The 133,697-nt window shown below is 34.8% G+C and overlaps 6 protein-coding genes across 13 annotated transcripts; 4 read left to right on the top strand and 2 right to left on the bottom strand.

Moving 5' to 3' along the window:
* The first annotated feature begins 731 nt into the window (after positions 1–731).
* On the top strand, positions 732–28,608 carry LOC124532085 (protein dissatisfaction). The gene is made up of 10 exons (XM_047106723.1): positions 732–741; positions 5,952–6,032; positions 6,494–6,655; positions 22,105–22,259; positions 22,549–22,722; positions 23,603–23,713; positions 25,167–25,406; positions 27,780–27,862; positions 27,933–28,046; positions 28,300–28,608. Exons 1-10 carry the CDS (start codon positions 732–734, stop codon positions 28,517–28,519), a joined length of 1,350 nt encoding a protein of 449 aa, XP_046962679.1. The 3' UTR covers positions 28,520–28,608.
* Positions 28,609–29,807: 1,199 nt separating this feature from the next.
* LOC124532022 (cysteine and histidine-rich domain-containing protein morgana) lies at positions 29,808–32,188 on the bottom strand. Its single transcript, XM_047106646.1, has 6 exons — positions 31,883–32,188; positions 31,590–31,726; positions 31,303–31,505; positions 30,943–31,162; positions 30,612–30,806; positions 29,808–30,195 (listed from the first exon to the last, which is right to left on the bottom strand). Exons 1-6 carry the CDS (start codon positions 31,959–31,961, stop codon positions 29,971–29,973), a joined length of 1,059 nt encoding a protein of 352 aa, XP_046962602.1. The 5' UTR covers positions 31,962–32,188; the 3' UTR covers positions 29,808–29,970.
* A 918-nt stretch (positions 32,189–33,106) lies between these two features.
* On the top strand, positions 33,107–66,324 carry LOC124532152 (WD repeat and FYVE domain-containing protein 3). Of its 5 annotated transcripts, none has more exons than XM_047106868.1 (55): positions 33,107–33,620; positions 34,359–34,604; positions 35,041–35,199; positions 35,745–35,937; positions 37,045–37,109; positions 37,451–37,572; positions 37,724–37,762; positions 38,690–38,891; positions 39,650–39,969; positions 40,230–40,603; positions 41,636–41,805; positions 41,960–42,127; positions 42,497–42,642; positions 42,734–42,890; positions 43,506–43,702; positions 44,542–44,700; positions 45,236–45,367; positions 45,697–45,851; positions 46,133–46,354; positions 46,843–46,995; positions 47,680–47,849; positions 47,934–48,308; positions 48,480–48,764; positions 49,149–49,729; positions 50,170–50,322; positions 50,900–51,194; positions 51,269–51,389; positions 51,509–51,699; positions 52,454–52,540; positions 53,548–53,757; positions 53,869–54,047; positions 54,179–54,357; positions 54,435–54,637; positions 55,141–55,325; positions 55,738–55,996; positions 56,532–56,677; positions 56,952–57,052; positions 57,388–57,485; positions 57,623–57,852; positions 57,935–58,040; positions 58,114–58,263; positions 58,359–58,577; positions 58,657–58,808; positions 58,891–59,018; positions 59,103–59,337; positions 59,516–59,742; positions 59,818–60,071; positions 60,235–60,486; positions 61,065–61,250; positions 61,397–61,661; positions 61,776–62,066; positions 62,563–62,751; positions 63,061–63,218; positions 63,400–63,507; positions 64,086–66,324. In XM_047106868.1, exons 1-55 carry the CDS (start codon positions 33,420–33,422, stop codon positions 64,248–64,250), a joined length of 10,713 nt encoding a protein of 3,570 aa, XP_046962824.1. In that variant the 5' UTR covers positions 33,107–33,419; the 3' UTR covers positions 64,251–66,324. The 5 variants fall into 5 exon arrangements, with proteins under 5 accessions (XP_046962824.1, XP_046962825.1, XP_046962827.1 ...); XM_047106869.1 differs by having other exon boundaries at positions 46,846–46,995; XM_047106871.1 differs by lacking the exon at positions 52,454–52,540.
* Positions 66,325–66,481: 157 nt separating this feature from the next.
* LOC124532153 (protein numb) lies at positions 66,482–105,378 on the bottom strand. Of its 4 annotated transcripts, none has more exons than XM_047106874.1 (8): positions 105,011–105,378; positions 75,957–76,232; positions 74,892–75,043; positions 71,944–72,155; positions 70,939–71,122; positions 70,233–70,392; positions 69,278–69,532; positions 66,482–69,217 (listed from the first exon to the last, which is right to left on the bottom strand). In XM_047106874.1, the coding sequence occupies exons 2-7, from the start codon at positions 76,161–76,163 to the stop codon at positions 69,296–69,298; spliced, it is 1,152 nt and encodes a 383-aa protein (XP_046962830.1). In that variant the 5' UTR covers positions 76,164–76,232; positions 105,011–105,378; the 3' UTR covers positions 66,482–69,217; positions 69,278–69,295. The 4 variants fall into 4 exon arrangements, with proteins under 4 accessions (XP_046962830.1, XP_046962832.1, XP_046962831.1 ...); XM_047106876.1 differs by lacking the exon at positions 105,011–105,378 and adding an exon at positions 89,385–89,478; XM_047106875.1 differs by lacking the exon at positions 105,011–105,378 and adding an exon at positions 89,216–89,371.
* Positions 105,379–106,291: 913 nt separating this feature from the next.
* On the top strand, positions 106,292–107,913 carry LOC124532126 (cytochrome c oxidase assembly protein COX20, mitochondrial). Its single transcript, XM_047106830.1, has 2 exons — positions 106,292–106,453; positions 107,268–107,913. The coding sequence occupies exons 1-2, from the start codon at positions 106,400–106,402 to the stop codon at positions 107,580–107,582; spliced, it is 369 nt and encodes a 122-aa protein (XP_046962786.1). The 5' UTR covers positions 106,292–106,399; the 3' UTR covers positions 107,583–107,913.
* A 14,091-nt stretch (positions 107,914–122,004) lies between these two features.
* LOC124531720 (xanthine dehydrogenase-like) lies at positions 122,005–129,995 on the top strand. The gene is made up of 8 exons (XM_047106232.1): positions 122,005–122,208; positions 123,650–123,804; positions 125,276–127,394; positions 127,482–127,790; positions 127,869–128,206; positions 128,291–129,095; positions 129,211–129,378; positions 129,817–129,995. Exons 1-8 carry the CDS (start codon positions 122,137–122,139, stop codon positions 129,865–129,867), a joined length of 4,017 nt encoding a protein of 1,338 aa, XP_046962188.1. The 5' UTR covers positions 122,005–122,136; the 3' UTR covers positions 129,868–129,995.
* Positions 129,996–133,697: the final 3,702 nt, after the last annotated feature.

Here is a 133,697-nt window from a genome sequence, read left to right on the forward strand (position 1 = left end):
TTGTTTTGCTATGTAACGAATGCCATAGGAAAAGCTCATCTTATATGAAAATAAAAAAAAACATATTGTTCATTTTATTTATTTTTTGATTTGAGAGCATGATTTATTAACGAGTTTATTAACAGTATATATAGTATGTAAGAAAAATAATTTAAATGTTTGCATTGAAATATTAATTTCCGTAGATTTTCTCACAATGGGAAAAATATAATTTTAGTGTTATGTTTAAACATAATACAGATTCGCCACCACTGATACTGTGACAATGTAGCCTGTGGACCGAGACACAAGATGCGATCGCAGTGCTCTCGCTTACACCTCACTCGTACTTGATTTCCCATCCCGCTCGAGGGTGGGACTCGATGTAATCAGGGGATGATGTGACTCGCGATCTCCGCAGCGGCTTCAAAGATCACAATTATCAGACCAGTCTGTCGAAAGCCGCGACCGAGTGGCGAAGTCATTATAGAGAAGTCAGTTAAACTTTTATAATATGACCAGTACTTCTTTCTCTATATTAATTTGATTCTAATTATTTAATTTTCGTCGGATTTGATTGGGACCCTATTGACTTATAATAAAGTTGTCAAATTAACTTCGTCTCAGTTCGTTTAAAACCATGTGCAATGGTTAAATGGTGGTGAAAATATTAATTATAATCAGGTGAAATAAACGTCGAGCTGTCGGCCTTTTGGGAAAAACAACGGGTGCCGGCCACGGCTTTCCGGAGAATGGGAACAGGTTAGTGACATTAATTGGAAGTTGCTTCTTTTAATAGTCTAACATAAAACAAAAACGCAAAAAAATATTTCAAGATTTTTTTAAGAAACGTATATCAGAAATTTTCTAATCTTAACTAATAACTATAACTGTTCTTAAATACCTTGCCTGTTTATTATTTATTTAATCTTGTCTATCCCGTTAGGTAAAAATAAACTCGATTTAAATATTAGTATAAGAAAATTATATCAAAAAACATTCATACATATTGTTACGTTGCTCCATTCTTATAAGGCCTTTGACAGAATATGATACCTTTGATTAGATCTTCATATCATGCAATTTTACGTAACTTGCTTAAAATATAGGTAAGAAAAATCGAAAATATATAAATCAATACAATTACGAATCTTTTATATCCTTTTACGGTTACATCCCTGCAGGCGAGGAGGAAATCCGTCGATTTAAATCACGGTAGGTATATTATTTCAGTAACCGTATCAAACACAGATTAGTTAAGAAACAAGTACTAGATACTTAAATGTTTAGAACTTCTATAAATAAAAAAAAATGTTTTCGTTCATTCGTAGATAAGTAAAAAAACAATATACATATAAATTTGAAAATATTTTGGTAGAGATAACTGGACATAACGACATGAAAATGGTTTGCTACAGCGAATCAGATGGCCAGAGAACTAGAATTTATTCTAAATTTTTAAATTTAAATGATTTAGATAAAAAACAAGTTTAAGTAGAAAGATAATTACAATAATTAATAATATTAATCAACTTCACTAACAGTGCGACCGATCAAGGAACCAAAGATATTGATTCCATTATGAGGGATATGTAAGTCTTTGATTTCTAATGATTATGTAAATTGACGTATGTGTTCCCAAGTTAAGCCTGTGGTATTTTCTAAATTTAAATAGTTAACAGTTTATATTCCTATTATACAATTAATTGGGAAGGATGCTTCAGAATACTGAAGGGCATATTATCTTGGAACATAAATTAGGATAGTTGTAGCTATGAAAAGGTTTGTATAAGGGGACATTGTATCTAGTAGGTAGTTTCCGTCGGAAAGATAAAGTCATTGTATAAGATTATGTTAATGTTACAGTACCTATGTCTATGTTTAAAGAGGAATTGTATCATATTCCTGTGGCAATATCAATTTCAATAATATGTACATCCTTTTTTAAGCAGAGTATATCTGTACAATCAGTGTAATTAGTATAAAAATAAGGCCGAGGCATGTCTTGACTATACTCATCATTATGAGAATTATCGTTACAAATAAGATCTATTTACCTTACACATATACTGTATCCCATATAATAAATATACAGGTGTAATTTCAATTGGATTTTATATCATGGTCACGAGCAAACCTGTGTGTATCTAATTTTAAGGAAATTCTCCCAAACATCATCTCCAAAACTTGTCCTAAGTACCTACAAATTTGATTTGTTCATTTTTATTTTAAATTTTATATTGAGTATGACAGCAATCATATAATTTTAGTTACTTAATGTAGACAAACCTTTGTACCATTGTTTAGTTAGAACTATGGAATACGTAGTTGGAATTAAGACAACGTTTAAGATCATTGAAACGCAACAAATCCTAGTCTTTGTGAATGTAACTTAGGGACGAACCCAAAACTTCGTTAGATCGCGCTCCCTTGGCGAGCTCTTACAACTTTACACAGCGTGGTCCAATTTAACGACTTTTAATTAAACTATTTTTATTTTGCTTTTCATACTCCATGTAAATTGAACTCATATTTACGTATAAAATATTATAGCCATGTCTAGTTGTGACCCACGGCTTTGTTCGCATTTTAGCGTTGGTCGTCAGGTTAACTTAGTTCAGTGGTTTGGTCGTGAAGAGCAACAGACAGACAGAGTTACTTTCGCATTTATAATTATTAATTGTATATGCTATGTTTTAAATACTAAATCTACACTGTATATTAGTTACTTCTAAAAACACAGCTTATTGTACTTTTAAGATTGTCATTCATTATTTATATTCATACGGATATATGGATCTATTCAGAATAGTAAACACAAAAATTATGTACCTGTATTTATTGGACAAAATAATGAAATCCATACAACCCAGATAACATCAAATTTATATTTAATAATTATAATTTTCATATAATAATTTCAGTGAGTACAACGTCAATCCGATAGAAAATAATTAAAGTTTTAATTGGATTAACTTTTGATTTTAATAATAATACGTGCAACGAAATATATTGCTGAAATATATATTACAATTAAATGAACATAAGCTTAAATATACACCCAATAGAGTGTGTGAAACTATTGCTACTTAAATTTCAGGGTGACATTCGCCATCGCCCTAATCTAAAACTTTGCTGAATCAACTTAACAGTGTGTATGTTTATAAATGCATGCCTAAGTCATTTAAATGAGAATTTAGTAATTAATCATAGATAAATAAAGATATTAAAAAAGTCTAATATATACATTTTATGATTTACAAATCAATTTTCTTACTTTCATTTTAAAAATAAACTTGCAGATTTATTTTTTCCCAGATTACTCTGTGTATTATTATTATTATTATTTACTCTAGTTACACTAATAAATGGAAATGTGTTTATCTTCCAAAATACTTCCAACATTATAAAATAGTCAACATTCAAAGATTAGCGTTGGTATATTAGCGGCGAATTAGAGAGTGTGGCGTTTCACACGACTATGGTATTTTGTCGCGTATTATGTAGAGTTCGGTGCACAGGGCCTCACGCATCGATGCATTAACACATACAACCCCTCTTATTACCTATATATTATTTATACATATATATGCTGCTTACCCTTAATAAATTAACACACATCACTATTATTTTAGTGTGATATATGAGATGAATACTTTTTTGTTGTTGTTAAAGTTTAATTTATCGTCTGTATAAAATATAAATTTTATTTGAAGAAAAAAATCTTTCAAATATTAAAGGGGATAATTACGACACTTCGCGGCTTTTCTTTGAGGCCCGAAAGACGATCGCTAAAGTCGTCTAAGTCCATTTCAGTAAAAAAGAAATGATCTCTCCTTCAAAAGGATTTGCGGCATTAAGGCGGGAATTGTTGTTACACCGCTATTGATACTTATACTTTAAGAGAAAAAATGAAAGCTTCGAAAATATCAAATAGATATTTATAAATTCCTTTTTAGACAACATTTTACCAAAAGTGATAGATTCTTCATAACATATTATAAATGTTATTATTACTTTTTTTGCTTATACTTTACGCTATTACATCGTTATTTCTAAAACGACATACCTATGAGTTTATTTACAGTAGATACAGTCCAAAATATAACATATATTTTCTTGATCTTAAGGCATATTTCTCTTATTGTATAGTGGAAAGTCATAGTTACATTTAGGTACATGAAACTAAATGGATTCCATTAAAACATAGTTTGTAATTTAACCTAATTAATAATTACTTTAAATAAAAAACCAATAGAAAGTTATTTCCTTAGTTATTTTTATATACATAAATCGAAGAACTGGCACTCATAATGTCAGATATTAAATTAAAACGAAGAATTAAAAAAAAAAAACTTCCTTTTAGTATTTTAAACATGTCTTTAAGTTTCCTTTAACTGAACGGTGTGACTGTATCTATAATGCGAAACGTTAAGCGACGAGGAAAAGGGGCAGCTGAGTAAGATGGTGTCTGTAAACGCAACAAAAACACGTTATTAGCGAGATTCGTGTAATCTGACTAATCTATTTTGTGCTGGGGAGAGTGCACTGTTATTGAAGATCGTAATAGAATAAATAAACCTCAAGCTTAACCTGCTAATACTGCAATTGGCACGTTATTTTGTAATTAGTTGACGTTATTTATATAAAAGGTGAAATGATTTTGATTTTCACTATTATTCTATTTTTTTTTAAAGTCTCATTTCTTTTAGTTTAGTTTAATTTAAAAGTACTGTTTATCAAGATTAAATATCATTCAATTTAGATATCTTAGGTAGGAATAGGTAAAACGTTCACATAATAATGTTTTGGGTATGATTAACAGGAACTTGGTTTATTCAAAGTTTTTGTATTAAATTTGTGTTATTTGATATATTTTTGAAATAAAAATCTATAGTGGTATTATCGTAACAGTAGGAAAACTAGAGTATATATTCTGAAATGTACTCCGTTACCGTTGATAATAATTGCGGTACCTTACAATATTTTATTTAACTTTACCTTTCAATGTGTTTGATGAAATCGAGAATCTAACTTAATTAAGATGAAGCTAGTTTAATCAAACTAGTGCTAGATAAACCTGGTGGTAGACTCGTCAGCCTTCCTTATTGTTCCTGCATGAAAGGTCAAAAAGTGTAACTACCGGTACAAAGGAAATAAAATCTTACTTCCCAAAGTTATAGTTAAGAAATGGATAGTCTCTGGGCGACGGCGACTACTAAGTGGCCCCTTTGCCTGTTCGTCAGTTTGTATTTATCCTAAAAAAAAAAAAAAATTGAGTTTTTTATGAAAGAATGATGAATACTTTGTCATTTTAAGATGGCATTTCGATTTAGTTATATTTACTTCATTAATCTAAACCTACAATTGAATACAAATTAAAACAGCCACTCAAAAATTCTACGCAATAAAGATTATATAAGAACATATCACATAGCATACACTCAGGCTACAAGATTTCATATATAAATTCAACTAGTTAGTCAGAATACGAGACTCTTTAGAAATAGATATATAATGAAAGCTTAATTCTTACTAGCCTCAACTGTAAAACATCAGTATCAGTATGTGTACTACAATATTATACATACAATTTCATATTTTATTATCATTTTTAAATATTAAAATACTTGTATCTTCATATATTTTGCTCTTTCTCTTCTTTAATTCCGAGAATATGTAATAAATCATATAATAACAATTATATGATATTACAATAATGATTTATTTATATAATTATTGTTCTCTTATTCACTTTGCGTGGTTTTGTTGCAGCCGCAGATAGCGCGTCGTCAATTTTTAAGCGGAATAAGATTAAATCACGTGTACATAACATTAAGTACCTACCTAAGTAATTAGTTTTTAATTAGGTGTTAATATATTATGTGAATAAAATAAAATTATCGCTTTAGATTTAGACGTTAAGTGTTCAAATTGAAATGACGTAAAGAACATCATAATTATCATTATAGGGGACAGACTTCTCGACATCCCCTGCAATGTGTGCGGTGACAGAAGTTCTGGAAAGCATTATGGCATTTACAGCTGCGACGGTAAGATTCGATTTTTTTTAATATTTATTTCCTAATACTAGCCAGTATGAAAGTGGCCAATCTTAAAGATTAGCCGATTGCGTAGAAGATAATTGTTAAATTTTTGCTTTAATACACCCGCACTCTCTCTGCCTCATAAAAGGATGGAGCTATGGTCTATCTGATACCTGTGATGTGATGTTTAGATGAAAACAATGATTAAAAGTGAACGCATTTAGTAGTTTTTCACTTTCCTAATTACTTTGCTCGTCTTTATTTATTAATATGACTATCAAATGTTTGGTATTTAAAGGAAACGAAAGTAAAAATTTATCAGATACACGTTGTGCCAAAAATGTAATAATACTTCTAAATCAGATTAGATTCAGAATCACATAAAAGAATCCTGGTGTGATTTACGTGTAATGTATCTATTGATATTTGTATTTTTATTAATAGAGTTTTTGTCTTTAATAAACCAGGGTGTTCAGGCTTCTTTAAGAGGTCGATCCATCGAAATCGTGTATACACGTGCAAGGCGGGCGGAGAGATGAAAGGTCGCTGTCCAGTGGACAAGACGCACAGGAATCAGTGTCGGGCGTGCAGACTCGCCAAGTGCTTTCAAGCCAACATGAATAAAGATGGTGAGCTTGAATATACTAATTCTAGAAAGACCGATTTACATATAAACACGCAAAAGAACTCAATACATAAATGCTCAATTCCCTTTTGCTAGTTTCCTTTAAATAATAATAATAGTGTATCGGTATATGGCAGACATATATTACATTACACGGTCATTGTATTTTATAAATGATCCCAGTAATTAAGATTTGTTTTCATGTAATCTAGTGATGCATTTTTATCTCAAAACAGACCTGCATAGGTCTGTTCCATCAAGTCACAATTGTTTTACAGTCAAGCAACAATATAGTTTATAGATGTATACTAGTTAAAAGTATGTTAGTCAGTGTTTATGCACAGAAGCCATTTTATATCTTAGATGTCGTTTTTGACGGTGTCATTGACAGCAGCGGATAAGTTTTATTATACTAAGTGTGAAGAAGGTGACTTCAGTCAGGCGGCTGGTGCACTTACTTATTTATTCATTATTCACTTATCGTTAACTTATTTATTTATTCTCGTTTGGCTACCAATAAATAAATAATAAAGTAAATAGGATCGGTTTTCTATAAGAACACACTATCTGAAGTTGCTCGTGAAATGTTCAAAACCGAATCATCTGTTATAATTATTTACAGTAAATATAACTTGACTAAATCAGAACTGACGATCAAGGGTGAGAAGTGTTTCTTCTTATGATATTATTATGATTGAAAATAATAATATGTAGATTCTGGATCATATCTCTATACTTATTATTACTCTTGAAATGAATACCGTTTAAATAATGATATTACAAGTAATATCTATATAATATAGGTAATAATAAAGGATTTAATAAATGATTTTCGAACCTATAAACCCAATGTTTATACCGAATGTCTGAATAGGTTATTTGACTGGTTTTTAAAATCCAAAATAAAAAAAGTTAAGGAACCCAGTAAACTCTTTTTTTTTATTTCTAGTACATATTTGCCGAAAAATATCATTAAAAATTCCATATTTTAAATAGCGCGCAAAAATGCTACTTGGACAATATGGCGCTGCAATGGGGTCGGTGACGTCACTTTCCTGTATTTAATTCTGTGGTACATATTGTAGAAAATCAAAGCTTACAAGAAAGTGACTTCATCATAAGCCCGGCCAATCAGGAGCGTTTTGTGTCACGTGACAAACGTTTGAAAATTTGCATTCTTATTTATGCATTTTTGAATAAATTAAGTATTATTTTCAACTTTCGTTGGTAAATAACCATTTTTAAACTCATAATATACACTGATTCCAATAATTCACAATTTATTTTTCGCATTGTCAAACAGTCTATTAATTTATCAAAATATCATACAAGTTCGATGTTCACACAAGAAGTACTCTGTCGGTGTATTACAATAGCGGATCCTATTATGAAACTGGAGGACTATAATAGTGCGGTCTGCATTTATGTCCATCACATTCACAGCAGGTTGTTTTGTCCAGAGCTCACTCAGTGAAATATTGAGTGAAATAAAACTAGCTAGCGTTGCCGCGTACAGTGCCGTTCAATTTCCACCACATCCGATCCTATCTGTCATTACGTCACCTCGATGTGCCCAATATTGTGTTGCGCTGTCAGCCTCTGTCGCTTTTATTTATTGCCAAACGATAATGTTATGCTTTGATAAACATCTAGTAAATAAAATGAAACTGAAATATGTCGTATATCGGTCTACACGTAAATTAGAGTTTATTGTTAATTTCGACGTTAATAATGCTAAGAACGAGAAGTGTCTTAAGACAATTGCCTTCTAATTTAATGACAATGAAAACTTATTTTTCTTAGATGTGCTTTTAAATAATATTATATAAAACCGTACCGTATACTAATACGAGATAGAGAGAAAGGGAAAGAGAGGGAAGGCTTGTCTGGATTTACCCAAGCTTTTCCTTGTGTGATCATTTTTCCGGTTAATTTTTCTGTAACCCGAGTAAAAAAACTTCCTTTCAATGAACCCTTAATGATACATAAATTTTAATATTACAAATCTAAATTAGCCATATCTGAATAAGGTAAACTGACTCATTCATACTTTAAGCGAAAATACAATAATAATAAATATGAATTATACTTGGCGGAAGTAATGAGTGGATGGTACTTTCTGAGACAGGATTGCAAACCAATGTCTTCCACCAAGAAAAATAGAAAATTAAATTTGTGATTTTTATCTTTACTTCGAATCACTTTGCTTCAAATTATTTATGCACATGACCCGAAATAAATCTATGTAACTAAGCAAAATTTTGTGAATAAATGAATATTCATAGTCCTATCATCCTATGTCGGTCGCAAGTCGGGCGCCATCTCTTGTTACAAAGCTTTTGAGTATTCTATGTTGATTATGACGTTTATAATATAGGGCTGTCGATATATTTTAGAGACGCAAGCAATTTATTAACCTGTAAAAGAGACTCAATTAGTTTTCAAAAAATAATAATGCCTAGGCTAGACTACCCCCTTACAGTTTTATTTGAATTTAATTGACAACTTTTAACTGTATTTTAGTTTCTTGTATTCAATAATTAAATAGTGGCATATGTTCTTAATTAAAGTAGATTAATCGACTAGGTATATTCTTACATATGTATAAATATACTTGTGTAGCGTGAATCAGTAAGCTAGTAAATAATACATAGTATTCTCATCGCTAATGGAACGAATCGAACGTAGCCCTGTCAGCAGAGGAGTAGCGAACTGCGGTCTCGCCGCAGGTGCTCTGCCGCTAAATTATTCACGAGCATCACTTTGTGCCACCGCGACCCGGATTACCTTTATATGTTTACTCGCTCGCGTAATTATACGCCCTCACGAAACTTACTCGCCGCAGACAACGACGACGTTTCCTGTTCCAACGCTCACGCAAATCTCTCGACGGATATTACAATTTAAAAATAATAATTTCAATAAATATAAAATATTGTTTTGTTAATTTACTTACATTAATAATATAATTGGATTAATTTACAAGTTTAAAAAGGTACGTAATTAATATAATGTGAGTGAAAATAAAGAGATTAATTATTATTGTATTTCGAAAGGTCATCTTGATATCACACATGTGGAATGTTGAAATATTAATTCTGTAGTATAATATAATATTTAGTTAAATCAATTAATAAATGTACTGTAATATGTTTAAATCTCATTTGTCTTTGTGAATATACATTAAGTACACATTATATCATACAGTACTTTAGGCTATGTATTCAATAATTTGCATAATATATAATTTAGTAGATTAAAAAAAAACAATAATTTAATAGTGATAATAGAATAATAAGCACATATACATCTGTGATATTTTTCATGAAATATCTCGTCTATAGAGTTAACAAAGTTTATAGTCAAACGAACAGCCAATCAGCTAACTTCAATATCAGGGAGCAAACACGAAGCAAATCGGTTCTAGTCAAACGTTGACTGACTGTGACCCGTAGGTTAATCTATCTCTACAACATAGCCAATGTTGCCAACGTTCATAATCTAAAATTGCATATATTCAACTATCGATGATAATTGAAAATTAAGGTTTTTTAAAATAACATCTGTTATTTTAATAGGTATAATATAAATATACTCACAATTATTAGTGATTAATGCGTTTAAACGACCCAAACTTTACCAATAGGACTTACCGTATAATTTTTGTATACCGAAATTTATGAGAATTATTTATATTCCGAAGGAAAATATCCTCTTTCATTTTAACCGATCAAATAAACGTAATCCTCAATATAACTTTGTCGATTAATTTTAAATCGATTTTGTTTCGTAGAGACTTTTGCGAGTCGCACTCTTATAATTATAATTCCCACGAAAAAGTTAAAGGGTTGATACCAAGAAGCTCTTACTTTCAATTCTTAAAAGTTAACCATTTGCCTTTTAAAAGAACTTTAAATGTCGTCATTTATTAAATTTTAACATTGTGATTTCTATTTGCTCTCTTTTACCTAAATATACCAAAGCAAAAAATAATTAAAATTATCTATTTAACTCTCTAATCAAAAAACATTCATAAAACAGATGTTTAATTAAAAAAATATGGTTCAAAAAAAAAAAGCTGAATTTTACAAAATATAGATCCCTACTGATATTTATATACCATGAAAATTATTCGTTGTATTTTTCTTTGTATTCAATGTACCTTAAAGTTATATAAATTAAATTCAACTAGTAACAGCAATTACCACGAAATCTGGTAATAAGAGCAATGTCGTGAAGACGCGTAACCGTCGCCGACTGAGCTCTCAGCCAGCAGCCAAGGGGCAAACTTTTCAATTACCGCCATGTCGTGTTACCCCGCAGCGGGTTAAATTAATTCTCTCCACTTCACAAAAAGATTCACCTTACCCCACACCACCCCTGTGAATCGACGAGAGTCCGTTCTGGCGTTTTTAGAATTTTCCCTGATATCTCCCAGCGCTCACCCGTAACATACTGACGTTTCACAATATTTATTTTTAATTTACCGGTTCGCGCACAAGATTCGGAATCTACAATGAGCTTACCTTTTAGAAGTTCTTTTGTGAAAAAAGTATAACAATTTAATGAATTCGGACTCAAGCTTTCCCCTATCTCTGCCTTTGTTTTTGTGCGGTCTTTCATTAGTGTCAACCTGTGATTCTTGTTTCTAATTGTTAATAACTAAAATATGTTTATACAATAAATACCGCATTATTAATAAAGCTAGCTAAAGTTATCTGTCTGGACAGCAAAGCGTTTGAAAAAGTAGATTCAATACACGAGTAGGTACTTAAAATTGTAATATTTTTCTTAAGACTATTTGGGTTTGTTAGGTTTTCGGGGATAATAAGTATTACAAGTTCATTATAATTAAAGATGTTAGAAAAATTACAGAAAGGATGTCCTGTGAAAGGTCTAGTTAAGGTTGAAATATATCAACCAGAAACATTTGAATAGATTCGAATTAACTAACGTACTTACATCTTATATTTTACAGGTATGTGCTGCTATACCTTAAATAATGTATTCCACGTTTATAGAACTTAAAAACAATTAATTAGCAAATCAGATATTTAAGAATTTGGTTGTAAAATAACATAACATATTCTAACTCATTATCCTAACATAATACGTTTATAAATTAACGGGAAGTTGGCGCTTTTATAGCATACTTTTTATGCAACATTAGTCCTTTCTGACCCTTAAATTTATTGGCAATTCTCACACAAAACCATTGCGTGCTACGCCCATAAGAAGCGTAACCAATTGTTCTATCGCTCCAAGAGTGTTCAGGAGCTAGAATTTTAACACGTGTTCGACACCTCCTGCTCTCCTGACCACGGCGATCCCCGAGGGGAGCAAGTGAGGGTGATCTCAATTTAACTATCATTGTGAAATTAGAAATGCTCGTAGAATTCGTATTATGCGGCAATATATTTGTTATTGTTACATTGTTTGATAGGTTGGTATATTTCAATAATTTAAACACTATCCTCTCGGTTACTTTTTTTAACGTTTTTATATGTTAAAATAAAATATATACATTATGAAGGGTACATTCAATAAAAAAGAACTTTAGTATTTTTAATGAAAATTATTTGTATATTGCAAGTGTTTTAGTACCTATATAAGTTGAATAGGCATAATTATAGGCATAAAATATTTGGACTACAAAATCCTACAAAAATGATTAGATACACTATTTCAACAATTTCACGATTGTTACATAACCTTTCGTGTAAGTTAAGGTTTCCATAACAAAAATAATAATATAAGGAAACTATGCCCGCGGTCCGTCGTTTCCGTCGATCCGATTATGCGATATATGTATTTCACCGCTTTACCTGTCCCCGTTGCCATCTGAAATATTATGACCAATATTTTGACAATAAGGAATTTAACCCTCGCACGCCCCGGGAGTGAATCTCTCCCATCAAATTTAATTTTCATGTCGTGCGTGAACAAATTATTGCATGATCATAGTTTAACGAAAATAAAATATTATAATGGAATAAACTGTTACATCTGGCTCTGATGGTGCTATTTTTTGTGATACTTTAAGCGATAGTTAATTAATTTCTGCTTTACATTGGGGAGTTAATTGCATTACGGATGAGTGGATTTGTTGAGGTTTAGTCGTAATTGCTTTTTGGTATTAATAATAATTAGCTGTAATATTCAATCAAATCACATAACTTTAAATGTTTTTGTTTCGTCCACATTTTTGTTTTCGAAGAAAAATTTAACGGGAATTAAATTTGCAAGATATATCAACAGTAATTTCTTAAAATCTCGTTTTGTAGATATTAAAAAAATGTATTGAGGCGGATTTATAAGAATGTCGGATAAATACCAAATATCAAAAAAGGTATCTATAGTTCAGAAACAAAGCAACGCGCTGCACTCTGAAGTTATGAAACACTTCGATGCTCAAAACTGCTGCCGGCTTGTCGGTTACCGCGTCAACTTTTAAAGATTTGGATGGAATTTTCCTGTTATTCTTTAACCTCACACTTACATCTTTTTTCTACGAGTCTTTTTTAATTATATAACATTTATTATGTGATAAATGAATTTAAAACATAGTCAGTTCATTTCCCCGAGATCCTTTTTTCCGGAAGGTTTTCCGAAAAATTATGAATCTACGTTACAAATAATACAGCATATTGTACTGTAAGTTATCTAGTCATCTAATATTAGTGTATGATAAGATAATATCCGTAAGACTCACGAGTGAAAAAAAACCTGGATATTTCTCATATTTATGTCGCTGCACTCAAAAATATTCCCCAGGACGGTGTTCTAAGCTATAGAATTTACAGAAATGTGTTCTTTATAAGTGCTGACGGTAAGGGATAATTTCGTACGCAGGTGTTACAAGCCGTGGGATATTACCCACCTGACGCGCCCCCTCTGCCTCTTCGCTGCCCTCCGCCCTATCTGGCTCGTTAATGATGATGTGCTCAGCCAGCAGACTATTTCACTTCTGAATACATCTTTCTCACTTTTAATCTTACCTCCCTTTCGCACACAGGTGATTTTCTCGTGTTGTCCCCTTCTACCTAGGTTCGCCTGGTCGCATCCACCTAGTCAATTCGGCAAACGCGTATCTACTTTGTGTCGGAAATGTAATGGAACAAATGCGGCTGGAATTAACGTTGAAACGAATGTCGGGACATGAGGTCGTTCTCTCAGCGAATATTTTCCACGCGACGATTTCGATGCACATCTATACAGCTTTAATGTCGTCCTCTTATTTTTGTTTATAATTACTACTGAAATATACTCAATACATTCTACTCTGTATAGATTGTGGTGAGGATACATTGGGTTGCCTTCTAAAGCGAGAGGAACGGATGTAAGGAATCTCTTTGATTTATTCAGACTAAAAACATTTTACAGAAGTAATTAGCATACATACTTATCTTTTGTAAGATATTTCTATTAGATCGCTTTTTTATATGCTAACACTTGGTCCTGCGTTATATATTTTATATTAAGTATCAAATATTTTCCTTATTTTACGGACATTACTTCGAACATGGAAATTTACAATTTGTTGAGTATTTACATCATAGGTAAGAGTAGTGTATATCGTATATCATATACAAAATTGGTGTCATCGAATTCAAGACAAATATAATAATTATAATTCAGCTACCTATCAGATACATAAGTATAAATGATTCATTGCCCTTGTGTTGTAAATTGTATTTTTATTAAAATAAATAAATTTATCATTCATATACAATTTATATTCAGACGAAACTATCTGTATGTGTTATAAAAATAATATCCCGACGGCAAGCTCGCTTTCAGAGAGAATTAAATGAGCCTTTCTCGATGTATTTAAAATATTAATGTGTGAAATTTAAAATAGTAATACAGCAAATGTTATGCGAAAATTTCTAAAGGGTGCAGATATATCAGTATCAGTACGTTTTTTTTTTGTTATGATTATTCATCCCACAAAGATTTCAATTTACGATATTATCTAAAAATAATGTGCTACTAAAAAATAAACATTGTAATTGTACATACCAAATACCGCTCAATTTTTTTTATAATTTATTTTTTATTTAAGCCATATAGGTATCATTTACGACATTATTAAGTTTAGCACTAGTTTCAAACTAAAAATAAAAAAAGAGTAATTATGTTGTTGTCAATCACTAAACTGTTGCTTTTACCCGATAAATATATTATATGAAATATTTTTTTATACAATTTATTTATTGTACTACATGCTTATGCATATTTATATTATGCTTAGTACTAGTGCTTATAAAAGCCGACTCGAATAAAATATATTTTCATTTTATTTTGATTTTGACTAATATTAGCGTGAAAGTAGGCTGGTAGAGGGGTCTTCATTAATTAAGTCTAGTTATTGTGCCACATACATAGATCAGATGAATAAAATAGTTTAAAATAAACAAATAAATATTTAAACTAAATCAACATTCACTTGTAAACAAGGTGAGCGGAAGATCAGCAGTATTGAGGAATCAATACATAAAATATGTACCCCAAAAGAAGCTGAAACATTAAAACAAAACGCTGACGTCGCTTTACGTAAGTCACTTACAAAACAAATAGTAAAGAGCGTATCTATCATAGAATACGACAATTCTAATAAAACAAAGATGGTGATTATGAAAGTCGAGGAACATCATCAGTTCCAAGATGTTTCAATGATTATATATCATCATCACATACAAAACATTATCGCATGTACTAAACACATTAATTACTGGAAGATAACGCTTAACTGTAGGTACTCGTCTTATATTTTACAGATCCACAATTATTAGTAGTTGTATTGAATAACATCGAATTTATGCATTCTGCTATAATTCTGTTAAAAGTATCAATAAGTCCAATATATCTTAAAGTCATTTTGTCACTTGAATTAACGCTCCTGTATAAAATTTATGTAAAGAGCTAGTTTCTGAGTTATTAAAAAATAGCGATGTCTTCAGACATTCTGTAGTACATGCGATTAACAACGGAATAAAACAAAATATCTTTATTTAATCACAATTGTTTTAGGGATGCGTGGTCTTTAGACGTTCTTTCTAATTACTAACGATATTAGTTGAAACTAATAATAGCTTTTTATAAACTTATGAAATATATATTTGTATGAATATTAATAAATCGAATTTGACATACCACAATTTTACATAAATATTGATTAGGAAAAATATTAGTCATGTTCTACAGGTATAAAGCAAAGCGGCTTCCCGCCCAGTTGTTGCAGTTTAATAGATCTTAGTGTATAGACATACACTATACATACATACATACATATATACACTATATTAAACTGCACAACGGAAAGTACTTTGGTTTACATTTACTGTGGTACATGAAGGAAAAATATCTAATGGTATGTCGTTCATTAGAATTTCTATATGTCAAAATTGTAATCGATTACAGTGGTTGAATGAGTGGTTTCCGAAATGTTTATTGTTTACGTACACCAAAGGATGTCCGTTTCTAGAGCCGCACGGATATAAGAGAAACTGTGGCTGTGAAATTTCGTATTTGCCAAACTAAGCGTATCGGAAAGGGTAAAGAACACATAGCACCGTTAAAAATACATGGGCAGATGAAGCTACAGAATACAGACCAAGCTCGGAAACAATCTGAGCTCATGAGGTTATTTGGACAGAAATTACAGTCTACATTTTATAACGCAAATTATTGAAATTCAGAAATAAAAAAGGCTGTGTGCTCATGTCATTATAATTAAAATAAAAAAAATTAAAACAATAACAGCTCAGACCATTATAAAGGCTCGGATCGTGATCATGGCACATATTGTAATTTATTGTTGTATATTGAATAATAATGCATGCCGTTTTAGTTAGCGGTTCTATAAATCAATAAATAATTGGTGGTAGAGCTTTGTGTCTGTCTGGGTAGGTGCTTCCAACTCATCAGATAAAACAGCTAACTCCGTAAAACAGCAAAACATAGTAGATACAGCAGATTTGTGAGTGTATGCAGTGAGTGTGGTAGTGTAAAAACAGGCACAAGGAACATAACATCTTAGTTTACAAGGTTAATGGCGCATTGGTGATGTAATTTAATATGTGGTTGGCTTGGTTGTTAAAATTGGCTACGTAAGCCACATGCGAGCATTGACGTTGATGTCAAAACCGGAATTGAAGACAGTCACCGTGACCGAAATCGGCCAGGATCATCATCAATATTTCCTAAAGTGTCAATGTTTGTGGGCGGTGGTGACCACGACCAGGAGGCGCATGAGCCAATCCACCTATATCATGAAATAACCGTATGTGTTAAATTTGACTATTATATAAATCACATTTTTTTTAAAGTAAATAAAAGACTATCATTTTCATATTATCATGCTATATATAGAATTTTAATTTTACTTATATATTAGTACCTCTTTAGATACATATATAAGTAAATTTAAAAGCCGTATTTAACATAAAATTATTTTCCTATGTTCATATAACTATCAACACAAATACACAGCAGTTTGCTTCTTGAATTAAAGAAGTTATTTAAATATAAGCAGATTAAATTAAACTCACGAAAATTACTAACAACACAGAAAACATCCAACCTGCAAAGCCAAACCCCAATAACTTTAATGTTTTTAGATTTTTGACAGTGCCGAGGAGGATTTTCGTAAAATCAACTTGTGGTGCACATAACAGAATATATTAATTATCAAAAATATATATATAATATAATATCAAACGTATCAAATGTATTCTAGTAACATACGAGTATTATAAACTTATTTCCTGCTTGATGTTATCTTTAGGGGCAACAATTGTTGAAATCCTCCTAGTCATGTTTTCTATTCAGAAGAAGGACAACTTCTTTAGACGATCAGAAGTGATCTCATAACCAGTGTAGGGTTTTCTCTCTTTATTACAGATTAATAAATTCGTATATATTATATATTACGATTAAATTATTATATAATATATTATATAATAATTTAATCGTAATATATTTGTTAATCATATTCATTACTTGAATTTTCTCCTTATATTGTTCAATAAAATAACTGTTTTAGGTCACATTATTAAACATTTAAATGTATAACATAAAGTAAGGTGTTTTTTTAAACATTATCTCTAGTGTATGCAATATAATTGATTTACGACTGATTTAATGATAAATTATAAACATATTTTTGGTTAAATTTATTCCTGTATCCGTGTTTAATATAGTCTTACAAATGCGTCTTACGCTTTGGTCTGTAAACCTTTTGACCATTCACCAATTCGGCTTCGTGAAGCTTTCATAGGCTAGGAGGCAAGCAGCTGGGATTATTGGGTCATTAATCACACCCCACCGTCGCCCGGTGCCGTAACTGTTCGCAAACAAGTCTGGCCTCAAGAAAATTGCTCACAATATCGATAAAATTATTATTAATCGTTATTCTGATTAATTTTATTTCTTGCGCATTTCATTCAATGACAAAAACTATCGATCGAATTGGTAATCGTTTATAATTTAAACCTTTTGCCGAACTAATTATTGATTAAAAATAATATTCGATTACATAAATAAGGTTACGTGAATATTTGCATGTGACTTAATTAAGAAAGTAGAAAGGCTATACATACATTTCCATTTTTGCTGAAACAGGTATATATTTTAATAATTACTGGCTACCAATTGTGTATAATTAATTCTAAATTCATAATAATATACAACGAATATCGATATTTTTTCCATCACTACAATAATATCGACCACAGACCTCCATTTTCGGCTGCGGTAGATATGTACGTAGTTACTTATCTCGCTTCCCCCCGCCAAGAAATCTGGTGTGGGTTACTACTACAGTTTGCTACAACAGATGTTCCTCAACGGACTTGTGCTAAGTCCATAAAGAGCGTCTTATTTACGGGTAAATGATTTGATTTTAAAAATAAATGTATTAAGACAAAATATATGCAAAGACAAAATTATCAACATCTTAATACTACAATTTGTAATGCAATCGTTTGTTTATTAATCGATCATGCATGCACGAATTTATATATTTTGTATATAAGATAATTAATTGTACCATAGAAAAGGACAATTAGGAATAATTTATTTGATTCAATAAATGTATGTGATATATTTTAATTTACAACGATCACAGTGGCCAACTGCATTTTCCTTGAATAATTATGTACCTATAAACACTAGAAGAGGAAAATCTGTTTAAAATTACAAAATGGCGATTCAATTTTATGTAAAAAAACAGTTGTTGATTAACAAAAAAATTAAATTTCAAATATCAGTATTCGACAAATGTGAATCTTTGATTGTACCTATGAAACAATAGACGATTGAAAATCGCATTTCTAGACTAATTAACAGATCTCTAAATAGGAAAAAATACGCTGCTGATGACTATTTGGCTTACTTTAAGTATATTATTATTATAATTCAATAAATTATTATGAGTCCTTAGAATAATTTATTGAAAAAAATACCATCAAATAGTAATTAACCTTAATAAACATCGCGACTGCAGCGCCTACGGGCAAACAGAACAATGGGGTATGTAGTTTTTGTAACAGCAATACCTTTTGGAAAAATACTGTTTGTTTGCTTTTAATTCGATAGAGTTTTTTTTAAAGGGGCTTTTGGCTCATAGGTCTTTGAAGTTAAATCTCCCTTTAAACGCTTCACATGTGATTCAATGAAAGCCTTTTCGAAAAGGTTTAGATATCTAACTGTTACGTCACTTTAAGAAGATAATAATGATGATATAAAATATACGAATGCTATTTTAGTTTAAGATTATTTGCTAATTACGCTAAAATATTTAAGTAAATATTGGTAGAAGTAGATACGAGAATGCAGCAAGTCTATCTATAATAATCTAATAATAGTAGTTTATTATAGATCGTGTTCTAGGTATATATTTATTTTAGTATAATTAATATAACAATCATTTATATGTATAAATCATGACCGTGGAGAATGGTAGCAAGAATACTAGCAGCATTTCGCTTGAAATTGGAATATTAATTCCAATTCTGTGTATAATAAGGTGGAGTGACGATTTACGCAAGGCGGCAGGCAGGAGCTGGATGCGAGTAGCCGGAGAAAGACCACAGTAACGTGCACTTGGAGAGGCCTATGTCCAGCAGTGGACGGGTACGGGCTGATGATGATGATGATGATGATTCCAATTCTGGGCAAAAAATCAAAACAGCCCTCCTGTCCTATGTGCTGAAAATGTGAAATTAATATCTACCAATTTTAAAAATAAAATACGTTTAAAGCAACCTTTTATTATAAAATTTAAAGTTGCTCCGAGCAAATAAAATTCCAATGGACAAATAACAACGAAATTAAACCATAGTTAACTACACACTTTAGTAAAGAAAGTACATATATAATTAACAAGATTTTAACTTTGTTTTAATTTAAAGTGTAAGTATAGTGTGATATCAAGGACGGTTAGATCAAACTTAGTTTCTCTTCTCGAACTTGTAATTAAAATCTCTCTTATCCGTGTCACACCGTAACTAAGCCCCTTGGCTTGAGTGTCCCTCCGATTATATGCGTCAGATAAATTTAAACTCTATACTCAGAAGAAAAGGTTGCTTTTTCAATATACGGAAGGGCAGAGGACGAGGAAAAAGCCGAGAAAAAAGCACGTGTTCTATTTGGGATTACATTCGCCCTATAAACAAAGGTTAACATTTGTTACAGTTGCGTATATTTGTTACAGTTCGCTGCATCACCGATAAAAGTCGTCGCTTAGGGCGTAGATAAACTTTATTGCCTTTTCAACTACTTATTAGGTAACTCTCAAAATCTAAACGAATATACGTCGTTATTATAATATTAGGAATAGTATATGTCATTGAATAAATAAATAAAATAATAAATTAAATTTGACGACCTCCGTGTTCGAGTAGTGTGTACACCGGTTTTGATGGGTACGCCACTCCGAGGTCCCGGGTTCGGTTCCCGGCCGAGTCGATGTAGATTATCATTAATTTTCTATGTTGTCCAGGGTCTGGGTGTTTGTGGTACCGTCGTTACTTCTGATTTTCCTTAACACAAGTATTTTAGCTACTCACATTGGGATCAGAATTATATATGTGATGTTGTCTCATATTTTTAAAAAAGAGCATCTTGACTCACAATCCATAGTGGGATATATAAAACATATTCTGATATTCTGAATATATATAATAGCGTAAAGCAAGGCTATACGGACCCGTCTGTAAAATAGCTCCAAAAATATCATAATATTTTATTGAAGTCTAACAATTTGCGCCTACTTTACCTATTAACAATTATCGCATTAAATTGAATTATTTACGAAAATCTATCTTTAGCTAACCGTAATATGTGCACTCTACCCCTTTCAAATAGTATTTAAGCTATGCCCGTGCGGAGTGTCCGCCACTATTCACATTTTCACTTTAAGCCGGCATGAGCCGTGAGCGCGGGAACGAACGTATGCGCCCGGGCCTTTGCCATGTGCGGACACAATAGCCGCATTCTCATGGACTCAGCCTCGGTAAGCTGATTGCGTGACGTCATTACTCTGGGGCCGGTACACATTGATCGCACTGACGAATTATTTATTGTTTAATTTAAATTCTTTGATCTATAATACATGAATAACGGTAATTTATTTTATACGAGAAACATGCACCATATTCTTCTTTTTCCTTTTGAATAAATAATTTGAAGCAGGAAAAGCGATATTTGAAATGTAAAGGTTTTATTTTGAAATATCTTGTCATTATTCTATTGAAGATTCACGTCTAAATAACTGATTTAACATTAACTCATTAAAAATTACCTACGTAGTAAATTATCAAATAAAAATACAATATGACTACGGCCTGGGTGTGCGTATTATAATGTAGGTTATAGGCGACGTGATCCTGGCTTACCGGGGGATTGGCCATCGGCTGCGAATAAGCGGTTCAGGGCTATATAATCCCCCGTGTTAAACAACGTCGAAGTTACCTTTTCGTTAAAAAATGTATTCCTATTTTAGAGGAACGGATATATCTTTTTTAATCGAGATAGCTGAAATTACAATATTTCAGTAGTTCGGGACGGCAAAATAAAATTACGTTTTACAATAATGCTTCAATCTCTCTATATTTTGTTACAATGCCATGCAATCATTATTGACATAAGAAATAGTGTTAGGTATATGCCAATATTAAATGCTAAGCCATATAAAATATTATTAATTAAAGTTGTACAAATCATTGATCAATTACTTACAATAAGAATTGTATATATAATACATTAAATTTTATGGTGTCTGTCATATAATTAATGTTATAAAATCAAATATAAGTACATTACACAACACCGTATTGATATATATATCCGTACGGAGGCTAGGGCTTATCTCTAACAGTAACACTATGATATTGATATGATTGTTATTGATTCGTAGTTAATTTTGTACGATATATCTTGTCCAAGCAGCGGTTCAACACGAACGAGGTCCTCGCAAACCGAAGCCACATCCGGGCGTGCTGGGTTCACTGCCGCCGCCTCTCGCGCACACGCACAAGCCACACCCTTTGAAACTGTCTCCGCAGTCGCCTTATACATCCCTTTCGCAACCATTTAATTTTCAGGTATGATACATTTCAGAGATAAATATATATATTTATATATACTTTACAGATACACATAGTTGGAATAGTAACAGTACTGTATCGACTTTATCGTGAATCACGAGACATTTTTAAACGCAAATAAAGCACATCGAAATTCAGTAACAAGTGCTTGCCCGGGTTTGAACATGCAAATTTCGATTATGATTCTTATTATGTAGTCATTTTAGATCAAAGCTCGTATTGTCAACTGAAACATTAAGAACTCTAATTATCGCATTAAACTAATCATTATATTTTGTTTCTGTAGTTTAATATGAGCGGGATAAACGATTCAGCACCATTGAGCACAGCTTCTTCCGCGGGTTCAAGCGGAGCCGGTGGGGCCGGCGCCGTGAGCCCACTGCCCTTCATACCCGAGCCGTTCCTCGCACCACCACCACCCGGATTACTCCACATACTCATGTCTAGTGATAAGTGCCAGGTATCAATATTAATAAATATTAACCAGTGATAATAATGATTAACATATTCAAATGACATATTGTTAACGAACCTACTAAAATCAAAATCAAAATCAAAAATAAACTTTATTCAAGTAGGCTTTACAAGCACTTTTGAATCGTCATTTTACAATTAAGTGAAGATACCACCGGTTCGGAAAGTAGATTCTACCGAGAAGAACCGGCAAGAAACTCAGTACATAATTAATCTTTTTTAACATTTAAAAAATATAAAGTCATGTTAATTAAATACAATTATTTAAATTAATATATATCCTGCTTGGAAGTCAACAGGTATTAACTCCACGCTTTTTTATCATCTATAAAATCTCGTATCGAATAATATGCCTTAATATCAGTGCAACATCAGAAATCAGTTAATTTATACCACAAATAAGTAAATGTTTCTGTTTAATTTACATATAAGCTTATATTAATTATGTTTAACATAGGTTTATGGCTAGATCATATGATTCTTAACTTAAGCGTATTCTGATGCATTTCAAGCCCAAGCAAGCACCTCTGAACTTTGATTTGTTTAATTTGCGTTGCAACTCATGCTGTGCTGAGCGTTCTAGATAAATATCATGATAAAATCTGAGTGTCTCGAATGAAGAACTGTACGATATGCATTTACCAACTTGCATCAGTGCTCTGTGCTAAACTCCAAGTCTCTTCCTCAAAAAAAGAGGTGGTCTTTCTCAGCAGAGGGAGCGTTACATACTGTTATTTTACCTTATACTTTCAATACTTTTATCTACCCTTGTTTGTAAGCAGGTTAGAAATGAAAAAGATTGAAATAAGATTTTATTCTAAGATAATTTTCACACAAAAACTAATCTTTAATTAATTAAAATCTAGGAACTGATGTGGAGCGCAAAGCAGTTGCAACTTCAGGGTGATCCGTCTTTGTTGCGTCCGCCAGCAAATGCGTTCGGGACCCCGTTAGCGCCAACTTGGGAACTGCTGCAAGTAAGTTAACACTTTTATTTGCAAGTTTTTTGAAAGACTTTTATAGACCTTTACGAATCTGGCCTTCTGGGTAGGCTTGGACTCATTATATAGGTATGTCATACTATACTGTATTAAAATAAACTTGAAAAATAGCCCTATGCATTATGATGCAATCTTCGTAGTTCCTAACTATTTTTATTCAAGACATCTTCTTAAACCTGCTTTTCTAGTTTGCTAAATTGAAATGAAAATTTTTAATAAAATTGCAATAACTGCGCCCTTGTTTTGCAGTATTCGCTTTCATTATCCAATACTCCTATTTCACACTGGCAGCTCGGTGACTTCTTCGTTGAAAAATTGACCTACATATTTTTTTTTCTAAATCTTAGAAAAATATGAAGCATTGACAATAATCCAATATTACCTATGTCAACGTTTACTCGACTGTATTGGATATTGGATGTCGTGGCTGTTTAGTAGTCTAAATTGACATAAGCGGTGATGAATATTTTTTGCCCTGTAACAAATTGTCAAAACAAACTTGGACTATTATGGTTTCGAGTGTTTTCAACAATAGCGCGTATAAAGAATAATTAATCAGTAGTTAATAAGAAACTTAATTACACCTGCAGTGTAATTATTTATATGTCATTTTTAGTTAAACTATTGCATTTTATTATTATTTATGCAAAATACATAATCATCAAATCAACAGCTAGCCTAAAAAGAAGATTTCTTATTTATTGATGTCAGTATATTCTATCATAGAAATCACAATCCAAATCCGTGATTCGTAATGGGTGTGGGTACTGGAACCAGTAGGAGTCTTTTTGACTGGGCGGGTGCGGAACCGCGATTGGACGGACGAGGGGTGACTTTTCGCCTTCTCTTGACTTACTCCGCCCATTACATTACTCGACGTTGACTTAATAGCCTATAGTTCTTATGTACTGATGTTACATACCGTTACATAAGAAATCCTATCCATATCCAGTGCCTACTTATTTCGATTCGTCGTTTTATTGATAATAATAACACTTATCTAATTCAAAATTATAACTTATATTTATTATTAGAAGTAAGGTCCTAAGTGCTTTAGCGTTAACTTTGCTTTAGTCAATACTTAAATACTTATAAATAGGAACAATTACAACTATTTCATTGGTATATACTTATCTATCTATATACTTGTCTTAATATTAAGTGTGATCCTTGAAGTTCACGCTGTAAGTTGTAGTGAAAATTATTTCGTTATATTGATTTACTGTTTAAGAACTTTCTGTCTATTTATTTTTATCAATTAGTGAAAACGATACTATAGCCCTTTTAAGTGAGATAAAACAATTAAACATTTATTTTAAAAAAACATAGAAACTATTTTAGATGAAGTATTAAGTACCACATGGTATAAATAGTTACACATTTATAGATATAAGACCAAATTTGATACTAAATATAGAGTTAATTTTAGGAGACAAGCGCACGCCTTCTTTTCATGGCAGTGCGCTGGGTTCGTTGCTTGGCACCGTTTCAAGCGCTAGCAGCCAGTGATCAGCTCGTATTACTTCGCGCTGCGTGGAAGGATCTTTTCGTGCTTCATCTCGCACAGTGGTCTGCACCCTGGGATCTTGCTCCTTTGCTGGCCGCACCTGCAGCGAGAGCGAGACTTCCGCCAGAGCCGCTTGCGGACCTTGAATTGAATACTTTACAGGTGAACACACAGACATACAATTAATGGATCTAGTTGGAGAACCACATAGTCGAAATATGAAATTACGCCATAAGTCGTAAGGTATAAATACCTACTTATACATCGACCGACTTAGGTATAAAGCAAATAATCTTTATGTAATTAATGAGTAAAATGTGGATAATGGTTAGGTGATAATTAATGAAACTTGTAGGTATCTAATGCAAACTGAACAGCTTTTCTGTCGTGGTATAACAAAAATGCCGTTATCTAACATCTAATCGATTTTCAACTTTTGATGGCATAGTATTAATAAAAACAATATACTGTATCGACATATATACTGGACTTTTTGATATATTGATTAGTTTAGTAAATAATTTAATGGTCTTTTCATATTTTATTTTAGGTAGATAACGGCATTATAAGTAGATATAGATATACCACGGCAGTTTTGTTTTACAAAAAACAAATAATTTAACTTAACCAAATAATTATATACACAATTGTAACATCTACATTTAATTTTAAAGCAGTAATTACAAGAATACAGGTTGAAAGTTGAGTTAAAAGTGGTCGATTTGTTAAAAAAATATACTAGCACTAATACCTATTACAAATGCGAATTGAACTCTGTCCGCCTATATATATGTCTATTGCCTTTTACGAACAAATCACTTGACTGATATAAGCTAATATTTTATGCGAGACACCTGCTGATTAACCTCACGCGAGCGAAGACACGGGCGACAACTAACAATACCTATAGATATATCATAAACTGGTTTTCTGTGATTTCCAAAGGGTAGATGTCCAGCTACCTACATTAAAGGAGTGTTTCGGATATTCTTGAAAATAGATCAATGAGTATAATACGTCACAACTTAGATGTAGCATCGGTAATATTCGTAAAACCGACCACATCCGAATTATGTACGTTATCCGAAATTATCAATATTTATTTCTCATGTGAATATGATCTTTACGCAAACGTTATAACATATACCTAATATCATATGACCTAATTAATATATTCGTCAATTTGACACGTCGATTTACATGCACTAGCTTTCTCGGGCTGAACTGACGCGAGAATCTATAGCGTCGAATACCGCGTTAGGGAGCTATTTCTATTGGTTGTATAAATCGGCGGTATTTCGCTTTTATTCAATTTGCCGATGCTACATCTAAATTGTGTAATTGTGTAAGTTGTGTCGTCCTACATCTATTTAGATAATAATGTTCTTTATATAGGAGATATGTCATGGAAAGGTTCTGAGATTTTAAATCAAAAGAAAGCGCTTGAAGCGATAGAGGAGTAGGTACATATGTTATAGACAAAGATAAAAAACTGAATGAAAAATTTCAAGGAGGTCGTACAAGCAAAGCAATTCTCCTCTAAAGACTTAAAAGAAAAGGAAAATAACCTTATAGAGAAATGACTATTTGGCTATTTATTTTAGGATGTGAGAAGAACTTTGGTGATCAAGAAATTTCAAAACCGCGAACGATAAGTAGTGACTAATAAACGAATCAATTACATAAATTACAAGAGCACATTGGTGTAAGCAGACCGTGGTTTCGGAAGATAAAAATCAGTACTGATTGAATATTGGTATATTTTATTACGCTGAATTAAGCCTTGTTATGCTGTTTATATGGCAAAATTAAACGTGGTGCATTAAGATTTACTTGTGTCTGTTTCTTATTTAGTAAATTTTCGTCTGATTCCAATATTGCAAGAAACCTTATGGAATGACTCACCCATTATTCAAGACTGTCAAGTCTATATCATTAGTTTAGTGCCTTTGAACGTGAGCCCGAGTGCGATAACACTGAAAGTAAAAACTATACTAACTACCGCCAAACCTTATACCTTAACCTATTATAATTACAGAGTTCCATATAAGTACTTTAATTAATTCATTTAAACTCACGAAAAATTAAGTTAAAAATCTGAAATAATAAAAATCTAAATGAAATTTGAATGAATGCGGTATTTAGAAACAACTTTATTTTATTTTTAAGATTTATTTAAAATTCTAAACGAAACTATATGATTTATGTATGTATGACTTTCGTGGTAAAAACTAACCTATATCCCTTACCGGGACCAAACTAAACTATTTAAATACCAAATTTCTTCCTAATCAGTATAGCGGCTTAAACGCGAAGAGATAACAGATAAAGAATTAGAATTACACTTGCATTTAAAATATTAGTAGGAATAGTTTAAAAGCGTGACATTAGTCTTATTCATCGATTTTAAATACACAATTTTTGCCTGAAGATAATTTAATAATTTAAAAATTTTAAAATTAACTAACCGATTAACTAAATAATAAAAGTTTGACCATCATTTTACATAGATTTCAAAATATATTTCTTTTACAGGAAATCTTATGTCGATTTCGTCAAATCGCGCCCGATGGCAGTGAATGTGGCTGCATGAAAGCAATTGTGTTATTTTCACCAGGTTAGGCTTTTATTAATTGTCTTATCAAAGTAATGAGAATTTTAATTAGCCTCGTCAATAATAAATTGGAATATTGCAGACACACCAGGGCTAAGTGAAACGCAGCCGGTCGAGATGTTGCAAGATCAAGCACAATGCATTTTAGCTGACTACGTTCGTACTAGATACACGAGGCAGCCCACCAGGTTACTTATAGTCATTTATGTATATTTACGATCATATTATACTCGAATTCGAAGGTTTCTACTATCATTACATCTAATCATAATTCACTCAAGTTTAATAACTTTGTTTATTTGGAAAATACACTTGCTTACTTTATTTCCATATTGCATGCATCCAATAATATATTGAAATATTACAATTCATATTTCATCAATGAGTGACTTAGTTATATTCTAAAAATAATAAAAAACACCATTGTGTTCCCTATTTCAGATTCGGTCGTCTCCTTCTGTTACTGCCATCTCTACGTGCTGTGCGAGCACGGTCTATCGAGTCGCTTCTATTCCGGGAGACTGTGGGCGACGTTTCAGTGGCGACACTGTTACACGACATGTACAGAATGCAACCCGCCCCCACACCAGCATTCCAACCTCCCCAACTTCAGACCAATGATCATTGTTCATCTCCATACACTGAATCAAAAGACTTTTAGATTCCATAATAAATAAGACTACAGATAATTTTATGCAAGTCTACACAAGACGTAGATAATACGCGTCAAGTTATCTGACTGATCACTACCATATTTTAAGGATCACAAACGCCTCGTTACCACTATTTATGCTTTTATTTTTTCATTTTATTTAAATAAAACTAGACTCTATGTCATATACCTTAACATTTTTTGCCGATAATCAGAAAAGTATGTATAATAGCTATACCAACCGATTATGAATTTATTCTAAATCTTACAGTTAAACAATGAATGATTAAAGCATTACTTGAATGTAACTTCGGTTCCAAAATAGCCAAATATCGCAAACATCTTTTAATACTATACAAATCATATGTAAGAAATAATTTCGCTAATTGCCAATACAGTTGTTAGTATTCGTTATGTGCAATCGAAATCGATCTTACTTGTAAACGTTTTAAGTTTGATTTACTTCGCTTACTTTCATGACACAACGCAAACTGCAGGTATAGAAATAGACCCAGTGAATTGTGCCAAGCTAAATGCAAATCCGCGCAAAAGTGCAATGAAAATAATAGGAACACTAAAACATTATTCATATTAATGAAAAGTTTATATTTAGTTAATTATAAGGACAAAACATATTACGAAAAAAAAAACTACAAATAACTTTTACTGTTTTTAACCCACCTCTCTGAATAGTCATCTTTTAGCGCTTATTACGCTTTAAATATTTTATATAAGTTCACAATCATTTTGGTACATCAATGTACAACTTCATTAAAATATTTCAGAAAGAAAACCATTACTGTTCAATTAAATATGAAGTTGCTATTATAAGTAAGTAAAGTCGTTGGTTTTAAAAATTAATTTGGTTAAATTACTAATTATTCATAAATATGTAATAAACAAAAAAAAATCTCAATATATGTATTAAATAAGTGATATAGTTATAATCTAAGATTCTAGTCAAGTTATGAGTTGTAAAATTGTAAATGTTACTAAATGTATTTACTATTATACAGTAAAATGTTATTATTAATATATATTCAATAAAATTGCAAAATATCATAACAGACATATCCATTAACAGGTGCTGAATTCCTTCTTTTGTTTTAACTGTCGCTAAGTAATTGAAAACGAAATAAAACATACATATTCAGCTTTGTGAATTTACAAAAGTAATTATTGTAACCATTTAAAAGAAATTAGCACCTCTATGTAAATACTTATTTATATGAAAGGAATCTATTAAATGAATCCTAAAATCCTGCTTTTTTATTTTATGTTAAATAAAACAACTTTGTACAAAAGCACTTTTATTTGCAACTGCCAAATAAAAACTTAACTCATTTGATACACAAAAACTACAAGGCTATAAACAGGGCAATATAAAAAATAAATGTTTCAGATTTCCTATTTTTCGTATTTTAATCAATTTGTACGTAATTTGATTTATCATTCTGACATCAGCCTGTGACGTTTACTTTGCCCATTGAATGTATGGCCTCCACTGTAGATAGATCGACTGCATCATCTTCTTCAACATTCTGCACCTCTGGTTTTTGGGATTCTTTCTTAGGTTCAGATCTTGGAAAATCAAGTTTGCTCCAAGCACCTGCTTCTGCTTTTTTCAGTTTTATTTCAACTTTTGTGCCCAACATAGATGCACTGCTCTTATTTATATCTATCACCTGAAAAATGTTTTAAATAATAATGTAACTCATGTAGTAGTGTACCCTCTCACTCGGATTCATCTGTGCGCTCAGTAATAATGAAAAAAACATACATTTTTAACTACTTAGTTGGAAAATTTATTTAAAATAAACATTAAATTGTTAATTAAGTAATATTATTAATTGATCTGATGCAAGTCAGCATGCCAAGCTTACGGCATATTTATCTACTATAATTAAACTGCTGAATTTTTTCATGTTATATCCTCATATATAATGTTAGTTCATTTTAATAAGTGTTAATTAATAAAGTAAATTAACATTATTAATCTTATACAAAATTTTTATTTTTTTTTTATGATTATACAGTTTATATAAAAGATTTTGATGCAATAGAATGCAAATTAAATGTTTATAATAAATACTATACTTACTCCTCGTAGTTCAAGATCAAGTTCAAATATTGCATTGCCTTCTTCGTGAAACACCAGTTTAGTATTCAATCGTATAGGGTTCAGCTTAACAAAGCTTGAAAATGGATCATATTTTTTTGCATATACACTAACAATGACAAATTCAGGAGTCTGATGCCAATCCCAGCGACATTTAACTGTCCCAGCTGGAGAAGTCTGTAACAATTATTAGTTATGTTATAAAAAAATATCATTTAATATTTCAGTTTTTTAGAACTTACGAACATTTTCTTTTAACTTATTCTCAACAATGGCAGTCTTCAATATTTCTGAAATAAAATATTTCAATTACCTCTTTAACCCATTTATGGGTACCAGTTGTACACCCAGGCTGGCTAAGAAATGTGTTGAAATCTGTAGTTCTCTTCTGACAACATGACCAAAACTTAAGCCCTTCGTGGAAGATTGGACACCCAGGATGAAATGTGCACATACTGGTATTACTCTGCGGCCCTTCATAAGACATGTTGCAACCTCCATTTTTACATAATGTACCAATTGCTACAGTATTTCTAAACAGAAAATAATTAATCATATACATAATTATTTATTAAGCCTCTTTTCAGGAAACTAAAAAATAAATCAGTTTTTTTAATTTAAATTCCATTTAAGTCTAGTGTTATCAAATAATACTATTAGACTTTAATGTTACCCATCACTAGAAGATGCAGCTTGTTGTGTAGATTTCTGTACAATTTCTTTTAAAGATTCTGCTATTCGGGGCTCTAAGGTGACTAATGGTGAGTCGAAAGGTGGTCTTGGTAGTTGTGGACCAACCACTGGTGCTCTTACTTCAATAACTTCCTTTTTCTCCAATTCTTTATCTAATGCTTTTTTCTCTGGTTCTGGAGGTTTCTAAAAATTTTTCGATAATACTATTTAGTTCACAACATTATTTTAATTTTACAGGAATTATAAAAAAGAATAATAATTACATACCACATTAGAATGTTTTGAAACTGTACAACCTTTTATGTTGAGGAATTCTGTGAAATCAACACTCTTTTTGTTACAACAAGACCAACCCTTGTAAGCATCATGGAAAACTGGAGCACCAGGGTGATGGCAGCATTCATCTATTAAAAAAGTATATTTTCATTAAATAATGTTTGTAACTATAATCCAATAATACATTTATTTTCATATCAATAAAGATCGGACACTTTAAATATGAAATACATTATATATACTGAAACTGAATTCCCATGTTATCCATAATCTAGAAAAATCACCTTTGTCATTCTTATTGGGATCAAAAAGTTTACCACAACCACGGTTGTAGCATTGCACAAAACTTTCGTTTTCAGGCATGACGAAATTTTTTTATTAAATCAATATTTGCCTGTCTTAAGAAAATTAAAAATATATTTATCACGCTGGGCTAAGATATAAGAATTATTTATAGGTAATTCATTTGTCAAACTGAAACTTAACTAATTCAGAATTAAGAAACTCTAGAGTTGCCAACATATAATTACAAAATTATGGACTTATACTGAACTGGAACCAGAAAAAGTCTGTTTAAAAACGAAGCAGTAAAAAATAGCGCGTAAGTAAAAGTTAAATTGAATTGTATTTAAAATAGGTAACATGAGTAATAATATTCTTATTTGAACCCAGTCAGAGGGACACGCGAACACGCCGTGACACTCGTAACGCTAGTACTACTGCTACTTAATACTTATTAAGTATTAAGTACCGTGTAAATTTGAACATAACATAATTATGACATTTTCAAAGCACTTTATAATGCCAGGATGCTGTTTTAAAACTATTCTGAAAATCCCAGCATATGTCCTGGAATATGGGACGGTTGGCAGCTCTGAAATCGCCTAAAAAGAAATCGATTTCGAGATTTAATTCTCTTTCTCACATAAGCATATTGACATTGACAAACTGTCATAAGATTTTTAAAGCCAACAGATGGATTGGCCGTTGCTCATTACAGCATCACTATCTATGGATAATTATAACGATTTAAGATTATAAGCTCACTTCCTATTCGTTAACCTATTTAAATAAAAATGTAAACTAAAATAGTAGTATAATTCAAAATTCTCACCTGATTTTGCTTGTTACGAATTCTTCATATATTTCGATATTGAGATAACACTATTGCAACCGCCAAGATTAAGACCAAAAAAATGCATAATATATAAGTTTAAGTCAAGATAGATCATGTCCATATCCCTAATAAAAATAATTAATACAATTCAACATGATATTTCTATATTGACACATACGTGATATAGATTTCTAAAAATATTTTAAAGTAAATACTTACTATTTTTTTCAACATTTTGATAAAATTGTATATTTCTGGATATAAGTAAATCCATATGTCCTATAGATACCTCTACTCGATTACTCGTCGAATGAAACTTTGGTTTAATCGATAACTCATTTTCATCAAAATAATAGATTAGGAACATCTCTATTAGTATTAAAAGAAAAGTGCTGTGTGGGTGTACATATTTGTACAGTGGATTTAATATTAATAAAATAAAAAAGTACAATATCATCTAAATGCTTAATTTTTAAAAATATATCATAAGTATAATTTTTAAACTAATCAGAATCCTATTATAGCCTATCATAAAATATGTGAACTTCAAAACAGAGACATTGAAAAACCTTTTGTGTACCGAATAAACATTAGTAATTTGTGAAATATGCCCTGAAAAATGAAATAGTTGTGTTTAGTACTTACCTAAGTTCAGTTATTTTTTATTAAAATGTATTAATCCGAGGCTTATAATCATTTGAATAATGAATCTGATGCGCAAATTGCGTGGGGCGTCCGCCTCAACATCCGCGGAGCCTTCGGAGACTGCAAGCTCGTCTTCTCACGTACAACTGGGACTGATGCACCTAAAAAAACTCTTTGCTGAGTATACCCATCCACCACAGCCGTTGACAGAAGCAGAAAAGGATGATAAATTGTATAACATGCTACCTCTCTTTTGTAAGGTATTTACTTTTTTCGAAAAATGTTGACATTACTTTCTTTAAATGTTCATAAATTGTAAAATAATACATTCTTTACTTCTGATTTGTAGTAATTTATATTAATATTTATAATCAATACATTTTACATGAACATAAAATACAAATATAGAATCTTACATATATGTAACTCCATTTAACACCTTTCTATTTTATTTTGATATTTACATGTTTCTTCAATTTAATGTGTCAAGTTAAAGATTCACCTGTGTCTATTACTGTCACACTTGTGATCATGATCTTTTTGAATTTAGATATCCTGTTCATAATTTTTTTTTTTTATCTAAATAGTAGTCTTGATTTTATGTATTTTTGAATTGCCTAAAGGTTGACTGATAGAGTAAGGTATGAAATCCATCTAACTTCTTTACTATACAGTTATCCTCGGTAAAACCATTAAATATACAAAAATCTCTATTGATTTTCATTCCATAATGTGTTTGTTTATAATTCCCAGATTCTGAAATACTGATTAAAGTCAATTAGCTACAAATACAAAAGGCAACCAATGAGTATTATGTCATCATAAATCGTATTAAACTTATTTCCACATCCTTATATATCTAATATATAACACCACTTATATTTAAAGTGGTGTAGTTATTATTTAAAGCTACCCATCCTGGCTTTGTTAATGTAGAATGTTGTACATAAAACATATTAGTAATTTCCATATAACAAAGATTAATTTATGTATTGCAGGTATTTGGAACCAGTCCATCAAGTGAGATGAATGAAAAATTTTGGGACATACTATCCTTTTGTCAACAAGTTTCAAAGCTCATGGTATCTGAGATAAGGAAAAGAGCTAGTAATCAAAGTACCGAGGCAGCTAGTTGTGCAATAGCAAAATTTCTAGAGATTGAGAATTCAGAGGAATCAAGCAATGGATGGATGCTACTGTCTACACTTAATCTGTTGGCAGCTGGTGACCAGTCATTGATACAGGTTTGTAAAAATATCAAATTTAGGTCATCTGTTTTAATTATATTTAATTTACAATACTCATGTCCATATTATAATTTTTGTTTGTAGGGATTTTTAATATAATCAAAAAAACGGAAAATGTTTCGTAATTATGTAAATTACATAAATAAAATACATTTGTTTGTTTAGTTGTAGAGCTTTTATAAAGAAAATATATATATATTTTTAAATATTTACATTAATAAGTAATAGTATTGAAAACATAGATTATTAGTAAACATGATATAATTGGTCGAGATCTTGAATAATCTGTAAGATTTATGAAACAACAAAGTTGATATCAGTACTTTAATATGAGTATAAGTAATTATGAGTTGTCTTAATTTTTAAATTCAAAGTATATTATTATATAATATAAATAGTTGTGTAATTTGACTATTTTTTTTTCTCCTTGAAGGTTATGACTACAGCAGCTATACCATCCACATTAGTCAAATGTTTGTATTTATTTTTTGATCTACCTGAAATTCCTGAATCAGAAGCTGATGTTCAAGATGACAACAGTGAATTTACACCAAGGGAGAGGAGGATACTATTACAAAAGATTTTTGTTCAAGTAATGGCTTTATTTTGTTTGGTTTTTTGTTTTTATTTTTAAAGAATCAATCTATCTTAGTATTAAGTTAACATAAATATAACACATGTTCATCATGGTAACAAAATCTAGCTTCACTGAATATTTCCCCATTATCAACAAATATAGGGTTACAGTTTACATTATGTTAGGATCACTTATTTTATGTATATGAACCTGTATGTAGTGATGTTAATATTTTTTGTGAATGTAGTTCTTTTCCCCAGTTTCGTTCCCTTGTGAATATAATTTTTAATTCGTCATTATTTTGGACCATAATTTTAATATTCCGATTTTATTGGTTAATAGAAGAAACTCTTGATCTTCACTACGGTTAGTGCTCACTTTTACCTCTAAATATTAGTGCTTTGAAATGTACAAACCTCATGGAAACACTATGGGATCTAAGGATTTACATCCTTCCAGCAGTAGAAGTAGCCGATCAAAACTGGAATACACCGTATTGATGAGTGTGTGGTATCTATATTTTTTATTTTAATGATATATTTTAATAATATTATTAACAGGTCTTAGTAAGGCTTTGCAGTCACCCATTTCCATGTGAAGAATTGGCAAGGAAAGATGATTTAAGTTTGTTATTCTCTGCAATTACCTCATGGTGTGCACCCTATAATATGATGTGGAGAAAGTCTGCAGCAGAAGTATTGATGACATTATCTAGGCATGGCTTGACTCAATCTGTTGTACATTACATTAACAGTAAGTTTGGACTCTATTTGTAAAGTAATATCCTTTCCCCTAGCATAAAATATATAATTATATAAGTAAATTTATTTAAAATAAAATCTTAAATGTATAAATTAAGAGAATCTATAAATTAACAATACCAAATGCGTAATAAAGGACAAACACATACCAAAAACACACACATGCAAAAAACATAATTTATCAACAATTTATCTTTTTAAAAAAATTATATTTCATCAATATTTTGTAATTCAAAATTCAAAATTAAAAACAATATTATAGTTTTACAATGATGCTCCAATCTCTCTTATCTTTTGTTAGAATACCACACTATCATCAAATTGTTTTCTAATGACAGCTCAATCATATTTAAAATAAGAAATAGTGTTAAATTACAATATTAAACACTATGCCATATAAAATAATATTAATTACAGTTTTGAGTTAATTGATCAATTATTTCCAATAATAAATGTATATAATAAAGTAAATTCAATATCTCCTGCTATATTAATAATATGCAATAATAATGAGATAAAAATTATGATATCGAATCAAATGTCATAACACCATATTGAAAGCTAGGGTAACTCTGTAACAATTTGTAATATTTGATATATGAAAGATTAAAAAAAAAAATTAAAATAAATTTATATACAACAACAACAACAGCCTGTAAATTCCCACTGCTTCTGCTGCTACTGCTTTCTGCTTCCAATGCGGGTTGGTGGAATACACATGTGGCAGAATTTCTATGAAATTTGTCACATGCAGGTTTCCTCACGATGTTTTCCTTCACCGCTGAGCACGAGATGAATTATAAAGACAAATTAAGCACATGAATCAGCGGTGCTTGCCTGGGTTTGAACCCGCAATCATCGGTTAAGATGCACGCATTCTAACCACTGGGCCATCTCGACTCAAAATATTTTTTTATAAAAAAAGTAATTTATATTTTATTAAGAAACTAACTACATGCACATGACTACCCAATTAGCATGTTTTCTGTGTAAGTAAATATAAATCTGTATACATACTTAACTATGTATCACATGTAGAATGGTAATTTAATAAAAGCAGTGAATTGTTTATTTAATATAAGAATACATTATTTTACAGATAAAGGGTGTGTAGGCCTCTGCATCGAAAACATGCAAAAGATTCCAGAGTTAACACCATTAGAGGTAATTATACAATACATGTTTACTAGTTACTAAATTATTTTTTATTACTATGTAACTATTTTTTATTAATTTATATAATGTTGACACTGTGGTAATGATGTATTTTTTTTGGAAATTAATAAAATATTGAACAAAATTGGTATAGTTTACTGGATTTTACTTGCTGGACTAAAGCCCATATGCAAGTCTCCTCACAATATTTTACTTGCACTACTTGAATTATAAACTGAAATTAAGAACAAGAAATTCAACGTGCTTGGCCTGGGTTTGAATTCACAATCAATTCTTTTAACAATATCTTCTGTTTAACTTTGTTAAACTTAATAATTCTAAAATTTCAGGTAGTAGAAATGTTTGTAGCGGTATTTTGTTTCTTAAAAGATTCAAGTGAAGTTAGTCAATTACTGTTGGACGATTTTCGGACTTGTCAAGGATATTTATTTCTATCTGAATTCCTTCTGAAGTGAGTATTGTTCACGTGTGTATATCATTTAGTTTAAAGCATGAGTAAATTTTATAGTTTATAATTGCTTATTCATATGTTTTGCTTAGATTTATTGAATATTTTTATTTTTGTATGTTTCCTCCTACATTTACCTCTGTTATTACCACAGACATGAGAGACAAGATGTACCCGATTATTTAACATCCGGGTAAGCACCGTTTACATTTTTTGTTTGTAGAAATATCAACACTTTTCTGTTATGCATGCTCACAATCAGGTTTTGGTTAAAATGTACTAGAAAATGTCTATTGCTTATTAAAAAAAAAAATATTTTTTGTTATTTCATATAATATAATAGATACTTCAAGAGTTTTTTTTTTTATGATAATTTATGTAAATTTGCCTATCTTCTTAAGATAAGTTTGCCTAATCCGCTGCTCCAATTCAATGCAGAATACCGTGCACACATATAGGTTTCCTCACGATGTTCTCCTTAATTGTCAAGCTTGATCTCAATCATAAGCAAAAATTAAACAGCCGACGTCAGTGGTGCTTGTAAGGTTGTACAACGGTAATCAACGCCTAAGATTTCTGTGCCTCGGGGGTGCCCCAATTTGTACCCGAATACATGCAACGTTCATACGTGAATTGAGTCTCGTGACAACCCTAGCTTTATAAATTAAAGCATTAACTATTCCTTAGCTACTAGCCTTGGGATTTCTAATGTTATGTACCTTGTGCCTTTACTTATGCCGGCGTAATCACCCTTAGTGTGTATTTAGTATGTAAGAGTTTAATGTGTGATAAATATAGAGTATCTACATCTAGAAAGTACAAATATGAACAGTAACGTCAGAAAAATAATTACTGAAAAAGGTTTTCATTCTTATATTTGACACAAACAATACATAAAGAACGTATAGCGCTTAAGCCAGCGGTTTCAATAGCGGTCTTTAATAAAAAAAAGTGTTTAAAAAAACAAAAGCGTATACTTGCATAATTGCTTTTATTGAGCTTAAATGTGCCTCAAATTTTGTATATCTTCCAAAATATATGCATTATATATTTATGTATATGTAACTATTTAATTTATGTGTAGTGCTGTAGATGATATTAAATATATGTTAAAATTTAGATTAGAAGAGGAACGCGTTAGTGGGACGGAAGCTCGAGCTGCTCTAAGAAATTTGGTCCTCATGATATCCTCTCTCTGTGCTTGTGGATTTTCTGAACTGCGGCCGACGAGGGCCAACACGGAATTATTCCAGTTACAAGGGTTCGTGCTACCACAACCCTCTACGCCCGGGCAGGCTGTGAGAAATGTACAAGCGTTTCAGGTTAGTTGATATATTCGAACATACGACTTTACTAATATACCTATATATAAATGTACGTAAGGGTAAATTGTAATATCATAGTTTGTCTCTTTCTGTCATATACATTCAAAAAAGGAGAAAAAATTTACGGTATATTTTTAAGAGGCTAGAATGATGTTACTTTAAATTGATTATAAATCGAATGTATGCTTTCATAATAATATTCAGTGTGATAAGAAATATTAAAAATTAATATATGAAAGAGATACTTTTATTTATCAACTGAATTGTTCAAAGTCGTATTACGAGCCCGTAATGAACTCCCTTACTTACATATATCGCTTATCTCTTCTATTGAAATTGTGTCTAAAATTTAGCATTGGGAGTTCAGCGGACTCCAATATGATTCAACAACAACAACAGCCTCTAAATTCCCACTGCTGGGCTAAAGGCCTCCTCTCCCTTTGAGGAGAAGGTTTGGAACATATTCCACCACGCTGTTCCAATGCGGGTTGGTGGAATACACATGTGGCAGAATTTCTATGAAATTTGTCACATGCAGGTTTCCTCACGATGTTTTCCTTCACCGCTGAGCACGAGATGAATTATAAAGACAAATTAAGCACATGAATCAGCGGTGCTTGCCTGGGTTTGAACCCGCAATCATGGGTTAAGATGCACGCGTTCTAACCACTGGGCCATCTCAGCTCTGGCCAATATGATTCGGCTAGGCATATTTTGTATGAACCACCATTTGAATAATTAATCTTTCTTGGCAGGTGTTGCAATCCGTGTTCTTGAAATCCACGTCACCAGCCCTCTGTTGTACGATCCTCGACGCGATATCGAGCGTGTACCACGCGGACAACGCCAACTACTTCATCTTAGAGAACCAGAACACACTCAGCCAGTTCTCGGAACGGATACACACGAAAAACGCTGAGATACAGGAAAAGTTCTTTGAGCTCCTGGAATTTATTGTATTTCAGTTGAACTTTGTGCCCTGCAAGGAATTGATATCACTGTCGTTATTGTTGAAAGCTAATAGGTCCAGAAGTTGTAGTATATTATGCATAAAGACATTATTGAATATTTTAAAGTGAGTATTGCTGATTGGCCTCAATGAAAAGTTACTAATAAAATAAATAATAGTTAAGACAAACAAAAAAAAAACCCCGCTGAGTTTCTTTCGCCGGTTCTTCTCAGGTCAGGGTATTTTCTTTCCGAACCGGTGGTAGTGTTTCAATTGACCATCAATAAGAAAGTGTAATGCTTCTATATTGAAAAAAGATATTTGAGTTTGAGTTTTGAGTTTAATGAATTGAATCCAATTGATTAATATATATATTTTACTTACAGACACAACGTTATATTTAAAGATGTTTATCGAGAAGTCGGAATGCTTGAGGTGTTCGTGACGTGTCTCTCCCGATACGCAGTGTTCCTTAAGGACAAACAACTCCTCGAGGAGGAGAGGTCTAGGAAGGAGATTGACAAATCGACGGATTCCCCGAAGCCGCCTGAGAGGAAAAAGAGGCAGTCGAGACAGGACTCGTTAATAAAAGATCCAAATTCGGACGCAGAGGAAGAGGAGCTCGGGTCGCTTGTGATGGAGGGGCTGACGGCGCTCCTGAATGGGAACGTGAACAACTGCAACGTGTTCCGAGACTGCGGCGGCGCCAAGTGCGTGCACGGGATGGTGGTGCACGAGTCATGCCGGACCAAAGCCCTAGGTCAGTTTGAGTATCGTACGTCGTAATCAGAGTCGGATTTAAAGGTGTGGAGGCCCCGGGGCCACAAAGCAGTGAGGGCCCTAGACAAACAGAAGCGTGAACACCCTAATAATTATATTATTATGAATTAATTACTTTTTTATTTCAATCAGTAAGCTATGAATTGTTTCGTATTTCTATCGGTAACTTTTAAAATATTAAATGGTAACATTATTATAATTTGACTATATCTCAGTATTTGTTAACTTGCTGAAAACCGTGGCCCCCTCTCATGTGGAGGCCCCAGGGCAGTTGCCCCGGTTGCCCTCCCCTAAATACGGCCCTGTTCGTAATAACTAACATCGCATAACTATTGTAACAGAAAAGCCTTCTTAAGGTCTAAAGGATCTACAGAAAATGCTTATTAGCATCGCGATTCTGATAAGCAATAAGTTACTGGTTTATCCATTAAATATGAGTAGTTATTGTAGCGGAGTTTTCTGTTTAATTTTGGAGATCTACAAATCTTTCATTCAAAGTTTACATTTTGTTATAGTAAGTCCAGCGTTCGCTTTGATAATTATTTTCTGTCACAAATCGATGACAGTTTCATGTCAATCGGATACGTTTTATTTAATTCTGAAAAGGAATAAAGAAATCTACAACAACAACAGCCTGTAAATTCCCACTGCTGGGCTAAAAGCCTCCTCTCCCTTTGAGGAGAAGGTTTGGAACGTATTCCACCACGCTGTTCCAATGCAACCCGCATGGTGGAATACACATGTGGCAGAATTTCTATGAAATTTGTCACATGCAGGTTTCCTCACGATGTTTTCCTTCACCGCTGAGCACGAGATGAATTATAAAGACAAATTAAGCACATGAATCAGCGGTGCTTGCCTGGGTTTGAACCCGCAATCATCGGTTAAGATGCACGTGTTCTAACCACTGGGCCATCTCGACTCAAAGAAATCTAACGACATCATAAAATTGTTACGGTATTTCTAATTTAATCATCTTTTAATCCATGGTTAATATTTGTCTATTTCCCAGGTGTGGTGAGAGAGTTGATAGTGAGTGGTTCGGGCGAAGAGGACATGTCTGCGCTGCTGTGCGGAATGCATGCGGCGCCGAACGACGCATTAAAACTGAAACTACACATATTAAAAGCTTTACTGGTCTGTTTAAGAGATTCTCACCGGACAAGGACTATTTTTCGAAAGGTATTTGGACCATACATTTCATTATAGGTTAGGTTTTCACTTTTGAAATTGTTTTTCTTGTCCTTTTTTGTCCTAGGGTAAATAACCCATTCTAATTTGACCTTAGTATTTTGTAATATATAAAGTAAAATTCAAATGTATTTACTACTTCCAGGTTAGCGGATTTGTATATGTAACAAGCGTACTGGTCTCCCTGGAAGGTAGACTCAAAGGCAATGAGTTGATAGATCCCGACATGCTAAATCTAATACATATTGTATTCTACACTATCAGTACGGCGATGAGGTTCGAACCTGCAAATGCAAAATTTTTTCATCACGAGGTAATATATGTTATATATGTTTTTAATTTTCAAGTATTTGTAACAACAACAACAACAACAACAACAGCCTGTAAATTCCCACTGCTGGGCTAAAGGCCTCCTCTCCCTTTGAGGAGAAGGTTTCACCAATGCGGGTTGGTGGAATACACATGTGGCAGAATTTCTATGAAATTTGTCACGGCAGGTTTCCTCACGATGTTTTCCTTCACTGCTGAGCACGAGATGAATTATAAAGACAAATTAAGCACATGAATCAGCGGTATTTGAACCCGCAATCATCGGTTAAGATGCACACGTTCTAACCACTGGGCCACCTCGACTTTCGAGTATTTGTAAAGTTAATTCTTATTCGAACCGTTCAAATTTTAGATTTGTATGACAACATTGTACGAAACGATACGATTATTGGGCTGCTTTACTGAGGATACCGAGTTGCAAAACGATACGGAACCCGGCGATCCAGAGCTCTATGAGGTTTTTCACGAGCTTTTCACGGGAAATATATTAGAAATGACGTAAGTATTCAGCGATTATAAACATAATTTAACTTATTACAAATAATATAATACTTTGAACTGTATAATATAATTTTTGTTTCATTGTCAGGTTACCAGATAACATACCGGTCGTTTTTGTAAACGCGTGCATCGTATTGCGGTTGCTTTACGACGTTGCGCTTGATTCGTTCGACAAGCCTACGTTTTGTGGCTCACTCAACGTGAAGTCGCCAAGCTTGACGAGGCAAAGTTCTGCCATCAACGAGGTAATATTACTATATTCATATCTATTAACTTGGGCACCAATTTTACGTTATACTAGCGACCCGCCCCGGCTTCGCACGGGTGCAATACTGATACTAAACATACTACAGAATTTGTTTGCTTACGACATCACATTATAAACTTTTACAATTATACGTTTTAGCATGTGTGTAGTAGAAAAATTACAAACAGACGACGTCGTCCGCGTGGCGTGGGAAATTTACAAAACGCAACGCAACATACACCCGATCAAGTACCAGTATAAGCTGACCCCCAATTCATATCGACAACCATATCAGAAAGAGCTCAACTTAAGTTGTGCGCGTATATTTCCAAAACTTTGTATTATTTGCGTATAAAAAGTAGCCTAAGTTACGCCTTAATACATTAACTACCCGCAAATGAAAGTCCTGTTCAAATCGGCCCAACCGTTCCAGAGATTACCCGGAACAAACAGACAGACAGACAGACAAAAATTCTAACAATGTGTGTTTTGGTTATATAAAAACAAATGCATGTAGCAGAAAGCGTTTATTTTAATATTAGAAACAGACACACCGATTTTATTTATTTGTATGGATGAAGCTTTTCACATAATATTAATTATGTTATCGCAGGCTAAACCAGCAGGGCGCGCCACCCCTCTGAACCTCTCGACGGCGTCCTCGAGCGGGGAGGCGTGGGTCGTGCACTCGGGCGTGGTCATAGTGCTGGCGAAGCTGCTGCCCGCCCTGCCGCGCCCGCCCGAACACGCGCCGCACGCTCGCGCCATGCGGGACTACCTCGCGCACGTACTTAAGAGTCTCGTCAGGAGGTGAGCAGCTCGGATTATATAAATAGCCTATTTGACAATGCGAAAAATAAATTGTGAATCATTGTAATCAGTGTATATTATCAATATTTACTAACGAAAGTTGAAAATAATATTTAATTTATTCAAAAATGTATAAATAAAAATTAATTCTTTCAAACGTTTGTCACGTGACAAAAAACGCTTCTGATTGGCCAGGCTTATGATGAAGTCACTTTCTTGTAAACTTTGCTTTTCTACTATATCCACCACAGATTAAAATACAGGAAAGTGACGTCACCGACCCCATTGAAGCGCCATATTGTTCAAGTAACGTTTTTGCGCGCTATTTAAATATGGAATTTTTAATATGATATTTTTCGGCAAATATGTACTAGAATTAAAAAACACAACTTTTATTGGGTTCCTTAAAAGTAGTAAAGTAAATGAAAAGTAGTAAATGAAATGAAATTAGTCACATGCAGGTTTCCTCACGATGTTTTCCTTCACCGCTGAGCACGAGATGAATTATAAAGACAAATTAAGCACATGAATCAGCGATGCTTGCCTGGGTTTGAACCCGCAATCATCGGTTAAGATGCACGCGTTCTAACCACTGGGCCATCTCGACTCTTCTCTCGACTCGGGTTCCTTAACTTCTTCTAAATAATATAAAATGGAATTTAAAAACCAGTCATATAGCCTATTGTAATAAATGGCTTCAAATTAATTTTTAGATTGAGTCGATCGAAAGTTAAAAAAAACAGATAGGTATTACAATTGTTAGTATATTCAGAAGAGCATAACTCGACTAGGCGAGTTATCATTGATGTATGGGTCGTAACAAGGGGCGTGTGTTGCAGCGAGCGCAACCAGCAGGTGATGTGCGGCGCGGGGCTGGCGGGCGAGGTGCTGCGCGTGTGCGGCGCGGCGCTGCGGGCGGAGCGCCACCCGCTGCACGCGCCCGCCATGTACGTGCTCGAGCGCCTCGCCGCGCACGCGCTGCGCCCCGCCGAGCTCCGGTGAGCGCTGCCTCTACTCATCATATGAAATATCTGTGTAACAATAAACGTCCATCGCGAGCAGTGTGATACGCTTTGCGGTTCATTAACCTCTTTAAAAAAAACAGTCTAACAATAAACCTCCATCGCGAGCAGTGTGATACGCTTTGTGTTAAGCTCTTTAAAAAAACAAATTCCATCGTTGTATGTTATTGTTTACTATTTATTAATATTTTATTTTTATACTTTGTCTATTTTAGTTAATTATTAATATTGATTTCATTTTTTAAATTTAATTTGTTGCGTTAACGCTAATAATAATGTTGTTCTTTTTTACTGTACATCACATTATGGTTACACATAAGCATGCTGTATTTATTAAGCCAGTTGTGATCTACTTTACTTAAATATAAAAGTTAAGCAACGTATAACTCATAAAAGTTGCTATTTATTTTCATTTATATATTATTATATATCTATATCAAGATTGAAGCCAATTTTGTAAACCCACCAAGACTTATTACCAATACATTAATTTTGAGACATTGCATTTCAGGGAATTCCTACGCATGGGAAATCCTCTCAATTGCCTCGCTCCCGAGCCGGGACAGGTGTGGCAGCCCGGCGGGCCGGTGCCGCTCACTCGAATCAAGACCTTAGTCTCGATGACGACGCCCCGAGATTACAGGTAGCTAATTGTGTGTCTCTTAAGAAATGCTTCTAAAGCATATTGCTGGGCTGATGTTGAGGATAATGAAAGTCACTAACTGGTTCACGATTTATTAACGAGACGGTACAATTATACGGACTGTGACGCACTTGATAGACACTCTGTTTTACATATGCAATGCTTCGACTTTTATACATGATATATGCCAAAGAATATGAAATACACAGATGTGAAATATTTTAGTCATAGAATATGTAACTTTACTAACTGTTTACTTTAATACCTATGTGCATATACGGCATACGTATTCATGTAACTGATTACAGCTACAAATGTATATCGATCAGGTCACAAAACTCGTGCACTCAGCCGCCCTTCGTTGAATTCGACATGTCTGCAGAAGGATTCGGTTGTTTATATTTGCCGAGCATTGCTCCTCAGTCGGCCAACTTGAACGCGCTCGGAACTCAAGACAACACCACTCTTGGTGGAATCGGCTCTGGTAAGATTGTGACAATTTTCTTTGAATATATTTTTTTATGTACGGCCAAATGGCCAGTAAAATAGACAAAAGATATCCGAGCAGTAAAAAATATGTGATGTGATTGGCATTAACGACCTAATGCCTGTAGTTATGCAGCTCATTCACAGTTCCCACCAAAAATAAAAAATGACTGACTTTTTGGAGGTAGGATAATGGGTGCTACCTAACAAGTTTTTGTAATGGCCTATCACGTCCTATTAACTGTATTTACACACTCTTAATCTTATTACTATTTTTAGGGGACAGAGTGTTTCCACCTCAAACAGGATTGACGTATTCGACATGGATATGCGTGGAGAAATACTCCGACCCGCGCACCGACCCGCACTGCGTCAGGTTATTGACTCTAGTTCGGAACATTAACAATAGTCGGGACGAACACCTCGTGTGTCTCACCGTAGTACTGTCTGCGAGAGATAAGGCCATCATTGTATCGACACAGGAGACTTTAGTTCCACACAGTAAGTTACTACATATAATTCACTTCATAACACTGTTATTTCAAGAAAATGTACAACAACAACAACAACAGCCTGTAAATTCCCACTGTTGGGCTAAAGGCCTCCTCTCCCTTTGATGAGAAGGTTTGGAACATATTCCACTACGCTGTTCCAATGCGGGTTGGTGAAATACACATGTGGCATAATTTCTATGAAATTTGTCACATGCAGGTTTCCTCACGATGTTTTCCTTCACCGCTGAGCACGAGATGAATTATAAAGACAAATTAAGCACATGAATCAGCGGTGCTTGCCTGGGTTTGAATCCGCAATCACTGGGCCATCTCGACTCAAGAAAATGTATAGAAAATATAAAGAACATAAAATTTGTAACATGTAGTAATTCCTTACAGTTACATCTATGTTTTTTAAGTTATTTATATTTTCCGTCTTTTTTCCGTAATAAACAACGTCAAACATCGTAATAAACAATGAATTTGCAAATTTTGGAGACGTAGGCGAGTGGGAGCCGGACGGCGTGGGCGAGTGCGGCGCGCGCGTGTGGTGCCCCGACCTGCAGCACGAGGGCCAGTGGCACCACCTCGCGCTGCTATTCAACAGGGCCGTGCTCAAGAACTCCTCCTTCTCGCTCTACCTCGACGGTGCGTAAAGTAAAGTAAAAAAGTAAAGTAACAGCCTGTAAATTTCCCACTGCTGAGATAAGGCCTCCTCTTCCATTAAGGAGAGAGATTGGAACATATTCCACCACGCTGTTCCAATACGGGTTGGTGGAATGCACATGTGACAGAATTTCGATGAAATTAGACACATGCAGGTTTCCTCACGATGTTTTCCTTCACCGCCGAGCACGAGATGAATTATAAACACAATTAAGCACATATATATAGTGGTGCTTGCCTGGGTTTGAACCCGCAATCATCGGTTAAGATGCACGCGTTCTAACCACTGGGCCATCTCAGTATTGTGCTTCTGGCGGCTTAAGTTCTTGATGCATCTCAATAGAATCTGTGTATCGCGACATTGATGGAAATACGCGATCGAATATGGACTTGTTGCTGGGTTTGTGTTGAGGATAATGAAAGTCACTAACTGGTTCACGATTTATTAACGAGACGGTACAATTATACGGACTGTGACGCACTTGATAGACACTCTGTTTTTCATATGCAATGCTTCGACTTTTATACATGATATATGCCAAAGAATATGAGATACACAGATGTGAAATATTTTAGTCATAGAATATGTAACTTTGTGCATATACGGCACAGACTGAAATAATGATGGATGGATGGATATATGTGATAGTGGTTTCCCTTGGGCAGGACAACACATGCACTCGGGCAAGCTGCACTACGTGAGCGCGAACCCGGGCGGCGGCGCGGCCACGCTGTCGGGCGCGTCCAGCGTGTACTGCGTGGTGGGCACGCCGCCGCAGTGGCGCCGCTACTCGCGCCTCGTGTGGCGCCAGGGGCCCGCGCTGCTACTGGAGGACGTGAGTGCCGGAGCCCTGGCCATTTTTGAATGGATGCTCCTGATTTTGATGTTCAGAAAAATAATGTTTTTTTTCTTATTTAAGGTACTCTCCGCTCAAACTATCTCAATAATATATCAGCTCGGACCACACTACGTTGGAACTCTACAAGCTCCGTTACCTCCCGGACAAAATCAAGAGCCCCTGGCACCCTTGATTGCCGAGGAGAAAGTTGTTTTTGGTATAAACGCTCGGGCGATCTCCCAACTCACCCTTGCTAAGATACGCAAGGTTTACAGCAAAAACGATAATAAGGCCATAGCGAAACAACTGGGCATGTCGTCGCACGAGAACGCGACTCCCATACGAATATTGCACAATTCTGCAGGACATCTAATGGGCCCAGCTCGATGCTTGGGTGGAACCGTGGTTGGATATCTGGGAGTGAGAGTTTTCAGTCCGAAGCCAGCGGCTATCATGGTAAATTAATTAAAATAACAATTACTATAACCATCATTAAGAAAATGATTTAATCGATATTTTGGAATACTAAAATATGTTGTAGTGCAAAGTCTTTTTAACATAACAAGTATAAAAATGTGACTTAGAAATGCTGAAGTATAATATAAAATATGATCATTGTTTTTGCAGATAGATACAGTAGGTGGATGTTCTGTATTACTCGGGCTGATCGCAATGGCGCAAGATGTTGAGTGTTTGTACGCTGGGGTGAAGGCTCTCGTGTGCGTAGTACGTTCAAACAAGGCGGCTCAAGCGGAAATGGACCGCAGGAAAGGATACCAAACACTGGCAATGCTGTTGAAGAAAAAGAAACCTTTACTCAATTCCCATATCTTGCATTTAATTTTCGGCCTAGTTGGCACGGTCGATAGTCAAAAGGAAACTTCGTCGATTCCAAATTTAACCGCATTTCAGGTAAGTTAATTTATATGTTAAGTTGCGTTTTTTTAAATCTTGTCATTGTCATTTGTATCTTAACGTCTTGTAAAGATATTTGTAAATATGTTTAAGCAACTTCTATATTTCCATTTTTTTCATCTTTAGCAAATCAAATAGCAAATGTTTCGCTACCTTATTCAGCATATACTGCCTAATATTTTGGTTCTGAGTTGTTCTTTTCGGTAACGGACCTAATTTTGCGAATTGTTCTTTGCATTGTTTGTTTAAATTCAAAAATTAAAGCTCACAAGTAAGGTTTGCAAGAAGCTTTAATTTTTTCTTGTGTTTACAAATAAGATTTGTGTTCTAAACAAAGTGAGTCAAAAAAGTTAGTAAATCATGAAATAATCTATTTTTCAGGATCTGATATGCGATCTCGAAGTATGGTTGAATGCACCAGGTGGGCTTATAAAATCCCTTCTAGAACATTTATTCGAACTAGCAACAGAAACAGCGCACAGAACGCACAATTTACGCACAATGAGGGAACTGCAATTAGTACCTAAACTACTCTACATCGTGAACGATATAAGGGTTGCAAGCACAAAGAATGTTCTGATTCAGTTACTAGCGAATCTGTTGGGAGGTCAGCCTAGACCCAGCGATCTGCTATGCCTCGGACAATTCCTGGCGTACACACTACCACTTCCCTCTCAATCAGAGCAAGGAATCGTGGTCAAGGAGGGAGATTCGGACAAGGAATGCGAAGGCGAAATAATTCTTCTGAGAAACAAATGCCTATGCTTTATACACTGTCTCGTAATAATGACGAGAAACGTGGAAAGCACAATTGTATGCGAGGAAGTATCAAGAGTTCTCGGAACCGACTGGCTGCTGAGTTTTATGCAGGAGAATGTTCACCCGAGCTCAGTTTTACTGGCGTTGAAAATATTGGTGGTTCTCTGTTCTGGCCAAGGACAGCAGTCATCCATTATGCAAAGGTATTATCGCTACCAAGTCTACTTTCTTTCAATTGTGTTTCTTGATCATATTGTCCATTTTATACCGTTTGTTTATTATGGTATATGAAAAAAGTTCTTTTTTACTTTAATACTATTATTTAAATGAATTGCAAATTATCTTCTCTTATGTATTTGTATAAGACACCTGTTGACTTCCAAGCAGGATACATTAATTGAAATAATTGTATTTAATTAACATGACGTTGTATTTTTTAAATGTTAAAAAAGAGTAACTACTGAGTTACTTGCCGGTTCTTCTCGGTAGAATCTACTTTCCGAACCGGTGGTAGCTTCACTTAATTGTAAAATGACGATTCAAAAGTGCTTGTAAAGCCTACTTGAATAAAGTTTATTTTGATTTTGACAGTGTGGTGTGTGGTAAAATGATATGTTAGTTTCGTGACCGATGCGACCGGCAGGTTCCGCGAGAGCGCCGGCACGGGCGGCTGGCTGCGCCACACGGAGCTCGTGGCGTCGCAGCAGACGGGCGTGGTGCTGACCGCCGCCGTGCACTCGCACTCGCACCTGCACGCGCAACTGCTCTACACCTCCGGGTTCACGCTGCTGGCCTGGTAATGCCATACTCAATTTATTCATTCTGTTCTATTCTAAGATGTATTCCAGATTAATCTGATTAGTAATTTTTCAAAAAACCTTCAATAACGTCGTCGTTCAAATATACATTTTGAATTATAAAGAACAAAGACGTACGTAGTACGTAGACGTACGTACGTAGAAACGTATAGTACGACACAACTTAGATGTCGCATCGGCAAAATTCGTAAAACCGATCACATCCGAATTAAGTACGTTATCCCAAATTGTCAATATTTATTTCTCACGCGAATATGATCTTTGTACAAACGTAATAACTTGTAATATATGACCTAATATATTCTTCAATTTGACGCGTCGATTTACATACACTTGTTTTCTCTGACGCGTGAATCTATAGCGACGAATAGCGTCGAATGGCGCGATAGGGAGCTATTTCTATTGGTTGTGTAAATCGGCAATAATCGGTTTTATTTTCATTCCATTGCATTTTCCGATGCTACATCTAATTTGTGTCTTACTATACTATGAAATATATTTAATTTTTAAACCGTTTTGAGTATTTAACTAAACCAAACCGATATTCGTTTGTAGGTTATCCCTGTTCCATTTGCAAATTCCGGAGCTGTACTACCTGCTGTTCGGCCTCGCCCTCGGCCAGCCCATGCACCACCTGAGCACGGAGCGCGCCATGTCCGTGGAGCGCGTGTGGGCGGCGGCGTGGGGCAGCGCCGTGCCGTCGCGGCAGTCGGCCGCCGCCGTGGCCGCCCGGGTCACGCTCTGCCCCGAGGCCGTGGTCATCCTGCTGGCCACCGTGCGGGCGCTCATACACGCCGAGCCCGACTCGTTGCCGGATTGGCTCAGCGACCACCCCGTTGCCATAATACAAGTACCACTCATTTCTACAGCCGAACTAGATGTACTAATATCTGAAGTATTTTACTCACGTGTTTTTGCTTTTAGGTTTTGTTTTCGTTCTACAATACGCTGCCAGATTTCGTCTCGTTAATGATGAGCGCCGAAGTTCTCACCGCACTGGCGTCCACCCTGTTTCCTCCGAATACGAAAGATGATATTCACATGCGTAAGTTTCACGATTTCACAAAAACAACTTTAAAGAAATTATTTTAAAAAAACTTAATGACTTTAAATTCACAAGGAAAGCATTATTTAGTGGTAATTTAAGTGGTTTTCGTGTCATAGCGATCTGCGAGAGTGGCGACAGCTCGGGCGCGTCGACGCCGGGCGCGGAGGAGGCGGGCGCGGGGGCGACGGCGGGCGCGGGCGCGGGCGCGGCGCTGACGCAGCACGCCGCCCGGCAGGTCGTAATGGACTTCCTGCGTGTCATCGTTCTCGATTCGCTGCCTCTGGGAGTCTCCGCTAAAGCCGCTCCGGTGAGAATCCTACTTTAAAGCGACGCCAAATAGAACTGCTTATAGTACGACACAACTTAGATGTCGCATCGGCAAAATTCGTAAAACCGATCACATCCGAATTGAGTACGCTATCCCAAATTATCAAAATTTATTTCTCATGCGAATATGATCTTTGCACAAACGTAATAACTTTTAATATCATATGACCTAATATATTCGTCAATTTGACACGTCGATTTACATGCACTTGCTTTCTCTGACGCGAGAATCTATAGCGACGAATAGCGTCGAATGGCGCGATAGCGAGCTATTTCTATTGGTCGTGTAAATCGGTAGTAATCGGTTTTATTTTCATTCCATTGCATTTTCCGATGCTACATCTAATTTGTGTCGTACTATACATTGTTGACTATAGTTTATTTCGCGACAAAAATATTGCAAATCCCGCTATGGAGTAACCACATTTGACTATGCATGTAACCTGATACTAAAGTCAAAGTATAAGTTATTTATTCGTAATACATATATAATTTAAAATTAAAGTTGTATATATTTAATTATAAAATAAAACATATCGAATATAACGATTGTCGATTTAACATCTATGGTATAAACATATGACGCATGGGCCGTACTATACAAAAGTTTGATTTCGTTAAATAATGCAATAATGTGTTATCAATATAGCTTTGATGTTTTACATAACTGGGTATGAGCTAGTAGACAAGCTGCAGCGGCAACTAACAGCTATAGCAAGTGATGTTGTTTCTAGAGCGCGTCCTCTGACCCCGTGGCTCCGTCAATGTTTTGTACGCCATGTAGTCCCTGCTCAGCCCCACCAAGATCTTACTTTTATAGCGTAAATATGTGGATATAAGACTATATTGTTTATCCTGTAACATACCTGTTCGATACTAACGCTTCATTAACGCTTATCTTCATATCTTACAAAGTTCCCACGTGTGTAAGTTCTTGTCGTATTCTTGAATAAAAAGACATACAAATAATAAGACCTTCTTTAAAGTAACAATATAGTGGTCGCTAATATTAAATAATGAGATTGTTATTTAATATTCAGCACCTGTAACAATGATGTTCTAGTAAACAGATATGTCATTAACACGTAAAAAATGAAGACTAGAAAACGTCCTAATTGGGACGTTTGCCTTTAGTCGTTTTCATCATAATTATGCCAGTAATACGTTATAATACATCATAATTACGTAGTAATACGTTTTGCGTAATTAAAACATCTAGTCATCCCTTTTACTTATTGTTTTTATCAAGCTATCCTTTTCACTTGTAACGAAATGTAAAATAAACGGTCCCCGGCGCGGCACACTTTTTTATGTTGCTTAGTATGGGTATAACATATCTGTTTATTAGAATATCATTGACCTGTAACGAATAAAGTTAAAAAGTACGTTATATATTGATTAATAAAAACTATTATCTAGTCGATCTTCATTACATTAAATATATTCTTGACTAGAATACTTTATGTCTTTTTTTGTTAAATATGCATTTTATACTGTGGACATTAATGAAGGTGTATTATTTCTCATTTCATATTTTTAAGTATAAAAACTGTAATATACCATTTTATGTAAGAATATGTTATCAACTTTATCTTAGCGTTTATCAAAAGTCATGAATGAACGATTTATTTTATTTCTTATTAAGAAAATCTAATAACACTTACATTAACACCTAGCGTATAGTTTCTTCTTGTTGGATAAATAACAAAAATGTTTCTAAAATGTATGTCAAAATTCTACTAACATGCACGCCTCGCACTCAAAATGACTAATTCTGATTCCATAAAAGTTATTTCAAAATTAATAAAGCTTGTAATATCGATTTCAGGTCATAGACTTGGTTCTGGACGCTTCGCCCGCGAACTCGACGAGTCAGCAGCAGATCGAGTATCAAACTGAAGTTTTAACAACAATCATGGAAAATCTGTTGAATACCGAACTTTTTGGGACCGAGTCCAATATCTCCAATGTCTGCTATTTAGCTGCGCGACTTGTTGATAAATTGTGGCAGGGACAGCTGTCGAGAGATCCACATGAGGTATAATTATTTTTTTCTATGCATTTAATCCATTTAATTGTATACATTTTTAAATATCTTTCTAATTCTTCTTATAAATATGTTTGTCTCATCTATAATATTGTATTGCAGGTATTTGATTTCTTGGTAAAATTACTGACTCAAGCCAAGAAGAAATCGTCGGTTATATCTCTAGAAGGATTACATCACTGTCTGAATAGAACCATATTATTTCTACTGTCACGGTCCACGGACTCCATAGCCGACCAAATGTCTGTGTTAGAAGCGTTGCACAAACTCACGACGAACAGGTATTCGAGATACATAATACAGCTTAAGCTACGAAGCAAATGTATTATACAGAAAATAGCTTAATGTTTTCGAATAACAATTACGTAAATAGAGAATCCGATTAGGTTCTTTAATCTTACAAAATTCTTAGGTTGCTGATATTCGGCGCCGGAAACCACGAGCTGGAATTCATTGGGTGCCTAACATACTGTCTACTGCAACTGAACGCGAACATGAAGATCGCCCTCGAGTCGCACATGCGGACGACGTGGCACGTCAACCCCAGCGGCGACCTCGAGTCGCGGGACGACCGGCTGACGGCGCACCAGGGTAAGTACGGGCCCCGCGTAGGGCGGGTGACGTGAGCGTGACGTGGCGAGGCCAGCAGTGACCCCACGGGCCGGCAGGTCGCAACCTGATGGCGGGCGCGGCGCGGCGCGTGTGGGAGGAGCTGTACGCGTGCAAGAAGCCCGCCATCGAGGAGGTGTTCAAGGCGTCGCTGGCGCCGCCCGCCGCCGCCGCGCGCGCGCCCGACCTCGGCCTGGCGCGCGAGCAGCTGGCCGACTGCGCGCACCGCCTGTGGCTCGGCTACATCGACACCGAGCGCAAGGTACGTACTACGTACAGATAGCGCACGAGTTCAATGCAGAGCTCAGGAATTCCATAGTGCTGTGACCTAATTATAATTGATGACCAAAATACTCATTATATTGTGAGTAATTAATATCGATAATTTTACTAGGTTAGCATAATGAAAAAAAGGGCAAAATAATACTGATCATACATTTTTATTCATTATTTCACAAAACGAAATAAAACACAAAAAAATATTTATTATTATTATCATCAGATTCACACATGGTTGAATCGGTGGACATTATTCAAATAAAAAAATAACACTACTTCAACAATAATAATGCGGTAACACGGCAAGCGTACGATAGCTGTCAAGGATGGAACAACACTACACTGCGGGCGAGCGAGGGGGAGGTGCTCCCTCTCTTTACCTCACGCCCCGACTGCATTCAACTCGTGCGCTATCTATACATGCCCGCATCGACTTAAGCGTGCCCGTGCTCGCCCGGAGAACTCACAGATAAAAAATCATTGCAGGCGGTCTATCGAGTTCCGTGGGAGCTCCATAATCAGATTCAATCAAAAATTCAGAAAGTGACCGGCGGCTTGACTCGTTTGGCTTCTAGAACAAAAGTGAAAAAGGAGGACTCCGCTAAACAGCGGGCTCATCTACCGCGAGAGCACGCTCTGGCTTATATGCAAGATCACGTGCAGCTTGTGAGGTGAGTAACGTGGACATAGTTATAGTAGTCAAGTACAGAAGAAAAAAATTTTTTTTTTCATTGTCGGTATAGATTATATATAATAATAAAAATGTAGTTTTCATTATGAATTCGTGAAATTTAATACTTTGAGTGTCGGTGAAGATATTGCCGAAATTTCGGAATTAAAATAAAAATGGATGCGAGTTGTTAAGGGGTTTTTTGTTGTATTATAAATATAAGAATATATTTATTGAGAAATCCGAGCCAACATATAAATCTACAGTTTGTTTATTTATCTTGTCTTCTCTATGCATTGCAATATACTTCCGAAATTTCGATAGTTTTCTAAGATAATATGTAATTTTATGTGAAAAACTTGGCCCTACCTTATGCGAAATCACAGAAAACAATGAAATTTATTGTCGAGTAGACAGGCGTGGGGCGCGGCGCTGGCGACGAGCGCCAACACGGCGGCGCACACGACGCGCTACGTGCAGGCGGAGTGGGGCGGCGCGTGGCGCGAACTGACGCGCGAGCGCGGCCTGTGGGGCCCGCCGCGCGCGCCGCCGCTGGACAAGTGGGCGCTGCACTGCACCGAGGGCCCGTGCCGCATGCGCAAGCAGCTGCGCCGCAACCTCGCCTTCTACACGCACTACCCGCACCGCCCGCACCTCGAGGGCAGCGACAACGTGAGTTGCGCCTCATTCCCTACACACGCCTAACGAATGCATTCGCTGTCACATACATTTGCTTCGTTGGTCTGGTCGCCTAGTAACTTGTACAACAACAACAACAGCCTGTAAATTCCCACTGCTGGGCCAAAGGCCTCCTCTACCTTTGAGGAGAAGGTTTGCAACATAATCCACCACGCTGTTCCAATGCGGGTTGGTGGAATTCGCATGTGGCAGAATTTCTATGAAATTTGTCACATGCAGGTTTCCTCACGATGTTTTCCTTCACCGCTGAGCACGAGATGAATTATAAAGACAAATTAAGCACATGAATCAACGGTGCTTGCCTAGGTTTGAACCCGCAATCATCGGTTAAGATGCACGCGTTCTAACCACTGGGCCATCTCGACTCTAACTGGACTGTAACTTGTACGACTTGAGAATATTTTGAAACCGTCTAACCATATATAACTACTGGCCTTAAATTATTTCTTGACTATCCTACCCTTAACCATTAATCTTAGACATTAATTTACTATTATTACCTAAACAGAGACAATTGAAATACAAAGTGGCACAAAGTCGAGACAGTAAGGAATACTACAGGATATACCAACAATCGCGTGCGTCGACCAACGTCGGGGAAACGGACGGGATAGAACCGACTGAAGTGCAGACGTTTGAGGAAGAAATACCAAGGTAACATAACCTCTTCTCAACTTTGCTACAAAAAGTCGTTTCATAATATAATAACGCAAATATATGAAATGTTAATAAAACCATACTTGAAAACACAAAATAGGCGTCTGTTAATCCATGTTCATACGTTTACTCAGCTTCATAATGAAATTCACAATATTTTGAGGCCACTTGCCCTAACTTCAGACGGAGGTTTTTTTATTAATCTCAACCATACCAAGTGTACTGTGTCTATATAAGTACAAAAATGACGATAAAATTATCGGTATTACAGTAATAAAGATTCATCGATCGAAGTAACAAACGACGAAGGTTCACCTTCGGATCTCGTCAGCAGTGGCGTCGTGAGCCGAGGAACGAATCAATCAACTGAAGGTATTACAAATAATAATAAATATGAGACAACATCACATACATTACTTTGAACCCAATGTAAGTAGCTAAAGCACTTGTGTTATTGAAATCAAAAGTAACGACGGCACCACAAACACCCAGACCCAAGACAACATAGAAAACTAATTATAATCTACATTGACTCGGCTGGGAATCGAACCCGGGACCTCGGAGTGGCGTATCCATCAAAACCGGTGTACACACCACTCGGCCACGGAGGTCGTCAAGCTTTACAATCTCATTTTATCACTTTAAAAGTACATATTCACAAGCGAAATAAAAGTGAAGATTTCAATATAATACATCTCTTATTGTAGCAAATGAAGACGGACCGGATGCAGAGGACGAAGATGAACCGCAGCCTCCACCTCCGGATAACCAAACACTGTTGAGATTATTGGAGCACCATGAGAAGGTACTTAAAAGCAACTTACATTATAGTTATCAGTGAATTTCAAAAATATTTAATTGTGTGCTTAAATGCTTGGGACATATATGATAATTGAGAGTAAAATGATTATGATTGAAATTCATTTTTTCTATACTATCTAGATTACCCACATGTTCCGCTGCGCGCGTATACAGGGCCTCGACACGACAGAGGGGCTTTTGCTTTTCGGTCGCGAACACTGCTACGTAATAGATGGATTCACTCTCCTTAAAAATAGAGAAATTCGCGACTTAGACAGTTGCCCCGACGACTATGACCCTATTCTGCCTAGTCAGGGCATACAGCGGAGCAATCAGAGACAATGTTCCAAGTTTTTGTACGAAGATATAAGGTGTGTATACGACGTATTCATAATTTTTACCTGATAATAATTAACCTTATAAGTTTATAATATTTTCTCATGTTATTTTTAGAGAGGTTCATAAAAGAAGATATTTACTGCAACCGATAGCGTTAGAAGTTTTTTCCAGCGATGGTCGTAATTATTTGCTAGCGTTTCCACGGAAAGTGCGAAATAAGGTAAACTAACAATTTGGCTTTACTTCTTGCGTTTAATTTTTTGCTTTTTTTAAGGAAGTTGTGTGTGTTTTAGGTGTACAGTCGTTTCACGGCGCTCGCAACCGGCATGGCGGACAGCGCGGCGGGCTCGGTTGCGGGGCAGAAGCGCGGCGTGGCGGTGGAGCAACCGGCCGGCCTGCTGGCCACGCTCATTGGAGACACCTCCGTCACGCAACGCTGGCTGGTACGGAACCGGAACCGACGCTAACATTTTATCGAACTGTATAATCGATCAACACATCACTTTATTGTTATTTTATAATGCCATTATTTTTTCAGAGAGGAGAAATATCTAACTTCCAATATCTCATGCATCTCAACACACTGGCGGGTCGTTCGTACAATGATCTCATGCAATATCCAGTTTTCCCGTGGATTTTGGCCGACTACGATTCCTTGGAACTGGATTTGACTCACCCGGCGACTTTCAGGGACCTGTCCAAGCCGATGGGAGCACAGAGTCCAGATAGGTTGGAACAATTTAGAAAGAGATATAAGGTTAGCAGGCTGAGGATGAATACATAGTGAGAAAAAAGTTATGAATATCATGAATTAATTTGTTGAATACGTTTCGCAGGAGTGGGATGACCCTCACGGTGAGACACCGCCGTATCACTACGGAACCCACTATTCGTCGGCTATGATAGTCTGTTCTTATCTTGTGCGTATGGAGCCGTTTACACAGCATTTTTTAAGACTTCAAGGCGGACATTTTGATTTAGCGGATAGGTATGGGAGTATAAGAATAGAATAATTTTATTTATAATATTATTCCATTTTATTACTCTAAATTGTGTTACTCTCGTTGCAGAATGTTCCATTCGATCAAGGAAGCATGGAATTCTGCATCACGCCATAATATGGCCGACGTTAAAGAATTGATACCGGAATTTTTTTATTTACCAGAATTTCTGGTTAACTCCAACAATTTCGATTTAGGTACATTTCTGGAACTAAATAAACAAATTTAACTGTAATGGTTTATCCATTAAAGATTTATTCTATTGATTTTGTTATGTTTAGGAAGCAAACAGTCGGGTGTAGCTTTAGGCGACGTCGTCCTACCACCCTGGGCCAAAGACGATCCCCGTGAATTTATCCGCATGCACCGAGCGGCACTCGAGTCTGACTACGTATCTCATAGATTGCATCACTGGATCGATCTCGTTTTTGGATACAAGCAGCAGGGACCGCCCGCAGTGGAAGCTTCAAATGTCTTCCATCATCTATTCTATGAAGGAAATGTCGATATATACAAGTGAGTGGACAAATGTTTATTGGGTGAATACGATAAACAATAGTTTTGGCTAAAAAAATATTTTAAAACATTGTTAAGTATGAGGCTCATTCTTCATTCTTGGGAGTTTTCAAACATTTATTTTGTGCTGTAATTAAGTGATAAAGCAATTAAATGATTGATAATTATTTTCTTCCAGTATTGATGATCCTCTTAAAAAGAACGCAACGATTGGTTTCATTAATAATTTCGGACAAATACCGAAGCAGTTGTTCAAGAAAGCGCACCCTAGTAAAAAAATGTCACAAAGAAGTTCAACTATTTTGGATCCGAATAACATTATACCATCTCAAGGCATAACTCCTCCGGAGAAATTATTCTTTCATAATTTGGAAAATTTGAGACCGTCTTTGCAACCCGTGAAAGGTATCTTATGTATAAATTTTATTTCATTTCGCGCCGTTTCATAATTAATATCTAATTATAACTATAATTTTGCAGAAGTTAAAGGGCCAGTCGGGCAAATACTCTATACTGACAAGGCAATCTTGGCCGTGGAACAAAACAAAGTGCTGATGCCTCCGTCATATAACAAATACGTGGCGTGGGGCTTCGCGGACCATTCCCTACGAATCGGAAATTACGACAACGATAAAACGATATTCGTGTGCGAGAGTGTCGCGCAGGCCTGCGGAGAGATCGTGACGTGCGTGTGCCTCTCCGACAAGACCATCGTGACGGCCGGCACGAGTACCGTAAGCTTCATTTTTTTTTAAACTGATTATGAATCGCGCCCTGCACTTATTATTAAAAATACTGTTACTTCAATATATACACTCACAATATGAAATGAATATATTCGCTTCTTCTAAGTCGGGTTTATTAATAGTGGTTCGTTAACGATCGTGCGCGCGGCAGGTGGTGACGGTGTGGCAGTACTGGTCGCGGCGGCGGCGGCTGGCCGTGAAGACGTGCCTGTACGGGCACGAGGAGGCGGTCACGTGCCTGGCCGCCAGCGCCGCCTACAACCTGGTGGTGAGCGGCAGCCGCGACGGCCAGCTCATCGTGTGGGACGTGGAGCGCGGCGCCTTCGTGCGGCAGCTCGTGCCGTCGCCCGCCGCGCCCGCGCCGCCGCCGCCCGTCTCCGCGCTCGCCATCGACGACCTCACCGTGAGCTCCCGATCCCACTCACTGATTGTTCATCTCAATGCACCATCTCCTATTTTGTTCAACAACAACAACAGCCTGTAAATTCCCACTGCTGGGCTAAAGGCCTCCTCTCCCTTTGAGGAGAAGGTTTGGTACACATTCCACCACGCTGTTCCAATGTGGGTTGATGGAATACACATGTGGCAGAATTTCTATGAAATTTGTCACATGCAGGTTTCCTCACGATGTTTTCCTTCACCGCTGAGCACGAGATGAATTATAAAGACAAATTAAGTACATGAATCAGCGGTGCTTGCCTGGGTTTGAACCCGCAATCATCGGTTAAGATGCACGCGTTCTAACCACTGGGCCATCTCGACTCAACTCTGTTCTGTTCACTGTGGCCGAATTCTATAATGTGTTACCACTCTTAATTAATCTTATCTATGTATTTATGTAGAGAGAAGGCAGCGGACTCATCGTCAGGCCCGTTGCATTCGCTTTTCGTTGTCGTAGTTCATTATTAAAACGAAAAGCGCGTACGGTTCCCTAAGCTGTATTACATGGTGATCGGCATCGTGTGTGTTTTCCGTCGGCAGGGCGACATAGCGACGTGCAGCGGCAGCTGGCTGCACGTGTGGTCCATCAACGGCACGCCGCTGGGCGCGGTGGACACGGGCGGCGGCGAGCGCGCCCCGCAGGTGCTGTGCGTGGCCTTCAGCCAGACGCGCGAGTGGGACCCGCTCAACGTCGTCATCACCGGCTCCACCGACGGCGTCGTCAGGGTATGAACTGCGTCCGACGATATATTATTTGTAACCTTATTATATGATATGATAATAATTGAGTCGGTGATTTTTAATTTTACTATTAAATGAACGCTTCGATTTTGTTTTAATAGAACTTTTTGGTAATACAAATATTTCCACAGATGTGGTCTATAGACTACCTCGCAAAAACAGTAGACGATGAAGCGAGGAGTACCGACGTGGAAAGCACAGAGGACCAACCGAGTTCCATTAATAAAGACACATTGAACCAAATCTCCTTGCAAGATAGCGAGGAGGCCAAGTCGGAGAGTGACGTCAAATCTGATAACACAAAGACTGAAGATATTGAGCCTTGCGAAAGGGAAGCCGCAATCAAACGAGTCGAGGCGTTAGTTAAGCAGATGAGCTTGTCGCAAGATCATGCAGGTAAATTGTTTCCTCTTTAAACTATTTATGAAATATCATTTATATGAAATGGTTCACTTTATCACAACCAGAGCAATAACTTTTGAAATGAAATTCAATATTTAATCGTTTTAGGTAATCTCACGAAATCAGGATCGGAAAGTTCCCTTTCGGATACAGGTGAAACGACAAGCGCTAAAGAATCAGCTCGTCGACATGATGAGAAAGACATCTGCAGTGATAACGAAGAACCGCAGTACGAAAGGAAAGAAGACGTTGATTCTTGTGAGGAAACAAAAGAGGAATACGATAATGAAAAAGACATAGATGAGGAAAAGGAAAGCGTAACGCATAGAAGCAAATTACAAAAGCAGGGGAACGTTGTGCTGAGGCGGAAATCGAAGGCTAATCCTTTGTTTCGTAAAAGTAAGATTTTGGTCAATTGAAATAAACTATATACATATTCTGCACCATTTAGTGATCATACTACAAAAGTAAATAAATACATAAACTTAACTAAATATGTAGTTAAACATGGTTTCTGTAAAATATTTCATATTCTCTATTGACTGTTTACAGTAGCCTGTGAATGTCCCAATTATGGGCAAAGATCTTTTCTCGGAGATTAAACATATTAACACTATTCCATTGCGGGTTGTGTGACAAGAAATGTGACAATTACGAGCGTAAAAAGTAATTTAAATTTAATTTCAAAATTGGTAACATAATTTTGGTATTTAATGTGTTGTCTTGTAGCAGCTTCGATTTCGATGTTTTGGTAAACTTCCATCCACTGGTCCAGCCGATTTCGACTCATCAACTAATTGAATCGTATAAATATTAAAAAATCCAATTTAGTCAAGACACTTATTAAATATGATTATTCAACATACATATATATATAATATACTTTTACAAACAGGTGGCGGCAGCATTGGCGATTCCAGCGAAACGAGTTCCGTAGAGACGACACAATCAATGGAGGCTCCGGAGGGCGGGCTCCGGCCGAGCAAGTCTGACACCAGTCTCACGGACTCCTTTGTAGTTCTCTCCGCACCCTCGTCTCCCGCGCCCGTGCAGCGACCCGTCGTCAAAGACACGTCTTATCCTGGTAATTACACTAAACATTTGTCGGACTTATTTTTATTTATTTATTTATTTTATTTATTTGTTAACATATATACAATAATATTTTCGTTTAAAGGGTGCAAACATAAACTCGAGAAGTTTTCCCGTTTTTTTTTCTATTAACTGTTTTTGAAGTTTTCAACTTCAGTTCCCATTGAACATTACTACACAATTACCAGCAGAATTTTTAGTGATCCATTGGCAAAACAACTACACTGCTGTTGCAAGTTCTTTAAAAATTTTTTTTTAAAGTTTTACCAACTTATGAAATCGGTGTAAACTGTCATTACAGACACAGGGGTGACGTGGGTGCGACGTCTCGTCCTGCGCGGCAAGCTGACCATGCACACGGCATACGAACGTCGCGACAACGCATGCCCCGCCTCCGTCACTGCGGTCGCAGCCGCTAGGAGTGGGCGGGGCTTGGCCGTCGGAGACGCTCGTGGAAGGGTACACATTAACAATACTTATTTATAGATTGTGTTTGTGCTTGTAACGGTTACCACATATTTTTTATACTTACTGTACGGTTTAAAAAATCCAAAATATATTTTAAATGCAGCGAATAATGTGGATTTATAAGGATTAGTTAATTCAAGTTTTGTTAAGATTAGAAGTATATATTTGTCAGATTTTCCGCTGGTCCGCGCCTGATATGTCAAGTGCTGCGGGTGCCAGGGGTGGTCCCGCCGATCACTGGATACGAGACGACACCGCACCCTACTGCACCCAGTGCCAAGTGAGAACACCTATTTAAAAATATAAATATAATTATTTTATGCTGCAATTTAAAGTCCCGTACTATTTTTCTCTCGTCTCGTACTACTCTCTGTCATCTCGTACATAACATAAATATTTTATAATATACAAGCATAACAACAACAACAACAGCCTGTAAATTACCACTGCTGGGCTAAAGGCCTCCTCTCCCTTTGAGGAGAAGGTTTGGAACATATTCCACCACGCTGTTCCAATGCGGGTTGGTGGAATACACATGTGGCAGAATTTCTATGAAATTTGTCACATCCAGGTTTTCTCACGATGTTTTCCTTCACCGCTGAGCAAGAGATGAATTATAAAGACATATTAAGCACATGAAACAGCGGTGCTTGCCTGGGTTTGAACCCGCAATCATCGGTTAAAATGCGCGCGTTCTAACCACTGGGCCATCTCTCTACACACAAGCATAAATTCAAAGTAATATTATTTTTCTTTTTTGAAACGAAATATCGTATAATTATACTTCTGAGATAATTCGCAATACGAAAAATTGGAAGATGACAAAATAAAGGAATATCTTCCGATGGTTCCGAGCAGGTGCGGTTCACGGCGCTGGAGCGGCGCCACCACTGCCGCGAGTGCGGCGCCGTGTTCTGCGGGCGCTGCTCGCGCTACGAGGCGCCCGTGCGCCGCCTGCGCGCGCTGCGCCCCGTGCGCGTGTGCCAGCGCTGCCACGACCACATCCACGCCGCCAACGACTAGCCACATCCCGCCCCGCTGACTAATGTACGACACATGTCCAATTCGACCCAGCCGATGGGCAGACTTGCTTTTCTAAGAAAAAAATTTAACAAAATATTTACGAAATCTGACGAAAAGCTTCATTGTTGAAATCGTGAATGTGGAAAATACCGCCATCGAGATTGACGCTTTTTCAACAACGGACCCTTTTTAGCAAGCTCTAGTATTTCGACATTCGTTTAAAATGGCTTTAAATAACGGAAATGAGATCATGTCCCTTAGTAAAATATTTGTTATCCGATTGGGATGGAATAATTATAATATAGCTAATAATCAGATACAATACAGCTTGCCTGCGTCTCATATGTCGAGATACAAGAAAATAAGAAAAAGACATTTGATTACATTTTAAATTATATTTAACACTATGGAAACAATTCTTTTAACTGAATAATAATTTGTCCTTTTAAAAATTCTTTATAGCAGAACAAGTAACCAAAGTATGATGCTATTTGAGGAGGCGTCATAATCAATACTATTATGTAATATTAGCGTTCATTAATCATTGAGAGATATTATTATTTATTTTGAATAATGTTATTTTTAAATTATATTAACAAATGCTTAAAATAAAACTATATTTATGCACTTGATCTCGCAAGTAAGCAATATGATTATACCAAAAAGCTGATGCCGCGAGTCGTATATATTTAAATTAAAAATACCTAATGAATATGCAATCCACTGTCCTTCAGTGTAAAGGTCAATAAATAAAACTGATTTAACTTTTATTTATTAAGTTTAACAGGTTTTTAAAATTAAGCTTAACCTTGATCAAACTTGATTCTTAAAGGATTCATTTCATTTACTAAAAACGTACAAAATATTCGTCAATCTAATACTATTTTCTTGAAGTCTTCATATTGATTTAACTATTCAAGGTATTTAATTGTTAGTCCGAATTCAATGTTCTTGTTTTATGAAATGTCAGTATTAATTAATATAAGATGCATATAATTTTAAATATATTTTTGGATCTCAATTTAGAAAATATTCTTTTGTAAAATAATTTCCTTCAAATATATTCCCAGAAAATCATGGCACGGGCTATATATTTAAAATTTGTACATTTTCGAATAACTATTTATATGTTTATAATCCGAATGATAATTGTTTTATCTATTGTTATAGAAAATGTGATATTTTATAATTTCGCTCTTTACATTTTTGAATGTTTTTTTTTTCTCATTTTATTTGGCAAAGTTTTTTTATGTCTTTGCATATATTTGTGTAAGTATACTATTTTATCATTAGTACTAGTCATGTTTGCGTGAATTTATTTTATATTTATCCTCGCGAGTGATTAAGAAAAGAAATATTAAATGAATAAAACTATTTATAAACTTATTATACGCGATATTAATGTTTATATGTAAATCAATTAGTTGACTCATTGTCGCTGTTATATGATGGTACGTAGTTGGTTGTATATGACATTGAAATTGATTATATCTGTCTTGTGTAATTTCTTCTTTCATGATGCATTTGGATGACATTCCTAGTCACAACTACCTACTGTATCAGGGCGATAATAATTGTAAGCCCTGGCTTTCTTATTATTGTCTGTTTATTGGAACTGTTTGTTAAATTTGTTTAAATGTGTAAAAAAGACTTACTGTTCAGCCTATAGTTGCTTATTTTTTTAGCTATTCGAAATAAATAAGCTTTTATTGAAGATAATATGATTTGCTTGTAGCGAAAAATTTAATGTATTTAAATATATTAATCAAAATAGTTTTATATATTTGTAAATTCATAGTAGGAAATATAAATGAGTATAAAGTTTTAACAAGACGATTATTGTAACCTCAGTAAGCCGTTAGCACATGTCCGTTTGCCCTTAAAGTAATGTCATCTATCACTATGTGTTTTACGTAATTATTAAGCGAATGATTCTAATCACATTAACTGTATAGGAAGAAAATAACAGACAATAGTTATGTTGTTTAGGTAGTTTGTAGGCACTGAAGTTTATGCCGTTGATATATTCATGTATAAATGAATAAAGTGGTGCAGCAAAGTGTTTTGTTTCATTGTTATAAGTTTTTTTTTGTAAAAAAGAGATAATATATATACATAATTACTAAAAATTTAGCAGTTACAGTAATATTTAAATACTTCAGATTCCAAAATTAAAAAATAAAGTTCTAATTGTAAAATGGTTTAAACAAAAAGGAATAAATAAACAAAAATTCAACTAACCATAATATTTTATTACTCTTCATAATATTTGAACTCTTGTTATCTAAAATATCTACATATATCCCCTTGTATATACAAGCTTTTTTTATAATTTAGCCACAAATAAAATCGGAAAAAATATACAAAAACACCCAACAATTCTCTTAAACAACTGGTTTTTGATATATTAAGTACAACATGTCCGATAATTTCCAAATATTTAAATAAGAGTACATTAGAAAATAATCCTTTGCGGAAGTAAGTACTTATTAAATTAAAACTAGTCTTTAGTTACGGAACATTTCTATTGATTAATGTACTTAACATTTAACCACCAACAGTGGTTTAAACTTTCGCGTGCAAGAATATTAATAAATGTGCAAATAGCGTATTTTAAATATTCTTCATATCACCAAATATGTTTTACTATATCACATTCAATTACATAATTTTTATAACGTTTTCGAATCACTTGAAAATATAAATTAGTTATATGAAACAGGCGACACATTGCCTCGACAGGTTTTAAGATTTAATCAAGTTTAAGTAATTCAGGTAAAAAGTACCAAAAATATCAATTATATTTTTAAACATTAAGTACTTTCAGATAAGAACTGTAAGTACAAGAGCAAAATATTAATTAAGTAGTTAATATGCGTCAAGTTTTAAGTAAATTCACGAATATTGTAATAAGTGGAATGTAAAATGCAACAATTATTGTGCAATAATCATTGTGCTTTTTGTTCAAAACAAAAAGAGGTTTGCTTTAAGTATATAGTTTGGAACATTAGCTTTGGGATTATACTAATGTAAGAGGGAAATCAGTCACTGCAGATAATAATTAAGTAACAAAAAAATTGAACACAAATCATGAGTAGAAAATTGCAGGAAAGAGCGTACTACAAAACCTCTTTTTGCTCATTATGTGTTTAAAAAAATAGTACATTTTTTTAATTATAACCTAAAAATAACAAAAAACTTTTAGTAACTAATTAACATTAAATCGAGAGTAGTCACACAAAACAGACGTGATTTATACAGTTACCAAAGTATATTACACAATTTGTTCGAAATACCTCCCTACTTTTAATTACTTTAAAAAAATATATAAACAAAAACAGATTCACAAATGATGTCCTTTAAGTAACCTATAAATGTACAATTATATACAAAAAGAAATACATATATATCCAAAAGTATTATACAAGTACGTAGATTGTTACGATAAAATACTGTAATGTTCGTTTGTTCGTTACGCTTTTTATTAAACAATGCGATCGGCTTTACTTAATACTGTCCATGGACGTATAGCATGGAAATAGTCTTAACTTACGTATTACATCAACAACACTTAAGTGCAGCGCAAAAGCTCAGTGCCATTTATAAAGGAATTAAGTACATTTACATATTTTTCAAACTTGTCTATTGTAATGACATTAATAATTAATGGGATTAATTATTCTATAATGTAGAAATATCAAAAATTATATCGCAATTACTGTATATTTGTTTGTTAAAAATATAATCAAAAATTAGTAATCAGAAAGTATAGTCAAGTGTTTATATACTACTCACGCCATTAAAATGGCGGTCGTTATCTCAGAAAATACTAATTTTTATTATAATAGATAAATTTTTATTACAGCGTGCAAGATTACAAATGTGCTCAAGTATTATTACGATTGACTACAAGCACTACACATATATGAGTTTATCATTCTTACTGTTCAATATGACGGATTCTGCTGATATTCATTAATAATATAACAATTATAGTAAATACGTAGTTTGAGCATTATCTATTTTTATTTACGTATTGAAAATTAAAGTTTTTTTTATCTGATGACTCCACGCTTAAAACAACAGCAAAAAAAGATTAAAAAATTTCATCAAAAATATGCTAAATTTATAATATTGCAATTAAGTTTGACTTAGGATCCGATAAAACTGTTTTGTAAAAAGACAACCTCGGTGTATATAAGAACTAGCATTTACGAATAATGAGACGGCTGATTCTTTACTTCAACTGTACAAATAAAAAACGTGTCTTTAAAATATGTAACAGAAACATTGCCCTGATTAGTTTATTTCTTCTTAATGCAACGAAATATTTATTTTTATTTGACTTTGTCATTTAGAATTGAGTTATAAAGTAAATACATAATGTTGTTCATTCAGAAATTACTACGTAAAACTTAGTGGCACATATATATATTATGTATTGATATATTCAATATATACTAACAAGAACGATCACATCGGCGCCATAGCAATCGAAAGTAATTATAGCAAGATCGCTCAACGATTCTAAGTTTAAAAACAAAACCTTCTACCTCTGTCTCATGTTCTATAGTTAAGCGAAACATAACTGCAAAGATAAAGGAGATTGTACAATTTCAAGAGCTGAGATGGCCCAGTGGTTAGAACGCGTGAATCTTAACCGATGATCGTGAGTTCAAATCCAGGCAAGCACCACTATATATATGTGCTTAATTTGTGTTTATAATTCATCTCGTGCTCTGCGATGAAGGAAAACATCGTGATGATCTGCATGTGTCTAATTTCATCGAAATTCTGCCACATGTGCATTCCACCAACCCGCATTGGAACAGCGTGGTGGAATATGTTCCAAACCCTCTCCTTAACGGAAGAGGAGGCCTTTCTCAGCAGTGGGAAATTTACGGGCTGTTACTTTACAATTTCAAATAGGCATGAATGCTTCAAATAGGCATGAATGCTTTGTCAATAAACCACTCTGTTCAATCTCTTTTTAATGAATAAAGATTTATTATTATTATTATTATTATTTCGTGGGCCGGGTTCGTTTAGAGATGTGCGGGGGTGGGCGCCAGGAAGGGGTTGGTGGTGACGGCGGAGTGTCCGGCGAAGGATGCGGCGCGGCCGGCGGCGGCGAGCGGCGGCGCGCGCGCCACGCGGCCGAGCCACGCGTCCGGGTGCGGCAGCGCGCCGCTCACGGGCACGGGCTCCTCGGCCAGCGCGCGCAGCCCCAGCGACAGCTGCTGGCACATTTCAGCGACCGGGTCCGCTTCCGACGTTTTCTCCTGGAATTTTTCGTACCGTTAGTGCCGTGAATGAATAACGCTAGGCTAGATTATTTATTTATATATTTTTTTAATATATTGTTTAAACATAATATCACGTCAGACAGACATATTGAACCGATCCCGTGGAAGTACTGTAAGCCAACTTGTGTTCAGATTAATTTTTTAAATCAAATAGAAACACAGGTAGTGGTCCTGTATCCAATATTACCCTTTATGTAAGGTATTAAACCCTTTGTGCGTGTTATTATAATACCTTATTTACCCTTCAAACCGAAATAAAACAATACTATTAATGGAATTTGGCGATAATTATGTGATGGGTGAATAACCGACCCAAACAGGCTGGCATAAAGCCCTAGTGGGTTACACTTTGTGAAAGGATTTGTGCAAGCTTGGTAAGAACGCGTGCATCTTAACCGATGATTGCGGGTTCAAACGCAGGCAAGCACCGCTATATATATATGTGCTTAATTTGTGTTTATAAGTCATCTCGAGCAATTTCATCGAAATTCTACCACATGTGCATTCCACCAACCCGCATTGGAACTGCGTGGTTGAACATATTTCAAACACTCCTTCCTTTAATGGAAGAGGAGGCCTTATCCCAGTAGTGGGAAAATTACAGCCTGTTACTTTTTTATTCTACTTTGATTAGGGTTTCGTTTAAAGAGAATTCTTTCTTCGATTCCAATATTACCTCGATGGGCGCCACGTCGGGCAGCGCGAGGGCGGCGGGCGCGGCGGGCGGCGCCGGCAGCGCGGCCAGCGCGTCGGGCGAGCCCAGCCCGATGCGCTGTCGCTCCAGGTTGGAAGGCAGCTCACTGATGCGCAGTGACATCTGACGCTTGAACGGTGAGCTGGAAAAATCATTTGTATTACTATTTATTTCTACGACATTTCAATTACAGTTAATATTTAATATGACTTGACTCGATTTAACAACAATAACAAAAACAACAACAACAGCCTGTAAATTTCCCACTGCTGGGATAAGGCCTCCTCTGCCATTAAGGAGAGGGTTTGGAACATATTCCACCACGCTGTTCCAATGCGGGTTGGTGGAATACACATGTGGCAGAATTTCTATGAAATTTGTCACATGCAGGTTTCCTCACGATGTTTTCCTTCACCGCTGAGCACGAGATGAATTATAAAGACAAATTAAGCACATGAAACAGCGGTGCTTGCCTGGGTTTGAACCCGCAATCATCGGTTAAGATGCACGCGTTCTAACCACTGGGCCATCTCGATTTAACTACTTAAGCGATTATAAAAGTTATAGATTTTTTAGCTTTTTCTAATGGAATGTTACTGTTGGTCACAAAGACCTCGCCGGATTGAGAGGTGAGTTAAATCACTCAAGTCAGACCTTTATAGAATTCCAGTGTAGAAATAAAACAAACTTGTTATTGAGATGCGCGAAGCCCCTGAAGGAGCCCTGCCGCTCGAGCAGGTGCGGCGCGGCGTGCGGGCGCTCCACGGCGAAGGGGTTGTGCGCGGCCGAGCGCGGCGCCGGCGCGGCGGGCGCGGCGGGCGGCGCGGGGCTCGGCGCCGGCTCCACCTCCGACGTGCGACGACTCGTTATACCTGCGAATACATTACATTTAATAATAGGCTATTTGACTGGTTTTTAAAATACATTTTATATTATTTAGTAGAAGTTAAAAAGTTGTGTTTTGTATTTCTAGTACATATTTGCCGAAAAATATGTACTAGAAATGGGTCGGTGACGTCACTTTCCTGTATTTTAATCTTTGGTACATATAGTAGAAAAGCAAAGCTTACAAGAGTGACTTCATCATAAGCCCGGCCAATCAGGAGCGTTTTGTGTCATGTGACAAACGTTTGATAATTTGCATTTTTATTTATGGATTTTTGAATAATTTAAGTATTATTTTCAACTTTCGTTGGTAAATAACCATTTTTAAACTCATAATATAGGTACACTGATTACAATAATTCACAATTTATTTTTCGCATTGTCAAATAGTCTATTAAAAAATGCAGCATCATCTTGGACGATTTAATCTTTGTGAATTATTTGGAATTATTTCATTATACAACACTAAAGATAATGCTATGTACATTGCAATTTTTATAAGGACCTGTGTCTCGAACTTTATTTTTCATAAATATTTATTTATATTTTATACACTCATAATTACAAGGTGTGTTGTTTTATGAAATGTGTAGTAACAACAAAGTTATCAAACAACATTGAACACTAAAGTATAATGTTGAATAGCAATTTATTACAGCCATAAAACAAGTTCTAACGCTAAAAACTGCTATACACAACCAGCTTGTAGACACTTTTTATTCGATAAATCGGACTATTTTTTTTATTTTGATAAAAGGCAGAAATAAGTCGATTTTTTTTATTAAAAGGTAATGAAGGCAGTCGTTACCCGATTTCCTAAAGGAGCCCTGGCGGGTGAAGGCGTGGCTTGCCGCGTCGATGCTCATGGAGACGGCGCACTCCTTGTCGCGGCGCTGCTTGCGCTCGAGACACGCGGCGAACGCGCATCCCACCGCGTGCGACAGCCGCTCGCCGCTGTCGCGCGACGCCAGGAACCCGTGACACATCCAGCGGCGCGTCGTGCCGTCGCGACATATGTAACTGCAATTCACGAACACTTTAGATTGAAACCGAAGCATCTATCGACATACAACAGCCTGTAAATTACCACTGCTGGGCTAAAGGCCTCCTCTCCCTTTGAGGAGAAGATTTGGAACATATTCCACCACGCTGTTCCAATGAGGGTTGGTGGAATACACGTGTGGCACAATTTCTATGAAATTTTTCACGTCCTCACGATGTTTTCCTTCACCGCTGAGCACGAGATGAATTATAAAGACACATTAAGCACATGAATCAGCGGTGCTTGCCTGGGTTTGAACCCGCAATCATCGGTATAAGATGCACGCGTTCTAACCACTGGGCCATCTCGACATATTTATGGTATAAAAATGATGCCTCTAGAATATTAGGTAGCTTTTATTTATACAGCATTTAAAGTTCAAGTGGCATAGCGCCGGTACAAAGGTACATAGAGAAAAAAATCGTCCCCACTTTCCCACCCAGTCCATGCTTATTTATTTATGATTTACTGCATCAATACTTAAAACTACAAAATAATTAACATTTACAAAAATTGCATGAATGCATCAGCCCTAAACAAATATACCTATAGAGAATTAATAATGTTTAACGCCTATTGTTTGAGCTACAAAATCGTGTCAACTGGTTGCTCCGTTGCAGCGTGGACTAAGGTCAAAGTAACAATTAAAAATAATAAAAAAATTACAATACATTTCATTTTATTTAAATTGTAATTATATACAGTTTTTATTGATTAATCAATTCATTTTCAATATATTTTTTTTGTAAAAACCGTTTTGTAATGCTCGATATATAAGTAAGAGATTGTTACAATATTATAAAATTAGCATTCAATTTCATTTTATGTACGTAATTTTTTTATTTTAAATCACCAGCATGATTACGTTCAAATCTCAAGAGTCAATAACATTTATTTGGTTTCGTTGCAGACATACGAGTACAACAAGAAACAAGTGAATTACATAAACCTGTAACGAGATTTACCTTATTTGCACTGAATACTTTTTAATACTTTCAAGAGATAGTATAAGCTTGTTAAATAAGTTAGACAGTGCGCGTGTTGACACAAGAATATTCACAGCGAAGATTCAAAGATTAGAATAACATCGTGACGAGTCAATAATCAAGACAAGATAATGAAATATTCGGGACATTTATCTAAAAAAAGTCGCAAATAAAGGCGAAGCCGCAGGCCGAAATTAATAACTTTATAAAAAAAAATAAGATTTTCCTCTACTAAAATTTGCCTAACGCGGCTATAGGAGTTTACACTTCAAAAAAACTGGTAACAAAGTCAGCCAATAACGGTCCTTTATTTATTAGAAGATGGTGTAGAGATAAATCCACTAGGACTTTTCATTGCGAGTGGCAATATATCTGTAATCACTGGCGGGTTTTTCTGAAAATGATTTCCATTTCCACTGAGCAGAACTTGAAATAAAAACTAGGGTTTTAATAATCATGAATGTTCGGCCAGACTTAAACCTACGACATTAAGATTAACTTTTCTTAAGGAAGGGAATCAGATAGTGATTGTAACAACAACTATAAATGTTTACGACAGTCATTTGGTCCTTATCACGAAGATATAAAAGTGATTTTAAAATAGATTGATTAAATTAGTGGCGACTTGCCAGACCACGATTCACGAAAGAGGTTAATTTATAGTTTACATCTTCAGCCAAAGTGTGTAAGAGTAAAAATATCAGCTGATGTAATGTTTGTTGTGAGAGCTTACCGAAATAGAGCGCACGCTAGCCTATTGTATATTGTAACAGATTTTTATAATAGATTTTTTTGAGTACTATTCTTCCGTGTATTATTTGATGCAAGTGAAATCTATGTTTTCAAATATTTGCAGTTATTTTTGCGTGGTTATTATACAATATATTATTACTTATTATAAATATTATATTTGTACATTATATATACGCCGATAATATACCGTGGAGGAGGCCGCCTTCGCAAGTGAGCATAGCTATCTATATACCTTACAAGGCCACATACTGTCGCGGACTTTTCTGTAGGCCTCTTTAAAACGCACAATTTTCTAGAATTGAGTCTTAATACGTCTCAAAGCCGTTTGCTATGCAAGCATAAGAAATTTGTATTTTTTTGACAAAGCAACGTCATAGTTCAGACATTTTGCATAAAATATTGCAAATTATATAGACATCCATCCTCGTTTATCAGTCTCCATATTAATTAAAACCGCATCAATAGCCGTTAAGTGTTTATAGAAGTCAGAGGTAGAGCCAGAAAATAATACGAGATCTTCAAATGTTTGGCAAATACTCATTCTATAACTTTCTAATGCACACATTTTCGAAACCAATTCAAGCCTCTTCAATCACATTTCATACAAATGAAATCTAATTTATTGTCTAATACAAGAACATGAAAGTAAGCTGTAGTAAGTAAGTAATAGCCTGTAAATCTCCCACAGCTGGGCTAAGGGAGTCTGCCATTAAGGAGAGTTTGAAACATATTCCACCATGCAGTTCCAATGCGGTTTAGTGGAATGCACATGTGGCAGAATTTCGATGAAATTAAACACATGCAGGTTTCCTCACGATGTTTTCCTTCAGCGTTGATTTGCTTATATTTGTTAGTTTAGCATTTTGTCATTTATCTATAAAGATCTAGATTAGAATAGAATATATTTTTGTAATATTTGACTAAGCGTTTATGACACTTGGACACCGAGTAATGTCCAATAGTTGAGGCACTCACCTAAACCCTCGTTCATGATTCCTATCGGGCGCACAGAAAGACACTTTCTCGATGGTCTGATCTACGATAAGCCCCTTAGTCTCCTCTTCCACTACGCGCAACCCGTCTCCGCTTACATGCAACACAGCACGAACGGGACGTCGGCGAGAATTCTGCAAGATAAATAAAATTGTTTATGTTTAAAAACACGTAGCCTTTAACGTTTCCTTTCAACGACAAAATAACAAAGAATCAAGAATCAGCTTCCTGTGTTTTTGCAACGACGTTTTTCTTACCGAAATGACATTTTTTATACGTTTGGTTAACAGTAGAACGCACCGATGCTCATCTCTTGTAAGTCATAAACTTCCCTTTCCTTTATAAATAACTTTCAGCGGATTCGGAAGTACTTAATCAAGTACTTGACATTAGCTGTCGTGAGACACTTGTGTGACTTCAAGACTATTGTATTACTATTGTATCAAATAACCCTTTTTGTTTTTATGGAAGTTTTTTACTTTAGATTTTAGAATTGTATATTTGGGCTCAATAAATTTTTTGTACTACTTTAATTTTAATTGACTGTAACGACTGGGCAATAACAGGCAAATAGATATAAATATGAACTAAACGAATAAACTACTCGACAATGAGTTCATTGTACAAGAAAACCCTTTCGCTTCGATTTCGCCTTCATCATTCCTAGCAAATTTTTATATCTTAGACCTATTGAATTAGTAGTTTGATTCGATAGTATTGTATGATATTGATGACGACCTCCGTGGTCGAGTGGTGTGTACACCGGTTCTCATGGGTACGCCACTCTGAGGCCCCGGGTTCGATTCCCGGCCGAGTCGATGTAGATTACCATTAGTTTTCTATGTTGTCTTGGGTCTGGGTGTTTGTGGTACCGTCGTTACTTCTGATTTCCATAACACAAGTGCTTCAGCTACTTACATTGGGATCAGAGTAATGTATGTGATGTTGTCTCATATTTATATTTATTTATATTGAACTACTTGCCGAAATTGATCTAATAGAAATGATCTTAAATTTTATAAATTAGAAGTAGAAACAATAACTCACTCGGAGAACTTTAAGCGCCTCTTCGCAAACCTGCATGCCGCGGGACTCAAAGACCTCGACGCACCCGAGGTACTTAACAGGGAAGGTGCAGGTGCCGGCGCGCACGGCGGCCTCGTCCGCGTGCCATTGGTGCGGGCGCGCCGACTCGGGCGGGGAGCCCTTGCGGCGGCGGAACGACTCGCGGAAGGAGCGTCGCAGCCGCTCCATGCCGGCGCGCGGCGGCGACAGCGCGGCCCCGGCGCGCGCCCGCCTCAACGAACTGCGGACTGACGACTTCTGAAATCACAATTTTACTTGTTTAGTATATCATTACATAGTACAAAAACATAGTCGCTTACCGCTGCCCGTCTCTATGTATGCTTAGATCTTTAAAATTTGATCGAAACGGATTTTATTGCGGATTTTTAATAGATAGTGATTCGAGAGAAGGTTAGTGTATATAATTTTAATACAAACAATGGACAACATAGTAAAGAAAGTCTGATAAATTGATAATTTCAGATGTTTCTAAAGTAATGTCATTAATAAAAAAAACTGTAGGGAATTTAGATAGTATCGGTATTGCACACTCAATTTAGTAAATTTGAATTGACCGTATTGAATTTGACAGTAATATAAATTGTAATTTATTGTATTATTTTTTATTCAAATTGAAATTACTTTTACTTTAAGAAGAAAAGAAAGAAGAGAAAGAAAGTTTTTTGATTATATTAATTGATATGATAGTTTCAGACCTCTCATATAAGTACAGAATATATATCTATAGGTACTTATTAAAGCACAAACGCAATAAAGCAAACTCTTTTCTCTTTTACATTATGTACTATTATTTTCAAGTAACGTTAACTTCAATTTTACTTCCAAATTTTAAAATTGAAGAATATCTTTCACGGCCGTAAAGCAATCTATTTTTTTCTTTTATATATTACATTAAAAAAGATTATAGACAAAATAATATCATCACCGAATTTTTCCACCCAAATTTGCTTCCATACCGACCATGTGAGTAAATAATATATTTTCGGTATGTTCTCATTAGCGCTCATTCAATATTTACTTTATCTGAAGTACCTACTACGGCTTGAAGAGACTTTCTCTAGGCAAACTGAGCAACAAGATCAATTAAGGTGTGTATATTTGCATTCGTACCGTCCCGTTTACAAACCTCAATGTTTCTCGAAAGTTTCCGTTGAACATGTATAACTTAAAATATTCTATAATAAGATTAACTACCATTACCACGGGTTCAGACTCTTGGTACTACCGATAAGAACCGTAAAGATACTCACTAAACAAACAGTAGAGACAAAGGTACAATAATCACACTTTTTCATAAAATGCGTAGTAAATGTATTAATTATTTTTGAGTTCGTGTTATATTTAAGTCATTAGTTGTCGTTCGCGACTTATTTTTCGGCATAGACGAGTATATGTAGCCTGTCTCTTTGTGTATTCAAAACTTCATAATAAGAGATACAGTAGTTAAAATGTGAAAGCGTAACAAATACACAAAGCCGTTACCATGCATAACATTATTGGGGATAACTAGATATACTGAAATATTTCAAGGGCTTATTTTCAAAAATACCTACACTGTGACTATGAGTTGAAAGTACGTTAACACTAGCCGTTTACTTAAGAGACGTCGGGACAACCTACGAAGCAAATAGGTAGGACGATGTGTACTTGACTCTGTAAATAGACACCATTGTGTTTGTATGGCTTTCAGAGGGCGGTTGAATGCTTCTAGTCATTCTTAAGAGATTTAAACCTTATGTATAAATTTCAGTGACGTTTCAGTTAAACACAACGAATGATAAGACAGCTGAAGAGTATGTTTGTTTGAATGATCACATGATCTAACAGCATAGTTTAAAAAAAATATTATTACGTTATATATATGATAATAAGCAATTTAGTTAAGAAGATATGATATTATAGTTACAACAAAAGAGGCTGTATAGAGGAGGACTCATAACATTATAAAGGCGACAGTAACTCTGTATGTTTACTTCGTAAACACAACTGTACCATTGAACCAATTGTCATGAAATCTGACTAGGATAAGACCAGGTGCATACAAATAAAGGAAAATAGGGGACATTTTGAATATAAGAAAAGACGCGTACATAGTCGAGTCATTTCCAGTTTCTTAAATAATACAAAATATTATTTAATGTCGCAATGCAGTTGACAATTATGATAATTCAAATTTTATCTCATATTAAAATGTGCGAAAACCCAAATAAGACACCTGTGAATTGTGATTGGACGAAGACGATAAGATTGTGAACATTTATCAAATAATATACATTATACATAATACATATAGGTAGCGGAACGCGGCTGTGACTTACGTCATTTCGTCATTTAGTCGCGCTATGACAAAGTTATCCCGGTAGAGTTTAACATTAACGCTCGCATACATTAAGGGGACTACAGGAGCTAATTGCCCTTGAGAATCACGCGCACACACTTACACTAACGACAAAAACGGCATGTCCCCCCGCGCACTACGCTTAGCGAGGCGGCGAGATTACGCCTGAGTATTCCAATAGATGGCGCCGAACCGCCGCGCGCCGCGCCGAGCGAAAGCGAAGCGAAGTCAATTCTATCAATTCTATCAATCATAGATTTCATAAAAATAGACAGGACAACAGAATTGTTTCTTTGTGTCATTTAAAAAAATATGATAAAATTAAACTGAATTAATTAAACTTAAATTATTATTATTTTATGTACAAAAAATAGTTAATTTAAACATTTTTTTCTTTAATTTTTACTGTATCAATTCAATTAGTTGTAATACTAAATATTAAATCGTACCTATTTTTAAATATTGTAAGTTTGTTAAGCGATTTATTAAATAAAATTAGAACTGTTCGTAATTTGTACATTGACAAAAAGCGTAGAGTTTGTTCGTTTTACTAATATCGGTACACAAAGAAAAAAAATTAAGTTAAAAAAGTCAGCATCAAAAAGTTACTATAAAAATAATATCGTCAAGTCGGTTTAGTAGAATTATTGGTTAACTCGGTCAATCACAGTGGGTTTAGTCATAAATCTCATAAAAATAGTTTGGATATTAGAATTATTTGTATTGTTTTTGACTGATATTTGAAATAAAACTGATTCAATTAAATTCAAATATTTTTATTTATTTTTGGTTTAACAAAAAAACAAATAAATTTCGTTTCAATTTTTTTATTAAAATATTTTTTTTAATTATTCGTTCGTCGTCGTTCGTTATTAAAATATCTTGGATACTTGCAATCAATATTTCACCCACTTTCACTGAAGCTACGAGCTAAAATTTTTCAATTGATACTATTTCCAATCTTTAAAAAATATTGAATTACGTATATGACACTTCTAAATATTTTAGTTCTTTGGTTCACAACAATTACATATTTCAAGATGGCCCAGTGGGTAGAACGCGCGCATCTTATTGCGGGTTCAAACCCAGGCAAGCACCATTAAATATTCATGTGATGTGCTAATTTGTATTTATTTATTTTTTTATTATTAAATTTCATCCATACATAACTATATTTCCTATTATAAACAAAATTGATAAAATTAAACTCTAACGTAATAGAAATAGCTTCCGTGTTATTTTTTTTTCGATTTTCTTAATTCTGAAAAAATAAATGCATAGTTGTTAGGAATTAAATTTTAATAATTATAAAATATATAAATTTATATTTTTAAATATAGTCCTTTAAAAATAATAAAATTTTAGTTCAGAGTGCGGGGATCGAACCCGCACATTCTTCTTGGACTTGCTTGTCAAGTTTGGTCAATACCAAATACTCCATGGTGACTGTAAGAAATATGTCGAAAAATCTGATTCTATGCGAACTAATTGCATTGTTTTTAATAAATGTTTCCAATAATCATTATTTATAATATATATATATATGTTTACTAATTAAATACTCTTACCTTTTCATATTATCTTTCATATGTTCGGCTTTTTAATTTATATGAACGTTTTTTAGTTTTCTTCACAGATTGTACTTTATTTCCTATGTTTACAAAATTAAACTTTATAAAAATAACTTAACAAAAAAATAAATGGCTAACTACAACTAGACTATTTTAACTTAATATATTTATTTACATAAAAGAATAATATTCGACAATTAATTTACAATTAAAATTACTCAAAAATAAAATCTACGAGATTTTATTCGCAACGATGCGGTGAAAAGAGCGACACGTCTGTATAGCAACAGGCCTCGGCCGGCAGTGTCTGTACGAGGCGCTCACGCACACATGCTTACGCATTTTGGTCGAAAATAAGAAAATCTGATTTAAAAAAAATCTATTGATTTTACTAAATAATTATGATAATAAATTTTTAGTATATTGTTTGTAGAATAATCTGACAAAAGACCAAAATTATTGAAGGTATATAAGTGTAGTTAAAAAACAAAAAAAGACTTTTTTAGAGGTAACTTTGCGATTTTTTTCTATCGTACCAAATTAATTACATCATGTTTTCAACACAATTAATAACTAGCATCTATCCTGAAGATTAACATATATTTTTTTCATTTGGTTTATTGCATTGGATTATATAGTTTTTGGCATTTTAAAACTTGCATTTAGCTCATGTAGTCCCCTTAATCAGTCCAGTCGGAGGAGACTACGATTTGAATATTTAATCGTTTTCTGGTTACTTATTACACTTGTAAAACAATGACGCAGAGTAAAACTATAAGTATACAATAATTATTATTGAAACGTGAGATCAGTATTCATATAGTATAATCATGGCAAGGTTTTTTAAAACGTCAAGTTACAGTGTTGAATTAAATGTAAAGCTATCACTAATATTATACTACTATAATACTAGTAGTTATACTGCTATTAAAAGTAGTATTAGTCTGTTTTTATAGGTAAACATTTAATTTTTAAATAATTTTAATAAATCAAAATTCATCGTGTAATAATTAACTTTTCCTATGTTTTAACTGACTTAATATAATAATTAAATTGATAACATGAATAAATCTGTCAACATAACAATTAACATACATTCAAGTGTACACGTTATAGAAGATAAAAACTAGCCAATAATAATTAATTATACATTTGTCCTAAAACATAAGAACAATTTGTTGAACCAATATTTATTTATTTTCGGGAATCAATACAATAATTCAAAACATTTGATAGCAAAATAAATCACACAAAAGATTAAGTAATGAACAGATAATCGAAAGTAATTTAAAGTGTAAAAAAAAAATTTACATGAAACCTATTTCTCGCATCGTGGTTCGAAATTTAAAATTAGATTATTGACGTGACAGCGTGGCAGCCAGAATGTTACGTTCATATTTTAAATTTTAAATATAAAGTATGGATACAAAAAATATGAAAATCGCACGTTGGATCCTCTTCAACGCTACCCTATTTTCAACACGAACGAACTCGAGAGCCGTATTAATTTTAAAAACCAGATGTTATTACGTTACGAGTTTGCTTTACACATCTCTATTTCACAAGCAATAAAATTGTTTCAACGAATTCAATTTTAAGGTCGCTTACCAATTACGAATCTATACAAATTTTGTATACATTCTCATGAAATGCTTGCTATTTTGCAGATAATTTCCTAATAATATAGTTTCTGAACGACTTAAAATAAGAGAAAATACTCGTATACTTGACGTATAGGGGGGTTCTTGATATCTGTTCAGAGGTCAATCAAAAAAGTTAGTGGTCAGTGGGGGTCATTAAATCTTTCAGTCTTTAAAGAGCATATTAATTAAGTGTCATCAGTGTCTGACAATCTTCGTAGTCTTTTTTATTGAATAACGTGAGAAATAAAATCTATTTTTTTATTCAAAATCTGACGTTTCTCATAATCACAAGTTTTCAAATTTTATAAAATGTTTTTAAAGTAGCTTACTTAAACGCCTTTCGGGTTCTTCAGTAGTGTACCTAGTCTTAATATCCACCCATTTACTACTACTGGCAACATCATTATGGCTGTTTTCTCAAGTATAATACTTGGGTCTAGAATTATTACACTGTTTAATGTTTTCTCTCAACTACAACCAGTACTCTTGCCATAAAGACTAACAAATTATCGACTATAATAAGATTGCCCTCTGATTATATAACGCAAAAAGAGCTTTCATAGTCCACGCTACTTCTTGTTTCTATGCCTACACTCACCCCTACAAAATTAAAGATTAATAATTCGACCTACTTTAAAAATAGCAGAAAAAAACTGAATTAAGTTTTCTACGTTAATATTTGTACTATTTTACTAACATCGGTTTCTAAATTAATATGTAAAATCAAATTAGGTAGCATAAAATATGCACAATAACGTGATATAGGATAAATTCAATCATTAACGTATGCATTTTATTTTAATTACACCTTCCATTATAAGTACAATAAAATATTTTCGGAAATCGTCATTTAATAAAGATATCACATCGTACCTAATAAGTACATTGAGTAAGTTCTTTATTAAATATAGAATGCTTAAAAAAACCTTACAGACATTTTGTCCACTAGCTAGAATTTAAAAAGGTAAGCTACGTAACAAATTTATTATAGGAATTATTTAGATGGAAAAGAAGCGTTCCATTATTTTATATACTTATGCAATGCTCTATAGTCACTTCAACCTTGAAAATATAAATACCGGTCATTCTACGGCATTCGCTGACAACTGTAAACTCAGACGACGACAATTGGATTAAATCAATTACTTCGAATTATGCAACCAATTCAAGACAGAAACATTAATTAATTACAGCCAGTTACTAAGATTGTTAATTAAAGTTTCTGGGTTTGAAGCTGGAAGGACTTTGTCGAAATTTTTAATTTAATTTATATCGACTTCAGGTAACTGAGAAATATTCAAAACCATTAAACTTTTTTTTCTTTCGAGATAAAGGTTGTGTTTGCAGCTGCCGTTGTTCAATACACGGACGAAAAAAAAAAAACTAATTTCAACAAGATATAACATAAGCCCAATGCACGTTTATTCTTAAGTTCAACGAGAAATATTTAAATGTATGTCATAAAGCCTAGTTATGAGTTTTAATAGTTTATAACTCGAATAAAAAAAAATCTGTCCTAAATGATTATGAATGCATTTTGTGTCTTCAGTATGACGTCATGTATTGTATTGTGTTTAATCAGAAACAATTATCGGTTTTCAAAGCCATTTGATGCGTCCAAGCATATTGGCACAATAGATATTAATGTAGACAAATGAAAAGTTATCGTACCATTTTCAGATCTGCATTTTGAGTTTGGACACGATCAAGCGGCTCATGCGGCGATGAACCCTGGTTGCCCATATTGAATATTAATATCACTGACACTAACAGGTAATATTCTCACACACTTAATAAACTTCACATATTATTTCCATTATACACTTGAAGATCACGTACAATGCAACTTAGCACGTTCGAAATATAACACGACTATAACGGCTGTTTCGCAATACTACGTTCACGCGTAAATTTATTATTTAATATACGTTTAATCTTCATTTGAAGAACTGTTGTTATTCGTATCAAAAAGAGATAATTATTACGAAGAATTTGATACTCCACAAACATGGCAAAGCTTAAACAAACAATGTTGTAGATCTGCGGTATGTAGTTATGACCTTGACGACTAGTTCTTACTAAACTGCCTTTTCACGGTCCACAGTCATTAATTACTTCCAAATTAATTGTTCGAGTCACGATCACACTAATTTTAAATCAGACAAATATTATAAATTAAACTGATATATTAATTTTTAATCTGATGATTTTGAGATGCGGCAGTCACAAAAACGAAATCGTGTGAATTCGTTAACAATAAAATTTAAAAACGGGGGTCAACTTTTCCCACAAACGATGAATAAACGCAGAGAGGCACATTGAACCCGGCACCCGGTTCGCGGGGGGAGAGAGGTAGGTAGGTAGCTGGGAACGACAGCCGATGCCAGCTGAACGTTATTTTTTCCCACAGCATTGTTCTTTGGACCGTAGCATGTAGCGTTTACAAAATTAAGCCACTTTTAGTACACGATATAAGCACTGATTTATTACTTTTTTGATACTACACTACATTTTGACTAGAAGAAGAATTTTTAGTAAAGACGGAAAGCTTAGAATAAAAACAGCGCGCGCGCCGCGCGTGAGGCGGACAACTTTACTGTCGTACTGACTGGTCGTACGGCATGCGGTGTGCGTGAAATGTGAATCGCACAAACCCTGCAGTGTAGTCCCCGTCCGCCCCGTACCGCGCCCCGCGGCCGACCGGTCCTTTGCATTGTCAAGATTGACGAACGGTGAGATCATCGGGCATACACACTTTTCATTTAGATGGGTTTTATCTAAAACATATTCGATCCCGGAAATCATTCGTGCTTACTGTGATTGATTGAATTACATTGAGATCAAGATATACATCTTCAATCACAAATATGAATCTTTGCCGAAAATTTACAGAATCAACTGAGCCAAGGTAAGTACTTGTATCGAAATTCCGAAGATGTTCTACACATGTGCCCACGCAACAGCTGTTATGGCGCGTGCGAGTGGGACGGACGCAGGTGGTACTGACAAAGCTTTTGAACCATTGGCATCTGAACATATGTCGCACATGAGATACTTGTTGAGTGAAAAGTGAATTATTTTTAGAAGATCTCACTAAATTAGATGACTGTTCACAAACGTGAAATAAAGTGCAATAAAACGAGAAATCCGGTATATGAAGTCCGTTTCTTTATGTAATCTCTGTTTGAGTCATACAGGTCACATTCGTCATCTCGCTTGAGAGTGGGTTCAAATATTTTATTTACAGTACAGTAACAGAGCTACTTACAGTAAGGATGCTCATTATTGGTGTATCGTATGGAATTTAATTAATATTTCCTTGAATTTGAATTTGTTTTGAGATTTTTTTATTATACTCATTGGATTTATCATAATTGCAGTAGTTTATGTACAGGAGATAATACACACAAGAGTCTAGAGAGAGTCAATTTACATCGTAAACTACATCAATTTGTTATAAATATTATATCCATAATGGTTGCTTGATAACTGTCAAGACCTACTAACCCCATTATTAATAAACTATTATGAATTAATTATTTATTACCACAGCAGTAAATTACTTGGATATAGTTCCGAAAAGCTTATTTATCTTTTTCCTTGAAATATTGTATACTCATTTATTTTGACTCACTGAAAAAGAATGTGATAATTAAAAACAGCACAAATTGAGACTGATAGTTATTGAGCCTATTATTATTGCCTATTTTAATTGGTATAGATTTTTCCTTTAAAATAACTTCTCGGATAAATTGTTATTTGTCAATGCTATTCTATTTAAAAAACAACTGAATCAGACTAATTAACATTAGCTATAATCAGTTCCTTTATTAATATTTGATAACCTTTAAGTAATTATAATAGGTAGGTTAGATTATCAATTACATTATTTACATAATTATTTGACCCATTTTATAATATTTGTAAATTTACTGTAGTGTCTACTGCAGAGCATGCAAAATTAAGTGTTGGTATCGTTCGAGGAAACCCTTTAGATTCGTAATGTTGCGAGTTAAAACGTAACTTTTCAGACTTCTAATACTTGAAAGCGAGCGGAGGGATTAATTGAGAGGTTTTAAGCTGGGTGTCATATACTTTAAACAAGTTTATGTCTTAAATTTTCGTCCCCTGGAACACCTTTTTCTGCTTAATAGATTCCTAGGTCTTGTACAGTCGAACTCTCAATCGATTAAGAATTGAATCGTCACATTTTAAGATATTTTTGAGCAGGGGTGTCGAGTGATCCATACCACAATAGATGACACTAGTCAAAGATAGATCGGCAATTTGGCAGGAGAGCCATGTGTGGGAGGGCGCCATGTTTGTTCACAAAATATATGGACCCCAAGTCATATCAAAACCTGCTAGGAGATCACTCAATTTTATCCACCGGTTTAAAGATATTTTTATTACTATTATTAAATATACGAAGTTACAAATCTACAAGAACTTTAAAAGTAGGTTAAAATCGATTGCTTAGATTTGTTTATATTCTAACTTTATTACTGACAGACAAGTGATGATAATATATATCGTGTAAAAGTGTTTCGAATAACGTAAACTTCCTCACAAAATTCATGGAAATACGTTTTATAGAATTCATTACTCAATTTGGTTTTGAGGAAAATTACAAATAGCTTAGTAATAATCCGTATTAAAAGTTTGCTTCCCACACAAAACAAGTGAATAGCCGAGGATGCAGATGATCAGGTGAAAGTAGTTTGTCGGCTATTTCATTATTTATCTAAACATGATGAATGATAATGATGACAAATATTTTAATTATGTGTTCAAATTAACCTTAGACTAGACGTAATATATTAATTTAAATAACTACATTTATATATCTTTTATATATTAAGTAATTATATGAATTAGGTAATATCTCAAAATTAAACAAGGAAACATTAATTTTCAAAAATTTAAATGCAGAACGGTTTTAGTTTAAAATTATAATACGCTTCAAGATTCAAACATGCTATATTTGCCTCGCGTGGTCTTTATGAATTCTGAACAAGCGCCAGCTATAAACACAATTCAAATATATACCATACGATTATGTATGTATGATAAGTTATATACGCTAGAAGAAATGATAATATTTAATTTGTTTTTATTTGAAATAGACTCGATGAAACAATGGTTTATTGAAGCCAAAACGTTGTGCAGATGAAACCGAGGACACTGACATGGTTACGCTTATAGAGACCATAAAATTGCCGCCTCTATTATTATCTATTCTGAAGTTTCCGCCAACTATTTCAGAGCATTCATCGAAACAACCGTTATGCAACGTCAGGGTTGACGGCATTCAAAACTAAATATAAAACAATATAGCTACATCTGCATAATGAGACCTATATTTAATTTTGATTGTTATATTTGATGTTGATTTCCATATAGTGTTTATCTAAAATTAAATTAATGCAAATAATTAAATAGGATAAGGTATAATTCTATTTGTTAAGCTCATTTCTGTTTGTCTAAATTAAATTTGCTCCAACGGTGCGAAGGAATATTATATTCAAGGGATAATCGTGGCTGTTATACTCTAATTACTGGTGTGAACTTGCAATAAGGTGTTCAATAAATATTACTATGGCCGTATGACGGAAATATATTATGTTACACATATTATGCCAAAAAATAATTCCTCAGTTTTTGTAAAGAGTTCTTCTGTCTTTTTTGCGGCAAAGAGAAATCAAAGAACCGTATCACAAACCCTATACGGTTACGCATGTGCAGTTAATTTTTATAACGGCTATATCACTGCTTTAGGTAGGGTTATGAAACCTAGTTGTTCTTGCTTTGCTAAATTTGTAGGAGAATCGCTTTTATAAGAATTATTGACTCCACAATATTATGATCACGTTCGGAGCAAAGCGGATGTCACGATTATGTGAAGAGACTGACAATGTAGGCTTTCAACGGTCTTCGCCTCCAGTTGGCAACTATCATTCATAACGATCGGATATTTTGTATATCCAACGCGAGTTGTTAACCTGACAATAAAAAATAATTGTGGTCGTGTTTACAAAATTGAGCATTAATTCTCGAGGCACTTATAAAAAAAATCCTTAAGAATCACTGCGCGATAGAACGTGTTTCTGTTTTTGTCAAAACGGCGCAGTACGGAGACGAAGCAATGACAGCTTGGACCATGTTTAGCTGGAGGAGATTATACAGTGGAAGGGGTGTTGATAGCGGGGAAGAGAATCGATTGGAAATTCCGGCGGATAGCAGACAATTAGTGTACAACGTGTATGTTTACTTCAGCCGGCGTCCGGGCAGAAGCGCGAAAACTTCGTTAACGAAAACTGCGCGCGCAACCATGCTACCAAGGGACATCGTTGCGGATATCATAAGAGACAAATATCGAAACTGAAATGTTTGTATTTAGTCTGTATCTTTTTAATAACTATGAATTTATTTATACACCAAACTAACGTAAGATAATAACTATGTAATAGGGTTTAAGTCTCAATCACAAAAAAAATAGATTTTTCTAAATGCAAATTTAATAATATAATAATATGTACTACATTATTATGAAGTAAGGAAGCATGTCGTCAACGTATATAGTACCTAATGTGTTTCCAAGTTTTGCTATTTCTTTCAAACTATTTTTATGATAAGGACGCTTAAATTTAATTTAATTGTAAAAAAAATATAACATTCTTATTTAAAAAATTAATAAACTTCTATATAGTGTTGTCGTCATCAGTACAAAGTTGTTTGCAAAACTATCGATTAGGTACAACTGAACTATTGTATCAAGATTTTAACCATACATATTTAAAAACATACTAACAAAGAGATTATGAGGAAATATTTTTATTTTTGCATTTAAATAAGTATAAAGCTTGTTACGTCAGGCGACAAAAACTCAAGGGGTCAGGTCGAACCTGCGTCTTTCACACAGACGGCCCGGGTACCGGTGAGCTATTGAGAGGCATTATAGAAGTGAATATTATTGTTTTAATTACTTTCATTGTATTGATCTCATTTCTAATATTGCATACGATGTTGTATTATGTACAACTGTATTCAGTTGGCAAGTAATCGTATTAAATAGATGTGTATCTATTATAATTATTATCGCAATGATAAGGTATTGCAAATTTACCTATGTAAATAATTTTGTTTACGTTTTCGTCTTTCAAAGTTTTAAACGTTTCGAACATAAAATTAATGGATTAGTTGTAAATAACGAAACGGTTTTTGGTCTTGACCTTAATTTGTTGGGGCATTAAAATTAAAAATGCTTAAACTCGTTAACGTTTAATACCTAATTACATAAGTATTTCGTATTAGATTTCTTCACTTTAAAGCAAAACGTAACAAATTTAATGTAATAATAAACTATTTAAACAATTAATTCCTGCTTTGTTTTATTATTTAAATATTATACGACACTCACTCAAGATACATCCATTTATTTTGTATATTTTTCCATCAGTTTAGTAAGTCTAATTATCTTATTAATATTTAATTAGTTCTTGGTGTTGGAGGAGAAAAGACTTACAAGAAATATACCTTATAAGCTAAAACATAAGTTCTCTTTTGAATTTCAACACAAACAATACAAATAATAGCACAGTTATATTATATTTATTACACAGAGTATACAGCTGCTTTATTTGTATTATGCGAAGAGAGCATACTTACAAAGTACAATGTTCCTGAAAAACTCCAGAAATATAACTTTTTCACTGAACTAGAATAAAACCGTATTGTTTACAATTACAATACTAGCACTTTTTTGTATAACTGAAGCCGTACACTCGAGTGTTGTGGATGTTTGAACGTTTTTTGTTATTTGGTACTTCGTACGAACCAAATATGATTTTGCGAGGTTAAGACGCCCTAAGATGAAGTGTAGACGTCGCTAATTACTTCACTGCACTGACTATTTCAGGCGTGCGAACACGCGAAAGCCCAGCACACTCTGATTCACACGGAACAACTAGCGCGAATGTTTCGACACCTCAGATATTGATGAAGGTTAAACCTTCTTGTTCTATAAAAAGGCACAGTTGGCTCAGGCCTTTTTACTAGATCGTTTTAATTCGAACATGTTTATGTTCTTGTTTCAGATGGCAAAAATTAAAATGAGGTTTTACTTTCATGAGCACAAAAACATCAATAAAGTTCACGGCTTTCGTATAAGTTGAATTAGTACATAAAATTGTGCCTGGGTACAATTTCTTCTGGTTTCACCCAGACGCTTCCTCCAGTTTAACGAGGCATTACGTTTAAATTTTAATATATTATTACGTGAACTTGAAAATAATCGTTCTTTTAATATCCTTGAAAAAATGTTCGAACGTTCAAGATTAGATTTTTCTTTTTCATTACATACACTTTAAAAAAAAACACAGGCCAAAATAAACTTAACTAAACAATAATGCAATGATATCACAATAAGAAGTTAAAATTGGGGTTGGTGTTGCGATTAGGTACGTGTTAGGAAGCTAATAAGCGCCTGTTTATAGGTAATCATAAGAGCAAACTGTTCTACAAGTACAGAAAAACATATTCGATGATCAGTCAGATACGACTTTGCACTCCCATACATGTTTATATAATTTTTCTGGTATCTATTCTGAACTCGTTTACTTATGATCATTTTGGTTACTTAATATTTTAAAAGGGTAAATAAAATAATTAGTTTTAGCCGAGACACTAAAGGTAGAAAGTGGTAAAATATTTGATTTAGAGCTTGCGTCATTTTTATCTTTTTTATTCCGCGACGAAATTCATTCAAGCGGAGAATAGATTTCAAAGAAACATTCAAATTTGTTGATTTGAGAAGCGTTGATACGTGTATAAAAGTCACAGTCAATCAGTCACAGATTTATCTTCTAATATTGATTTATTAATTCATTAAAATTTAATTGTTTATTTAGATCTCTAATCTATCCCAAACGAAAATTATTAGATTTTTTATGCCACCGATCGTAAATGACCACCGCCACCGCCAATAGTAATTGCTGTATAAAGTTTTAACCATTTCTTATATAACAAATGCAATATTTTGTCCCTTGTGCCTGTAATTACACTGATCCATTCAACAATCAAACTAGAACAGAACAATGTAAAATATTATTTAAACGAACCTTGAATTAACGTATTTAAAGAATTTAATTTGCTTTTTTTATTTCTTGATGTTATGTTTTTATTTATAAACCACCAGTTCTTCTATAAATACTAAAATTTAATTATACGTGAAGAGGTGCTATAACAAATACAACTTTGAAAACGTCATTTTTCGCGAAGCATACTGAAAATCGTAGATTATTCAAGATGTCAACGTATAGCATTAATTGAATATCGAAGTTGTTCATTTGTGTTTAGGCCTGTGGTTAGTTAATTGGATAGACTGTACGTACGGACGTATTCTATTCGCTAGCTCTACTCCGTTTTCAAAAGCTAAAATATTTATGAGTATTACGTAATATTCAACTCATCAAGTGTCAACTTTATGTCATTAACCAAGAGATACGCATTCATCAACAAGTCTTTTCTCCTCCCAAGTTTGTTTAAATTAATTGATAACTTTCAACTTAAGAGCGAAGGGTAATAGCATTATCTAGAGCGAATACTTACTCTTTCATTTGAATTTAATCAGAAAATAAAAACGTTTTTACAGTTAACTTACTTCATAAAACAATAAATGATCACACAGACGCATTGCAAACGTGACAATAAAAACAGAAGAGTTTACATTATGTGTTTACCTTTGTAATTGTTTACAATCTAAATACATATGTCGGTAATGTAACTGTAAAATGGCGTGTATTTACATGAAAAATATTTATAAGTACACAAATTGAGGGTTGCTAAATGACTAACGTAACAAGTACCGTTAGTTTTGAATTTTTTTGTCAATTTTTCGTCTATCGTTACATACTTGTTAATACAGATTGCCTTGGATGTGGCTGGCACGACTTATTCATGGGGCAAGAATTTGACACTTATTTGACCGCTATAATAAAAAGGGCCATACCAAGGCTGAGAAATACCCCAAGATTCAATATGCTGATCTGAGACAGACAGATGCTGAGGGCGTCGGGGCGTCACGGTGGCATGCGTAAGAAATCAGTGGGTAGTCTGGCACTCGGCCAGGAGTCCCTCTACTATTCTCTCCCCCGCTTAGGGTAGGCAATAATTAATTTAAAGCGTCGATAAAAAATAGTTTGGATATTCAAGTATCATCTTTTTTTATGATAACTCGCAATCGGTTAGCTATAAAAAAACTAATGTTAGTTGGAACGTAGGTAATAACTTTTTTTTTTTAAGATTATAATTTTTTTGCAAACCCATTTGGGTACGTACCCTTCTTAGATATTCTAGCATCAAACAGTGATACTCAATATTGTTGTGAACTAAAGGAATAAAGGATATAACAATATTAGCTCCCAAGTTCGAGGGCGTATGTAAGAAATATTTAACATTTCTTACAGCACTATTTTTTATGACCACTTTGCTCGTGAGTCTACCTACTACTATAAAAATAAATCTTGTCTATTTGTTAATATTATATTTAGGTAGCGCTGTAACGCATCAATTGATCGCTATGACATAACTATGTACATATGAAACTTATTACAAGTATAGTCTTAATCAATAAAAATATATATTTTTTAATTTAGTATGGATGCTTCTTTGCTAGTAAAAAAAAATAAGCTTTCGATTAAATTTTAGGATAGTGTCGCTTGTGGCTAAAATTATCACGCCAAGTATCGTGACTATTTAAATCTTTTTTACTGCTTACAAAGACATGAGATTAATTTGTTATTATAAATAAAAACATTTCGTTTCATACTTTAAATCGATTCAAATGTTTTACCTTTTTTTAAACTTTGATATTATGTTTTCAAGGATAAGTATTCGAACAGATATTTTAAAATTCAATATTTTTTATCCGCTTAGAAATCACGTATTCAAGGTCAAGTATGAAATACAACATCCCAGGAAACCGAAGAGTTCTCATAAAAACAACATCTCAATACACGAATTACAAAGTCCACGTGAGTTACGGCCACGCAGCTTGTAGGTATATTATAAATAGCTTAAAAACGTAACAGATCATGAACATGTCACTAACGTAATACCTATTTGAATTCCATGGCTTTAAATAGGTTCCACGATTATAACTCATCCTTTTTTATGTATTGTAACAATTGATATTTTTTTTTTTAACGTGTAGTTTGCACTAGATAATCCACGTCAAACATTATGAAGGATAAATATCTAGATTCTGCGTCAGTTTGAATGAATTCATATAAATTACATTAGACATTTAATAAAATATATTTTAAAAACACCATCTAACCTTCAACGAATGACATTGTTCGCAGCATATATTATGACGTCGTTTTTGTGCTATATGTTAACTTTTAGCAAATTTTAATGTCAAGTCAAACAAATATTAGATACGTTCAAATTATTAAAAAATTAAGAAGCAAATTATTTATGAATGATCTTCGTTGCGGTAATGCATTCAATAATTGCTTACCTTGTAACAATATTTAATCATTGTTATTTGTTGTTAATGAAACAACTTAGTAAGGTTATTCTAATTTCGAATTGTGTACAGCTTGGACCATTAATTCTTGGTCCCTTTCTTTTCCTCATCTACATAAATGATTTATCCGGTTCTTGTCTTATCTGATAACTGAGAGATAGTCACGTTGGCGATATTTCATTGATTATTTTATACATTTACACGTGAACATAATAAAATATGAAATAAACATAAATCACTTTCTAATCACTAAGCAGCATAGCTGTAGCCGCAAGAAATGGTTGTTTACACAAAAAGGCCACATTGGACTTACGCCTCTTATTATTTAAAATAATACCTATCAATATACAAGAATACGAAGACGTGAATGAATATATAAAAAAAGTATTGATATTTTAATATTGGGATATGTTAAAGTACATGAGAGTTGATATTCTTAATAGCCTATATATTAATAAATTTGCGAGTAGACTCAGTTCTGCATCGTATGACGTAAAAAACTGAATTGATGTTTAGGGTCTGACTGGGCTCTTTTATTTTAGATATTTAATATTAATTTAAAACAAATCAGGCATGACAAAACTGTTGCATATACAGTTGAGCCTAGGGTATTTCTTGCTACTATCCTATCTCCAATATTAAAATAATCCGGTACTGTAAATATCTGAAATCGTTATGACAATAATTATTATATCGAATGCATTTTGACTAACTACGCTCGCTGTTTTCGTGAAGAAATCTTTTTTTATGTGAGAAACAAACTAAGATAATACTTTTTATCATTGTACATTGTATAGTTAAAAGGTGAGAATTTTTGAACTTTGGTTTCTCTTTAAGATTGTTTCAATGTAAATGAGAAACTCATCTTCGGAAGATTATTATTAAGAAAGACAATAAAAAAATATTATTCTTAGATCTAGTAGAATTCTATTAAAATTTCGGTTTTACCATGTTTTTTTTAAGTTGAATATTGAATATATAAATTTGAATTACGAATTATATTATAATTTAACTTATTTATAGCCGACGAAGAAAATTTCGTTCGGCATTCGTACATGTGTGTATAACTTGCATTGGAGTGACGTGGTAGAATAAAATACAAGCTTATACTTCAACTTCTTTTCAAGATAATGATAGATTTACAGAATGTTACTTTATTAGAATTTTTGGGAGGACATTGCGTGTAAGGTTTTCTGTAACACTAAATTTCAAATATAAGCATGATAGCTATATATATTTATATCGCAAAGATTTATCCTATCTTATTATTTTGTCTCGACGTTAATCTCCTTTTTATTGCTCACTTACGTTGTGAACTCATAAATTTTAGTTCAAGGGACGAGATGTCTTGTCTGCATCTAAGTAGCGTATTTTGGAACACTTCCAAGTAAAAACAGTCTACACTAGGGATATAAAACTTTCCACGGTTGAAGGCGGTTCATAGTTTTTTTAATCAATAATAATTTAATGAAACGATTATCTTCAGCAAAAGTATCAAAACGAATAATACTGGCAACTCTCGAATTATTGGTGGAAGGTTTTAGGAGTTATAAGTCCTGCCCTCTTTTACCAAACCGTATCGTGTCAAATTGCCTAATTTTCCAAGAGTATATAATGTTTCGTACATTTTATAAAAATAATAAGGAATATAATATTAATTATTATAGTTATTCGTCTTTAAAATATATTCAAAAAGTTCAAAAAGTAATACAAGAAGACTTTCAGAATTAGATTTATAAATATCGCATGTTTTCTGGAAAAGAAATCTACTTTAATAAATATGACAACTCAACCCCCTCCCTCCGTTCTTTGGCAGCTACCGCTAAGTCTGGACATTATTTTAGGTACAAGATTTTGCGATGACAGCCCTAGCATAGTTCATCAAAAGTATGACCTTCAAACTAATATAATGGCAGGCAAATGCGATGCAGATGTCGATTTCTCAAACAAACAGTTATTAACGTGTTTAAATAAAACTAATTATAACGGATGAATCGCGTATATTAATTATTTTTAAACATCCCGACGTTTCGAGCACTTTGCAGTGTTCGTGGTCACGGGTAGACTAAGATGACGATGATGTTTAAAAATAATTAATATACGCGATTCATCCGTTATAATTAGTTTTATTTAAATGTGTAATAATCGCGAAAATTTAAGACAACATTATGTGAACCAGTACGGACTGGAAACATCAAATCAAATTCGCCGGTTGGAGTACCTAAAAGTCAAACATGCCCGATTCGTAACGTCCATGAACTTCCTGAAAAGATGCCGTGACCATAATCTTATTCCGGTTTGTGTAAGGATCGCACCTAAGAAGGACATAAGGCATGGTGATAAAATACTCAATCAGGCAAGTAAGAAATTATTATTATTACAACTCATCCGAGAACATCGATTTGACGCGCGACGGTTAACGGATCAAATTGACAACCTAAGCAAAGAACTCGAGTCGCGATTATCAAAAACAGATTGGCAAAAATGCAACGATTTTACCAATAAACGAGCCGCTACAAAATATAATAACTTAAAATTAAAACAAATAGAAAAGTTCGAAAAACTCAGCGGGGTAAAATCAAATTATAACAACTTCAATAATGGCAACACCGGGGAAATTCAAAAACCTGCGCGTACGTCACTTGTCAATCTGTCAAAACAAAGTTTAGATGAATCGACTGTTGCGGTGTTTTTTTTTCGCTTGCGTTAGCGTTGGTTAACACACGTGTTTAGAGATTATCAGTGTTTACGTTTAGTTTTGTAGTATATTTTATTGTTAATAGTGTTTTAGTTGGTAGTTGGGTTAAGTGGTGTTACTAATATATTTAAATTTCGTGAGTATTTATCTTATATCAATATTTTTTAGTTTGTAAGTTTTATAATGGAGGTGGATACTCCGCCTGAACCCCCTGATCCAGGTGGCTCAGTACAAACCGATACCGATACTCTTTCTCCTCCCTCTATTCCGGTTTCTCGAAAACGCCAAGTTAATGATTCGATTAATTCCGATTCGAATGCTAAAAAAACTATAATCCATCCAAATTCTGCAAATCCTTCGATACAGACCATCTACACTCACCCATCCTTCTCTGAAGGCCCAAAAATTTATTCTGACGATGACAAGGGTCCTTTCATCGTACAAGTGTCCCGGGAAGTCTCTGACCCAGCCTCAGGAACTACTATCCGAGCAATTAAATTTGGACAATTTCTGCACACTCATAAAATTAAAGGGATTATTAATGATGGTGTTAAAAACATAGGTCGTAATAAAATTTCTGTTGAATTTTCAACAGCCCAAGCGGCAAACTCATTCCTGGCAAATCCTATTGTTGAAATGTGCAAGTACAAAGCTACTGTACCGACTTTTAATGTAACCAGAATGGGTTTGATTAAGGGTATCCCCGTGGACTGGACGATGGAAGAACTTGCTATGTCACTTGAACTTCCCACTGGATGTGGTGAAGTAATGAAAATAAGAAGGCTAAACAGAAAAACAATTAATGACAGTGTAACAACATGGGTTCCTACCCAATCTGTCGTTATTACTTTTAGAGGGCAAATACTTCCTTCAAAAGTTTTTTCCTACCATACATCCCTTCCAGTAGAGACTTACAAACTTCCGACCATCCAATGCCTTAATTGCTGTCGTTATGGTCATATTAAAACACAGTGCAGATCTCAACCTAGGTGTTATAAGTGTGCCAAATCCCACACAGGTGAGTCTTGTAGTGTAAGTAAGGATAACGCCACTTGCTTACACTGCTCTGGTAACCATTATACAACAGACAAGGACTGTCCTGAGTTTTCCCGTCAACAGTCAATTAAAATAGTTATGTCTCAGGATAACATATCATATATTGAAGCATCCTCTCGGTTCCCTCCTGTTCGTAGATCCTATGCAGAGATTGCAAAGGAGATGTTTACCCCTCCCTCATATTCTCCAAATATCCAAAATCAACCTATCCCTTCAACTAATAGGTCCTATCGGAAGACTGTTATCAGTACTCCTCGCCCAAGATCACCTCTTGGTAAGGGGTATGATAAGCAGGCCCACCAGTCGATCATTAGTAATTGTCCCTCTTCTGCTCCTAACGGTTGTGCTCTCAACCAAAACACTCCTAATCCTCTTAATAGCAATCCTAACTTCTTAGAAATGCTAACAAAAATACTTCTTAGTATTATTTCAACATGTAACGACATCCCCTTACCGTCCAACGTTGCTCAAGACTTATGTCAATTATTCTCAATCCTTCACAATGGCCCTAATCAGCTTCCTTCAATGGAACTGCAAGAGCGTCCGTCCTAAAAAACATGAACTCCTCTCACTGATTAACCTCCATAAACCTATCATTATTGCCGTCTCTGAAACATGGTTGATCCCTGGATCCCGATTCCGGGTTCCAGGCTTCTCCTGTTTGAGGGATGACAGAAATGATGGTTATGCAGGGAGTGCCATTTTTATACGGCACTCCCTCCCCTTTTCCCAAATTCCCTTATCCCTTCCCAGCCAGCATATTAATGCTGTTGCTGTCAGAGCCCTTAACATCTCTTTTCTTTCCCTGTACATTCCTCATCCTAATCCAGCTTTAATTCCTGATATTTCTGCCATCATTTCCTGTCTTCCTAGTCCTATCCTTGTAATGGGTGATTTCAACGCCCATCACACCTCCTGGGGTTCACATTTCTGTGACCCATTTGCTCTCTTGTTGATGGACATATTTGATGATGCAAACCTCTGCATCCTCAATGATGGCTCACCGACTCGTAGAGTATACCCTAACCAAAACCCAAAATCCGCTGTAGACTTATCCTTATCCTCTCCAGTCCTTGCCTCACAAATATCCTGGAACATCCTCTCCTCCACTTTTGGTAGTGACCACTTTCCTATTCTCCTTTCTTTAAATCACCGATCCATTCCCCATATCAATCCAAATCCCTTATTAAAATATAAGCTAAAGAATGTTAACTGGTCTGCATATGCTGAGTCTGTTGATTCCATGATCGACAACCTCTTTGTTTCACAAGACTATGGAGATGTAATTCTTTGCTGCGATCTTTTCCTTAATGGCATTTTTTCTGCAGCGGATCTTCATTTTCCCAAAAAAAACATCTCAAAAACTCATTTGCTTTCCACCCCTTGGTGGGATGAGGAATGCAAGCGATTATCTGAACAGAGACTAGAGGCTGAAGTATCATACACATTGTGTATGTCTATGGATAATTTTTGTAGGTACCAGAGAATCGACGCAAAATTCAAACAGCTCATTTCTAAAAAGAAAAAAGTCAGTTGGATTCATTTTTGTGAATCCCTGAGTCCTCGTTCCCCTTCCTCTGTAGTCTGGTCCCAACTTAAAAAATTCCGCCGTTGCCTTAATTCTGTCAATCTTTCTTCAAATACTCCTTCTGAGTGGCTTAACAATTTCGCTGACAAGCTTGCCCCCCCATTTGTCCCTTATGAGGACAGTTTTCTAAATTCTACGCCAGCATCTACTTTGGATGAAATGGATGCCCCCTTTTCTTTTTCTGAACTTGATTGTGCTTTAAATGGTTTATCTGACTCTTCTCCTGGGGAAGATGGCGTTCCTTACTCTTTTATCTCTAAATTGAACGATAAAGCGAAAAATTGTTTTTTAAATATAATTAACTCGGTTTTTATCAAAGGAATCATCCCGCAATCTTGGAAGTCGCAAATTGTTGTCCCTATTCTTAAACCGGGTAAGAACCCTTCAGATTGCAATTCATATAGACCCATAGCTTTATCGTCAACTTTGGCAAAGATCACTGAACATCTTTTGAAGAACCGCCTGGAATGGTTAATGGAAAGCAGAAATATACTTGCTCCCTCTCAATTTGGCTTTCGGAAGGGGTTGAGCACCATTGATAGTCTAAGCATTCTTACAACAGACATTCGAATTGCCTTCGCTAAAGGAGAGTACCTTGTGGGAATCTTTCTTGATATATCTTCTGCATATGATAATGTCCTTCTTCCGTTACTCAGGCAGAAAATGCAACAGCTGAGTATTCCATCGAGGATTGTACATCTCATATGTAATCTGTTAACTTGCAGATCAATAACGGTTAGACACCAACATCTCTCTCTTCCCCCCAGACTTGTCTGGAAAGGTCTTCCTCAAGGCTCAGTACTCAGTCCTCTGCTTTATAGCATATACACTCATGACCTCGATTTGTCTGTTAACAATTTTTGCAACATACTCCAGTATGCTGATGACACTGTTTTGTACTTTAGATCTAGCTCCATTGAAAATTTAACGTTCCGATTAAACACTGCTTTGCATTACCTATCCCAATGGCTCTCTGACCATGGCTTATCGCTGTCGACAGCCAAAAGTCAAGCAGTGATATTTACTAAAAAGAGATATATACCTTCCTTCAATTTATCTTATGAGGGTCAACGCATCAATTTTGTAGACAAAACAAAATTTCTTGGTATTATTCTCGATCAACGACTGAACGGAATTGCACACTCTGATTATTTAGCCAAGAAATGTGAAAAATCTATTAATGCCCTTAGAGCAGTGTCTGGAGTTTGGTGGGGAGCTCACCCTTATACATTGAAGCTGATCTATAACGCAATAGTTCGTAGTCATTTGGACTATGGACTGTTTGTTCTAGATCCCTTCAATAAATCTGCTTCAGAAAAATTAAACAAAATTCAATATAAATGTTTGCGCATAATCTTGGGTGCGATGAAATCCACCCCTACTAATGCTCTACAGGTTGAGTGTGTTGACCCTCCTCTACATATAAGGAGACAATATTTATGTGACCGCTTTGTCATCAAATTGTTACAGCTATCTTCCCATCCTCTTTTGACCAGGTTAAACAAATTATCCCACCTTTGCAACCCGGACAGTCCGAAATCCTCATTCCTATTAAACAGTTTCCTTAAGTATACCAACCTGCCTCATCCTATTAACACGTTTCCTTCTAATCCTCTTTTTTCCACCTCCTTTAAGGCTCTTTTATTTAATCCTCTTGTAATTACAAACCTCGGTCTTATAAAAGGTTCTTCTGATACTGCTATCCAATTTCAAAGAATCTTTCATCAAAATTGGCCAAATCACCTCCCTATATACACTGATGCCTCTAAACTCTCTCCAATCGGATGCGTTGGTGCATCGTGTTGGATTCCCAAATATAAAATAGCACTACTTTTTAAATGTCCCCCTGAAACTTCGGTATTTTCCGGTGAGGCTATTGCTTTACTGGAAGCTATTAAGTACGCCCAGTCACATAATATTCAACAGTCAATTATTTTATGTGACTCCTTAAGTTGCCTGTTAGCCATTAAGGAAAATCCTTTTCGTAGCAAATTAAGACTTTCCATCGTTTTCAAGATCAGAGAGGCCCTGTTATCCTGTCATCATCAGGGTCTACAAGTTTTGCTCGTCTGGATTCCAAGTCATTCAGGTATTATTGGAAACGAGATGGCTGACTCTTATGCAAAGACTGCTACACAATTTGGTTCATCGGAGCATTTTGTCAATTCTGCTAGAGATTTACTCACTCTTGCGAAAGCTGAAATGGATAAATCCTGGAACTCTTTTTGGATTTCATCAAAATCGGTTAAGGGTAAGTATTATTCGGCGTTACAACCTAAAATTCCGAGGCGTCCATGGTTTTCATTTCACAGGCACGCTGATCGTTGGATCATTTCCACTATCTGTCGTTTACGCCTCGGCCATTCCTGCACACCTGTCCACCTAGCAAAGATAAGAGTTCGTGATCACTCGCTGTGTGAATGTGGCCTAGACGAAGGTTCCGCAACCCACGTCCTGTTCCTTTGTCCTAAACTTATTCATCCCCTTTACGACGTTCTCCCTCCTAAAGTCCCCCGCCCTATAAATGTTGAATGTTTGTTGACGTTTGTGTTTAGTCCATTTTGTTCTTTTCTATGTAAATATATTAAATGTAATAAAATTAAGTTGTGAATAGTCCCATTGAGTGTTATATTTTAGTATATATAGTTTAGAGTACTAACAATTATTTTTATTGTAACATATTATTAACCCTTAATGTTTGTGTTGTTCTAGGTTGAGGATTAACAAGGAAATTACTACTACTATGCTAGTCTTCAAAATTTAATTGAGTTTGTTTCCTCAACTGTTCCGATCAATCTCTTTCGTGTCTTCTCCATCCTACGTGACATTGGCGAAATAATCTGTGCCCTGTCGGCACAACTAAAAGCCATTAAACCAAGAATTGAATTGAATTGACTGTTGCGGTATTAAATAAAGGCTTAAATTTTGCACCGGCTCCATCCAAAATACCGTTTGAAGACATTATTTGCAATGTGGAGGAGTGTCTTTTCAAAAATAACATCACAAAGGAAGACTCGGAAGCTATTCGACAGGACATCTCGAGTGTTTTACGTCGAAGCCGGCCACCGAAAAGAAACCTTACTCGTGATGAATCAATTGCTCTGAAGAACCTACGCAACAATAAAGACATTACAGTCCTCCGAGCAGATAAGGGAAACGCGACCGTTGTGATGGATACGTGTGATTATAACCAGAAAATTTCCGCGATTCTATCGGATGTTAAAACTTATAAAAAAGTAAATAAAGATCCTACAAATAATATTCTTAAAAAGACATCCGCGTTAATATCAAAACATCAAGAGAAATTAAATCTGGACAAAAAATCACTCGTGCCTACATGTGCAAAGCCGCCAAAACTGTATGGGTTACCTAAGATCCATAAAACTGGTGCTCCGCTGCGTCCTATTGTAAGCCAAATCGATACACCAACATATAGATTGGCTCAACACATAGCAAGGATATTATCACCCCTCCGAGGACACACTGCGGCGTATGTCAAGGATTCTTACCAGTTTGTTGGTGAAATCAAAGACCTTAAATTAACCAACAACGAGAAAATGGTTAGTTTTGATGTCCAGTCATTGTTTACATGCTTACCCATACAAGACTGCATCGAAATTGTTAAGAGGAAGCTACAGACACACAACATGCCTATTGAATATGCAGAGCTGTTACATCACTGCCTCACATCAGGTTATTTATTGTGGAATGATGAATTCTATGTACAAGTTGACGGGGTAGCCATGGGTTCTCCAGTATCCCCCGTGGTCGCCGATTTATTCATGGAAGACCTGGAGGAGAGGGCTCTTCGCTCCGGACCAATAACACCTAGGTTTTATAAACGGTACGTAGATGACACTTTCACAATATTACCTAGTGATCTGACATCTGCATTTTTAGTACATCTTAATTCTATAAATAAAAACATTCAATTTACTATGGAATTAGAGGCAAATAATTCTTTAGCTTTCCTTGATATCCTTATTATCAAGAATCCTGATAATACATTAAGTCACACAGTTTATAGGAAACCCACACACACCAACAAATACCTCAATGGTGACTCGCACCACCACCCTAGTCAGTTAGCTACCGTTGGCAAATCTTTGTTTCAGAGAGCCCACCATCTCTGCGATGCTGAACACCTAGAGGACGAGCTACGTCAGGTCAAGTTTGCACTCCACCAGAACAAGCTGCCCGTGCCTCGCCAGCATCGCAGAAGCCGTACCAAGCCACCCACAGTTGAGCGACAACCTGCATTTCTACCGTATGTGAAAGGAGTTACAGACAGGATTGGCAACATCTTGAAGCGAGCTTCAATTAAAACCGTTTACAAGCCTCATAAGAAAGTGAGCCAGTTCTTGAGACCTATCAAGAGTAATATCCCTTTACAAACTGCAGGAGTATATAAACTCGAATGTGAGTGTGGTTTATCTTACATAGGCCAAACAAAGAGAAGCATCGGTACCAGGGTCAAGGAACATATAGGAGATGTCAAAAATAGGCGTTCTTCAAAGTCTGCAGTCTGTGAACATGCTCTGGATAAACCTAACCATTTTATCCGATTTGATAAACCACAGATCCTCGCTAGAGAACACAGATTCATTCCTAGAATGATACGCGAGGCTATTGAAATTCAAAAACATCCGAACTTCAATAGAGAAGATGGTTGGAGACTTTCTAACACCTGGGATCCACTTATTAAAAATTTAAAATCCCAAATCCAACAGACTGCAAGACCTAAAGATACAGTTAGTGCCTTCTGCGTGCAACCGGAACGTTACTCAAGACATCAATTGAGAAATCGTTGGCGGTAGTTGTAAATAATATTTCCTTTGTTCTTCAAATAGACAAATGTCATCTTAGTCTACCCGTGACCACGAACACTGCAAAGTGCTCGAAACGTCGGGATGTTTAAAAATAATTAATATACGCGATTCATCCGTTATAATTAGTTTTATTTAAATGTGTAATAATCGCGAAAATTTAAGACAACATTAGTTATTAACGTGTTCCAATACACGCCGACGAAATAAGCATTTTTAATTCGTCAGGTTTTTCTTTCGTTGTTCCATTTCTCATTCAAATAAAAAAAAATAATCATTTTACGAAAATATTGTTATTATTTAATATAAAATATGGCATTTAAAATGACAACGCATATTTTTAAGGTTGATTTAGGAAATATTACTAACAGATTACTGATAAAAATCATATAACAAAATGATTCAGGAATCAATCTACTTTAAACTATAGCTAAAATGATTGTGATGATAACTATCATGTATGATTGACTGATTTTGTCCAAGGCCTCCATTCTCTAGGCAACTGTGGAGGAGAGATTATAGTAGAAACACAGACGCAATTACATCTCTCACACAATAAAACATGTCGACAAATCATCGACCATCTGTTTATGACAGGTCCTTGGAATTCTTCAAATTAGATTGTAATAAAATTTTACTAGCCTGACTTAGGTCTTGAACCCCTCACCTTGAGATCTGCATCTTTATAAACTAGCCACTAGACCAGCGAGTGTATAATATTGAACTAAAAATAAATCATAATATATATGTACATGTATGAGGTTGATCATTTTTTTTCAATCATAATATATCATATACTTTAATATAATTTAATTACACTTTTTTTTACAAATAAATTTTAAGACAGTCTCACCAGTCCCATTGTATTAAAAAAAATGTAGCTGTGTTGATATATTCAATTATAAATAACAAAATCAAGTTTTTAATTGTTTTTTGATTCCATAGTCTAGTACTAAATGAAATTAGAAAAAAGGAAGAAATTTTGTGTTTTTTTTATAATGATTTTTTTGATTTTGCACAATATTTGTGGTATTTGTTACCACTTGGATAACTATTACCTAGTTATCCGTTAAGCTTATGCCATTTTAGCACAAATGAATCAATTATTTTATTAATTATTTTGCCAAACTACAAAATATTACTCCAATAATTTACTTTGTCCCGTATAGCAGCAGGCTACAGAATTAATCTTATTGTTAGATATTTATTTGTTTGTCCAATTTTACACATTAATAAAGATTTTACATATTATATCAATAATATACTACCCAATAATAATTTATTATTGGCTAGTATTAATGGGCTAAAAATTAAATAAATATTTATAATTATATGAATATTCTAACTAGTTCAGTATTTACAAGAGCAATCAAATTAATAAGGATACATAGGAATAATAAATATTATATTCATCATTAATTCAAGGATATTTTGGCATAAATTTATTATAACAGAAAAATATAATGAAATCTAAATTTATGTATGATTAAGAATATTGAATAACTGGGTCATTGTTATGGATATGTTTAAGAGTTCAGTTTTCATATTTATTTTGATAAAACATTTATATTTTACTAATTTTATTGTTATTCTTTTTTCCATTTGGATGATCTCAGCTAGTTCTTTTTTATGGTACACCATCTATATATATTTAAATATAACTACAAGTACTTATAAAAAATGGTCTGGCATGGACTGCGATAACGATTAGAAAGCAGCTATACCTAAAACCTATGATAAGAAACATTGAAAAATTACGACTTACCTGTCATATAATGAAGATAAGTATAGTTTCTACTGGCCCATTGTGATAATGCTGGATAACCACCGTTTATGAGAACTGTTACAATTTTGAAGTGTTTAAATATAAAGAGAAAAGCTGTTTGAGTTTAAGAAAAGAGCACCCACGTTTATTCAACGTATCACAGAGTTACTGTTATAATATTAAAGACAAGCAATTAAAGATAGAGTTTCTAATACATATACACAGAATTTATATTAAAATCTAAGCAAAAAACAAACTGATAAAAAATCGCTTTTATGTGATAGAAAATTAAGAAAATCGGTAAAGGTAAATGTCAGAAGTCAGTCATAAATACCACTTGCCGATTATTGCCATACTGACAAATGACAACAGCTAGAAAGTGATAATGAAATACCTTTTGGTTATAATCTGCATAAATATGTAATTTAACAAACTCCGAAAACAATTATCTATTGACTACAATAATATCTGAGAAATGGATTGACATTAAACATTTATCTGTTAAAGTTGTTAAAAAAATGGTATAATCTATGTAATGTATGTGTGTAGCAAAATAAATGGTTTAAATTTGATTAATTTGTAATTTTTATTTTAATTCAATTTGTCTCAAAAAATTGTTGTAACTTGGTCTAAATACTATCCTTGATATAATGATATCATTTTTAAATTGTTTTGTTATATTATCCTTTTTTATAATATTTACAGCACAACGATTATTATAGAGTTATATTTTCTTTACGTTTTAATACCATTAAAGTAATCATTACGTGTTGATAAATAAAAACGGCTGTCGAAATGTTGAATCACAATTATTAGAAATAATGTAATTACTTTAGTGCTATATTCTATGGGAGCCTACAAAATAAGGCCGAAGACGTTTTAGTTATTCAGCGTAGTAGCAAAATTGCCGAGATAATCACGATCTCCGCGGATGAGATCTATTGTAACAGGGAATCTGTAATTAATTGGATGTGTCAGTTTTTCCTTTACCCCTATATGACCTAATGAGTTATTAACGGTTAAATTCTTGAATTATCAGCCTGAGCCATAGATAGGTTTTGTCCTTCGAAGCTACCGAGGCGACCATAGCAGTTATAATCTTTCATTTAAGCTCTATTTCAAAAGAGCACCAATAAATACAATACTTATGTGTGAATACATATACACACACATAAGAATTCTCTCTAACTTCGGTCAAACATGTAATTGTAGCTTTACAGATTTCATTCATAGGCTCAATAGTGCAACACGCTTACTATATCTCAGAATTAAAAAAGCTGCTGTCATTGTCACTTTGACATATATTTCCAAGTCTTATCTTTAAAATATAATCTTGTCCTATTTTGGAATTCCTTTTTTTATATTTAGATAACTTGAAATTACTGAAATATGGATACAGTTGTGAAAAGTATGTTAGATGAAGACCCCGAAGAAGAGAAAAGGGTAATATATCAGGATATTTAATAACTTTTCAAGTAAAAAGTACTAGTGAAGAAAAATTTTACAAGTATCTATTGCAAATTATATTTGCTGACTGGATAGTCAATAGATGTTTAAATATGCCATTGCACATCTCCCTTTTTAAATATTTTCATTACATTCATTAATTAAAAGTTGATATTAAAAGTACTAAGCCGATTTTGCCATTCACATGATTGAAGTTGGTTATGTTGACATTTATTGTTCTTAAAATGTTATGCTTTATTAAAGTTTAAAATATGGATCATTGTATCAATATTTTAAAGAATAAGTTGCAGTAATGTATACTAATAAAATCATTCAAAAGTAAGGTAGTCTTAAAAGTGAGGCTATATTTATCTATAATAAAATACACTATAATTTCTAAAAAATGGACTCACCCTTGTTTGAAACTTGATTCTTATTATCTCCTCATAATCAAAGTTTATTTTAAATCATATGTAATGAGCACAAGGTGGAAGTAAAAAAATACTTATAAAATGGATCACAACATACATGTAAATACGTGAAAATTATATTTCAAAACTTAAAAAAAAAAAGCAGTAACTTTGTTAAATGCAATAAAATTTCATTTCTAAGTCACAAAGGTTCGCAGTTTTGTACATTCTTCTAATTAACCTAATATTACTCTATCAGTCCACAATACTAGAGTATATTTGAGGGCTAGGCATAAAATAAGTATTATAAATTTTTTAATTTCTCATGTTATTTAAGGTTACTTCCTCGAAATGGTTGTAATAATTTGATATTGTAATATTTGTTGTATAATTTTTTTCAGGGTTTAACAATATTTGGAAGAGACGTATCAAAAATTCCATGCTTTCGAGAGAGTTTTCTTTATGGGATTGCATCAGGAATTGGTGTGGGACTAGCATCATTTTTGAAAACATCAAAACCTCTTATGTCACAGCATATTGGCGTTGGTACATTTGCCATAAGTACATTAGTTACTTGGTCATATTGTAGATACCAATGGTCAAAGCAAAAGTTTGATGCTCAGTTAATGCAAGAAGCACTTAGAGATAAAATCAGATATGAGGGTTCAGCTGTTGAGAAAGAATTAGAAAGCAAGGGTGTTTTAAAGTCAGCATAAACTTTATAAAGAAATTTAGTTCTTAATAGAAATCATGAATTGTACATACATAAAAAAAAATCATTGAAGTTTCTGCAACAGCTTCTACTTTTTGAAAAAAAAAATCTAAGATTATTTACAAACTTGGAATACAAACTACTCATACTATTAATTTGGACAAAGTGAACTTAATAAATTTCTAGTGTATATAGTCATTAAGGAAAAGTGTTTCTTTTCTTAAACTTTATTAACTGTTACAAATTAATCAAATCACAATAGAATTAATAGAAAATATTTACATAAATAGTCTTTTTTATATTACATAAGATATTCGATTGGAATGTTAAAAGATGATATTTTATTTGATTAATTTCTTTAATAATAATTAAAAGTTACATAAAATAGGTATTTACTATCATGTAGACATTGTATATATGTTATGTATTTATAGGGTAGCATGCTTATTATGCAAAATAAAAACTATGTGAAATATAATGTATTTTCTCTTTGATTGATCATAAATTTTCCTATGTTTTCTATTTCAAAATTTGTTTGACACTGAAAGGTATTGTGGATGATATAATATAAGCAATAAACCAATGAGGAAGAACCCTTCCTGTTGGTTAGTGGTCTGCTTCATAGTGTAAGGGAAATTTCTAGTATTGATACATAGTGGTATAACATATTGGTAAGAGAGTTTGTTACATTTATTTATTAAAATTCATCATATTTCAGATAACTAAAAATATTTATGCCCATAAATAAAATTTTAATAAATAAATGTAACAAACTCTCTTACCAATATGTTTTTTTTGTTTTTTGATATGTACACTTATGGTTCATATTATAAATAAAAAAAATTAGTTCAAAGAGTTCCAAGAGTTGTTTTTATATATTCCGAAAATTTGACTTAAGAATTCTTGAATTGCTTTAACTATTTTTTAGGTATCTGTAACAGTTGTTATCAGAATTTAAGAAGTAAAGTTAAAGTACATTTGTTAAGTAGAAATCAGAATGTACATTTAACAATAATATATATTTAATTTAATTACTCTTCAATTTTGAAAAACTTCTTATTCAGTTCTGACTGAAATGCAGCAAGCCTTCGAATGCAAGTAGGGGTCTTCATTAGAAATTCGCATCCCGAATTTGATGATAGTAGGGGTTGTTTCTTAAAAGGGTTGTTCCCCTCTCTCGAAATTTACCACTCCCAACCCGCGGAAACCCATAGTTTTTTTTTAATGTGCGTTTAAAGTTACGTGTAACGGATCGATATTTTACATTATAATTAACCTTAAATCATTATTTTTATGTTTATTAGCTTTTTTCTGTATTATATTTTAACAAATACTATATTAATTTATAGTAAAAAAAACGTGTAAAAGTTTAATTTAATTTTGTAGTGAAGCGATTCTTTTTTAAAGAAAATAATAATCACCCAGAAGATTTTACGAACATGATAATAGAATACAATATAACATAAAATATAAAAAAGATCCATTTATCGCATTATTAAATTTAGTCAAGTTATATATACAGATAAATGGTTCTTATAAATTTCTAAAATATACCTATTGTTGTTTCTATTTTTCACCCAAAATTAACAGCTGTGAGGCTGGTTGTGAGGTGCCGCGGCAGCGGCCGGCGCAGCGCCAGAAATCACATTGTATACCAATAATTGGAATTTTATATTAGTAGTGGTAGTGCCACGCTGTATACCTTCGGGTTACAGCCGAATGGGCCGGCACGCCCGGGGAAGTACCACTCTCTCACTTAAAATCGGCGTAAAGTGGTGGCTATGCTACCGCGTTTCGTCCGGTAAGTGAGAGTTCCGGAGGCCCAATCCCCCTCCCCCCCAAAACTTGATGGTTGTGCAGAATTTGGTTAAATTACCCCAGGAGGGTACCATCAGCGACAGCGGTGGAGAATCCCTCTCTGGGCATCCATGCTCAGGACGTACACCGCCTGAGCAGGGATGCCCAGGCTGCCCTCCGAATTCTGGGGGGGGCAATTTTGCGCTCGCCACTGTTCGGGGCAAGCGGAGCAGGCATCATAAGGCAACCCCTACCACCCTCGCTGTGGACTTCTGCAACATAAGGGGACTCAACTCCAACCTCAACGCCGTTCACTACCATCTGGAAACGGCGAAGCCGGCCTTGCTCTTTCTAACCGAGACCCAGATATCTTCTCCTGCCGATACGACTTTTCTCTCGTACCCTGGGTACAAATTGGAACATTCTTTTATACCACGAGCTGGGGTATGCGTTTACGTCAGAGATGATATCTGTTCTCGACGCCTCGGCAGCCTTGAAGGACAGGACCTATCGATTATCTGGCTACGTGTAGACTGCGATGATCATCCGCGAATCTATGCGTGCCTTTATAGGTCCCATAGCGGTAATGCCGAAACCGAGCGACTGGTTGAGCACGTCCAAATGGCTACAGATTCCGTGCTTCAGCAGATTCCATCCGCAGAGATCATTATTCTGGGTGACTTTAATGCTCACCACGCAGAATGGCTCGGCTCACGCACCACCGATCATGCGGGTAGATCTGTTCTGGACTTCGCTCTAGCATATGATCTGACACAACTGGTCAACTCGCCAACGCGAATACCGGATGTGGAGGATCATACACCTTCCCTGTTGGACCTTCTGCTGACTTCGCATCCGGATGGCTATCAGGTTATCGTCGATCCCCCTCTGGGCTCGTCTGACCACTGTCTCGTCCGGAGTACAGTGCCGGTTGTGCGGTACTCACGGCCTCGCTTTGTTGGGTGCCGCCGAGTATGGCACTACAAGTCAGCAGATTGGGATGGGATGCGGTCTTTTTTTGCATCGTACCCATGGGGGCAGATTTGTTTCTCGCCGGATGATCCGAACGCTGCTGCTGACTCTGTTGCCGATGTGGTGCTTCAGGGTATGGAACTATTCATTCCTTACTCTGCAGTACCCATCGGTGGCAAGTCCCAGCCTTGGTTTGGTCGTTTCTGCAAAACGGCATCACGCCGAAAGTGGGAACGCTATCAAACCTGGGCTAATGCATCTGCGTCTCGTGATGTAAATACCAGCGCATTCAAAAAGGAATATAACTCTGCCTCTAGGTCCCTCAAAAACGTGATTGCTAGGGCGAAGACGGAGTACATTGGCAGAATTGGCGAGAGACTGGTGCGTCTCCCTTCAGGAACACGAGCGTTCTGGTCTCTCGCTAAGGCTGTCTTAGGGAATTTCTGTCAGCCCTCTTTTCCATCTCTGCACAGGGACGGTGAGTCATTGGCCCATACCGCGAAAGAGAAAGCTGATCTTTTAGGCTCTCTCTTCGCGTCGAACTCGACTCTGGATGACCAAGGAAAATCTCCACCAACAATTCCGCGGTGTGATACCACGATGCCAGAAGTTAAATTCCGGCAAAGTGCAGTTCGTAAAGCACTTCTTTCCTTGGACATTCATAAGTCGAGCGGACCCGATGGTATCCCTCCAATCGTGCTACGGACATGTGCTCCCGAGTTGGCACCGGTCTTAACGCGTCTTTTCCGGCAATCCTACACATTAGGCGTCGTCCCGAATTCCTGGAAGACAGCTTTGGTGCATCCGATCCCTAAAAAAGGCAACCGCTCAGACCCGTCCAATTATAGGCCTATAGCCATCACCTCCTTGCTCTCCAAGATAATGGAGTCCCTTATTAACTGCCAGCTCCTGCGGTACCTAGAGGAGAATCAGCTGATTAGTGACCGCCAGTACGGTTTCCGTCGGGGTCGCTCAGCCGGTGATCTTCTAGTTTACCTTACTCATAGGTGGGCTGAAGCAGTTGAGAGCAAGGGGGAGGCATTAGCAGCCAGCTTGGACATAGCGAAGGCCTTCGATCGCGTATGGCACAAAGCGCTTCTTTCGAAGCTTCCTTCCTATGGGCTTCCCGGGAAATTATGCAATTGGATTACCAGCTTTTTGGCAGATCGGAGCATCAAGGTCGTTGTCGACGGTGCATGCTCTGACTTAAAATTCGTCAATGCTGGTGTTCCACAAGGCTGCGTTCTATCACCCACTCTGTTTCTTCTGCATATCAATGATTTGTTGCAAATCGGGAACATTCATTGCTATGCAGACGACAGTACCGTTGACACCTTATACACCGGCCGCGCTAATATTTCTCGGGAAAACGTCGAAGAGAACCGGAACAAACTTGTGTCTGAAATCGAGTCTTCATTAAACGAAGTCTCGAATTGGGGCCGGCTAAATCTAGTCCATTTCAACCCCAAAAAGACGCAAGTTTGCGCGTTAACCGCTAAAAAAACACCATTTGTCGTATCTCCACGATTTGAGAACATTCCGATAGCCGCTACAGGTAGTATCGGAATACTTGGCGTTGATATTTCGAGCCTCGTTCAGTTCCGCGGTCAATTGGAAGGCAAAGCCAAATTGGCTTCAAAAAAGGTGGGCGTGCTCAGCAAGGCGAGACAGTATTTCACGTCGGCCCATCGCCTAAAACTTTACAAGGCGCAAATTCGGCCTCACATGGAGTACTGCTCTCACCTCTGGGCGGGTGCTCCCCAGTACCAGCTCCTTCCATTTGACCGCATCCAACGTAGAGCGGCTCGAGTTATCGACGATCAAGCCCTTTCCGATCTCCTTGATCCTTTGGCTTTGCGTAGAGATGTCGGATCACTCTGCATCTTCTACCGAATTTTTCACGGGGAATGTTCCGAGGAATTGTTCGGATTAATCCCGGCTGCTGAATTTCACCTTCGGACATCTCGTCAAAATTCTAAGTTTCACCCGCACCATCTTGATGTCCGAAAATCCACAACAGCGCGATTTCTTAGACATTTTCTGCCTCGCACAACCACTTTGTGGAACCAGCTTTCGCCGGCGGTTTTTCCGAACCGATACGACATGGGAACCTTCAAGAAAAGAGCCTACTCCTTTCTCAAAGGCCGGCAACGCACCTGCAAGCCCGCGGGTGTTGCAGATGTCCATGGGCGGTGGTAGTCACTTTCCATCAGGTGAGCCTCCTGCTCGTTTGCCACCTATGCCATAAAAAAAAAAAAAAAAAAATATCTCTCCCCTTCCAAAATTTAACTAACAGTACGAATTTTGATGATTTTAGTATTGAAATTTAAAAATTGAAAAAATAACTAATGATTTCCGCGCGGCGGGAGTGGTGGTGTAGGTACTACACCACCCCCCCTTACCCCCCACCCCTTCCCCAACCTTAAATTCGGGATGCGAATTTCTAATGCAATCCCGCAAGTAGTTCCAAAAATATTCAGTTCCAATGGTCCAAGACCTGAGTGTCATCATCAGCAAGGCGCCGCAAAACCACGGCTACCACGTTACTATATTCGTCATTCACATCGCCCTCATTAACTTGTTACACGAGATATCTGTGTGGCCCTTGGTTCCCACGAGTGACCATTTACAAATTCGAATAATTTCGCTTCGCCACTCCATTTCCTTTGACTCGCGTCCAAAAAATTGCGCTAGGCGCCGATTAAAAGCGAATTGGTACGAAAAATTGGTTCGTGTTTATTATTTAGTGAGCGTAGTACTTATTGTCATCTATGTTAGTGAGTTAAGTAAGTTTGTCACGAGCGGTCGTTTCAAGGCGAACGAGAATACTTTGGTGTGTAAAGAAGTATATTAGGGAGAACCCGTGATATGGATCTTGAGCAACAGTTGCACATAATTGAACCCTTAAACATTTATTTTATCCTGGTTTTTGGTATTTTTTGGTACAGTCATCTCAGAAAATTTCAACTGTTTATCACGGTTCATGAGATAAAATCTTGTGACAGTATTAGGGTCCCGATTTTCTTTGGGCACAGAACCCTAAAATATACATTATCTGTTTGACTATAATAAATATTGAGCAATTGAAAAGAGTAAATTAGTCGTGAGAAGATGAATCTTACTGATTTAAATATAATTTAATAGTAGGTATTGAGGGTAATTGACGTTTCGTTCGCAATCTATTACCAATTTAGGTATTATTAAAACGCAGCGATTCTATCCTAGTTTTCTTATGATTCTATAGTTTTCCTAGACTCGTCAATGTGTGCTCACTTATTTACTCCTTCGATATATATGATTATTACTCACTAGATTTCGTACATCACACTGTCCAATGAACTTAACTGCTGACTGTTCACCTGACGTTAGTGTCGCTTTGAATTCATTCAGTATGAGCGCGAACAGAGCAGCGCTAATAATTCGAAAATCCGAATCAAATTATGAACTTGGACTTAAATTTAATTATGCAGTCATAGTAAGTAAAACTAGCTCCTTGTTTAAGTAATTAAATACCTAGATATGTGAATTGTAATGGCATAATAGCACAAAGTAAAATAATAAATAAAGTCGACGCCCTCCTACAATCTGTCCAATCCACAGGGATGACTTAAGTTGGGTTGTAAGTCGATTAACAAACTTGATGAGCGATTCTAATAGACAAATAATTAAATATGAAGTCTTGCAATTTCATACAATTTGCTGATATACTAAACTCAGTTATATTGTGTAATACTAAAGGTTTATGATGGATGTTTATTTATAATACAACGCTATTTCATTTAACTAGTTATACTTTAATTTTACTTTCAAAATTCCGATGACATTATCGCCATATAAACCCTGCTCTTGAATCAGTATATCTGTAGATAAATAAAATTTTAACAAAAAGAAAAACCGACTTCAAACAAAACACTATTTTAAAACAACTAAAAATGCACAAATATAACAATAACTATAACTACGTTATATAATCGTAAATCGACTTTTAAGTAGTCTAATATTTTTCATTTTACCTAGGAGGACTCTCAAAAATATGTTAAATATGCAATTATTTTTATTACTTTTTAGTGCATTTTTATTTGTTTTAAAATAGTGTTTTGTTTGAAGTCGGTTTTTCTTTTTGTTAAAATTTTATTTATTTTTTGATTTTAAGTGAAGCTGCTGCAGACTAACATTTTTTTCTTAATGTGGATAGATTAAGCGTGCCGTTTATATAAATCAGAAACTACTTCGAGGACAGTTTCGAAAGAAACTTTCGAATAAAGCAAAAATAGACTTTCGAAAATGCGGCTTTAATACGTCATGCGGCATAAACTACAAGGATCCCTCGAAAGAGCTGTAATCGACCTCAGCAAAAAAACTTTGAAAAAGAGCTAATATGTGTCGTACATCATACACAATATGACATCACATCACATACACAAAATTTGATTAAAGAAAGTAAGAAATTCTGCCCCATATCGCACCCTAACTTTGAGAAGTATAGGAGTTCCATCACTACATAGTATAAAACAAAGTCGCTTTCTCTGTCCCTATATCTTTAAATCTACGTAACGGATTTTGATGCGATTTTTTTTAATAGATAGTGTGATTCAAGGGGAAGGTTTGTCTATATAATACTTGAAAAATATAGTAAAGAAACACTGATAATTTTAGAAGTTTGCGATGTGATGTCGTAAATAAACAAATTCTGTAGTATATTTAGTATCAGTATTGCACCCGTGCGAAGCCGGGGTGGGTAGCTTGTTGATTATAATATTCGACTATGATAATTACATAAACATAACCACATTACGGAAGGTGTGTCAAATATCCAAATAACCTATAAATAAAAGATTCGACCGAGTATCGTTAACGTGCTCCTCAGAATTGTTCCGTTCCCTTCCTTTCCGTTACTTTGTCACGGATCCTATGCTCAGAACCTTACCAAACCATTTCACCATACTACCCTTGAAGTATATATTTTATAATAAAAAAAGAATCATCAAAATTGGTTAACGTGATTTCCAGTTATTCACCTATTTGTCGCGCATATACATAATGCAAATTTAAGACTTATGTCGTTTTCATACGGATGCCATCATCGGAAAAAAATAAAATTAAAATGGGACCCCACGGGAAGCACTACCTTTCAAACAAAAAAAAATTATCAAAATCGTTCCACCCAGTGAAAAGTTATGAGGTAACAAACATAAAAAAAAAATACAGACGAATTGATAACCTCCTCCTTTTTGAAGTCGGTTAAAAACCAACATCGAAATTAGTTGCGTAGTTTTAAAGATTTATGTAATAACACAGGGAACGACAGACCAATATCTATAGTCTATAGATATTCATTAAGAGAAAAAATGCTTATGTACTTCATCTAAACTGCTTAATTTTTTTGGTTGTTGTTTTCAAAGATATAAAGAGCGATAAACGAAGGTTTGTATAAATATCATATTTTCATTATCCGTATTTAGGTACTATATTATTCGTACTCTTATGTAGGTAGAGCTGGTTAACCCTTAAATCAGTAAACTAGAAAATTGTAGGTTTTAAAAAGGCCTATGTTTGCGATGACGCAAGATGATAGCAGTTAGAAACAGAGTGATGTTTATAGGTCGTAAAGTTACATGTTTACGCGTATCTTTTTTTATGGTATAGGTTGGCGGATGAGCGTATGGGCCCACCTGATGGTAAGTGGTCACCATCACCCATAGATAATTAAGCTGTAAGAAATATTAACTATTCCTTACATCGTGTGCCACCAAATTAGGGAACTAAGATGTTATGTCCCTTGTACCTGTAGTTAAGGTTATTATAATATAAGCATAACACAGTTTTAAAATATAATTTTATTAGATGATTAACACAACAAAAAGTGAATCTTCAGAAATTGAACATGGCAGTGAAGACACGAAGCGGTGGCCCGGGGGCAGGTCGTCCTGGCGGTGTCGCTTGACGTGGCGAACGCCTTCAACAGTCTCCCTTTCGAGTCGATACGGGAGGCACTCCGATACCATGGGGTACCTATCTGAGGAGGCTGCTAGAGGCGTACCTCCAGGACAGGGAGGTCTTCTGGGCGGGGGTCGACGGGAGGTTGGTCCGGCGTCGGGTGGGCTGCGGCGTTCCACAGGGAATCCTGTGGAACGTCGGTTTCGACTGGCTCCTGCCAGCTCCCGCCCTTCCCAAGATGGTGGTGTTGTGCTACGCCGATGACACCCTCGTCACGGCGACTGGGCGGGACTTTCGGGAGTCTGCCTGGCCGGCGTCTGTACTCCGGCGTAGTGAGGTCGATGGCGCTGTACGGTGCCCCAAATCTGGGTAGCTGCAGAGGGTCATAGCGGTGAGAAGCATCAGAGGGTACACTTCTCGCGGGCGATCCGCCCTGGGAGCTCCAGGCAGAGGTGCACGCGGAGGTGTGTCGGTTCCGGGTCGAGATGAGGAACCGCGGTGACCGTCCATCCGCCAACCTATACCATAAAAAAAGATACGCGTAAACATGTAACTTTACGACCTATAAACATCACTCTGTTTCTAACTGCTATTATCTTGCGTCATCGCAAACATAGGTCTTTTTAAAACCTACAATTTTCTAGTTTACTGATTTAAGGGTTAACCAGCTCTACCTACATAAGAGTACGAATAATAGTACCTACATACGGATAATATTTTTTAGTAAAACACTACCATAGCCATTTTTGTATGATATTTATACAAACCTTCGTTTATCGCTCTTTATATCTTTGAAAACAACAACCAAAAAAATTAAGCAGTTTAGATGAAGTAAGCATTTTTTCTCTTAATGAATATCTATAGACTATAGATATTGGTCTGTCGTTCCCTGTGTTATTACATAAATCTTTAAAACTACGCAACTAATTTCGATGTTGGTTTTTTACAGATATACTTTTTCAAGAGCAGGGTTTATATGGCGATAATGTCATCGGAATTTTGAAAGTAAAATTAAAGTATAACTAGTTAAATGAAATAGTGTTGTATTATAAATAAACATCCATCATAAACTTTTAGTATTACACAATATAACTGAGTTTAGTATATCAGCAAATTGTATGAAATTGCAAGACTTCATATTTAATTATTTGTCTATTAGAATCGCACATCAAGTTTGTTAATCGACTTACAACCCAACTTAAGTCATCCCTGTGGATTGGACAGATTGTAGGAGGGCGTCGACTTTATTTATTATTTTACTGTGTGCTATTATGCCATTACAATTCACATATCTAGGTATTTAATTACTTAAACAAGGAGCTAGTTTTACTTACTATGACTGCAGAATTCAATTTAAGTCTAAGTTCATACTTTGATTCGGATTTTCGAATTATTAGCGCTCCTCTGTTCGCGCTCATACTGAATGAATTCAAAGCGACACTAACGTCAGGTGAACAGTCAGCAGTTCAGTTCATTGGACAGTGTGATGTACGACATCTAGTGAGTAATAATCATATATATCAAAGGAGTAAATAAGTGAGCACACATTGACGAGTCTAGGAAAACTATAGAATCATAAGAAAACTAGGATAGAATCGCTGCGTTTTAATAATACCTAAATTGGTAATAGATCGCGAACGAAACGTCAATTACCCTCAATACCTACTATTAAATTATATTTAAATCAGTAAGATTCATCTTCTCACGACTTATTTACTCTTTTCAATTGCTCAATATTTATTATAGTCAAACAGATAATGTATATTTTAGGGTTCCGTGCCCAAAGAAAATCGGGACCCTGATACTGTGCTGTGCGTCCGTCTGTCTTATTTGTTCGTCTGTCACAAGGTTTTATCTCATGAACGCTCGTGACAAACTTACTTAACTCACTAAATAATAAACCCGAACCAATTTTTCGTACCAACTCGCTTGTAATCGGCGCCTAGCGCAATTTTTTGGACGCGAGTCGAAGGAAATGGAGTGGCGAGACGAAATTATTCGAATTTGTAAATGGTCACTCGTGGGAACCTAGGGCCACACCGATATCTCGTCTAACAATTTAATGAGGGCGATGTGAATGACGAGTATAGTGAACAACTGTTAAAGATACCTAAAAAATAGTTAAAGCAATTCAAGAATTCTTAAGTCAAATTTTCCGAATATATAAAAACAACTCTTGGAACTCTTTGAACTAATTTTTTTTATTTATAATATGAACCATAAGTGTACATATCAAAAAACAAAAAAAACATATTGGTAAGAGAGTTTGTTACATTTATTAATTAAAATTTTATTTATGGGCATAAATATTTTTAGTTATCTGAAATATGATGAATTTTAATAAATAAATGTAACAAACTCTCTTACCAATATGTTATACCACTATGTATCAATACTAGAAATTTCCCTTACACTATGAAGCAGACCACTAACCAACAGGAAGGGTTCTTCCTCATTGGTTTATTGCTTATATTATATCATCCACAATACCTTTCAGTGTCAAACAAATTTTGAAATAGAAAACATAGGAAAATTTATGATCAATCAAAGAGAAAATACATTATATTTCACATAGTTTTTATTTTGCATAATAAGCATGCTACCCTATAAATACATAACATATATACAATGTCTACATGATAGTAAATACCTATTTTATGTAACTTTTAATTATTATTAAAGAAATTAATCAAATAAAATATCATCTTTTAACATTCCAATCGAATATCTTATGTAATATAAAAAAGACTATTTATGTAAATATTTTCTATTAATTCTATTGTGATTTGATTAATTTGTAACAGTTAATAAAGTTTAAGAAAAGAAACACTTTTCCTTAATGACTATATACACTAGAAATTTATTAAGTTCACTTTGTCCAAATTAATAGTATGAGTAGTTTGTATTCCAAGTTTGTAAATAATCTTAGATTTTTTTTTCAAAAAGTAGAAGCTGTTGCAGAAACTTCAATGATTTTTTTTTTATGTATGTACAATTCATGATTTCTATTAGGAACTAAATTTCTTTATAAAGTTTATGCTGACTTTAAAACACCCTTGCTTTCTAATTCTTTCTCAACAGCTGAACCCTCATATCTGATTTTATCTCTAAGTGCTTCTTGCATTAACTGAGCATCAAACTTTTGCTTTGACCAGGGCTCTAGCCCAGAAAGCCCTGATCGCCCGAAGGCAGGAGGACCTGGGGTCACCCACGGCAGGCCTGGCGACAGTTTAGGCGATCCGTCCCCACTTTAGTCGCTGGGTCGCGAGGAAGAAGGGCTCGCTTACCTTCAGGATGACACAGGTGCTTACCGGGCACGGGTGCTTCGGTAAATACCTGCACGGAATAGCGCGGCGGGAGGTGTCACCCTCCTGCCACGAGTGTGGTGCGCCTGTCGACACGGCCCACCACACCCAGAGTGAGTGTGCCGCATGGGGGCACTCCTTGAGCCACTCCCAGAGGCACCTCTTGGCGGCGTCTATGGGCGGAGACCTCTCGCTGTCGAGCATCGTCAATGAAATGCTCGGCAGCGAGACGTGTTGGTCGGAGATGTGCTCCTTTTGCGAAAAAGTGATGTCGCCTCAATAGGCGCCGCAGGGAGCAGGGGGGGGGGGGGTCGCAGTACCCCGAGAATCCTCCCTAGGTGTTGGAGGCCCGCATAGGCGGGCCGACCGTCAGGGCGCCACGGTAGCATGCGTAAGCGATCCCGTGGCGCCCGCCGAGAGACGGTGAGTGTACCGCTGTTTTTTTAGTGGGTAAACCCGGTGGACCTAGGCGCTCTCGGCGTCCAGGAAACCGGGGAGTCCCACACACCCCCCTACTTTCCATCACGTGTGGGAAGCGCGTAAAGAGATTTATCCAGCGAAAAAAAAAAATTGTAGCGAAGACACGCGCGCTTACAGTTGCGTGTCGTCAAAGTTTTTGCAAAATACCATTATAATAATGAAAATATTGTATTAATCTTACTAACACGAATATTTACGAAGAATAGTAGTAATCCTTATGCAAAACAAAATGAATCCTTTTGTAGATTTCGTTTAAGGCGTAGGTGATAATGTATTTAAATAAACAAGAAGTTAAAGAATAATAATCTAGAAATTATAAACAATAAACAACCGTATAAATAAATACCTTTAAATTGGAGAATAAAATTTAAAAATAAGTTTACTTTACATAAACTCATAGGTACTAAAAATTTTATGCGTATGTCTACATATTTATACTAGTTGCCATTATAAAACAAATTTATATATGGTGTCTGGTTGTCAAGTTAACCTTGTTGAAAATTCGACATACGTCGGTATTGGTTGTATTGTTGAGAGGATGAACAATAGTTTTAATAGCCTTAAGAGAACTGTGTATGCGTTCTTTCATCTTTGAAATAAAGATAACGTTATTTATCTTGATAAGGATTGATACTTTATGACATCTACGACCAGTATGACGATAATAAATAATTATTGTGTGTATAATTGAGTGAAGTTATGGAAGCTTTTTTGCCTTTTTTACAAATGCTCCATGCTCGAAGGTGAAGGGAAACAGGTTGGGCGATATTATGGCACAATATATTTATTTACTAAACTTACTGAACTGAATCTAATACGTGGTCACGGTCAGGAATACAGCTATTAGTATTTTGTGGTAGGGCTTAGTAGGTTGGTAGGCGTAGGCCCAAGGTTGGTGGCGCATTGGAGATGCAAGGAATAATTACCATTTCCTAAAGATGGCTCTGTGAATGATGGTGACCACTTATCAAGTTCCCCATTTGCACGTTCAATTTGAAATTTCAAAATAAATATACTAGAGTACAAGTAATTAATTTGTCAAATGTCCAAATCTGATTAGTTTTAAAAGTTGTAATGTAATTAATTATTTCCAGGTTATTACAAAAATAATAGTCATAATCAATGATATTCTAATAAACAGACATGTTATATCCATACTTAACAACAGAAAAAAGTGTGCAGCGCCGGGGACCGTTTATTTAGTTTATTTTTACATTTCGTTAAAAGTAAAAAGGATAGCTTGATAAAAACAATAAGTAAAAGGTATAACTAGGTGTTTTAATTACGCAAAACGTATTACTACGTAAAACGACTAAAGGCAAACGTCCCAATTAGGACGTTTTCTAGTCTTCACTTTTTGCGCGTTAATAACATATCTGTTTACTACAACATCATTGGTCATAATGCAATGTTATTATTATAGTATCTAGTATTTTTCCTCGTATAATTAATTCATACAAGTTATTAAAAGACACATTTTAAAGTTATCTGTAGGTCAAACAAGAAAACCGTAAAATTGCAATAATACATTACATTGTTTATATGTTAATAATTAATTTACGTAACGGAGCTCTGAAACACAAAATTATCTATCTACGTATGTCTTACACAAGGGAATCTCAATTTTTAATAAAAATGAATATTTTATTTATATGTTCATTTAGTCTTCAATACATTGTGATACATAGTAGTAGAATGCTTCATATGTTTTCCCGTTCAATCACAGTCCCGACTCTTAATTTGATTCCATGGAAAAAATATCTAGTTCACATTTCCTACTGATTGGTATTATATTTATGATCTACGACCAGTATTGTACAATTCAGTCGTTACTTTATAGTTTATCAATATATATGATAGTATTGATAAATTACAATAAAAAATATTAATGAATAATTAATAATTTATTCAACTGATTTTAATGAATAAGAATTTAATCCCACGCTCAGTAGGACGTAGGTCTCCGACATCTCAACACGTGTGTAGTAAACGCTCATTGCGTAACGATGTCAAGTGGTTATCTAAATACAATGAATTGATAACAAGATATTAAGAATATCAATAAACATGGAAAAAATTGAAGATTTTTTACCGAGTCAAAGAGAAACGGATTTAGTTTTTTTTGTTAATGGAAAAAAGGTAAGTTTGACAGACAAGGTATTTTTTACGAAGTTTTTGATAGTATGAATAGTCTTGAAGTAGGTATTAATTGAAGGCATTAAGAATAATTAAATTCGAGCTTAAGTTTATGGTGCTTGGGATCAGGTGTATTAGTGTGGTTAGAAACACGAAAGAGCGGTGTCTGCGACTTTGACTGCATGCTCATTGTTTTCATACAACATTCCTGTATTTATAACTAAGTTTGTAACAATAATTTAAGTAATTTTACTATACGCTTCTACATTCTTTCCGCGCATATTTAATGAAACGCTTTGTGTATTTGCTTGTTGATGATATTCATTTGTTAATAAAACAATTTTGTAGTCATAAAGTCAAAGAGCGCGAATTAATGTGTGAAAAATACGCTGCTGTTGATTCGCTCATCGTTGGTATGTAAGCTGCAATTAATTGCACTCACAATTTAATTCAATTCTTGAAGAGAATGTTGTTTTAGCATGAAATAACATTTGTACCTATTTTTTGTGTCCTTATTCATTCTTTTGTATTCTTGTTTTGGTGTTTAATAAAGAATATTTTGTATTATAATGTACACTACGTACAATATTATGATTGTACTTAATACAAAGTTATTTATTTTTAGGTTATATCTTTTCATTACCCATTTATGTATTTTTTTGTAATTTTGAATTCTGATGTGTTTTTTTTTTAATTTATATAGTTATGCTACATAATTAGGTACATAGATTATATATGTTTAAGAAGGTAAATAAATCGCGTTGAGGTCGGATTTCCGCTATGGTATTGTTTTTTTTGCAATATCGATGTATAGTACGACACAAATTAGATGTAGCGTCGGAAAATGCAATGGAATGAAAATAAAACCGATTACTGACGATTTACACAACCAATAGAAATAGCTCCCTATCGCGCCATTCGATGCTATTCGTCGCTATAGATTCACGCGTCAGAGAAAGCAAGTGCATGTAAATCGACGTGTCAAATTGACGAATACATTAGGTTATATGATATTACAAGTTATTACATTTGTGCAAAGATCATATTCGCATGAGAAATAAATATTGATAATTTGGGATAGCGTACTCAATTCGGATGTGATCGGTTTTACGAATTTTGCCGATGCGACATCTAAGTTGTGTCGTACTATACATTGAATAGTCTAAATACCTTCAATTTATGTTTTGGCAATTTTGTTTTCAAACAACATTAAAAAAATTCAATTCTATTTAAAAAAGGCGCGCATTCAAAAACCACGTGATACCTAATGATTTAGCGAGTCTTAATTGTATATTATGTGTATGTAAGACTGATTTATAACCTGTGTCACTGTCACTTCGCTTTAAGAAAAACAAACAGAGGCACTGGTACTGATTGTCTCATGGTACAATTATATTACGTGACTTATACGATTTAAAACGATATATTTAATTTAATATTACAGGTCATTGAAACTTCTCCGAATCCAGAATGGACTTTACTTTGGTATTTACGCAAGAAACTGCAATTAACTGGCACAAAGTACGGCTGCGGGGAAGGGGGTTGTGGGGCTTGCACTGTCATGATTTCGCAATACTTGGAACATGAGAAACGCGTGAAGTATCCTTTTTTAAATAGTAATATGTTTTTTACTCTAAACGTAGACGAAAATTTTAGACAATTTGTTGAAATATATTGTGACATAGTTGTATTTCTATAAAGGTACTCCAATATTTTGTATTATTAATAATAAATAAGTTTACTTGTTACTTTTCCAAATTTAATAGATAATTGTGATAGTGTTCACAAATCACGTTTCACGTAGGGTAGAGAATATATTCACGGTAGCATGCGTAAGCGATCCCGTGGCGCCCGCCGAAAGACGGAGAGGGTACCGCTGGTTTTTTAGTGGGTAAACCCGGTGGACCTGGGCGCACTCGGCATCCAGGAAATCGGGGAGTACCACCCCCCCCCCGCTTCCCCCACTTTCCATCTCGTGGGGGAAGCGCGTAAAGCGTTTTTCCAGCGAGAAAAAAAAAGGGTAGAGAATATATGAATGACAAGGATAATTACACTTGAGAGTAGGTACAGAAATATAGCATATTTTATGTTCAAATTCATAATAACAATAAATATCAAACTGAAAGAAAAGTGCATATATTAAAATCTTGAAATTGGTGGAGCTTGTATCGAGTTGGAAAACGTTGTTCTAATGCGCAGATCTTTGCGCACTGCAATTTGTTTATTTGGTGCCCTCTACTGGACTGTTTGAATAAATTCTTGGGGCCTCCCTCTCACTCGTCCTCGGTCCGAGGGCATTATTTACATTTTAGAAGATAGAGACGAGGAAACGTTTCAGCTGAACGGCTATGATCCTCTACCTTTTCCGTTTTCAAGACTATGACCATGTTATTCAAACACAAACAGTTTGTTTGAATTTAATTCGTCTCCAGCCGTTATTTTGCATGGAAAGATTTAATTAATTATTCATGATGCTTATTTTTCAACCTCGACCTAAACACAGAACTTAATAATATGAAAAGTACGCGTTAGTTGGTAGATTACGTATTCTGACAAGAAATACAATCATTACCACTAGTAACTTCAAATACTTATCTGTTTTTATGAAATGCTGACGACCCACTCAGGCTTTTCACGGGTGCAATGCTGATACTAAATATAAAACAATGTAAGCTCAAAAAATTACGGCAAAACTTACGGCAATATTTCAATAAAATCTAAAATTATCAGTGTTCCTCGACTATTATGTGCATGTATTATACATATAAACCTTCCACTTGAATCAATCTATCTATTAAAAAAACCGCTTTAAAATCCGTTATGTGATTTTAAAGATCTATCTAAGCACAAATACGGACGGTTGTAAGCGACTTTGTTTTATGCTATGTAATGATGATAACTATTTAGTATTTTAAACAAAATTCATCTAATGTTAAATTCTTGTTAAAAATTTACAATGCGGTCTCAATATGGTATATCAGGTACAGTTAAAGGGAAGGTAAAAACTCTTAAAAGATACTTCTTTCTCTAACCTTAAGACAAATAAAAATAATTTTCTTATATAACACAGTCATATGGCGGTCAACGCATGCTTAACACCACTTTGCGCTGTGCATGGATTGGCTATAACAACTGTAGAAGGAATCGGTAACGTACAGGATAAACTACATCCAGTTCAAGAAAGAATAGCTAACGCACATGGATCTCAATGTGGATTTTGTACACCGGGAATCGTCATGTCGATGTATGCCTTACTTAGAAATAAAATTAAAATAAATTACGATGATATAGAAACGTCTTTACAAGGAAACCTGTGCAGGTGTACGGGATATAGACCCATAATAGAAGGGTTCAAAACTTTTGTAGAAGTAACTGGAGGTAAAACAGAAAACGAAAAAACCAAACTTTGTGCTATGGGTAAAAACTGTTGTAAGTTCAATCAAAATGATGAAGAAGTTTTATTTAATAAGTCGGAGTTCCAACCTTACAGTCCAACGCAGGAACCAATTTTCCCTCCTGAGTTAATTTTGAACAATATTTACAGAAATTCCTTTCTTTTTTATAAGGGCAAAAATGTTGTATGGATTCGGCCACAAAATCTCAAAGAGATTCTTGTTTTAAAAAAAGAATACCCATATAGCAAAATTGTAGTCGGGAACACAGAAATTGGAGTAGAAGTAAAGTTTAAAAATAAATTGTATCCAATATTGATTTTTCCTAAATTAATTAATGAAATGAATAACATATTTGTAAAAGAGTCATGTATTGAGATCGGAGCAGCAGTTTCATTAAAAGACGTAGAAGATTTCTTACAAAACCAAATTCATGAAAGTAGAGAAAAGGTGAAAGTTTTGAATGCCGTAAAAGATATACTTCATTGGTTCGCAGGCAGTCAAATTCGTAATGTCGCTTCTATTGGAGGAAACATTGTAACAGCTAGTCCTATATCAGATTTAAATCCGATATTTATGGCTTGTTCTGCTAATATTGTAATTTCTAGTTCTGACAGAGGAGTTAGGAAAGTAGTCATTGACCAAAATTTCTTTCGAGGATATAGAAATGTAGCATTAGATGAAGACGAAATAATCCTAGCAATTGAAATTCCTTTTACGGATGACTTACAATTTTTTAAAGCATACAAGCAAGCCAGACGGAGAGAGGATGATATATCAATAGTAACAGCGGCATTTAATGTTAAACTTGATAAACAAAAACATTTTGTAAAAGAAGCTAAGTTATGTTTCGGAGGTATGGGTCCAATAACTGTTTGTGCCCTTAAAACATCGGAAAAATTAAAAAATCTCGCATGGGATGAGGATATGGTCAATGTAGTTTTTAAATCACTTAACGATGAACTACTTTTAAGCATTTCGGCACCAGGAGGAATGCATGAGTATCGAAAATCATTATGCCTTAGTTTGTTTTTTAGATTTTATATTTACGTATTGAATGAAATAAAAGGTATTGGCTTACAAAATAATAATGAAGATTTCTGTGGATCTTCTGAACTATCACGCACGATACCAAAAAGTTCTCAATGTTTTGAAATAAAAGTCAATAGTAAAACCAACTATAATGCCGTTGGAAAACCTCTACCTCACATGTCGTCTATGAAACAGGCCACTGGTGAAGCAATTTATTGCGATGATATTGTAACCGTTGAAGGTGAACTATTTTTATGTTTAGTGCTCAGTTCGGAATCTCATGCAAAAATTATATCTATTGACTCTACAGAAGCTTTACTAGACCCCGATGTTGTGGCTTTTTTTTCTGCATCAGATTTGTCAACGGAGCTCAATAAAATGGGACCTATATTTAAAGATGAACAAATATTTGCCGATAAAATTGTCACTAGTCGCTCTTGTGTGATTGGTGCTGTGGTTGCGAGATCAGAGTACGCAGCCAGGAAAGCTAAACATTTAGTTAAAATCACTTATGAAAAATTACAACCTGTGATAATTTCTATTGAAGAAGCCATTCTTCAGGGTTCATTTTATGACGGACACCCACGTAAAATGGTAAAAGGAAATGTAAACGAAGCTCTTTTACACTCAAAACATATCGTGGAAGGTTATATTAGAAGTGGAGCGCAAGAACACTTTTATCTAGAAACAATTTCGGCATATGCTACGAGAAAAGAAGATGAATTGGAAATTATATGTACATCACAAAATCCAGCAGAAATAGCAGTTAGTATTACTAATTTAGTAGTACCTTAAAACGATATATATTTAGAAAAATATTAAATAATTATTTAAAAATTAAACCATTTTCAGGGTACAGCAGCTAAAGTACTCGGTATTCCAAATCATAAAGTGGTAGCTAAAGTCAAAAGAATAGGAGGAGGTTTTGGTGGAAAAGAAACAAGAGCAGCTGTATTAGCAATACCCGTAGCTGTTGCTGCATATCAATTGAAGAAACCAATACGAGCGGTTTTGGACAGAGATGAAGATATGCAACTAACCGGTTATAGACATCCAATGCTTATTAAATATAAAGTTGCATTTAATGATGATGGTAAGATCACTGCTGTAATTTACGACGTATATGCTAATGCTGGGAATTACATGGACATTTCATGCTCGGTAAGCTTTCCTTGTAATAATTGGATATTTGTTTAAATCCTAGTAAAACAAAAACCAGTAACAATGCTTTCGTTTCAGATGTTAGAGAGAGCAATGGCACATGTAGACAACTGCTATTATATACCAAACATACAAGTGAATGGCTATCTATGTAAAACAAATATGCCATCAAATACAGCTTTTAGAGGTTTCGGTGCACCTAAAGCTATGTTAGCCGCAGAAGCTATGATAAGAAAAATAGCAGATGTTCTTGGGAAGAAGTACGAGGAAATTGTTAATATAAATATTTACCAAGAAGGAAATTTAACCCACTTTAATCAAAAACTTACTTATTGCACTTTAAATCGATGTTGGAAGGAGTGTATCGAACTTTCTGATTATTGGCATAGAAAACAATTAGTAGAAGAGTTTAACAGGTAAAGTAATTTATATTGATATATTCTAAACGAAATATTTTTTGCATATAATTTTGTTAATTGATTATAATTTCTTTACTATAGATTACACAGGTGGAAGAAAAAGGGTATTACTATGGTTCCAACAAAATATGGTATTTCATTTCAAACTGATTTACTAATGCAGGGCGGCGCATTATTATTAGTATATAACGATGGTTCAGTACTCTTAACAATAGGAGGAATAGAGATGGGTCAAGGACTATTTACAAAAATGATACAAGTGGCATCACAAGTTTTGCAAGTAGATGTATCGAAAGTTCATATAAGTGAAATGGCAACGGATAAAGTTCCAAACAGCCAACCCACGGCAGGAAGCATGAGCTCTGACCTATATGGAATGGCTGTAATAGATGCTTGTAATACTATAAACAAGAGATTAGAACCGTACAAAACAAGTAATCCGAATGGAAAATGGGAAGAATGGGTTTTCGCTGCATACTTAGATAGAGTATGTTTGTCAGCCACTGGTTTCTATGCAGCACAAAAAATAGAATACAATCGAGAAACGAACTTTGGAGATCTATATGAATACTTTACCTACGGTGTAGCTTGTTCTGAAGTTATTATTGATTGCCTAACTGGCGATCATCAAGTTTTAAGAACAGACATTGTAATGGACGTTGGAGAAAGTTTAAATCCCGCTATTGATATTGGTCAAATTGAAGGCGCGTTCGTTCAAGGATATGGATTCTACACAATGGAAGAAATGTTGTTCGCACCGAGCGGTGAAGTACTGTCAAAGGGTCCTGGTGCCTATAAAATACCTGGATTTTCTGATATACCCAAAGAATTTAATGTATCACTTCTCAAGGGTGCTCCCAATCCACGAGCTGTATACTCGTCAAAGGTAACTTTAAATACTTTAAATAAAGCTCAAAGCCTTCATAATACTATTTAGAATTTAGATATATAATTTTTTTATTGAAATAAATTCAGTAATAATTTTATTAACTTTTTTCCAGGCCATTGGTGAACCTCCCCTCTTTTTGGCTGCGTCAGTTTATTACGCGATTAAAGAAGCTATTAAAGCCGCTAGATCAGACGCTGGCTTTGATATGGAATTTACCCTAGATGTACCGGCAACTTGTGCCCGAATTAGAATGGCATGTGAAGATCATATTACTGAGCAGGTACCAATTTATATCTACTGCCTTTATACAAATGAATGTTTTGAAGTGTGATAACGTTCTTGTATCATATACGTGAGTTAAAAGTGACGGTGATACTTTAAGATTTAAAGTATTATATATAATCAATAACATAACAAAGTTGAAAAGTGAGCTGAAAGTAAAATTAAATGCCATGCTTATCTGCATAAGCTAGTCTAAAATAGAATAACAATTGAAAAGTTTTTGATTAAAATATGATAAGTAAATAGTCTAACCCTTTAAACTAAAGTTACTTCTTTAGTTGCGCCACCGTAGACATTCACGCTGCATAATATGTATTCCGCAGTATAAAGTGTACAGCGGCACTAGCCACTTATCCATCAATATTCCTGCCAGGTTTACATGAAATTATAAAATCATATGATCAACTGCTTACATAATTATGTGTTATTATTACAGGTAAAACCAACTATTGTGAAGAAAGGAACTCCGTGGAACGTTATACCCTAAACGTCAGTACCTAGTACCTAGTAAGATCACTATTTACTAAAATATATTTTAAATAATATAATATTGTTCGCAAAATATTTTATACGTTTTATATTGTTATTTTTCTTTAATTACATTAAAAATTAAACCGAAAAGCTTGTTTTCATTACTAACTCATAAATATGATGACCTTATTGGATTTTGCGTTAAAAACACAGCGCTCTTTGTATAGTACAGTTATTTTTTAATTTTAATAGAAAGTTACTCAATAATCTTGTTTTTATTAGTGATTATTTAATTAAGTAACTAACCTAATTCAATCAAAAAAAAAGTGTTACATAACGGAACCGGCCACATGTTTCTCTCTGGCCAAATAATACGTTGATATGTTTTATTTTGTCGCCGTCGTAATATGTATACTTAATTCTTAATAGTAATTACGTTGCCATATGTTTAATACAAAAAAATGCCGGATAGTCCAGAAGGAACTTTTGATTTACAGTTTTGTTGTACGCTGAGTGTTGAGTTTATAGCCACTGCTGCTACAACAAATTAGTACGACACAATTTAGATGTAGCATCGGCAAAATTTGTAAAACCGATCACATCCGAATTAAGAACGCTATCCCAAATTATCAATATCTACTTCTAATGTAAATATGATCTTTACACAAACGCAATAACTTGTAATATTATAGGACCTACCACACATCAACACTGTCTAGGGATATTTTGAATTTACTCAATTATTTCAAAAATAACATGCAACATGTTTATATTTTTATAAAGTCCATTTATCTGACTAAAAGAGATCAGAATAAAAAATAAACCATATTTATTTGCGTAAACAATTTTATCCTTAAATAAAGAAAAAACGTAAAATAATGGTAAAACTAACAATTAATGTTTGTCTCAAGAAAATATGAAAAATGTAGAAAAGTTATTGTTTTTAACAGTCATATGAAAAATCAGTAGTCTGTGACCCAGGACACTTATAACGGTCCTGCAACAATTTTTCATACTTTGGATTAAGATATCCAAGTCTTGCTGCGGTATAATGTCCCAGGTCCGACTAAGATGCAAAAAAGTGGCTCATCCGTCGCCATATTAGCAGGGAAATTCCTCGAAGCCCTTCTTTGGAGTATGTCCCACGCGGGCTCTATGGGGTTTAGGTCAGGTGATTGAGCGGGACAGCTCAAGACCGATACGTCTTGTTCCTACAACCATCTCGTCACCACTCCCGCTGTGTGCGGGACCATTTTTAGTCTATGGGGCTAAATTATTGGCACAAGCATCTCGTTACGGTATTTTTCGGCCGCCATGGTGTTTCTGATCCAAACGAGGTCTGTTCTTCCACCAAGATAAATTCTCGCCCAAACCATAATTATGCCGCCGTGGTATGAATGGACTTTCTGAAGATGTTGCAGACGGCTATCATGGAATCTCCAAACATGTACGCTACGTGTATCGGATGGAAACCGAACCGGGGCTCATCGGTAAAAAGCACTACAGACCACTGGTTATCACCCGAGAGCAAATTTACACGAACCCACACTAGTCGTCGTCGTAGAGTACGAAGCGGTCTGCGAGCATGGAGGTAAGCTTCATGCAGCCTTCTCCTTACAGTTTGCTCACTCACAAGCAACTGGTCCTCTGGCTGGAGCCTCTGAACCAATTGAAGTGCCGTTACATTTGGTTCTCTTCTCGCGGCAACTTGCAAATATCGGTCTTGTCGTTGATTGGTTATGCGCTTCCCACCTGGATATCTTTCAGTCACTTCACCAGTAGCACGATAGCGTGACCATAACCTGGATATAACGTTTTGTCTTGTTCCAATCTCCTCAGCAATACTCCCTTGTAGCCCCAGCTTGGAGCATGCCTCCTGCCCTTAGCATTTCTTCTCTCGCAAAATGGCACCGCTGCATGATGCACACAATAGGTTTAACTCGAAATTAATCGATAACTTGTTATAAAACTTAAATTTGACGCAAAAAAAGTATCTTAATATGACGGTAGGGAAACGAAACCTTCGGCCATCGCCACCATTATGTCGGGTTAAAATTTTATTTTTATTTATTTTTTTCAAATTCAAATTTAGAATCGTCCAAGAAGGTTTACAAAATAGTCTTCCATCAAAAGATTTTAAAACTGGCTATGATTTTTAGAGCTTAAGAATTTTATACAAAATATCCCTAGACGGTGTTGATGTGTATATATTCGTCAATTTGACGCGTCGATTTACATGCACTTGCTTTCTCGGGTTGAACTGACGCGGGAATCTGTAGCGACGAATAGCGTCGAATGGCGCGAAGGGCAGCTGTTTCTATTCGTTGTGTGTCTAATCGGCAGTAATCGGTTTTGTTTGAATTTGTCGATGTTACACCTAAGTCACGTCGTACTGTACTTTTACGTTTGTAAATATACGTAGTAAATAGTAAACATTGAAGTCATTCATTAATTTTCTTTGAACGATTAATTTTTCTTTTAATTTTAAAACTTTATGAAATCAATTAACACATACCTAATGCTCAAAAATGTTTAAAAAACCTTTATTTCCAGCCTCCTGCACCCTAACATAGACGTGTTAAGAATTATATTGATTTACAATAATACTGAAAGAGTTGAGAGTTGTAACATTCGTAAGTTGTTTTTAACGCAACCTCCCAGACTATGACCAAGCTTGAATTCTCCCACCAATTTCATATTAGAATATATTCTGTTTTTTTTTTTTTTTATCAATAGTCAGAAAAAAGTCTACACGAGAGGTAAAATTTATCTAATTTAATAAAATTAATTTTTAAGTTACATTATAATCAAGATCTACTCAAAATATGTTATATTTAGAAAACCGGTTAGGAAACGTAACGAATATGAGTAGGGCCTTGAGTGAAGTAAGTTAAGCCTCTCGTTGACTGGAACTTCTAGGTGTGAAACCGTGTTAGAAACATATAATAAAATTGGAGTGTCTGTTTGTAATATTTAAATAGCTTTTTTTACTCAGTGCGTACGTATTTATATACGGTTAATATACCAAAATAACATTTATTGTCGATATGTCTGTCTGTCTGTTTGTTTGTTCCGGCTAATCTCTGGAACAGCTGGACCGATTTTTACGGGACTTTCACTGGCAGATAACTGATATAATAGAAAGTAACTTAGGCTACAATTTTTTTTTTGTTATATAAAGGCGTACAAGGTCGCGGGCACAGCTAGAATGAAATATAAACTTTGAAACACGTCAAATAATATTAATGAATATATTTCCCACACTGTCCCAATCTCTCTATTGAAATTATTATACTTAAACCGTATCTTAAAACGAGAAAATAATAGTATACGAGAAGTGCAATTAAATCAACTTGAGGATGTTAGTTATCCAATTATTTGAAATTTTCGTTAAAAAATAATTGAAGAACAATATTACATAGCATAGCAAAAAGTAAAATAAGAGCTTCTAAATTTATTTTAAACATTAATGACTATGATTTTTTATTTATTATTACGTATTTGAAACGTTTTTGTCATCATGGCTTAATTTTACTCGAGTGCAGTGCGAAACAATAACTATAGCAAATTATATGATCTACATCAATTTATATCAATGATTATATTTTTTTTCTAAAAAACAATCGGCATACATTTTGTTTTTTTATACAGTGACAAATAATACAAAACATGGTGACAAATTCTACTAACAAATCGTAAATTTATGGCAGTCAAATCGAAAGGTAATCGTTGTTCTTTAGATATTCTAGAAGACAACGATCCAGTTGCGGTTTGGTCGAAATAAGATCAGGAACGAATGTTAACCTTTACAAATGAGTAGAATTACCCCCGGCTCCTATGATAAAT

The sequence above is a fragment of the Vanessa cardui genome, chromosome 8, assembly GCF_905220365.1.
Source record: "Vanessa cardui chromosome 8, ilVanCard2.1, whole genome shotgun sequence".
NCBI lineage: Eukaryota > Metazoa > Arthropoda > Insecta > Lepidoptera > Nymphalidae > Vanessa > Vanessa cardui.

What these genes read in the sequence shown, in the direction of transcription:
- LOC124532085 (XM_047106723.1), top strand. An exon ending in AGCCAACATGAATAAAGATG is followed by an intron (nt 6,656 to 22,104) that starts GTGAGCTTGAAT and finishes TTGTCCAAGCAG; the next exon opens with CGGTTCAACACGAACGAGGT. An exon ending in ATTGTGTTATTTTCACCAGG is followed by an intron (nt 27,863 to 27,932) that starts TTAGGCTTTTAT and finishes AATAAATTGGAA; the next exon opens with TATTGCAGACACACCAGGGC.
- LOC124532022 (XM_047106646.1), bottom strand. Translation starts at nt 31,961, where the DNA reads ATGCCTGAAAACGAAAGTTTTGTGCAATGCTACAACCGTGGTTGTGGT. An exon ending in TCCCAATAAGAATGACAAAG is followed by an intron (nt 31,727 to 31,882) that starts GTGATTTTTCTA and finishes CTTTTTTAATAG; the next exon opens with ATGAATGCTGCCATCACCCT. An exon ending in TTTCAAAACATTCTAATGTG is followed by an intron (nt 31,506 to 31,589) that starts GTATGTAATTAT and finishes AAAAATTTTTAG; the next exon opens with AAACCTCCAGAACCAGAGAA.
- LOC124532152 (XM_047106868.1), top strand. Translation starts at nt 33,420, where the DNA reads ATGAATCTGATGCGCAAATTGCGTGGGGCGTCCGCCTCAACATCCGCG. An exon ending in ACGACGCCCCGAGATTACAG is followed by an intron (nt 45,368 to 45,696) that starts GTAGCTAATTGT and finishes TATATCGATCAG; the next exon opens with GTCACAAAACTCGTGCACTC. An exon ending in CAAAGACACGTCTTATCCTG is followed by an intron (nt 62,752 to 63,060) that starts GTAATTACACTA and finishes CTGTCATTACAG; the next exon opens with ACACAGGGGTGACGTGGGTG.
- LOC124532153 (XM_047106873.1), bottom strand. Translation starts at nt 83,290, where the DNA reads ATGGGCAACCAGGGTTCATCGCCGCATGAGCCGCTTGATCGTGTCCAA. An exon ending in AGGCGCTTAAAGTTCTCCGA is followed by an intron (nt 75,044 to 75,956) that starts GTGAGTTATTGT and finishes TTTATCTTGCAG; the next exon opens with AATTCTCGCCGACGTCCCGT. An exon ending in CCGACGTGGCGCCCATCGAG is followed by an intron (nt 69,533 to 70,232) that starts GTAATATTGGAA and finishes GAAAAATTCCAG; the next exon opens with GAGAAAACGTCGGAAGCGGA.
- LOC124532126 (XM_047106830.1), top strand. Translation starts at nt 106,400, where the DNA reads ATGGATACAGTTGTGAAAAGTATGTTAGATGAAGACCCCGAAGAAGAG. An exon ending in ACCCCGAAGAAGAGAAAAGG is followed by an intron (nt 106,454 to 107,267) that starts GTAATATATCAG and finishes AATTTTTTTCAG; the next exon opens with GGTTTAACAATATTTGGAAG.
- LOC124531720 (XM_047106232.1), top strand. Translation starts at nt 122,137, where the DNA reads ATGGAAAAAATTGAAGATTTTTTACCGAGTCAAAGAGAAACGGATTTA. An exon ending in GAACATGAGAAACGCGTGAA is followed by an intron (nt 123,805 to 125,275) that starts GTATCCTTTTTT and finishes TATATAACACAG; the next exon opens with TCATATGGCGGTCAACGCAT. An exon ending in GAGCTGTATACTCGTCAAAG is followed by an intron (nt 129,096 to 129,210) that starts GTAACTTTAAAT and finishes ACTTTTTTCCAG; the next exon opens with GCCATTGGTGAACCTCCCCT.